Consider the following 110368-nt stretch of genomic DNA (forward strand, 5'->3'; position numbering starts at 1 on the left):
CACACACACACACAGTGACATTCAATAAGCTGGAGAGAGAATAAACTGCTTAAACTTTTAATCAAGCATTGCCGAAATAGTGAATTTATCCTATTAATTTACTCTAGGTGAGGAAGTTGATTCACTCCAACACAAATCAGGTTCTGGCAACAGTAAACAAGTGTATACAAAATGGGAGCTAAGCAATATGAGAAATCGATGAAAGATGCTTCTGGCTGCTGAATTAATATACAGAGGCCTTCAAAATTATTCACCCCGTTAGTTTTTTTCCAGACTTTATTGTATTACAAACTGAAATCAAAAAGTATTTAATTATGCGTTGTTGCCACTGATCAACACAAAATTCCATAATTTCAAAGTGAAAAATATAACCTACTAATAATTCTAATTACTTACTAATTTATAAAACTGAAAATAATTAATTGCATAATTATTCACTCCATTTGCAATTAAGTGATGATTTTCTCTGGGACACATTTGGTGCGTACAATTCCTAACAAAAACTACTTCATGAAGATGAAGGAACTTTCAAAGCAAATTTAGAAGGTTCTTCAGAAGTAACAATCAGGGGTAGGTCATCAGAACATGTCCAAGGCACTGAACATCCCCTGCTGCAGAGTAAAGTCCATTATTAAGAGAATATGGCGCAACCGTAAATCTATCTAGAACAGGCCGTTCAGATTATCCGGGCGAGAACAGACACCACTGACAGACAAATGGCAACTCTGAAGGAGTCTTCCACAGCTGAACTGGGAGACTGTCACAATAGCCTGGGTGCTTGACGAGTAGCTTTTTGGGGGGAGTTGCAAAGAGAGAACCACTCACAACAAATCTCGACTTGAGAATGTACAGAGGCATGTGGGAGAATCTGAAGCCATGTAGAAGAAGATTCTATGGTCGTATGAGACCAAAATAGAGTTTGCCGTGTTTGGTGATATCTTAACACTGTACATCATCCTGAGAACAACATCTTTACTGTGAAGAATGGTGGTGGCTGCATCATGCTATGGATGCTTTTCTGCCTCAACGCCTGGAAATCTTGTGAAGATAGAGGGAAATGGATCCTGGAAGAAAACCTGCTGAAGTCTGCAAGAGACCTGGGACTTTGAAGGACCTGTGAGATGATTTATCTTCCAGCAGGACAATGTCCCCAAACATATATCCAAACACTGGAGTGGCTTAAAAACAAAAAAGACGATGCGCTGGAATGGCCTAAGCAAAGCCTGACCTCAGTACAGATTTTTCTAGGCCCTCATCTAATTTGACAGAGCATTGTCAATTCTAGAAAGAATGGGCAAATATTTGACCTGCAATGTTGGGAGAGACTTATTTAAATAGATCATGGTTGCTGCCAATGTAGCTTTTAGGTATTCACTAAGGAATGTGAATACTCAAACAACAATTTTTATTTTTTATTTATTAGTAATATATCAGAGAAAAAGAATGCTGATAAAATGATTGTATTGAATTTGTTTATACTGCATATTCTAGGGATGTGTGGGTGTGCGTGTGAGAAAGACATTGTAGGAACTACACAGTTGCAGAATATCTGTCCATTGTGTCCAACCCAAAATTAAGAAAAGCCTTAACTACACTGCAGAAAAAAATTAAGGGAGCAATGGAATCTCACATTGGGTCTCGATGAACGAAATATATTAAAGTTCAAAATCTTCACTGTACATTGTATAATTCATTGAGAACAAAATGACCTAACAACGGCCAATGGAAACCAAAATCATCAACCGACTGAGGGCTGGATTCAAACACCGAAAATCAAAGTAAACAGTTGAATTCACAGGCTGCTCAACTTGCGTTCATTTCATCACGCCAACTCATAATGTGACTCAGTAGTGTGTATGGCCTCCATGTGTCTGTATGCACTCCGACAACGTCTGGGCATGGTCCTGATGAGACTGTGGATGGTGTCCTGGGGGATCTCCTCTCAGACCTAGATCAGGGCACCAGTGAGCTCCTGGACAGTCTGTGGCGCCACTTGGTGTCAACGGATGCACGATACATAACGTCCCAGAGGTTCTCAATTGGATTCAGGTCTGGGGAACATCATCCAGGAACAGCCTAATCACTGGCCACATGAGGCTGGGTATTGCCCTGCACCAGGAGAAACCCAGGGCCCACTACACCAGCATAAGGCCTGACAATGGGTCTGAGGATTTCATCCTGGTAACAGCAGTGAGGGTACCATTGGCTAACACATAGAGGTCTGTGCAACCCTTCATGGATAGGCCTCCCCAGACCAGCACTGACCCACCGCCAAACCTGTTATGCTGAATGATGTTTCAGGCAGCATAACGTTCACCATGGAGCCTTCAGACTTTTCCACGTCGGTCACGTGCTCAGTATAAACTGGCTCTCATCTGTGAAGAGAACGGGGCACCAGTGGCGTACCTGTTAGTGTTCTCTGGCAAATGACACTCGAGCTGCACAGTTCTGGGCTGGAGCACAGGTCCCGCTAGAGGATGTCAGGCCTTCATGCCACCCTAATGGAATCGGTTCCTGACAGTTTGGTCAGAAACATGCACAACAGTAGCCTGCTGGAGGTCACTTTGTAGGGTTCTGGCAGTGCTTCTCCTGTTCCTTTTCGCACAAAGGAGGAGATACTTGTCCTGCTGCTGGGTTGATGCTCTTGAGACTGTACACGGAGACACAGCAAACCTTCTTGTGACGTCACATATGGATGCGCCATCCTGGAGGAGCTGGACTACCTGTGCAACCTGAATGGGCTGCAGGTACCACCTCATACTACTAGTAGTGACGAGGACAGTAGCAAAGTGGAAAGATGTATTTAGAAAATAAATCAACAAACAATACAAGCAGTCTGGCACAGTATGTATACCAAAACAGTTTTCTTGATGAAATGGTGCAGTTATTTTAATGAAGTAAAAAATACTTTTGATAATGGCTGTATTTACCCATATGAAATAAACAACACAGCTACATTTCATGCAATAAGGAAGTAAATAATATATATAAAAAACAGATTTGCACATCTGTTATTCCCTCAATTCTGTGTAGCCTCTACTGTTGGACCCAGACTGTTGTCTTTGGCAAAAAAAAGGTCTAGCTTTTGTAGGGATGTCCTAGGTTAATGGAACTTGACAGAGTAGCTTACTAGGTATAGACTTAGCAACAAACTGGATAACAGATAGTGTAAGTAGGTCTGACAAATTTTAAACAACAAATGGTTTGGAATTTCCTTTGGAAGTTTTGTAACTCTAACCAAGTAAAGAAACACAGTCGTATGTATGCTAGTGGCCCCAGAGACGATAGGTTGCTTACTACGTAGCTAGCATGTTACTTCACATATGGATGTATAGCATTTATTCAAAAGATTTTTCAGAACTTTATCAAAATGTATTTCGTATTGGTAGCACTTTAGCTTCTTTTTTCCACTGCTATAACTTGGCAGGTGGCCAATGTCAAACAATGTTGAGGCAACGGTAAAAAAGATCCAGACCAGAATATCCAAAGGAAACCATTTGGGCGATGCAGAATCTAATAAGTGATAATACATGCTGACAATAAGACCGGGTGTTTTGTAAAAGCACTTAGTGACAACTGCTGCTGTAAAGAGGGCTATATAAATTTAATTGACTGAGTAACAGGTTTCTGCTTTTGTATGGAGGACATACATATTTAATGAATGTGTGACAATTCCTTTTTATTTTACTGTTGACAACCTGGCCAAAGGCACAACATTGCAAGAGAGGGCAACAAGCAGAACCACAAAGTATTTTTTTGCACCTTTTTCTTTTATTTTCCAAAAAAGCTAAAAAGGAAAGTTTTGAGTGAAGCAGTGGTCGCTTAATTTTTTCCGGAGCTGTATGTTTGTGAAAATATATGAATATATTTTTGGACAGGGATATTTTTTTGAAAATTTGACCCATCATTTCCTTTACATACTGTCCACTGTGAATTAGTCATTTACAAACCAATGAAAATAAAAAAGGTGAATAGACTGCAAGGTGGTGTACAAAGTATTTTTAGTTCTTATGATATATGCACAATTTACCCATATTCCTTATGTGCCTCTGATTGGAGCTGTGAAGTCCCAAAAACAAACTTAGCAAAAATTCCAAATATTCACTCTTTTTTTTTTCTCTGTTTTTAGTTCCCTAGGAGCTATGATCCCGCTGAAGAGACTCCATTGCCGCTGCCTCTCATGACAAACACAACACAGAGACAGTAAGGTAGAAGGTAAGGTAGAGAAAGAGGTGGAGAAGGTAGATAAACAGAAACAGGTTCCTGCTTAGCCTGGCTAGTTCTAGACTTAGCAGGAACTCACAGCTAGAATAGGGGAAAGACTGGAGAGAGGATCTCAAGGAGGAAGCTAGGGTAGGGGAGGACTTGAGGGAGGCAGCTAGGGTGGGGGAGGACCTGAGGGAGGGAGCTAGGGTGGGGGGAGTTCCTGAGGGAGGGACCTAGGTTCAGGGGAGGACCTAAGGAAAGCAGCTAGGGTTGGGGGAGGACCTGAGGGAGGGAGCTAGTGTGGGGGAGATCCTGAGGTAAGCAGAAGAAGCCAAGGTGGTGAGGGTAAAACCAATCTTCACCAAACATAGGAATATATACTATTTCTTCAAGTAACTGTGTTTAGTAAGCGGTCCTTTGGTTCAGTTGCATGGTTTAATTTAGCAATCATTGTTTTGTTTGACCTACATCTTTAAGTCTGAGTCTCAGTGTCACTTTATTACTGTGAAATTGCCCATACAATGATTGAAGTTGAAGTATAATGACAAATTTGTACTATAAAACTGATATACTGATTGATGTCTGAAGAAAAATACGTTATGTTCTAAATGACTTGTAAAGACTTCAGATCATAATCAAGAATGTTCCTAAATTGTTTTTTATTTCATTCAATTAGCATACAAAGCAATGATGATACACTTGAAAGACAGCCATGAAACGTTAAAAATCTAAACAAAATAAATAAAAGTTGTCTTTTCTCCTCAATGCTTCAGTAACAACTTCTGAGGGATGGTAGAAATAGTATAATTCCACAGAGGTCATTACCATGGAAAGCCATCTAAGTGTGTTTGTGTGTGTGTGGGTGTTTGTGTGTTTGCATCTTTATACTTACAGTGGATCTAAAAAGTTAAGTTAAAATACCTGGTGATGTAAAAGATTGAGACAAAGATATATCATGTTAGAACTTTTTTCACTCTAAATGTGAACAATTCAATTGAAAAACAAAGTGACATTTTCAAGGGGGAAAAATTTTAAATAAAACAAGGATGCATAAGTGGGCATCTTATAACTGGGGATGTGGCTGTGTTCAGAATTAATCAATCACATTCAAACTCAAGTTAAATAGAAGTCATTACACACTTGCCTTCATTTAATGTGACTCTGATTAATCATAAAGTTCAGCTGTTCTAGTAGGATTTTCCTGACATTTTCTTAGTTGCATCTCAGAGCAAAAGCCATGGTTCGCAGAGAGCTTCCAAAGCATCAGAGGGATCTCATTGTTGAAAGATATCAGTCAGGAGAAGGGTACAAAATTAGTTCCAAAGCATTAAATATACCATGGAACACAGTAAAGACAGTCATCATCAAGTGGAGAAAATATGGCACAGCAGAGACACTACCAAGAACTGGACGTCCCTCCAAAATGTTGGAAAAGATGAGAAGAAAACTGGTCAGGGAGGCACACATCCAAATCCAGAAAAGCATGGCTTCACCAGAAGAAGATTAATGTTTGGAATGGCCCAGCCAGAGCACAGACCTGAATCTAATTGAACATCCGTGGGGTGATCTGAAGAGGGCTGTGCACAAGAGATCTTCTCACAATCTGACAGATTTGAAGCGCTTTTGCAAAGAAGAGTGGGCAAATATTGTCACGTAATGATGTGCCATGCTAATAGACTCGTAACAAAATCAAAAGGTGCTTCAACAAAGTATTAGTTTAAGGGTGTCCACACTTATGCAACCAGGTTATTGTTGGGTTTTTATTTTTTCCCCTCAAAGATTTCAGTTTGTTTTTCAATTAAATTGTTCACATTATAGGTCAATCCAATATATTTTTCAATCAAATTTATTTATAAAGCACTTTTTACAACAGCAGTTGTCACAAAATGCTTTTACAGAAACACCCAGCCTTAAACCCCAAGGAGCAAACAACAGTAGTGTTGAATTTCAGCGGCTAGGAAAAACTCCCTTAGAAGGCTGACATTTAGGAAGAAACCTAGAGAGGACCCAGGCTCAGAGGGGTGACCAGTCCTCTTCTGGCTGTGCCGGGTGAGATATTAAGAGTCCAATTGGAATAATGTATGAATGCATGTGGGCTAAATCCAAAGTCTATTTAAATTCATACTAGGTCAGAAGTATGACCAGATGGACAAGGAAAGGGACAGCAACGGGCCCCCAAAACCAGGTACTCCGCAGGTGTGGACCAGGACCTCATGTCCTCCTAATGTTTAAAAAGGAGACTGGGAAAATACAGAAAATGCATTCCTCATATCAACAACGATTTATCGTGGAGAAGGAGAACTTAGTGGGGAAGGAGAACTGACCCAATCCCCCAGCACAATAGTATAGCAGCGTAAGACCTTGGGACTGAGACAGAGGGGATCCGGCGACACCCTAACCCGAAAGGCATTGAGGAGAGAGGGCATCCCAGTGGCGACGAGAGCCCACCTGGCAAAACAGCAAGGGTGGACAGCATCAAGCCTACTGGTCCCCTTCACGCCCCCGGGCCAGGCTACACCTAATTATAAACCGTGCTGTAGAGATGAGTTTTTAGTAGACACTTGAAAGTTTGCACTGAGTTTGCATTTCTAACCTTAGTTGGCAGATCATTCCACATTAGTGAAGCTTTTTGAGAAAAGGCCCTGCCTCTGGCTATTTGTTTAGAAATTCTAGGTACAATTAAAAGGCCTGCATCTTGCGATCGTAGGTTACGTGTAGGTATGTAGGGCTGGATCTTTTCAGCAAGGTAAGTAGGAGCAAGTCCATGTATTGATTTATAGGTTAACAGTAAACCTTAAAATCAGCCTGTGTTAGGATGCTAGTACAGGAGTAATGTGATCAATTTTTTTTGTTCTAGTTAGGATTCTATCAGCCGTGTGCAGCACTAATTGAAGTTTATTTACTGATTTGTCAGGGTAACCGGAAAGAAGAGCATTGCAGTAACCTAGTCAAGAAGTAACAAAAGCATGGATTTGTTTTTCTGCATCAGTTTTTGATAGAAAGTTTCAGATATTTGCAATGTTTCGAAGATGAAAATAAGCAACTTATTTTATATGTTCTTCAAAGGAGAGGTCAGGGTCAAGGGTAACGCCGAGGTTTCTTACAGTTTTTGGGATACGACCATGCAGCCGTCGAGGTTCACAGTGAGATCTGCGAACAACGCTCTTTGTTTCTTGGGTCCTAAAACAGGCAATTCTGTTTTTCTTGAGTTTAAGATTAAGAAGTTCTCTGTCATCCACTACCTAATATCTGAAACACATGCTTCCAAAGTAGCTAATTTTGGGGCTTCTCCATGCTTCATAGAAATATATAACTGTGTGTCATCAGCATAACAGTGAAAATTTACATTGTGATTTCGGATTACATTGATTACATTGCCCAGAGGAAGCATATATAGTGAGAACAATAATGTGCCCAGAACCGAGCCTTGAGGAACACCAAAGCATACCTTTGACTTGTCAGAGGATATGCCATCCACACTAACAAACTGATATCTTTCAGATAAATAAGATTTAAACCAGGCTAGAACATGTCCACGTAGCCCAATATGGGTTTCCAGTCTCTCTAAGAGAAGGGAGTGATCAATAGTGTCAAAAGCAGCACTAAGATCAAGAAGCAACAGGATGGATGCAGAATTTGTCTGAGGCCATAAGAAGGTCATTTGTTACCTTCACAAATGCAGTCTCCGGACTGGAGCATTTCATACATTTTTGAGAGGAACGGGAGGTTTGATATTGGACTATAATTGTTTAATATGTCAGGATCCAGATTAGATTTTTTCTAATGAAATGAGGTTACATTTCTGCTATTTTTAGTGTGTTTGGTACACATCCGGAGGAAAGAGAGCAATTTATTATGTTCAACATTGGCTGACCTAGCACAGAAAATAGCTCCTTAAGTAATTTTGTTGGAATCGGGTCTAGCTGACAGTTTGTGGGTTTAGAACTCATTACAAATTTAGTGAACGTGTCGAGCGATATGGTATCAAAAAATTCAAGGGACCCCATTGACACCTGGTCAGGGAGGTTCAGGATATTTTTAGGACAACTGAGATTTTGAGGACCATAACTATTTAAGGAGGAGTCAGTTATTTGTTTTCTAATGGTGATGATCTTTTCATCAAAGTAGTTCATGTATTCATTACAACTAAAGTGAAGTCCCACTTCAGTTGTTGAACTTTGCTCCACATTAAAGGTGGAAAAGCTTCTGACATGATTTATCTTTGTCTCATTCTTTTACATCACAAGAACCTGGCATTTTAACAGCGGTGTGTAGACTCTTTATATCCACTGTATAATTAAACTTTCAAGGACAAAATAAATTCCACAATAGTAAAACAAACAAAAAAAGACATTATGGGGCATTTCACTAGTACCACAGTGGAAAAATGTTATTTTGGTTAGGTTTAGAAAAATATGATTTTGAAATGGAATTATGTTCTGTGTCCCCATAAGGATAAAAATCCTAAATTGTGTGAGTATGTAACAAGATCTTCAAAACATTTCCTGTGACGAGCGCTAAAATAAAACTGTGGTGCTTTTTTCTATATTTCAACCTGTGTCTGATTAACAGAATCACAATGTACATCTTCCAAGCATATTGATAGGTTAAGTATTATTTGAATTCTTCATAAAGATGAGCAAAAATACTATAAAATTAATAAGAATACTGAGCTAAACTGTATGCTCAATCTCATTTACTTCATTAACATTATACTTTTAATGAACTAATCTCAGTTCAAGGAACAAATTGTGGCTTCCTGTTTCAGTGGGTTATAAAAATATAAAATCCAATTATCATTTATCACTGTGGGAAAAAGCAAACAAAGAGATGGTTGCTGACCTTCAGAAATCAAGTAAATATAAACTTGCCAGTACTATTAGGACACCAATTACAATGTTTTATCTTGCCTAGTATTGACTATAAGTCTATATATTTCCCAAACACAGTATAAATTATGTTTCAAAGACAAAACCAAGTACCATGAATTGGAGATATACAAAACATACATTCTAGTCATTAAGCAGAAACACTCACCCAGAGAAACTTACAGTCAGTACATTCATCTTAAGATAGCAAGGTGGGAAAACCACACAACCCACTAAAAGTACATTTACAAAGAAAAAGTGCAAGCATTAGTTCACAAAAGGCTATGGATTTTTGTTAAATGGGCATAAATGGTGTTGTACTAGCTTTACAAGATTAGTTCTGCAATTGGGTTACCAGGAAAAAGAACGTTGACCAGGCTGAGCAGGAGCTGAGGCCCAGAGGGGGCGGAACAAAGAGCTGGGTAGGGATGTGTTGTTTGAGCATTGCCTGAAGATAATGTATGGAGGGGTTTCCCTTGCTGTTCTGTAAGGTCTTGTAGTGGATGTGAGCGTCAACTGGAAACTTAAAGTGTGCAAAGGAGTGGGGTGAACTTGGAAAGGTTGAAAGTGAGTTGCAGTAATCCAAATGTGAGATGACAAGAAACTGGATAAGTACCAGCCCCACTTCCTGTGTGAGATAAGGTTGTACTCTACAGTTATAAGGGTATGAGCCTGCAGGAAAATGTTACAATTGTTATTTTTTCCAGAGAATGACATGTTGCTTTCCAGGGTCAAAGCAAAGTTATTTGCACTCAGGGATGGGGCACCTTGGAGTTAGTAACCAAAATGGAGAGGCGCAGACAGGCCTTTCCCTGGAGGAAGAGTAACTCTGTCTTGTTAAGGTTGAGCTTAAGGTGATGACAAAACCTTTGAGTCACCAAGTTACAAAAACCTCATTGACAAGGGGCACTTTGGAGTATGCTAAATTACACCTTCCCGGAGTATGCTAAATTACACAGTAAGAGGAAAGGTCTAAGAATGTTGTCAGTATCCTTGCAATTGAGAGGGAACAGAGCATTGAAAACAGGAGTGGGACTCTTTTCTGGGTTTGTATTAGTAAAACATTAATGTAATAATTTTCCTGAGCATACCAAAATCTATATTTATATTAATTTGCTCATCTTTATCAAGTTTGCCAATACATTTGCACCAGCCTGTACATTACCATCTCTTACAAGTCAGTGGGGTGAAGAGTTATAATAAAACATTCAAACCAAATAGTAAACAACACTTCAATACACTGTCAACTGTTATCTGATAAAATACACACCATTTTACATCTGGTATAATCTAGTATAATGTTTACCAACACTGTGCAAAATCCATTCTGATTATTAATAAGGTATGTACTGTAACTATAAAATACTCAATACTGTACAACAGATTTTCTACCAGTTAATAACGCTGGAAGAAGGGCACAGAAAGGCAGCCAAGGTGTAACGAGTTTGGAAATGGAATATTTAAATGGAATACAGCAAACTGTTCGTGGAAACAAACATAGTGACTGGAAGATGTGCAATGGAGAAGTATTTTATCCTGTACCTCGTGCATTTTACCTGCTGTTAATTTCTCCAAATAGACAACAACATCAGCATTACAATTATTTAATGTGTACACACCATCACTGTTAAACATAGGTGTCTGTCTCCCACCCTACACACACACACAAACACAAAAAAACGAAATGCACACACAAAAAAACTAAACAAATTGTTGAATATTACCTAACTCATCTAAAATAAAAAGATAAACCAGGAGTGCGTAAATCAAAGACTGTGCTTACTTTATAACAAACAGGACTGGTCTTCAGGTTGGTCATTCAGAGCATTAGTTATAACTAACAGAAAACTTTTTTAGGCCCTTTTGTTTGCATGTATTTTTTCATGTCATGGACAGGACTACTCAGATAAAGCTTTTATATTTTTTATAATACATTCAATATTTAACCAGGTGCATACATGTCTTACCACGCTGCTAACGTTCAACATCTCTCTACCTCTACTTTCCACCTACAGAGAAACACTAACCCATCAATTATTACGATTCTAGAACAGGGACTCTTCTACAGCTGAAAGTATTGTTGTTACTAAGGCAACAACTCAACATATAGCTTTGGCAGAGGTCAATGTCTGTCTGGTATCAGCAGACTAACCGACCCACATCGATGGCCTACTCGTGACCCGAATCATCCAAGGGCAGGGGCCAGGTGGAAGCTGGGACAAAACAATTCTTACATCTCAAATGGAGAACAATGAGGACCTGAGACGTACATCAACCGCTTCTGGTTAACAAAACAAAACAAAAATGACATTAGTGATCTCGGAATTGAACTTTTCAATACATGATGGCATGAAACGCAAGACCACTGTGCATATCCTTCGGTGTAAGCCAGGGATGAGAGGAGGTGTGCAGTTCGTAGTGTGCCCCCCGTTGTAGACTTAGTTGCCTTGCTGCGGCTGGCCATGCATGTGTTTGGCCACGTCGTACACGTACATGATGTCTGGCCTCTTCTCCGGGTCGGGGTTAATACACATATCTACCACCTTCCTCAGCTAGAGAGACCAGGGACAGAGATCAATGATTAGACAGTGTCCCAACACAAAGACCAAAAAGAGATGTCTGTCACAGGAACGAAAAGAACAAGTCTAATGACAGAACCACTTAAACCTGTCAGTGTCACCCTCTCCCGTTCCAATAGCAGCTAGCAGGCTACATGCAGGGCAGGAAGAGGGAGGGTAAGTGTGTTCATTGTCCCATGGCCTCGTGAAATCAATTCACAAACACACAAGACCTGGGTAAAAATACTATTTCAAATATTCCAACTACCTTTCAGAAGTAATTAATTCAGACCCAATGTGTCTTTTCAAATTCAATAAAATGTGTGTCTGGAAATGAATGTGCCATTGTTTTTTGGAATTAACTTTAACACACCGACAGACTCACAATCCACCAAAGACACACATTAACATTACATGCACACGCGTTATATGCACATAGACGGGCTCAGAGCAGAACGGAGGCCCCATCATAAAAAAAAAAGACTAAATAAAATAAAGAGCGAGAACGCGCTTGTGCGAGCCTGCCGACTTCCTGGCAGCTGTTGCATGGTGCTGGGCTGGATGAGTCCCCGTCAGGCGGAATACGGTGTGCGCGTGTGAATGTGTGCGTGTGTTTGTGTCAGGGAGTGTGTGTGATGCAAATGCAGACAGTCTGAGAATTAGTCCAACAGAATGGAGAGCGGGGGATGAGCGATGAAGAGAGATGCAGATATGTAAAATATTAATGTGCTTCTTCGCAGCGGAGAGACGGGGGGTGGGGGGTAGAGGGGTGTCAAACTGAGAGGAGGGGGGAGGAGCGAACGGAGGAGATGGTAAATGACACAACAAAGATGAGCAGCTGACAGTTTTCTGCCGATGCTTCAGGAGCATTGTTTACATCCAGACAAGCACTCCAGGCGCCCAAATCCCTCCATCTCCTCTCTCCTTTTCCATACCACCCTCTCTCCACCGATGGCTCTGTCGCTCACACACTCTCGCTGCTGGAATGGGGGGGGAATAAGGTGGCTCAGGGAAAAGGTCTGAGTGGGACAGATTTCTTTGGTACTGCGCCTGCCCACAAAAAACTCCCAGTAGCATGGAGGTGATTACTATGTTGGATTCTATTTGATTTATATCATACCGCATTAAATTAACATCTTCAAATTATCCTCTAATTAGTCTAATTCACAGCTAATTTAAAGCAGGCTTCAGTCTGACTGGGCCTGGGCCAAGTCTTACACTGAATTAATAGGAAATTCATTTTATTTGAATAAGTACCATACTAGTTAAACTAAAGGCAGTAGCCACTTGCCTGTCGTTATCAGACGAAATGCTTATTTTGGCACAGAGGGCAGGGTACTGTGGCTTGAATAGCCTACATGAATTAAACATTTAGTAACATTGCAAAATCTAATTTTCTCCATCTAATGCACAAATGTTTTGCTTTCTGAGAACCTTGCAAATTTCTGTGTTGACATTAAGATTGCTTTAATTCTCAATCGTGTAGAATTCCAGAATATTCCCATATTAATAACAAATTCCTTTCAAAACTGGACTGTCAATTGTCAATCACCTAACACTTAAGCATTGGTAAAAAGTAATTTGGATTTACAAATGTGCAAGGAGGATTAGAGGTTCAACCCCACAAATGTTATTACTAATCTGCAAAATATGTGCTGTTACATATGGGCTTGGAAGGGAGCTTGAGGCTAGCCACCCATTTAGTTTCAGAGTAGTAATGTCCACTGTCAGCCTGGAGAAGTCACTTTACGGTCATAATTCTTTTACACATAGGACAATCTATATTTTGGAAATTCATTCCTGCAGCCAATATCAAGGAAGCCCTCTTTCTACCCAACCAGCATAGATTTCCACGATATCAGATTTTCACTACATGGTTATCATGGCCCAAATGATTCACAATAATGATATTATCGTGGTATCTACAGACAATTTGAAGAAAAGTGTTGCGATCAGTCTAATTCATCTTCTACTTTGTTTATTGTATGTTTTGTCTCTTTTTTGGCAAATTAATTACACTCAAAAAAAGTGTAGGGAGGTGGAGAGAAAGTCTGTAACTATAATTGTACAAATAAAATTAATAAAAGCGTACAAAAAGAACAATTACACTTAATGGATAGTGAAAAGGCAACCAGACGAACTGATAAACAATGCCGAGAGGAGTTTTTGGAAAGACACATTTCGCCTAGTGAATAGGGTACGGAAATGGTGCGTCTTTGCATTAATTAAAACACCCGTGTATAGGCCCAGACGTGTAGTTTAAGCACATGCATCGTTTGTCTGTAGGTGACATAAATATGGTGTTGAAAAACCGAGAGGAGTTTTTGGAAAAATACACAATTTTTGCCGAGTGAATTATCATGTGTGTATTATTAACATGATATGAATATTTCATTTTTGCCGGACCGCGTAAGTGGAGCCGGCCAAGAAGAGCGAATGTCTCTTACTGAGTGAGTGAGGGACTGATTGACTGACTACCCCTTGTTAAATAGTGTAGAGGTTAGAGATGCAGATAACCAAACAAGAGGTCCCACGTTTGAATCTTGTCACTGTCAAAAAAATATGCATTAGGATTTGTTCCAGATGGAAAAAAAAATTTGCTGGATACAACCGTCAGTAGCTACAGTATTGCAAGCCTAAAATAAAACTGTTTACGGTTATATTGCGACTATTTCTGGTGAATTATCAAAGCACGCATCTGTGCATGCTTTTTGGGGTAATATAGGCTAGATCACAACCCAATGGGCAGTACAAGAGTAGGGGTTTCCACGATTCTCTTATCTTTTCACATGACGAAAAAGTCAGTTATCAACATCTATATGGATAGTTATTGTATCAATGTCATTCACAAATGAAAGAAAAACGTTGTGCCATGAAATGAAATAGCTTTGTAGTGTAAAGGTCATCTTCAGTCTTGCTAGGAATTGCTCAATTCTTATGACTATTCCATGTAGTAAGTTAGTAGATACTAGTAAGCCTATTACTGGCTAATAAGCTGTTAAAATGGCCAGTGGCAAAAGCAATACAATTTGTGGTGGAGGTAAACATAATAAGAAACATTTAACATAATACAAGACACAGCCTCTCATGTGGGTGACCCAGGTTTGAATAGTGAGGGCAATTCATAATTACCGGTATATTGCAACACAACTAATTTGAAACATTCCAATCGACTTGCCCTCCACAGAGTCGATCAAGGCAAAACAAGTGGAAGATCAGGGAACTTGTCAGATTCCCTGCTCATATAATTCAAGATTTTACATGGACTATAACAACTTAGATAAAGCTAATGAATGATACTTTGGAGGAAACCTGATTTCATTGTTTGGTTCAATGTTCTAACTTTCCTCTCAGAGGTCCTGGAAGTTCCTATAGATTTGAAGCCTTTGCTGATAATTTTTGGTATTTTTGAGGCTCTGGCCAGGTCTATCATGATTCAACAGTGGGTCATAAACACATGATTTTCTTTTGTTATAACAGAGTTATGCACAGTGCTGTGAGAATTAATTTCTATCAGATATTGTTGCACATTTTGCACCTTTCATTTGGTCAGATTTTTTTGTGGATGGTAGTAATATTTATTAGAGAGAAAAAAATAGGTATGTTAGGTGCTTGTTTCATTTGTTAAAAATCACTGCTCAATAAGATTGGAATGTTCTTCTTGAGTTTGCCAAAAAGCACCTGGATGATCCTTTAGAGTTCTGGAACAATGTCTGCGGACAGATAAGTCAAGTGTAACGTTTCGTGCAACAGGGCCCGTTATGTCTGGCGTTCAAACAATGCACTCCAGATTAAGGATTTCATACCAACGATCAAGCATGGTGGTGGCAGCGTGATGGTTTGGGGATGCTTCCTATCTGAGAATCCTACAGGAGAATGTCAGGCCATATGTCAGTGATCTGAAGGGCACCTGGGTCATACAGCAGGGATAATGACCCCAAATAAAAGTCTACACCAGAATGGTTGAAGAACAATAAATGGCACTAATGGGAATAGTCAAAGTCCAGACATAAACCCCATTTAGTTGTTGTGGCAGGACTTGAAACAAGAAGTGGGCCAAAATTCCTGCATGGTACTGAGAGACCCATGGCAGACCTGGCCTTAAATACTTGTGTAAGCCATGGAGAAGGACTTTCGGTTGGCACCAAGGTGTTTCTGGAAAACCGTCTGCCACCTCAGGAGGGGAAAATGGGGAACTATCCAAGCTGTGTACAGTAAGGATGGGACACTGTTGACCTCAACTCAGGAGGTAATGGGCGATGGAAGGAACACTTTGAGGAACTCCTAAAACACCCCTCTATAGTGGAGGCAGAGCTGGAGGCTGATGGGGAAGCATCGTCAATCTCTATGGCAGAAGTCACTGAGGTAGTCAAACAACTCCACAGTGGCAAAGCTCCGGGGATTGACGAGATCCGTCCCTAAATGTTGAAAGTTTGGGTGTGGAGGGGATGTCTTGGATGACACGCCTCTTCAACACTGCGTGGGAGTCGGGGACAGTGCCTAAGGAGTGGCGGACCGGGGTGGTGGTTCCCCTGTTCAAAAAGGGGGACCAGAGGGTGTGTGCCAATTACAGGGGTATCACACTTCTCAACCTCCCTGGGAAAGTCTACTCAAAGGGACTGGAAAGGAGGGTTCGGTAGATAGTCGAACCTCAGATTGAAGAGGAACAATGCGGATTCCGTCTTGGTTGCGGAACAACCGACCAGCTCTTTACACTTGCAAGGATCCTGGAGGGGCCTGGGAATATGCCCATCCAGTCTACATGTGTTTTGTGGATCTGGAGAAAGCGTATGACCGGGTCCCCCGGGAGATACTGTGGGAGGTGCTGCGGGAGTATGGGGTGAGGAGGTCCCTTTTGAGGGCTATCCAATCCCTGTGCGTCCAAAGCGAGAGCTGTGTTCGGGTTCTCGGTAGTAAGTCGGACTCGTTCCAGGTGGGGGTTGGCCTCCGCCAGGGCTGCGCTTTGTCACCAATCCTGTTAGTAACTTTTATGGACAGGATATCGAGGCGTATCGAGGGGTTGCAGTTCGGTGACCTGGGGATCTCATTGCTGCTTTTTGCGGATGATGTGGTCCTGATGGCATCAACGGTCTGTGACCTTCAGCACTCACTGGACTGGTTCGCAGCAGAGTGCAAAGCGGTTGGGATGAGGATTAGCACCTCTAAATCTGAGGCCATGGTTCTCAGCAGGAAACCGATGGAGTGCCTTCTCCGGGTAGGGAATGAGGCGTTACCCCAAATAAAGGAGTTCAAGTATCTCGGGGTCTTGTTCGCGAGTGAGGGAACAATGGAGCGGGAGATTGGCCGGAGAATCGGTGCAGCGGGGGCGGTATTGCATTCGCTTTACCGCACTGCTGTGATGAAGAGAGAGCTGAGCCGGAAGGCAAAGCTCTCGATATACCGGTAAATTTTCGTTTCTACCCTCACCTATGGTCAATGAAGGCTGGGTCATGAAAGAACAAGATCACAAGTACAAGCGGTTGAAATGGGTTTACTCAGAAGGGTGGCTTGCTTCTCCCTTAGGGATAGGGTGAGAAGCTCAGCCATCCGTGAGGAACTCGGAGTAGAGCATCGAAAGGAGCCAGTTGAGGTGGTTCGGACATCTGGTAAGGATGCCCCCAGGACGTCTCCCTAGGGAGGTGTTCCAGGCACGTCCAGCTGGGAGGAGACCTCGGGGTAGGCCCAGGACCAGGTGGAGAGATTATATTTCGACACTGGCCTGGGAACGCCTCGGGATCCCCCAGTCAGAGCTGACAAATGTGGCTCGGGAAAGGGAAGTTTGGGGTCCCCTGCTGGAGCTCCTGCCCCCGCGACCCGATACGGATAAGCGGATGAAGATGAGATGTTCATCTAGACCCTGTTGTGGGACTGGATGACACCTCAGTCAAATACGCTTATATAGACCTCAGTCAAAGTGTTTTTTCAGTCTTCGAGGCAGGAAGAGAGGACGTGGACACAAGCAGCCAGAATGACAGATGAGGATTCAAGTGATAGTAGTGAGATGCATATACACATGCCTTCAGCAGCAGTTCTACATTACAATCCAGGAGCATAGCCTTTTTTTACTCAGATGCCCTTTCACTCAGTAGAGGTAGAATATCACCGGTGTCCTGTTTAGTTGAGTTGTATTTTGATCAGAGGGGTCCCCAGTAATGTAATATACTTCCCTACTAATTAGTGGTAGAGGCCTGCAGATTTTGCAAGGGGGTGATTTGAAGTGACATGATTTTGGCGTGAGAGGTCGAGGAGTTGAGTTTGGCGTGAGAGGTCGAGGAGTTGAGTTCTGCGTGAGAGGTCGAGGAGTTGAGTTTGGCGTGAGAGGTCGAGGAGGTGATTTTGGCGTGAGAGGTCGAGGAGTTGATTTTGGCGTGAGAGGTAAAGGAGTTGAGTTTGGCGTGAGAGGTAAAGGAGTTGAGTTTGGCGTGAGAGGTCGAGGAGGGGAGTTTGGCGTGAGAGGTCGAGGAGTTGAGTTTGGCGTGAGAGGTCGAGGAGTTGAGTTTGGCGTAAAAGGTCGAGGAGGGGAGTTTGGCATGAGAGGTTCAGGAGGTGATTTTGGCATGAGAGGTTCAGGAGGTGATTTTGGCGTGAGGTTCAGGAGGTGATTTGGCGTGAGGTTCAGGAGGTGATTTTGGCATGAGGTTCAGGAGGTGATTTTGGCGTGAGGTTCAGGAAGTGATTTGGGGGTGAGTGTTTGACAGATGGTTGGTGACTGAGTAAAGGTATTGGAATGTTGCAGCAGTACCTCTTCGGAGTAGTGGTCAGAAGGAAGCGGAGGGTAGTCACACTGCTCTATCTTCTTACACAGAGAGTACAGGTTCATCTTATCACCGTAGAACGGGCTCTGGAGAGCTGCCATCTGATGAAGGGAGAGAGTATTCAGTTAGCTAGACACAATGATCTTCTGCAGATCGGAAGACAAAGAAAACAACTCAAGAACACTGAAAGCAAGAGAATGGTTGGATTTCAAATCTGCTGAACAAAAATATAAAATCCTGGTATTTTAAGAAGGTGAGGATATCTATTAGGTAAAGGCAGACAAGCATATTTACAAAGATGAGGAAGAACGTAAGAAAGAGGAAGGAATACAGGAAAGGAGGATATAGGGAGATTGGAGAGCCCGGGGAGTCAGGGGAGAGCAGGGAGACGAGAAGGAGAAGCAGACATTAGTTGAAGCAGTCATTGAGACTGGTGTCCCTTTTCTTCTAGATATTCCAATTTTTCTCCCCTCTCCCACTCTCTTCCTCACACCAGCTTCATCATTTACCAGCGCTTAATCAAGCAACTGGAAGGTTGCCTAGCAACGAGGGGAGGATGGAAAAACTAGACAAGTTGCTTTCATTGAAGCAGATACTCCACCCCTCTCTCCATCCTGTACTCCACCCCTCTCTCCATCCTGTACTCCACCCCTCTCTCCAACCTGTACTCCACCCCTCTCTCCATACACCTACAGTTTTGCCCTCTCCCCACACATCCCTCCATCTTCGAGGGCTAACAGGGGGACGACGTTGCACAGTTAGTGTTGGATAAGACAGCTTTTGTCACATCGGCCAATGAGAAATAAAAATGATGCTACTAGGATCTCAGCAGGACGTTGGTCCCCCGGACCCGCTGCACCATCGCAGTATGTGGCAGGGGTTAGCTTGGTTTCTGACACACTTTGAGAGAGAAAGAGAAAATCTGAAAAATAGAGCAAAACATTCCATTTCATACCTGCTCTTTTGAGAAAGAGAAACAGTCATAAAGAAACCGAAAAACAGTGAGGGAAAACAGACAGAAACAAAAACAGCGATAACAGGGACAGAGGGAAAAACGATAAACCACATTTTTGGCCCTATAACAAAAACCTAAAAGACCTAAAACAAAACACATAGTAATTTACTAAATCTAGAATCGTCTATGAACGACTACCAGAACACACAAGATTCTACAATCTAATCGAATGAACCACAGGGGAAGAAACTAACCCTCCAACCCAAAAAGGTCTGGGGTGTTGATAGGACACTTACCAAGATGGAAAAAATCACAGAACACAAATTGGCATTTTTGCAACTTCATCCACAGCGCTGGCATCATCTTCAAAAATGTTGCGTGATCTCCTGAATCCACATAAGCTGAGACAAATGACCTCAATAACTACTGGGGAATCTGCATGAACAGCAACCTTGGGAAAATCCTTTGCAGTATCATCAACAGCAGACTGACATTTCTTCAGCGAAAACAATATCCCGAGCAAATGTCAATTTGGCGTATTGCCAAAACTTCACATACCATGTCTCCTGTACACTGCACAATCTAATAAAAAAAAAAGGCAAAGTCTTTTCATGCTTTGTTGATCCCAGAAAACCTTTTGATTCAATTTGGCATGAGGGTCTTTTTTACAAATTATTGTAAAGCAGAGTTTGGGGTAAAACATATGATATTATGTACACAAACTAAATGCACAGTTAAAATTGTCAACAACATACAGATTTCTTCCCTCAGGGCCAAGGGTTGAGACAGGGATGCTGCTAGAGTCCCACCCATTACAACATTTATTTTAATGAATTGGCAAGAACACTAGAAAAGTCTGCAGCACCCAGCCTCACTCTACTGGACTCATAAATCATGTCTACTGTTTGTAGATGACCTGGTGCTTCTTTCCACAACCAGGGAGGGCCAACAGCAGCACTTAGATCTTCTGCACAAATTCTGTCAGACTTGGGCCCTCACAGTTTACCTCAGTATGACAAAAATAATGATTTCACCAAAAAGGTCCAGATGCCAGGATCACAAATATAAATTACGACACTGCTGCCCTAGAGCAAAATGATAACTACACTTACCTTAACATAAATGTCACAGGTAACAGATATGTTTGAATTTGACACACTGGAAGGAATTAACCAAAAAACTAAGCATATTAGAATAATATCTTGCCCTAATCAAACAGTGCAGTGGTAGAATACCTGACCACGGAAACAGACATACATTTTTTATTTACAGATTCAGTGAGCATGGCCTTTCTATTAAAAGAGACCACCACAAGCCCGACCAGGCTCTTGAAGAAACACTATGTGCACATTGTCCATAAAACCATGTGGAAACAGAGCAGCCCTTTATAACCTCCTGTCAAATGTGACATCACCCTCAGATCATACAGACCATCAAATCGTTTGAAATCAAATCAAACACTGATAAACTCTCATACCTGTTAGACAAAATACTGCATGTGCATCAAAAGCAGCAAGACTAGTGACCCGTTGCCATGAGAAAAGGGCAACCAGAGTAGCACAAACATTGCAATCCTAACAAGTATTCATAGGAAGGTTTGTTTACCTTCTAATTTTTCCTCATTATTTGCACATTTTTAGTACACTGTACACAGCTCAACTCTGAAAATGCCTAGTGTGCAATATTTACTGGTATTCATTTTTATTTTAGTTTACAATGTTGTCATTTATCACACATTTTTTTCTACTTGTTTTGGCAAATAAATGTTGCCAATGCCAATAAAATGTTTTAAATTAAACAAAAATTGATACAGAGAAAAAAGAAACCAGTAGTGAGATACAGAGAAAGAAACGGAGAACCCGAAACAGAGTAACACTGAGAAATAAAGAAACAGAAAGAAATACAGAGAAACAGAAAAGGAAGGGTGTAGGCATGCAGTCAGTAAAGGGTTAAACAAAGACCACCGTATTTTCATGCATCTTCTGCTTTTGACAGATGAAAAATGTCAACTGTCCTGTTTGTATTTGGGAGTTTTTGCACTATTCATCTGGTTCATTAGTGTCTGCTACTCCTCGCTCCTGACAGCTGCCAGCCCAGCCCAGCACAGCACACGCACACAGAAGTGCGCGCACACTCGCAGGTATGCACGCATGCCTGCACGTGCACACGCACAGAAACACACACAGAAACAAGCTACATTTCAGGTTGGGTATAATAGCAATGGGCAAAAATGATTGACTTGCTCTATGACCTCAGGGGCTCACGCATGCTTGTTGTCTCATTGGAATTCCAGAATCATCTTGCACACGCGCACGGCTGCTGTCTGTCTCTGAGGGGCTCCTGGTGGCAATGCACGCACACACACACACACGCACACGCACACACACACACACAAACACGCGCACGGCTGCTGTCTGTCTCTGAGGGGCTCCTGGTGGCAATGCACGCACACACACACACACACACACACACACACACACACGCACACACACACACGCTTTTTATCCAAGAGCTGCGTGTGTTTACCTCCATGTGAATCCACTACAGCGGGGATGTTCAACTCTGGAATACCTCTGGAGTGCCAGAACACTCCTGGTTTTCACCCTCACTTATAATGGACTGATTTAGATCTGGAACCCCAGATGAGGACAGTAACAAGTCTGAAGTGTGTTTCCCCTCCAGGATTGAAGCTCGCCTCCACAGTTTAGCCTGTTCACATAGGCACGAGGCCCTGCTATGCAGGTAAGTAGATTTCTTAATGAACATGCCTGATTTCATCTTCCTCTCTCCTTCAATCAACTGTCATAAAGTACTAACCAAATGTATTTCTGTAGTCTTGAAACATGACAAATCCTGCTGTAAAAATTAAGTTGATTTGTGTCTGTTGATGTGCTATATGAACATACTGTATTAATTCTTATTCCTAAGAAAGTAAAAATGACAGTTTGAGAGAAAAAGCGCACGCAAACAATTTCATTCACTAAGCCCTTCACATTGGACTGACAGAAGGGAGATGAGGGGGCAGAGAAGTCACCAAGGTAAAACTCGGTGGAGACCTTTCTGATTAGATGTTAAAAGTTAATGTGAAATGAAGTCCTAAATCTTTAGCATGTTCCCATCTTGAATGAGTACCATTTAAAAGGTCAAACACCCACGGGGCCTAAATGTATACAGGGTCACGATAAGAGGGAGTGTAAAAGGGCAAAGAGGCAAGGGTTTAAACAGAAACACCTGGTCCAACAGAGAAACAGCAGGACTAACTGGTGTGTTCATGTTGACCGTAAAACTTTAAGAGAAGCATCCAACAGTTAGGGATGGGGAGAGATGGGAAAGCAACAGGGAGGGAATGAGAAGTTTGGAGGAAATGGGAGAGATGGGAAAAGAACAGGGAGGGAATGAGAAGTTTGGAGGAAATGGGAGAGATGGGAAAGCAACAGGGAGGGAATGAGAAGTTTGGAGGAAATGGAAGAGATGGGAAAGCAACAGGGAGGGAATGAGAAGTTTGGAGGAAATGGGAGAGATGGGAAAGTAACAGGGAGGGAATGAGAAGTTTGGAGGAAAGGGGAGAGATGGGAAAAGAACAGGGAGGGAATGAGAAGTTTGGAGGAAATGGGAAAGATGGGAAAGCAACAGGGAGGGAATGAGAAATTTGGAGGAAATGGGAGTGATGGGAAAAGAACAGGGAGGGAATGAGAAGTACGGGAGGAAATGGGAGAGATGGGAAAGTAACAGGGAGGGAAGTAGAAGTTTGATGAGGGAAGAAATTATAAATTCCCACATTGAGCAAATGTTACTCCAAAAAAGGTTTAATGACACAGGTACAATAATTATGTTAAGTATTACAGAGAATGTTAACAGCAGCAAATATGTCCGTCGTTAAGTGTTCAAAAGAAAACTAAATCTAAAAATACCACAGCCAGTAGGAAATCATGTTTATGTGTATTCCATGGCAAAAAGTAGTATTGTAAGGAATGTTCATAATACCATTAAAGAACTACAAATGTTTCTCTCTGCATCATGGCAAAATATTATTTGCACGACCCCTCACCCTTAACCTAATTCTACAACATTTTTATGGGAGAATCAATTTCTTCTTCTTAGAATAACTACTTTTTATGGATCCTCAAAAAAACATTTGAAGGACCTATCCCCTAAAATCCAGTATCAATTTAAAGAATTAGGCTATGTTGACTAGGCTACTTAGGACTGGGGCATCCATCAACCCGCCATCGCTGTTCCCTCATCACCAAAGGAAATCCCCATGGCAACCTGGCAGAGTCTGACAGTAACAGTGCCCCGCTGGCCAGTAAAAACATGTTAAGGGCCAGTAGATCTCATAACGTCTAAGAGCATTTTTGAATTCCAGTTCAGCACACTTGTCAAGTTACAGTCTACGATTGAAAACCATTAACACCACCCAAAGACAATCCCCCCCCCCCTGAATTTAAACATATGATTGGTTGTTCATGTAAGCGCCACTATGCTCTGGTGCAGAAGATCATGATATTGGCATCATCCGGAGTCCAATGCTAAACCTAACCAGGACATAACCTCTAAAGCTTCTATACTTCTATACCAGTATTAGCACTCAATATTGAAGGGTGAGGTGGGCCTCTGAATGTAAGACGATATAAGCGCTCTTTTGTTAATTTACACAAATGTCCAGAAATATTTGAAATCACTCACCAAAGTTTAAGCATTTACAGCATGAGAACCACCTGTGGGTTATGACGTTACGGAATAAGCTGATCAGCGGAATAAGTTGATAAATAAGCTCAGGCTTGAGATTAGAATGCTAGCAGAAGGTTTGCTTGAAATAAAATGCATCTGTATTTGTTTACTTACAAAAATTACATTTCAGCAAAAGCATACTGAAACTATCTGTGAACCTCAATCCAACCTCTATAACCTACACACTTGCTGTGCCTTCCCTGGTCATGTTTCCCTGATGGGGATTCCAGCAATTTATGGTCCACTTTAAATTCATAAAACAAGCATGAAATTAACACGTACAAATCCCCCCTATTGTTTAGAATGAACCTCATTAACAAGTGAATACTTCATGTAGTAGGTATTTCATTTAAAATTTGTCAAGTCTCGAAATCAGACAAACAAATTCATATGTCCTATAATAAGGCACACCTATCCACACTGGCGCCACCTGGTGCCCTATGCCAGAAAAACACACTGCAAAAGTGCCTTCTTGGATGCCTCTATGGTAGATAAAACATGATGAAGTGCCCTTTAGGATTCACCAACGTGTGAGAAAACGTGAGGCAGTGCCCTCTGGCTGCCCTTCCAGTGGAGAAAGCCTGATACAGTGTCCTCATGGGTGCCCCTATGTGTGAGGAAATGTGATGAAGTGTCCTAGTGGGCGCCCTTCCAATGGAGATAATGTGATGCAGTGTCCTCATGGGTGCCTCTATGTGTGAGGAAATGTGATGAAGTGTCCTAGTGGGCGACCTTCCAATGGAGATAATGTGATGCAGTGTCATGTAGGCTGTCCTACATGCTAGAAAATGTGTGGGCCTCTACGTGCTCCTATATGCAAGAAATTGTGCCCTCATGGGATGCCTCAATGGTGGAAAATGCCCTCCAGGTGCCCCCTGTTCTGATATATCCTTTTAAAAAATTGTTTAGTGGCCGGACAGTTAGCACAAGCGGTGTCTGCGCAGGGCGCGCGGCATCACCAGGGACTCTTCACATCCATGCCACAAACTGTTTGCCCTCCTCCCATTAGGCAGGTGGTACAGGTCTCTCCGTTCTTGCACCAGCAGGCTCAGGAACACTTTCTTTCCATCTGCTGTAACCCTGCTGAACTCTGCTGAACCCTGCTGAACTAACCATATCCACCCTTTGTACTACTGGACACTGTGACTGCCTTACAAATCTGGTAAGGTTCTCAGTTCAGTTGTCTACAGGTACGCTTCATTGTTGTTTTCCTGTATTTCATTTGTACATGCTGACTTGCACCTTAAATTTGCCCTGATTACACATTTACAACTGGCACTGTACTATTGTTACATACACGTCTACATTGGGAAACTCATACCTGCCATCCCCGCATTTCAGTTTTGCTCATGCTACACTTCTCTTTCAATCTGCCTCGATTGCAAATTCAGATGCCATTGAGAACAGCCACCTGTGCCCACACAACAATTTATTCCACTTGGACATACATCATACTTTATACCTGTACATTTTCTGTACATTTTCCACTGTTCAATGACAAAGTTGAATCTAATCTCATCCTTAGAATATTCAGGTGTGAGTGGGTTTAGTGCAGTCTGAGCTGTAACTGTAACAGCCTCACCCCCTTTAGAATATTCAGGTGTCAGTGGGTTTAGTGCAGTCTGAACTGTAACCTCCACATCCCACTGCAGTGTGTGAGGTTGGTTACACAGCAATGTGTTACATTTAAACCAATGAAAACATTGCAGCTTACTTAAGATACATTACTAATGTGCGTAGACAGCATTTTCTGGTTTGTTTTGGTTTTTAAGCTGTATACCATATTATACAATATACTAGAGGTTGCCTTGCTGGGTAGCTTACATAGCCATTTCGATGCTAACTGGTGGACTAGATCCAACTCAAATCAAGCAAAAAGTGTAGTAATATCTTTAACTTTTATCTACTCTGATTCCACCCCCATGACTATGCTCCTCAATATACAGTTGAAGTCAGAGGTTTACATAATCCTAGCAAAAATTCCCTGTCTTAGGTCAGTTAGGATTACCACTTTATTTTAAGAATGTAAAATGTCAGAATAATAGTAAAGAGAACATTTATTTCAGCTAGATACACTCAATTAGTATTTGGTAGCATTGCCTTCAAACCTTTCAGGTAGCCTTTTACAAGCGTCCCACAATAAGTTGGGTGATTTTTGGTCTATTCCTCATGACAGAACTGGTGTAACCGTTAGGTTTTAAGGCCTCCTCGCTCGCTCATGCTTTTACAGTTCTACCCAAAAATTGTCTATAAGATTGAGGTCAGGGCTCTGTTATGGCCCCTCCAATACCTTGTTTTCCTTAAGCCATTTTGCCAACACTTTGGAAGTATGCTTGGTGTCCTTGTCCATTTGAAAGACCCATTTGCAACCAAGTTTTAACTTCCTGATGTCCTGAGATGTTGCTTCAAAATATCCACATCATTTTGGAAATTGCTCCCAAGAATGAACCAGTCTACAATCTTGGCTGATTTCTTATGATTTTCTCAAGCAAAGAGGCACAGAGTTTGAAGGTAGGCCTTGAAATACATCCAAGGGTACACCTCCAATGGATGCAAATGATGTCAATTAGCCTACGGCACAGTCAACATAGTGTATGTAAACTTCTGACCCACTGGAATTGTGATATAGTGAATTATAGGTGAAATAATCTGTCTGTAAACAATTGTTGGAAACATTACTTGTGTCATGCACAAAGTAGATGTCCTAACAGACTTGCCAAAACTATAGTTTGTTAACATGAAATCTGTGGAGTGGTGAAAAATTTGTGTCAATGACCTCAGTGAATGTAAACTTCCAACTTCAACTGCACAGCTCATTCACAGTGACATCACTTTTGTGTGTGTGTGTGTAAAAATTACATAATACATATTTTTAATCTTACCAAGGCTTTGGAATGGTTTTACCGCAAATGAATCACACATTTCTGCATACTGGTGCCCCACCACATACAGCTGGTGCCCCTTTTTTTGCCCCTGCCCCTCAGACAGCCTGAGTCCGCCACTGCATATCCATCCTTTTATGGTAAATTGCGCAAGCGCTAAATGAACGCAGTGCCTTATGGGATTCCACTTCACTCACAGAGGCTGAATTGTTCCACCATTACTAGAAGGGGGCACTGGAGGGTCTAATTAGCCCCTACAACCTCAGAAATGTTCAGCCTCTCTGCAACTGAGACACTTGTGCAAATGGCAGAGGCGACCCGTAAATGCACAAATTAAGGGCAAACAACGGAGAGAAAGAAGGAGACGTTCATTTGTAATTTATCATACATTGAATTCGGACAGTGTTCTGACCCCTTCACTTTATCCCTATTTTGGTTATGTTACAGTCTTGTTCTAAAATGTGACCCTCCCTGACCCTTCTCTTTTAATTACCCATCTTAAAATATTAAGTCAATCAATCAATCAATCAAATGTATTTATAAAGCCCTTTTTACAACAGCAGGTGTCACAAAGTGCTTTTACAAAACACCCGGCCTTAAACCCCAAGGAGCAAACAACAGTAGTGTTGGATTTCAGTGGCTAGGAAAAACTCCCTAAGAAGGCCGAATTTTAGGAAGAAACTTGGAGAGGACACAGGCTCAGAGGGGTGACCAGTCCTCTTCTGGCTGTGCCGGGTGAGATATTAGGGTGAGTCCAATTGGAATAATTAATAAATGCATGTTGGCTAAATCCAGAGTCTATTTAAAATTAGGTCAGAAGTATGACTAGATCAGAAGTATGACAGCTCTATAAAGTCTTAGTCGTTCAAAAGTTCCTACATTTTTTTATTATTTCTGATTTTCAGATTGCGCATTTGCACGCATCCAAAATAATAATCCAAAAAAACTGCGGAACAGTAGCAAACCAGCCACCCGACGCAAGTGCATCTTGCCCCCATGCACAGTGAAGATGATGTTTTGGGAAATCAAAAAAATTATCCAAGTGTGATGGTTGCAGAATTAAAGGGATCCCTTTAAACTAAGTGTAGTAATCTGTCACACTGGCAGGAACTTTCCCTGCACAAATATAGATAATTAGATAAAAATAATTTGATAAAGCGTGCAATTTTACAGCAAATAAGTACAGCAAGAGTCCATTTACATTTAGGAACACATCAGTCATGATCAAATAACCATGAACAGGTAGGCTCTCTTCCTCCCTCAGCCGTGCACATCAGCCTGCAATACACAGGAAAATCAATATACGTAAGAAAAGTAGACCAACTCTCCCAATTTTTTCATTGGCCAGTCAAATTTGGCAAGAAACTAATACAGTCGCAATGCACATACAACAATGGGAATTTGCTTGCCTGACTGCAGCACCCATTTAATCATTGCCAATTAATTGGACTGACAAGAGATATGCAAACTGTGGGTGAAATTTTGTCCAGTATAAAGAAGCGAGATTGCAAAGTGATTCAACATTCTAGATGACTAGTTAACCAATTTCAACAGAAATCATGAATAATTCCTAGAACTGTGGGTAGCTAACAATGCATTTAATTTATAACCTGATACCAATTTAATTGGTGAATTTTGTTAATAATGTCTTGAACTGCATCAATCTATTCTGCCAAGAATAGATTGACTCTTATGGAATGTTTAGCCAAATATAGCCTATTAATAAAAATGATTGCCATATTTGATGCAGTTAACATACAGTGGGGAGAACAAGTATTTGATACAGTGCCGATTTTACAGGTTTTCCCACTTCCAAAGCATGTAGAGGTCTGTAATTTTTATAATAGGTACTCCTCAACTGTGAGCGATGGAATCTAAAACAAAAATCCAGAAAATCACATTGTATGATTTTTAAGTAATTAATTAGCATTTTATTGCATGACATAAGTATTTGATACATCAGAAAAGCAGAACTTAATATTTGGTACAGAAACCATTGTTTGCAATTACAGAGATCACACGTTTCCTGTAGTTCTTGAACAGGTTTGCACACACTGCAGCAGGGATTTTGGTCCACTCCTCCATACAGTCCTTCTCCAGATCCTTCAGGTTTCGGGGCAGTTGCTGGGCAATACGGACTTTCAGCTCCATCCAAAGATTTTCTATTGGGTTCAGGTCTGGAGACTGGCTAGGCCACTCCAGGACCTTGAGATGCTTCTTACGGAGCCACTCCTTACTTGCCCTGGCTGTGTGTTTCGGGTCGTCAGGGGGACCTTGTGTGCACTGCAGAATTTTAATCCATGACGGCGTAGTGTGTTACTAATGGTTTTCTTTGAGACTGTGGTCCCAGCTCTCTTCAGGTCATTGACCAGGTCCTGCCGTTTAGTTCTGGGCTGATCCCTCACGATCATTGATGCCCCACGAGGTGAGATCTTGCTTGGAGCCCCAGACCAAGGGAGATTGACCGTCAACTTGAACTTCTTCCATTTTCTAATAATTGCGCCAACAGTTATTGCCTTCTCACCAAGCTGCTTGCCTATTGTCCTGTAGCACATCCTAGCCTTGTACAGGTCTACAATTTTATTCCTGATGTCCTTACACAGCTCTCTGGTCTTGGCCATTGTGGAGAGGTTGGAGTCTGTTTGATTGAGTGTGTGGACAGCTGTCTTTTATATAGGTAATTCATACAGGTGCAGTTAATACAAGTAATGGGTGGAGAACAGGAGGGCGTCTTAAAGAAAAACTAACAGGTCTGTGAGAGCCGGAATTCTTACTGGTTGGTAGGTGATCAAATACTTATGTCATGCAATAAAATGCTAATTAGTTATTTAAAAATCATACAATGTGATTTTCTGGATTTTTGTTTTAGATTCAGTCTCTCACAGTTGAAGTTTACCTATGATAAGAATACAGACCTCTACATGCTTTGTAAGTAGGAAAACCTGCAAAATTGGCAGTGTATCAAATACTTGTTCTCCCCACTGTATATGATTGTCATCCATGTGTTGTAAAGACAGGCTTGATTATATACATAAAATAAGTCAATAAGCCGATTCTCTGCATGGTAATTATAATGCATTTCAGAAGTCCATAAGTGGTAGCCTGCTGAGTTACAGGCCACATATAAAATCATGAATGTCAGGCTATAATGAAAAAAACTTAATTGAATGTAGGCCTGCACTGAACACAACATAAAGGCCACAGTAGACTACATCAATGAGATCATTTTTATAGGCCTAAATAATGCTCAAATAGCCACAATAACATACTCTTTGAAACAGTCTTCACTGTAATCGCATGCCATATGTTGCACAGAATTCTCGCAACGATACAGTATTCACTCAGGAGACCAGACATTTGCTCACTAACCTGAAACATTTGAAAACATTGGCTAGCAGCGTTTGAATTTTATTTTCTGTTACACACCGCTGAAATAGCCACTGGAATTTCTACACTCCAAACTGGCACAATTTCCCTTAGTCACTGCATCCGTTGCTCTGTGAATCTGTCATGGCAGGGCAAGGTTTAAAGCAACAAATACACAGAGACAGGTTCTGTTGTCAGTGAGGTAGCCTATTTTCTTTGGCGGTGTTTAGAATTGTAGAAATGCGCTATGTGGTTACTGGAAGCCCTATGAATACCTAGACATAGCATTCTAACATATAGCGATACGCCCTACCTGACCAATCCATTAAAAATTACATATATAGGCCAGTAGGAATTCTCTTCAAGTCAGTAGTCTTTTGGCCAATGAAAAAAAGTTAACATTGGGTCAGTTGATGTTATGGGTTTGGGCATGCATGCACACAAACACACCAACATCAAACAGAATAGGAGATGCAGACATAGATGGAGACAATGGCCAGGCATTGATGGGAATGTCTGTCTCTCGTCCATCTAGACCCCGAGGCATAACACTGAAACATTCATCCTCTCTCCAACAAAGCCCTCAAACAAACACACACATGTATGACCCTCGAAGACCTGCCGGATTCATACATCCAGCGCACACACCTGTAATACCTTTATATGTATACCGAATAATATTGTATTCTGACATTGGGAGCCATGTGTGTCAGTATTTGATGCAGCTTTGGAATGCAGAGATACAATCTGACAAACACACAGAGGCCAACAAACTACTGACTCTGCCTAGTTCTCCCAAGTACCAATAAGCCCAACATTTCTTTCTCACAAAATCCTGCATCCTAGATAGCTACCTGACGAAAAATCCACCTCTAAAGAATAACTTTACAAGCAAGCTAAATCGAATTACAAATACACATTGATTTGAAAGAGCTATAGACCTTGTCTGACATTGGCAATTATCTCATTGTATCTTTTATTCTAGTTTTTCAGAGCAGCGTCAGAAGAAGTCATTCAGCTGCTGCTGAAAACAACTACATGCAAGCTGCTCTTCTGCATTACCATAATCATATGAATTTTTATCTTCAATGTTACAGAAATACCAATTGATTCATGTTTTGGATCCTTTCTTCTTCCTATCAGGAACCAGTTAGGTAATGACCCATAGCTGTTTTCACTGGAAGTTTAAGTATAATATGGGATATTATTCAAATAAAGAGCTTCCCTGACCAACAGTACATATAACTAACATTTGCATTTATGTACCTGAAGTGTTTAAGTTTGACTAAGGGCAACAGATTATTTTGTGCATTATATGACCTTAACTGGTACTATTACTATTCTGTCAGTAGTACTCTATCCATAATTCATAAATGGCGTCATACACAGTTATTTCTAAAACTCAGTGAAGAAGAACCCAAGAAAATAACTTTTAAAGTTGCCATACAGACTTTTTAAAGGTGAATATCAAAGCCAGGAATCTTTTTTCAATGCAGTTTGGTCACAGAGGTGAAAGGGGTTCTAGAATCTAGAAGGTAATCAAACTAGTCAGTATCAGTGCTCAGCACAACCACCCAGTTGATCTCAACCACATGGACATGTCACTGTGATTTCCCTGCTGGCTTCAAACACACTACAGCTCTCCTATCCCCGTTTACCTGGAAAATGTGCATGTGTTATTGTATGTATGTGTGTATATATATATATATATATATATATATATATATATACATGCAGTAGGACAAAGTAAAGTAAATGGGTATTGTATACATTACCTCGTAGAGCAGGCAGCCTAGCGACCAGATGTCAGATTTGAAGTTGTATCCATTTTCATGTATTCTCTCTGGAGACATGTAGTAGGGAGTGCCCACTGGAATGGACAGGGAAACAAACAGACAGACAGGGAGAGAGACAGGAAGAGAGAGAGACATGGAGAGACAAACACATTAGCCTGTAGTTTACATAACGGTTCCAGTACAGTACAGTACATAAGCTCCAACACTCCCAACAAGAGGAACAGCAAGACAGACCAAAGACCTCACAATCCCGTTAACAATCAGAAACACACACTTTGAAACACACTTTGAAACACACACTTTGAAACACACACTTTGAAACACACACTTTGAAACACACACTATTTCTCCACTACATCACTGCTCTGGTTCAACTCTAATTACCATACCTCATCATGATCAGAAACAGGAATCAAACAGATATTCTACAACTGCCACATTCCGGCTCTGGTTCTGAAACCCTATAATCCCAATGCCATGCTGGCTGGCCAAGGTCCAGACCACACAATCATACAGTACAACCCAACAGAGCTGTAGTTACACTGCCCCACCACAAAGAGCACTAGAGAGCTTGACTGGAGGTAATCCTATAAGAGTTAAATAAGTGTTGTTATACTATTGCCATTACAGTGAATACGATAAGATAATTATAAAGCTGTGGGTGGTCTATGTAGAAATGAGTAAGGCGGCTGCCTTTTTATTGAGACGTGTTTTAAATGGGTCCATGATAATCCTAACGTAAAATATAATACATTCTGATAGGAAGAGCGAGAAAGAGATGAGTTTGAGAGCAAAAAGGCAAGCTGGGGCATAGGGAGAGGTTTAAGGGAGATATAAAGAGAGAGACAGGCAAAGAGTGAGAAAGAGAGAGAGAAAGGGTTTGCAACAGCCCTGTTTTAATTGGTCATCAGGCTGGCGGTATGCGTACATGTAAATATGCATTTCCATGTCGTCTGTGTGGTGTGCATGTGTTTCTACGGACCTCTCCTGGTGATGTTCTGCAAACATCTATTACCAGCTGATTAAAGAGCATCATCCTCTTTTATGCTAATAGTTGAGGAACAGAGCAACAGTGGTTGCCAGCCAGCCTGCCTCAGTCAGCATTCATTCATTCTTAATTAAAAGGCACTCATTTATTCATGCAGATAAACTGGAAGTCATGTTGGGATTGATATCCATTATTAGAGATCGTTAAGACAACTGAGCTGGATTCTCGGGGAAGAGAGAATACTGTCATGGTTCTATAGCAATCTATCATTGTAATATCATGGTACCTGTGGACGCGAGGGAACATTTTGGTAGTAATTTTTATTTAGTTAATATAATTTAGCAAAAATATATCATTTGAACAATAATTTAGTGTAAATCAACAAAACAGTGCTCTATTTTAGTCAGCTAAAAGCCCAATACATTTATGAAATGCAGCAGGTGAAAGCGGGAGAAGTGAGCGAGTCAAATGAAATGGAAAAGGGACATAGGCACGACTACAGGCAGAACTTGGAGAAACCCAACTAGACTAATACTATTAAAGTCCATTTACATTTAAAGGTGTTACTGATTTTCATTTCGTAAACTGTTTCTTACCCATGTAAACTAGAAGGCAGGTGATTGAGCTATGGGTGAAGCTAAAAGAAATCTCCTGGGCGGATGGCGAGTGGACCCTGTCTGCCCACGTGCATCGTTTGGTTTGCTGCTGCTCAACCACTGATGTGTGTACTGGGTTTGGAGTCCTTCCCACTGCTGAACAGAACTGGGCAGCACATCTTGTACTACTAATATGAATTCTGCTTAAACACTTAAATTCCCCAAAGTCGATGTTATGATGTTATGATCACAATGTTATGGTCACAAAATGTACAAAATCCACCTGCACAGAACAGTACCGTTCTTAATGATACTGTGATCATATTTGGAAGAAACAATTATTTAATTAAATAATCAAAGTTTGAGAAACCTTTGACTGCCCACCCTCTAATGCAATGGCAAAGTACTCCTATAGCAACATATTTTCTAACGTAGCGACTACCGTAACGCATTACATGGGTTGATGGGATGCTTTACCATTTCACCCTGTTACACTTGACTGAGTAGAAAGACTGGCAAAGTTCAATTAGCTAACTGGGTGATGAAAACCTGAAGGAGTCCTGCGACCGACTTCGATCCACCAATGGTCAAAGTAAATTTTAGTCTTGATGGTTTGAAAACTGAAGTACACACATTGCTGTGAGTGGTAGAAATCAATAACATACAGCCCAAAATCATGCTGAATTGTAAAATGTGTAAACATAAATCATACTTACCCAACACTTAATTTATAAAAGTAAATAGGTGCGGTGTTATTTTTAAAGTACGTTTTAAACATATTGGGGTTCCGGAGACTAAACATAACCAGAACTAAGTAGGCCCTAATTTGGATTCCGTATGAAACTGATTCGTAAAATATGAATAACAAAAATGTATTGGCCCTCCCAAATATGTGGAGGAATTCACAAAAATGTGTCGGCCCTCCCAAATATGTGGAGGGACTCAAAAAAATTTATCGGTCTCTTAATTTTAACCCTTCTGTTCCTCACTCAAACCCTTCCTTTTCAACTTTTTTGGAAATGAAAGAAAAAGGTACAGTGGTCTCTTCATTTTTTCCAGAGCTGTATGTTTGTGAATATATATGCATGCATATATGTTTTGACAGTGATATTTATTTGAAAGTTGCATTATATATATATGTAACTCTACTTAACATTTTGATAGAAATCTCCATACAGTGTTCAGGTCACTTAGTTTTTGCAACTGTTCAGTTTTCATGTTACTTAGTAAAAAAATATCTAGATCAATTCTACTTTGTCCTCAGGCTATTGGGCAGCTCACATGAGCAATTTGGAATAGGCATTCAGGGAGAGATGACATCCTCCAATGTGAAGGACCTAACAATACTAAAGCAATACTAAAGCACATAGCACAAATTAAATGTGACTAAGGCTCCATGGTGTGGATCATCTCAGTGCACACGTTCAGTCTGGCCTGAGCAAATCAGTTCATAACACAAAAAGGAAGCTAAGACCTATCAGCATACAACACAAATTTCAATATTCCACACAGTTGCGGGTGAATGTTATAATATTGAGAACGAGGCAGAAGTCTTAGGACACCCGAGATTTTTTTTTTTAAACGATTTATCTGAGGATTCAGTGTTTATACGTAGGAAGAAGGAACCAAGTGATCCAAAACAACTTGAATTATGTTAAAGTTGGGGCTCTGTGGTGGTCAGTTCCTTTACGAAATCAGGTAATGTACAAGATACAGACAGCTGTCTTCCACTGCCTTCACTCTTATACCATCTCACAAGATACTAAAAGTCCTTTGTGAATTAATAAGGTAACCAGAACGTCTTACTTTGTATTCAATTACTTTTTACTTTTGTTTATTCTATAGATGCGTTACTTGTATTTATTCTATTCAATTTTTAATGCAAAAAAATTGTAAAAATAAAAATGCCCCGATATATAGCTTTAAATCATTTTCTCAGGTGGCCAAAGACTTTCAGTAAGTGTACAGTAATTGAAATTGCACAGTTAAAAAGATTTGATCAAGAAAGAACATTTCTGATCTGCCTCAGACAGTAGAGTATCCATCTAGACAGCTCAGCTGTTACAACATAGCGACTGGTGCTTGAGTGCACAAGACAAGTGTGGGAAGGTGTTCTGAGAGATGATGGTTGTTAGACAATTGTTTGGTAGACAAAGCTGACAAAGCCAATTCATATTGCACCAGGAATTTCTCACTACTTTCTTCTCTGCTAATGAAGGCCAAATGACAGACCTTCAGCGAGTGTCACTTAACGAGATTATGGTTTATTTAATTACAGTCTTGTCAGTACTGCCCAGGTAAAATACACTGCTCAGAAAAATTAAGGAAACACTCAAATCACACCTCAAAGGACAAAATAAATTAAAGATCAAAATCTTAACAGTACATTGTGTAATTCATAGAGAACAAAATAGACTACGCAAATAGACTGTGCACCAGCGTTGTGAGGAACTTCCGCTTTTGCCTAGAAGTCTGCATTGCAGTTTCCGGTTTACTTACTAATACTCATCCGCATTAGTAAACACCTAAACTAACAACAAGATGAGTGATGCTGTTGTACGGAAAGCGATTTTTTTATATACTTCCACGTAACGCAGGTTTAAGTGCAGATGTTTACTTCCTATGCCAGTTGTTATTTTTCAGTTTCGTTGTGAAATGAGGTTACAGTAGTAAAATAAAAGAGGTGACCTGCTTTGGTGCTTTTTTGAGGCTATGGAATATTAAGCTTCATTCAGGTTAGAAGAGGCAGAACGAAGGTTCGTTTCAATTCACTTGCTATGGGGACGCGCTAGCGTTCCAGCTCAGCCAGCGTTCTTTTGCCGTTTTTGAGGCTAGAGTGAATTTTAATGTATTCTATTGTCCTGCCTAATACTACACTAAAAAGGAACACGTCGCTAACTATCTTAGCCGATAGCCGGCCGGCACACCACAGTAAACTACTTAACCTTGTAGTTGTGCAGATAATTTTTGGGCGACGCGGGTGATCGACTTAAGTAAACCGGAAAATGAAATGCCGACATCTGGCTAAAGCGGAAGTTCGTCCATACGCTTGTGCACAGAGCCTATTAGGTAACAAGTCAATATAAGGCAAAATCACCAACCAATTCAGGGCTGGATTCTAACTCACACCGAAAAACAAAGTAAACATTTGAAATTGCAGGGTGTTCCAATTTGCGTGAATTTCATCACGGCAATGTGACTCAGTAGTGTGTATGGCCACGTGCCTCTACGCACTCCCGACAATGTCTGGGCATGCTCCTGATGAGATGGCGGATGGTGTCCTGGGGGATCTCCTCCCAGTCCTGGATCAGGGCATCAGTTAGCTCCTGAACAGTCTGTGGGACTACTTGGTGGTGTGAGACCCACCGATACATCCCAGAGGATCTCAATTGGATTCAGGTTTGGGAAACGTGAGGGCCAGTCAATGGCATAAATGCCTTCGTCATCTAGGATCTGCCGACACACACTGGCCACATGAGGCTGGACATGCAAAACTGAGAATCTTTTGGCCAATCCTCACATACACAATACCATTTTGTAGGCATGGGGTTAAGTTAAAGGTTATAATTAGGATTAGAATTAGGATTAGGTTTAGCCATTAAGGTTTAGGGGTTCGATTTAGGCTTAAAAGTTGTTGAGGTTAAGGTTAGAGTAAGTCTTATATTTAGGGCTGGGGCTAGGAATCAAGGGCACTACATTTCCAGACATCACTATGAATGCAATTCCGGCATTGGTGTGTGCCAGTGTGCGCGCGTGCGTGTGTGTGGGCGGCTGAGTAGAAAGGGAAAAAGAGAGAAAGTTGACAGGCTCTGAGCTGGACCTCCATCTAGTCAGAACTTCCCTGCTCTACAGTGGTGGTTTGACTCATTACAGCGCCAAACTGTCACACACACACACACACACACACACACACACACACACACACACACACACACACACACACACACACACACACACACACACACACACACACACACACACACACACACACACACACACACACACACACACACACACACACACACACACACACACACACACACACACACACAGTTCACAGCCCCCATGCAGAGAGACACATGGAAAGGAGGGAAAGAAGAGCAGAGAAACATAGATATTCTAGCTGGAGAGGGCTAAGAGTAGGTGCTGTACAGCTTGGTTGGTAGAGCAGGGCGCTTCCAATGCCAGGATTGTGGGATTGATTCATTCTTTTATGAGAAGGTATCACCTCAGTACTGCAAGCTGCTTTGGATAAGAGCATCTGCTAAATGACCTAAATCTCAATGGGTAAAGAAAGCTAGGGAGGAGATGGGGCCAGGGGGCTAGGTGAAGACCTTTTGTAAGTGTAATATTTATTTAGAAAATGTCTTATTTCTTCCCCTAGGTTCCAGTTCATTGTATTTAGTTTTTACTTGCTTTGCCATTAAAGACACTTCGAATAGAATCGAGGTAGAGATGGCGGGAGAGACAGAGAGAGAGATAAAGGAAATTGAGGTGAAAAAAGAATGGAGTTTTTGTAAGAGACAGATGGATAGACAGTAAGGTAGGGAGAAAGAGGGAATTGGACAGACAGAAAAAAAAAAAAGAGCACAGAGCCAAAAATAGCAAGGAGAAAAGGAGAGGGAGAAGGGAAGAGACAGCAGGAACCAGCGATGGAGAGAAAAGGTGAGAGCCGGAGAGGAGAAGCTTTAGGGAAGGATGGATCCCAGGTCACCATGCCCATGGGGGAGATTAACCCCTTTGAGGAAAAACGGTCTCCTTCTCTGGTCTCCCACACTGACCTGAGGAGTAGCACACTCACAGATCAACTGCAGAGGGCGCTGTGGTCTCTATGTTTAGGGTACTGTCTACATCTACTGAGACTAGGGCAGACCATTCCACACAACCTATTACTGGCATTTTGTTTTACAAATGTAACACCAACACTTTGTAAGTGTGGCTTGTTCTCTCAATTGTCTCATTCACAGTTGTGTAAATATGTGTTTATCTTAATTGAACATTTTAATTTCCTCAAAAACATCCGGTTCTGGACACATTTCTGAAAACATAAGGCGTTGCATGTAGTCTTTACGAAACAACACTAAAACGGGCAACACCTCAAGATACGGAGATGAGAAGAACTGTGGTCAATTCGATGCGTCTATGTTTAAAGGAGAAGTTTTGAAACAGTGGCAGCACATCTACCACAACACACCAACCACGGGCCAGTCTGCCAGCTGTGCCGCCGTTATAAAGAGTCACAACCGTGTGTCAGGATATGGTGGCAGGATAACAAGTCAGGGGTCAAAGTAACAGGAAGTGACTAACTGGCCAATGAAGAAGTGACAACCCCTGAGCTGCTTTTAGAAGGATTCAACCCCCACCTTTATAACACACATGGTTCTGCGCTGAATCGGCTAATGAAACACATCCCCATAGTATGTGTGTGTGTGTTACTTAGAGAACCTTTACATGTGTGTATGCAAGCATTTGTCTTACCTAGTGAATGGGCGGCGGTGGTTTTGGAACTGAAAAATCGTCCCAGTCCAAGATCTCCCAGCTTCACCACTCCTGTGGCTGTTATGAAGACATTAGCTGGTTTTATATCTGTAGAGAAGAAAGGGTAGTTTCATTTTAAGTGTGTGTTCACGTGTTTATATGTGTGTGTGTGTGTGTTTAAGTGTGTGTGTACAATACCTCTATGCATGACCCTTCGAGAATGCATGTGTTCCAGTGCACTGCACAGCTGGACAAAGTACTTCCACACTGTCCTCTCTGGAATTAACCTCCGTTGCTTCTTAAAGTGCTGGGAACACACACAAAACATAGTCAGACAAAATACACACACAACTATATACAACTACTTAAGACAGGTCGTGTCTACCTGTATGTATAATACAGGAGTCCAACGTTAATGCTTTCTCTTGGTGGCTTTCACAATTCCCACTTCCTCTCCCTCACCCTTCCTCCTTCTAACCACGCCATCCCAAGCCCCTTCTCATTTTCATTGCCCTACGATGCAAAGCATATGACTTCTCAGAACCAGAGAAATAGCATTTCTGGTTACTTTTAAAAGGCTCACATCTGGTATAGCTCCTCCATTTATCGGTCTTACTATAAATAAAAAGGCCTATGTGTGACATCAGCGTAAACATTTCCAAATGATTTGATAGACATCGAAATATGATTTTCTTTCAGCTTCAAGGGTATAGTTACTAAAGTAAACTATTTTTAACCGTAACTCCACCTAGGAACAACAAAAGCGCATCAACTTCATTTTAAATGTCACATGAACTGGTTCCTAGACCTTTCTGCCCAAATTTGTGGAAGGTCTGGTTGAACAAAGCATTAAGGTGGCCTTCACAGAAAAATAAGGAAAGCATAAGAAATGTCTGGGTTGATACCTGTTATTTTCTTTTGAGATAGCATTCTCTTCTCAAGCCACAGTAACGCATATTACGTTCTGAGAATGCCCAGATTGACAACAACCCTCTCACCAATGTTTTACCATGACCAGTTGCTTGTCAATGGGTCATGGTAAAAGTTTTCCAATTATCCTAAGAGCGGTTAGCTATAGTTGTATTCATACAGTAAAATCAGTCATCCTTTTCTACCCCTCTACTTCAGCTAGTAGGCTGACATAATACATTCAAAATCTGCAAAATACACATTGTTAAAAAAAATGAAAGTGGGTGATTTGGCAATTGACATTGCTAAATTAGGTCGGTGACAAAATAGCTCCTGTCGCAGCTTCCCTACAGGATGGGATCCCTCCAGAAAAAAAAGGTCTAATGATTGCTTTTAAAGTAGGTATGGGCATTATTTAAAATATAGTTAGAAATCAACTACTTGTGTGAGGATTCATTTTTCCTTAGATATATAACAGCGAATACAGGATATACCACATGCCCAATTAATTTTTTTTACACCATGTCTCTAAGTGGTTTTAAATGAAAGGTGCTCCTTCATGTGTGTTTGTTGTTTATCAGTCAAAGCGGCAGTAGTGGTGTGGTGGCCCAGTCAAAAAGGCGTATTATGCTGTTAGCAAGAGGATGACGGTCACTAATTCAGGGAAAGATGGATCACACTGACGGAATAAAAAGTTACAGACAATGATTTATCAACAGAAAACTAAGTGAAGTTATGCTGTTGTTGAAACTGAATGTGGTTGGGAATGAAGAACACGGTAAGTAATTAAGCCAATTGCTAATTAGGCAATTGGAAAGTAGGGCAAATGTATTTCTCACTTGGAGGCCAGTGGGAACATTTTTGCTAGTACACCACAAGTTCCTGCCAGAGTCCTGCCTCAATTTAGAGCAACGCCTTGCAGTACTTTTAATTTGCTAAAATTAAACAACAAAACTTTACTTAGTAAAGTTGTTCCCATAATGGAAACTTTGACTGGTTGTGGTTCCAGGCTCACATGCGCTGTGAGCAATTACCTAGGGACGAAATTATGTGAAATAAGGACATGTCTTTAATAAAGCGAATAAAGAGTATAATCAAATAATTGACAAGAACAGTAATAAAATATGACATTAATATAATCAGTAAAATCTTCAAGCTCCCACAGCATGCCTCTCTTTGAAAGTGCACTGAAGCCTGAGGGGAGGTCCCCTCATTCCTCTTCTCCAATGGGCTTTGGGGCGGAGGTGAGAAACCAGGAAAACGCTGCCATTGTTTTTACTCCTCAAATACTCTCATGTCATCTCTTTTTTGAAAACCTTCTCAGTACAAAGGTAAGTGGGGATGGACCCCTGATCTCAACCAATGACACACCCAGAGTCCCTCATCAGGCTGATCTGGCAGTTCTGGATAGCTGGAGATCTACATCGCACATTCACATCAGTAAACTGAATACTGTTGGTGTACAGAGTTGCACTTTTCAAGTATTTGCATAAAAACGGCAGAAAGTTTTGAATGAACACTTTTCAAAGTGTTGCCCTTTTAACACTGACACAGTGTTAAATCTTCTAACACCAGGTGCAGATCTGGAGCACTCAAACCCTAATTTGTCCGGATACAACTGCCCGGACCTGGGGCCAGCAGCCCAGATGGATTTTAAAGCAACTGTGGTGTTACTGTGTAACAGTATAACCTATTCACCTTTGTGTTATGATTGGCTGTGATATCCGCCTATTGTATCTATTTTACCTTTGTAATTCACCCATTTTCCATACGGGGGACAAATCCCATATATAGTACCTTTACTGAAGTCACATGGACATGTAAGGGAAATTATTATTTATGACGTTGTAACAGCTCCAAACAAGCGTTCACTACAATAAATGCTAATTGGTATGAAAAATACTCTTACATACTTACACCCACATTGTCCAAATCATCTTCTACATCAGTAGTATAAGGATATGCACTGGTTGGTGATATTAGCCTAGCTGGCTGGGTGATGGGACAGATGTTTGTGTGTGCAGATTTCAGCTGGGTAGGCACAATGGATCTACTTTTGTTTGGGTGAGCTCAGTGCCAGCATACCATGGAACTTATCCAGAAAGCCACAGTCCTCAATCCTCTGCACACTCCAATCAGATCCACTACAAGACCATGATGCTTGCCTACAGAGCAAACGGGGAAACTCTGCCTCTCTTACTTCGTGTTATGGTTTGGGACCCTATATCCTACCCAAGCTCTTTGTTCTGCCACCTCAGGGCCCTTGCCCATCCCACCCACAGTGGAGGGCAGCTCTTGACAACATTTCAAGCATACTCTTGAAACTATGCCCGCACAGTCCATTGGCATTTCCCAAAAGCCTCAGAAACCCTATGTTTTTTAAAAATTATGATTAACATTGCTCCCACATTTAAGTAATTTATCAGACTTTTATAGCAGTGAGCATACATGTTCAAAATTATTTCCGTACCAGCGCATCAACTGTGGGAATTGAACCCACAACCCTAACAATGAGTAAAATACACTTGCTATTTGGGGATTCTCTCATTGTCCAGCCTAGCCATCTTAAAACAGACGCGCCAACTGTAAGTCGCCGCAGATAGGAGTGTCGGCTTAATGCCTCAAATCGAAAACATGAACATGGTGAGCAATGGAAACACTCGTCAAGAAAGTGTGACCGTGAACAGGGACCCCAGCGATTACGTGTGCACGTGCACCCATGCAGTGTGAAAAAGACAGACCTTGGCGTACATCCGAACAAAGGCAGCGTGGTGAGCCAGCCATTCTTTTCTCACCCTGAAATTAGCATATCAGAGGACTGTTTGATGTCAACGGGGGAGCGGCAGAGGGCCCTCCATTCCTACCCTCACACATGCAATATTCTGTTAAGCGCATGCAAATCAATTGATTTGATTCGAATCCAGAGACGGTCAGGATGGGAGCCGGTGAGAGGAAGGCAGGGTTGGATTGGAGCATACGGAGGCTCTGTTGAACATGTATCACAAGCAGTTACTGGAGGTTGTGTTTACTTCCTGATGTGTCAGTGAGGGGAAGTGGGAGAGAGAGAGGGCCAGGGGAAGAGGCAGGTTCGTAGTCACAATGCCAACCTGTGGACTGTACATCAATTAGGAAAACAAATAATCTAAACAGGAGGCAGGAGCCAAGCGGTGTGTGCTTGCCTGAAATGGGTTGTCTCATAAGCGGAGCTAATCACTCCGTCCTCATGTGGAGTGGGAGAGAGCATTGGGTAGGTCGGATACAGCGCTTAAGTAGATGAGTGCTAAGGATGTTCTGAGTTGCTCGGATACATCCCAGATAGGCTGTCTGCATCATATAAATACAGAGTGGCTGCAATGCTCAGGGTTTTACGTATATAAATAACACTACAGTACTTTCACTCTGGCTTATACTGAATGCTATGGTTCTACTGAAGAGTCGGTGAGAGATTGACGCTGCCAAACATATTTGTCAAAGGACTGCAACAAACATGTCAACAACATTAAAGCCACAGAGAAGACGCCCTGGACGGACCACCCCAAGAGTTAATCATGTGGACCACGGTTTATGATTGGTCAACCAAGCATCTCTGCAGTACATCACTGTAGTAGCTACATTCTGCACTGTAATCTCCATTGCGGAAACCTCGCTCTTTTTTTCACATCTTCTAAATCTTGCATTAGTGTGTTATGGATTTTAAACATGGCAGAAACAACATGTTGTTAAATCGAAGAGGATTTAATTGTCAGCGACATAGCAGTGGCTGTTTCTTTATCCCCTAGCCAAGCAGAGTAGGGAGTCTTGGGAGTTGTAGGAATTGACTCAAACAGACAATTGGGAACAAGGGCGCATTAGGAAAATCAAAGCTAGATAAAAAAACAACTAACTAGCTAAAAATAGATGCAATTGTACCGCACTTTTAATTAAGCTTAGTGCCCAACAGCATTGGGCCAGTAAATGAAAGTTTTTTTGATTCTCCAATCCGAAAAGGTCAAAACCCAGACAGTTTTCAAACTGAATCAGTATTGCCTCAGCAAGTCTTATGAGAGCAACACCAGGATAGCCTACAGTACATAAACCTTAATCCATGACGGGTGATAAATATATGTAAGCAGCGTAGGAATTTTACGACGGCCATGGTCGTTGCCCTTCGCTCTGGCCTTGATACCCTGAAAAACATTGCATGCCCTACGGCCACCATGGCCTTTGTGCGCGTGCTACTATCAAAATCTCACGGTCAGCAGTTGGTTTGTCTGTATTTCTTTGTACGTTTGTTTGTAGTTCGCAACTGAGAACAACCACAAGAACGGACTACATGCAGGTAAGCAAGCTAGCTATCGATCAATAAATAGCTGAAGTAGTGCTTAACTGAATCAAATCTCTCTGTTTTGGAAGGTGCGTTCATGATCAACTGGGAAAATTCCGACCTCCGAGTGGGAGAAGACCGGAGAATAGACCTGAACGCTTTTTGAGAGCTCTGAGAAGTAACGTTAGGTTTGACATCACTAGACATGGCAGCATTTGTGGTGAACATGTTTAAAAATACAATTACTTTCTTTATGCACAAAGAAGTCACTACATTTGTTTATTTAGGTCGTACTCATTAGTGCAGGTGATTATGATGTTAAAGAATACTTTGCGGTTTACAACTGAGGAAATGTTAGCCTTCTGGCTAGGTAGCCTTAACGTTACTTAACTGTTTGTTGTTGTCATGTGAATGCCCTCAACTAAAACTTCTAAAATGAAACACAATGAAAAATTCCAGAATCTACAAATATTTTGAGGGAAGAATTGATGTAATTTCAAGGATTAAAACATGATAATTGAGCTTTTTACTTCTCCAAAACCCACCCAGCTACACCAGCCTTCAGAGGTCAATGTTCAAATCAGTGTTCAGACAGTGGGCCTCCTTTGAAGGTTGTGGTTTCCAGTAGGACTCCAAAGACGCATTAAAAGTATCCAAGAACATTTTAAGCAGATGCTAAACTTTCTACAATTCAGTTTTAAGACATACTTTAGTTGATTTCATTTTCTTATGTTTTTTCTAGCCCCTCATATGAATCAAACCAACAATCCTGTCATTGCACCCACCATAATCTAATAACTTGTCATCAGTGACAGTTTATGGAGCTACAGGCATTCGCCAAAGCACAATCCGATAAATTAAAATGACACCATCAGGATCCAAGATCATACAAATTTTTTCTGCAGGATCTTTTAAAGAACTCATCAAGTATGTACAAGTCCCCACAGTCATGAAAAATATAAGACATAGTCCAGAATAATAAAATATGAAGACCTGAGTTCTGCTGAAATGGGGTAGGTCACGTCTAGCTGTTGCATATGAAAAAACAGCAACTGAAAAGTCAATTACAACCACTAAAATAAAGTCCACTATCATTTTCTTTCAACTGCAGTCTTTTGCATCAAGTCTACAAAAAACCTAACGCTGTGAAAAAAAAATCTAGTTTTCAAAATTATAATTTTCCCCAAATACAAATCATATTTATCATATGACATTGACAGGGATGCATAATGCAACAACCGACACTCATTCAACCTTGGTGTTTCACAAAATTGAATTGTTGAGTATGTTGGGGACTATTGAAATTGCATAAAAAATATTAACAAACAGTGGAATTCAACTCTGGTCCTGGAGAGTCAAAACATTTCTGTTTTTCATCCTCTCTTCATTAGTGACTAGTGAAACCAATATATGCATAAACAAATGCATTTGCTCAGTTTTACTCCCCTCCCAATGTTAACATTTCACAACCACGACCCTCCCTCATCTCAGCAACTCTACAGTGGGTTTGGGAAAATCAAAGATCAAGATGTGTTCACCAATGCACATAGCAAAATCATGTTGTTTGGACAAAAACTGTTTAAAAGACATTAAGGTCAATTGCATTATGTTTTACAGTAAAAAGGTATTTTTTTAGGTATCCTTTTAGAAACTGGACTGACCAACAAAAAGTTAACTGAGGGCTAGATAATAATAAAAAGGAACCAGATCTCTTACCTTTATCATCCGGGAGAGGTCACCAGCATCAGCCAGCTCCAACACAATGTTCAGCTCATTCTCCTCAATGAATGATGCATGGTACTTGATTACGTTGGGGTGGTTAAGTTGCTGTAGATGGGAAAGAAAAAGCAGTAGAGAGGGAGGGACAGGTAAATAAAGAAAGAGAGAAGGTGTTTTAATGGTTAACCATTTAAACATTAACATGACTTCCAGGAATCTTGGCGGAATCAACACTTACTGGGACAACAATCATCAATGAAACATAGATAGGGAGGTTTAAATCAAATACATTTTAAATCAGAAATAACTTTTTACACCAGCAGTTGCCTAGCAAAGTGCCTATCCAGAAACCCAGCCTAAAACCCCTGAGAGCAAGCAACACACATTGAGAATGGAGGGAACAAACACATACTGGGCAAGACCGCTGGCCTGTGGATAGTGGAGGGTAACAGTTCAGAAGGAGTGGCTTAACGACGGATACCCAACCAGTGAACAATGATTGGCCAACAACAACAGCTTTTTTTCTACCTCTGGTGGGATTTCATTAAAAAAAAAAGGAGAACACTAATAAGAGTATGGGAGTGTTAAAACCCTTGAAGCTGCTTCAGTAATATGTAACGGTTCAGTTTAGCACGGCTGGCCAAACCCACACAGAGACAGCAAAGCTGAATGCCAAGGCTTTGTCCCGTTGTGTGACAGAGCAGTCAGCCACCACAGACTGATGACAACAAGGTGGCGTTCCGCGCAGCTCTCAGCGGCACGTTGCCTGTCAGTGAGTCACTAACCACATCAGGTGCAGTCAGACCGAAGGAAGGAGGGAGAGGAAGAGCGAGAGACGGGGGGGGAGCAGAAGGCTACAGTAGACGTGTCCCATGTGTCAAAGGTTGATGCAAACACTGAAAGCGGGGCCCGGGCTTGCAGTGATTAAAGAAATGCTCTCGCTCTGGACTGATCCACGGGAGAAGCTGCATATACACACTATCCACATCACACACACACACACAATGTATTTTAGGATCAGGGTTGTGGCTCTGTGACGTGTCACCGCCAAGCAAATGAGCCAGCTGTGCCCAACGCCCCGTTCCTGTCATTCCTTCCTCCACGCTGACCTGTAAAGGCCCCGGCTACGCTCGGAGACATGACTGTGGGGGCAGGCTGTCCAGCTACAGGGCGCGGCGATGGCAGGGCCTCGGTCCGGATGGTTCAGGTTAAATGAGGTTAGGGTGGGCTTAAGGTGCGTCGAATGCTTGCCGGGCCGAGTACACGCTAAATCTCATGACTTGGGTTGACCACAACCCAGAAACTGAGAGAGGGACTGAGAAACGGGAGAGTAACAGTTTGCTTTAGCGTTTGGTATTTGCACATTATGACAATGCAACAAACTGACAATGAGAACATTTCAAAAGATTGCAGTAGCACAGACAATTTAGTATATTAATGATCCTACAGTAATGAGAAAGCGGACGGACGGACAGACAGGCAGGCAGACTGATGTGAGTGTGTGTGAGTGTGTGTGTGTTTCAAGCCCATGCCACTATGTCTCATTACTCTGATTTGGCTGTGCTCGTCGTGTTGTCCTGTCAGTCTACTGGGGTAGAAGGATAGACGGATGGAGGGATGGATTCCCCGTTCGCAGTCTGGCCTTGTCAGCCCTGCCAGCACAGCCCAGTATTTAAAGACACGCACACACACATTCACACTAGGGGAGAAGGGCTTGAGAGAAGACTGCTGGAGAGAGAGGGGGGATCGGCGAAGCGACATTTCTTGTGTATCAGACTCCCGAGTCGAACCAGAATAGAACGGTGTGTGTGTGTGTGGGGGGGGGGGGGGGGCGGGCTACGCCTGACATGCAGTATCTTACAAAAGTGTGTACACCCCTCACAATTTATACCTTTTCATGTGACAACACTAAAGAAATGACACTTTGCTACAATGTAAAGTAGTGAGTGTACAGCTTGTTTAACAGTGTTAATTTGCTTGTTCAAAATAACTCAACAGACAGCCATTAATGTCTAAACCACTGGCAACAAAAGTGAGTACACCCCTAAGTGAAAATGTCCAAATTGGGCCCAATTTGCCATTTTCCTTCCCCAGTGTCCTGTGACTCGTTAGTGTTACAAGGTCTCAGGTGTGAATGGGGAGCTGGTGTGTTCAATTTGGTGTTATCGCTCTCACACTCCCTCATACTGGTCACCAGAAGTTCAACAAGGCACCTCATGGAAAATAACTCTCTGAGGATCTGAAAAAAAAAATATTTCCTCTAAATGAAGATGGTCTAGGCTATAAGAAGATGTATGGCCAAGACCATACAGCGGTTTAATAGGACAGGTTCCACTCAGAACAGGCTTCGCCATGGTCGACCGAAGATTTGAGTTGAGTGAAAAAGAAGTCAGCGTCATATCCAGAGGTTGTCTTTGGGAAATAGACGTATGAGTGCTGCCAGCATTGCTGCAGAGGTTGAAGGGGTGGGGGGTCAGCCTGTCAGTGTTCAGACTATACGCCGCACACTGCATCAAATTGGTCTGCATGGTTGTCGTCCCAGAAGAAAGCCGCTTCTAAAGATGATGCACAAGAAAGCCCGCAAACAGTTTACTGAAGACTAAGCAGACTAAGGACATGGATTACTGGAACCACGTCCTGTGGTCTGATGAGACCAAGAAAAACATATTTGGTTCAGATGGTGTCAAGTGTGTGTGGCGGTAACCAGGTGAGAAGTACAAAGAGTGTCTTGCCTACAGTTAAGCATGGTGGTGGGAGTGTCATGGTCTGGGGCTGCATGAGTGCTGCCAGGACAGGGGAGCTACAGTTCATTGAGGGTACCATGAATGCCAACATGTACTGTGACATACAGAAGCAGAGCATGATCCACTCCATTCGAAGACTGGGCCGCAGGACAGTATTACAACATGACAACAACCCCAAACACAACTCCAAGACGACCACATTGAGCATCTGTGGGGCATCCTTAAACGGAAGGTGGAGGAGCGCAAGGTCTCTAACTTCCACCAGCTCCTTGATGTCGTTGAGTGGAAGAGGACTCCAGTGGCAACCTGTGAAGCTCTGGTGAACTCAATGCCCAAGAGGGTTAAGGCAGTGTTGGAAAATGATGGTAGCCACACAAAATATTGACACTTTGGGCCCAATTTGGACATTTTCACTTAGGAGTGTACTCACTTTTGTTGCCAGCGGTTTAGTCATTAATGGCTGTGTGCTGAGTTATTTTGAGGGGACAGCAAATTTACACTGTTATACAAGCTGTACACTCACTACTTTACATTGTAGCAAAGTGTCATTTCTTCAGTGTTGTCACATGAAAAGATAATCAAATATTTGAAAAAATGTGAGGGGTGTACTCACTTTTGTAAGATACTGTAGCACCGGTCTCCTCCGCGATTGGCTACTCTAGTCCTTGTGCATGCACACAGGCACGCACAAAACACCTCTAATCACTCGCTCAGACAGACAGTGTGTAATGAAACCTGTCGTTAATTTGTTTGTAAGCTTTCGAGAGCAGAGACAACTGACGCATGTTTAAGGCAGTTTGATCAATGAAAACCTTCATTTAAACAAGAAAGTGAAAAGAAAGACAGACAAAAAGGATGAGGGCCGCGTGGGGGACAAAACATCAAAAGACACACGAGATACATTTCCATGGCGATGCACTTTTGCCCCCCCTTCTAAACATTACTGGGATATGAAAAAAAATCGAGTTTTTGGCATTCAAAAAGAGTCAATGTACTGTAAGCCTGGAGGAATTACTCACACACACACACAAACACACTCGCACAAACACACACGTCTAGTACAGATCAATTGTTTTCTCTCTGATTCTTTACCTTTAGGAGATCTATTTCTTTGATGCAATCTTGCCGAGCTTTGGCATCCATCAAGTCGAATATCTATCAAAAGATCAAAAGGAGATAGGGAAAAGAGGGCGTTAAAGCATGTTCGCAGAAAGGAGCAAGAGAAGGAAAATTATGAATAGAAAGACAACCCCAAAAACATCATGGCCGGGTGACGCCGCGTGGAGGAGTTGCACGGGCCTCGGCGCCGACATGACGCAAGAAGCATGTGAATGCCTCGGCGGCAGACAATGATTGTCCCGTTAATTCTGAAAACATTCACCTGTTAGAGAGGGACAGTTAGCCTAACACATATTAGGTGTATAGTTTAATACTCGAGACTGAAATCTCACAAAGAGTAAGAATTTTTGCAACTCTCCCTTCCTTTCCTACCCATTCCCCCCGCATACATGCCTCTAGTTCTCCCCCTCTCTTCCTGGTGTGCATCTTTCAGAGTGAGGAAGCATGTCAGAGGAAGTGACATGGTGTGGAGAGGGAGAGAAGAGAGAGCTACAGACACCTGCGTCACCACCTGCTGTAATAAGCCCTCTTACTGTCTCACTGTCATTGTCTCTCTATTTCTTTGTCTCCCTGTCATTGTCTCTATTTCTTTCTGTCTCCCTGTCATTGTCTCTATATTTATTTCTGTCTCCTTGTCATTGTCTCTCTATTTCTTTCTGTCTCCCTGTCATTGTCTCTCTATTTCTTTCTGTCTTCTTGTCATTGTCTCTCTATTTCTTTCTGTCTCCCTGTCATTGTCTCTCTATTTATTTCTGTCTCTCGGCCATAGTCTCTCTTTTTCTTTCTGTCTCTCGGTCATAGTCTCTCTCTTTCTGTCTCTCTATTTCTTTTTGTCTCTTTGTCTTTCTCTCTTGATTACAGTATCCCTGTCTTTCTCTCTTGATTTCAGTCTCTGTCTTGCAATCCCTTGGTACCAATTTTGTTGCTTGCTTTATCTCTTGGCAACACTGACTGCTATCACACTACGTCCTCATGTATTCATAATGATCAACTTTTTCCCTGTTTTAATTGTCATCCCGTTTATAAGGCACACTGACAATGTGTTATATGGTCAATAATACTGTATCCAGACACTCTGCATTGGTGCTAATATCCCCATACCCCTTTGTAGTAGCGGTATTAAATAGCCTAAAAAATTGCGTTGATAAAGAACGTAGTGATGCAGGAAACATTTTCCTCAGTCCCTCAAATAAATAAATGATTTTAAATGGGAGGGTTCTCCTGGGTGGAAACAAATGGGAAGCCCTGAACTAGGCATTCTTCCAGCCCCAACACCACATATAATAGTCTTAACAGAAGATAGAAATGTGTGAGTTCAACAGTTTACTTCGATTGTTATACAGTGGAAATGTGTTGCAAATATTCCCATGTTATAATCCACTGACACGCCTAAACATAAGACTGCATTACACCACTGCAAGACAAACACTGACAGGTAAATTGAGATAGGATTCAGTCTTCCAGAACTCCATACACCACACACAGTTTAATAAAGGATTGTGGTGTTGGTGTAATGGTGTGGGGGATGTTTTCTTGGCACACTTTAGGCCCCTTAGTGCCAATTGGGCATTGTTTAAATGCCACGGCCTACCTGAGCATTGTTTCTGACCATGTCCATCCCTTTATGACCACCATGTACCCATCCTCTGATGACCAGACCTCAACCCAATAGAGCATCTTTGGGATGTGGTGGAACGGGAGCTTTGTGCCCTGGATGTGCATCCCACAAATCTCCAACTGCAAGATGCTATCCTATCAATATGGGCCAACATTTCTAAAGAATGCTTCCAGCACCTTGTTGAATCAATGCCACGTAGAATTAAGGCAGTTCTGAAGGTGAAAGGGGGTCAAACACAGTATTATGGTGTTCCTAATAATTCTTTAGGTGAGTGTAGAAATGGCTAAATAATAAATACAGAAATAATCAAGACTAGTAATCACAAAGGAGGATGAATTATAAAAGTAGCCTTTCTAAAGAATATGATTGTTTGCTAACCAGTCTAAAAACAGTTACTGCTGTTGAAACAATAGTGATGGGTTATAGTTGAAAAGGTAGGTAGATATAAATTGATCGCTTGAATAGCTCTACCTTTTGACAGATTATATTATGCAAATCTGCATTAAACCAGTGTGAGAGAGTAAGAAATAGTGCCCGTGTGTCTCACCTGAACCTTCTTGAGGGCCATGGACGTGTTGTCCATCAAGTACCTGGCACGGTACACCTCACTGAACTGGCCCCTGCCAATCTTCTTCTCAATCTGGAAGTTAGCCAGCGTGTTGTGGCCCATGTCTGGCTGGAGTGGCTTCTGTAAGGCCGACACAGACAACACAAGGTCACACACCAGAGAAGAAACGAAGACACACACACGCACACACACACACACACACACACACACGGCCTACTGCCCGGGTGCTTCTACAGGTTGAGACAATGTGGGTTTTCTGTTGCCGTAGCACGTCGATCCAGGAGAGGGTTACAACGGCATGTGATTAAGGAGACTCAATCTCATCTCCTGATTTTTCACCCAAACACAAACCTGTTCACTTGGAAAAAGTAAATAATAAAAATACAAAATAAATATTCTAATCTAAGTCATTATGGATGCGTACTTTAACAAAAAGGGAACTACACGCTGCGTGCTATTAGGTCATTGTGACGTCCAACAAGGCCGATCATTAGAGTGTGTCCGTGCAGTGGTCTGCCATGGTGCATCATGGTTAGCTGGCCACGGCGGCGGCTGAAGTGACTTATGCTGGACCAGTCAGCCAGCGACAAACCCCCGACGGTGCTCTCCTCTCTCGTCCTCTTCCCCGGAATGCGTGCGGTGCCCTGACACAGGGCTCGACGAGTGAGCGTCTAAAATTAAAAAGCTAAGAAAACAGGCTGGAATGAGCCTCGGGGCTGCGACGTGTGAAAATGCACACAGAGCAGAGCGTGACCTTTGCAGCCATTTTGTAAGCACGTCTGCCGGCGCGGCGGAGAGGGAGCGAAGGCGACAGATATCACAACGCCACACGTCACTGGGTGCCCGGCCTCCGACCGCGGCCTGGGGAGGCGCTCGCAGGCGGCCGGAGGAAACCGCGGGGTAAGATGGCGGAGAGGAGGGGGATAGCGCTGTGCCGTGATGGAGGGAAGGAGAGAAGCGGCTTTGGATGCGCTCACTTCAGATCCATTTCACCGTTAAACAGAGTCAGCATGAACAGGACACAGACCCGAGGCAGCGACAGGAAAGGGTTCAAGGAAATTACCCGCACACACACCCACGCACAAAGACACACACCAACAGACACACACCCACGCACACAGACAAGCTGTCTCAACAAACATCCCCTGTAACCACCTGCAATAAAACATGACCAGCATACCTACATAACACACAGCTTGAGAACATTCATGTCCGACTTGGTCAATTCAGGGGGTAAATAAAAGGCGCTGTATTGATTTGGAATCACCATTTGAGCAATTAAAAGTGCCATTCACTTTTCACTAAGGATTCTGCCGTCTCCTCACACGGCGGGTGGGTCGGATCAAGGGGCAGCCAATTTAAGCATTTCATCACAGTTTCTATGTTGACAGCCAGGAGAAGGGGAGGGAGCCAATCAGCAGGACAGAGGGAGGCAGGCATTTCTCAGCTGCTTCACACCGCCGGGCACCAGCTCCTGCCTCCATAAAGAACACTATCCAGCTTGGATAGTAAACTGAATATTATTCACACGGACCAAACCGACCGTTTATCAAGGGAATGTGGCTGACATCGTTCAGGACCATAAATAACCTAAAGGGTCCAGCAAACTCTTGTGTTTAATACTGTTTGGTTGATTTTAGTACTGTTTGGTTGATTTTATAAGTCCAGTTGATACCAGCAACACTATTTGATAGTGGTAGTTCTTAGAACAGTGCTGGGCTGTAATTAGTGTAGCCTATTATTTGAAGCATGCATCATTATTATTCTACTTGTTTTCCCTGATAAATCCACATCCCCCTGTTACTACACATCTCACAGCACAATGATGACAATTCATGGCAGTTAGCTCAGGATACACAGGCGGTTTCATTACTGAAGAACAGCAACATCACCCCCCAAAACTATCCGACATTTCACTAGAACAGCAAGAGCCACTCAATCCCTTGAATTATTACATTTAAGTTTATCCAGAGTAGACATACTGCGAAAATACATCAGTATTTTGGTCAAGAAAACAAAAGTAGCTCTCAAATGTCCTCTATTTAATACATCTAAAAAGAAAAATACACCTTGCTGTCTTTAAGAGTTTGAAAGAAATCTCCATGCCACACTTGGAGCACTTAGAACTAGACAGAAAGTACAATTCAAACACTGACAGGTAAATCTAGTTAGAAGAGTCAGTCTTCCAGAAATCTGTTACACACACTTTAATAAGATATGGCAGAATAATAAATAAGGAGATAATAGAGACTAATAAGTACATTTAAGATTATCCAGAGTAGAAATCCCATTTTCTTTGTAAAAACCAAAGAAGCTCTCAAATGTCCTCTATTTAATACAAATAAAAAGAAAAATACAATTGGCTGTCTTTAAGGGTTAAAAAACACTCTCCAAGCCACCATCGGAATATTCAAAACTAGATAGAAAGTACATAAAAACCACAGTTTTCTGGCCCAAAACTAGATTTGGACAAATAAAAAGTAATCTGTGCAGTTCAGTTAAATTTTGTGATGTGTTCCTCGAGCCAAAACATTAAAAGTCTCTTTTATACAGATTTAATACCGATTGAACCCTGTCCTAGGTCAAAAGCTGGGAACATAGAGAGACAATAACCGGGTTCACTATTGAGATTTTTCACAGAGGAGCAAGAGGAATAACCAGAGCAGAGGCCATGGTGTTGAGACAGAAATGGGGAGAGAGAGAAAAATAGAGTGAGAGAGAGAGAGGGAGAGAGAGAGAGGGAGAGAGAAAAATAGAGTGAGAGAGAGAGTGAGAAAGCAAGTGAGCGAAAGACCCAGTGTTGAGAAGAGTGCTACAGAGAAACAGAGAAAGTGTTCAAGGGAAAGAGCGAAAGACAGTGTCCTGAAGAAAGAAAGAATGTCCTGAACAAAGAGAGAAAGACAGTGTCCTGAAGAAAGAGAGAGACAACATTCAAGAAAAAGAGAGAGAAATACTGTGTTAGGGAGAAAGAGTGAGAGAAATGGAGTGAGAGGGCATAGCTTTCAGTCGCTGCATGGTAGCTTGACAAATGTTAGCATGAGCCCGTAAAGCGCTGTGACAGCCTCCTGCTGAGAGCACAGTCTCACTAATGTGTTTTGGCATGCCAGGCCCCTAATCACACATTTACATATGCAATGACCTATATTTGCATGTCAGATCGCACACTGTCCGGCGCGATTAACAACATGCACCTACCGCGTGGAGTCGCCTTAGGTGGCTGGCGAGGGGCGGGCGGGGCGGGGCGGGCGAGGGGCTGGCGAAGGGGTGAACCGGGGCCGGGGAGGGCCGATGATAGGGGAGGGGCACTGGGGCCTAAGGGGTCAGGTTTTTTTTTGTGAGCCAAGGGGCCGAGCTGCCAGGCAGGATTATGTCACGCGGGGGGCCCGGCATTAGACACTTCATTAGAGCTAATCTGTTTAGCAGTGGGCAGTGTATGTAAACTTCACAGGCCATTTGCGGCACCTCGTCGCCCCCTGGCCTGGCCTTCAAAGGGCAGCCGGGCCGTCCTGAATGACAGGCCGTCTCATCGCCCGCGCTGGCCTGTCACACACACACACACACACACACACACACACGCTCCCAGCTGACTGACTAACACACACACACACACTCCCAGCTGACTGACTGACTGACACACACACACACACACACACAGGGATAAGGAACAGCAGCGCAACCCCTAATGACATAGGTCAACGAAGACAAGAGAGGAGGAGTGGGGTGGCACAGAGAGGTCGATGTTGTGAAAGGGGTGCGTTGGGTGGGAAGTAGTAACACACATTTATCTGTAGAAAGAGGAGGGTGAAAGGCGATGACCTAGTGGGCGTCACATGAGACAGAGGGACACAGAGTAGGAAGTAGAGACCTGAAAACCCTTCTGCACCTCTGTCCTGCTTCCTCGCCTCAACACTTCAAAACATTTTATTAATCGCTTCCAGGTCATTGATGTAGATAAGAAGTCATAATGACCTGTCAAAAAAAAAATTAACAGGTGTCTACAGTGAAGTGCTTACACACTTTTCTAAAAATCCACAGATAAAAGGCAAAACCAATCTATATTTTAGTAAACATCTTTGAATCATCACGTTCATCTTTCAGCGATACGCTGGTAAAAACCATAAGTAGAAGAGAGAGGCGGGTTTTGGAGCGTGTCAATCGACTCCACTGTGACTGGAAACATTGATGTTCACTGACGCACTAAAGTAGTTTGATAAACATGACTGATCAACCTGTGAAAAAATATTTTCCGAAGTGCAGTGTGGCCCATCCGATTAAAGTGAAAAATATATGAAATTGAATCAAGGAATAAACACAATGAAACACAAAATGTGTTACAGAACAAGGCACAACAATTATAAATAGAGGTGACTAGAGTTTTTTGAAGTCAGTCTGGGTGAGAGTGACACAAGCGTAAAAGAAAACTGAATTTGGGCCCTGCAATACAATGAATGATGAACACAATCTTAGTTAGGGAGAGTTGAAGTTAGGCCACTGCGCCGGGGAATCAGAGCTGCGCCATCTAGCTCAGCTCCTCGTTGATGGAGAGAGTGAGGCCGTGTGGGGGAGTGGACATGTGTGTCTGTGCCGTAGAGATGGCAGAGGACCGAGGTGGCCACCAGTGCCACAGAGACACCCTGGGCTACTCGACTGACAGGGAGACGAGAGGACGAGAGACAGGGAAAGAGAAAAAGCAGGAGGACGGAAGCAGGGATGAGGTGTGATATTGGCTGGTCAGTGGTGACACGAAGACACATGCAGCTGACAGAGACATGAAGAGAGGAGAGGGAGAGACGGGGGGGTGCACTGAAATAGTGAAGAGAGTCAGGCGGAGGATAAGAGGAAGACAGAGAATGAGGAAGGAATGCGAGGTGTGATGTGACAGCGGTGAGCCAGCGAAAGGCCAACGGGAGCCAGTAGAGGTTCAATCTCCCGCAGAACACCAACCCTAACACAGCCCCCCTCCCCTTCCACCGGCAGGCTCCCCGAACCCCCCCCCACCCCTCTCAGCCCCAGCCGGCTCAGAATCATCATACAATATTCATCACTCCACCCTTCCATCCTTCCTTTCCTACCCCGCCAGTGTTTCTCTCCGCTGCTCTTCAATCTGTTCCGCCGCCTTGTCCCGCACACACACACACACACACACACACAAACACACACATCAGACTCTGTCAGAATCTGCAACGACGCTCAAAATCCGTTCTGAGAATGTCTCCCTCCCACTCACTCAAAGAGCAAATGCACCATTAAAAATGCACATGGTACCAGCTCATCCACTTCATCTAATGCATATGTATTATACCTCCGGGACTAAGAGATATGATATCGCTAGCCATACAGAAAGTCATTCACCGCACCCATAGAAAATTCACCGATTTCGCTGGAGTTAAATGGAGAGAAAGAGTGAAATATACTGAGGACTTGTTGAAAGAGACTTTTCTGCGTGCTGATAGGCATCTAGCGCCATACTTCGTCTTCAACAGGAAGTAGGCGTGTTTGACATCCCATAAACTAATAATATGCATTGAACCTACTTCTAAATCTATTCCCAAATCGTAAGACAATGGTAGAAATAATGAACTGAAATTAGGCTAAATCGTGAGTGAAAAACAAAGGAAATCATTATTACCACAACTCGGTAATATTGGAATATATATATATATATATATATATATATATATATATATATATATATATATATATATATATATATATATATATCGCTGAGTGCGGGACGCAATTTCTCCCAAGCCAATTATCCTTAAATTAGCAATTAGGCCTACACATCTTCAACTAAATTAACCCCCTGGCGAATTCAAAGTTAATATTGCATTGACTTTGCATACACAAGAAAAACAACTGGACTATTTTTAGACTTGGAGAATTGTTGTTTTCTCGTTTCCTCTCCAGTGAATGGATATGGACGGCCTGGGCGGATCGTCTTTGTTAATCCTCCACTCAATACATAATGGGGTGAGAAACATCCTTGTGCTGTGAACGAGATCGATGAAGCTGATGTACGATACTGCCAGGAAATTCCAGCAGTGACCATATTTGCAATGTAACAACCTGAAAGTTATTGAACCAAAAGCTGCTCGCTGGGAGGTCAAGCTCTGCAAGTCTCCGGAGTTTTGATCAATAATGACTCCCTCCACCATTCATCGAGCCCCTCTCTCTATAGTGTGAGATTCAGGGTTTAGTAATTTTGTAATATTTATAATGCTTTATATACAATTATATATATTTTTTTCTAAATCGCAGATAACAGTGCGTCGTCCACCCACCACCCAGGTGGAGTGAAAAGGTCCTTGAATTTTCATTATTTTTAAACAAGACAATTATGGTTCTGAAGTCTGAATCATTTAGATTGGTCTTTAACATACCATTCACATCAATGTCCAGATGAGACGCCACCCAAACCAAACAAATAGGGGAGGGCACGCACAATCAATTGTTGTTTGACAATTTACATTTCCCTATAAACTGTAGCTATGATGTGAAAAACTTATAGGACTATGATTGATATTATTCAACCCATTATTCACAAGATTTGTGAGGGAGCATTTGATTGAAAATTCTACCCTGATATGTAATTCACTTAATAGACTTAATAACTGATTGACTTCTAAATCAAGCAGGGGTTAAAACCAAATCATTGAGGGTGGGGGGGTGAGTGGGTAGATGGGTGTGAGGGAGTGAGCGGGTGAGGGAGTGAGCGATTAGGTGATAAAGGAAATATTGAAGACAGGGTGAGGGTTTGGATGAATGTGAGTAATGGCGAAAGCCAGGGTGTGGGAGGATAAAGGTTTGGCTGAGGGAGGAGAATCTTACCTGTGGCTGGAACACAGGTACTGCTGCCTGCTGGCCTTGAGGCTGGGCGTTCATGTCAATGGTCTCACAAGATCAATCCTTCACAACCCTAAGGAAACACAAACACAACCTTCAGTTAGGTATCAGGGTGCAAAGGTATGCATAACCCACGGTAAGGTAAGGTCGCTGTTTAGCGGTCATGGTTCGGTACATTTTCAGTACAGCGCATTAGCAATTCGTTATTTCAGTTTGGCAAACAACGCAACACTAATCTGGGAAATATATAAACATTGCACAAACAATGTATTACAATCCATGTTGTGTTGTTTCTTTGCGTTTCTGTGGTGCTCCGGGGACACTGAGGTGGACACTGAGGTGACGTTAGCGTCTCTGTGTCAACGCGTTGGAAGTGTTAGCAATTGGGTAGGCTCCATTCGTCCGGCAGTGGAAACAACTTTTATCAACACCTCGCGTTCCATAATCGTTGTGGTCTACTGGAATGCCAAAATGCTGCAAAAAGAAATCGAGATTTAAACACTGGAGGTTTCCAAATTGTTGTTTTATCAATACAACATCCTGCCATGGTTGAATTAGCTGTTCCTCCTCGAGTTTGGCAAATAAAAACAGTAGCGGGAAACATGGCGACAATAATAAAAATGTGGATTAAAGTGCACACATGCTGGAGTTTAAACCAAACAATCGTATGTCTTTTTCTGCTTGATCCGATTTACTCAAGAAGCTTTCAACACAAGCTTAGAATGCTATTTAAAAAACACAATGCTTTTAAATGTATTCCTTCAGAGTTCATGCTCATACCATAAAACCCATACCGTAATGTAATGACAACTGTATGTGTACCGTTACAGCCCTTAACAAAGCAAGCCCTGACGAATGTGAGACAACAGTAACACCGTGAAAAAATATGAAACATTTAGAGATATAGGTAGGACGCAGAGTTACTAGAATGTTCCCTGTGGACAAGCACTTGGCCAGCAGACAATGACCAGACGGAGCCCAGTAACACCACATTGCTGGAGACACCAGAGCACTACAGAGATTGATGCAAATTGCGTGCTGCTGAGGTGACTGGTGCCTGGAAACTGTTGGCTTGTCTGTGACCGAGAGGGTGTCACCTTGCAGTAGAACTGGATCCACCTGGCTGGTTAGGTCTGAGCGCTTTGATGGCCAGGGCATAAGTGTGGCCCTGTACGCACATCATGCATACATGCATACGTGCATACACATTTTCCTATCACCTTGAGGGACCCCAAAATTATTCCCATTCAAAATCCTGTTTACCCTAACCCCTAAATTAAGAACCTAATGTTACCTTCAACCCCTAACTCACAAGCGAACCCCAAATGTACATAACCCCTAAACTGTTAATAGCTTTTTCGACATGGGTACTGGTGAATTAGTTTTGGCCCCCACAAAGTTAGTAAAACATGAAAACACAACACACAAAAATATAATCAAAAAGTTGATTTATTTCAGTAATTCCATTCAAAAAGTGAAACTTGAATATTATATTCATTCATTACACACAGACTGATATATTTCAAATGTTTATTTCTTTTAAATTTTGATAATTATAACTGACAACTAATGAAAATCCCAAATTCAGTATCTCAGAAAATACCAATACAACATTTTTTTTTTTAGGGATGCCATGGTCCTTAAACCAGGTACTGGTAGCTTTGCCACTGTGTGCAGGTGCCAAGTCCGGTTGGAAAATGAAATCTGCATCTCCATAAAGTTGGTCAGCAGCAGGAAGCATGAAGTGCTCTAAAACTTCCTGGTTGACGGCTGCGTTGACCTTGGACCTTAGAAAACACAGTGGACCAACATCAGCAGATGACATGGCACCCCAAACCATCACTGACTGTGGAAACTTTACACTGGACTTCAAGCAACGTGGGTTATGTGCCCCTCCTCTCTTCCTCCAGACTCTGGGACATTGATTTACTTTCATCAGAGAACATAATTAAGCAACAGTCCAGTCCTTTTTGTCTTTAGCCCAGGCATGACGCTTCTGACGCTGTGTCTTGTTCCAGAGTGGCTTGACACAAGGAATGCGACAGCTGAAACCCATGTCTTGCATACGTCTGCGTGGTGGTTCTTGAAGCACTGACTCCAGCTGCAGTCCCTTCTTTGTGAATCTCCCCCACATTTTTGAATGGGTTTTGTTTCACAATCCTCTCCAGGGTGCGGTTATCCCTATTGCTGGTACACTTTTTTCTACCACATATTTTCCTTCCCTTCGCCTCTCTATTAATGTGCTTGGACAGAGAGCTCTGTGAACAGCCAGCCTCTTTAGCTATGACTTTTTGTGTCTTGCCCTCCTTGTGCAAGGTGTCAATTGTCGTCTTTTGGACAGCTGTCAAGTCAGCAGTCTTCCCCATGATTGTGTTGCCTACAGAACTAGACTGAGAGACCATTTAAAGGCCTTTGCAGGTGTTTTGGGTTAATTAGCTGATTAGAGTGTGGCACCAGGTGTCTTTTGACCTTTTCACAATATTCAAATTTTCTGAGATACTGAATTTGGGGTTTTCATTAGTTGTCTGTTATAATCATCAAAATTAAAAGAAATAAACACTTGAAATATATCAGTCTGTGTGGAATGAATGCATACATTATACAAATGTAACTTTTTGAATGGAATTACTGAAATAAATCAATTTTTGATTCTAATTTTATGACCAGCACCTGTATATCACATCCCAAAAAAAAAAAAATCCTTGAATAAAATAAAAACAGAACCATTTATGAGCAGTGGACATACTATGAGCAATATTTGGAACAGTCAACCATAATAAAATCCAAGTACTTAATCGCAAAACATTTAGAATTGTGAAAATTTAACAAATATGAACATTGCAATAGTACACAATACAGTAGCTGTCCCCAAGCATAGCTTGGGAGTGGCTTTGGCAGTTTGGTTTTTTATTGAATTAACAAAAAAAGACAAGACTAGACACATTTCATCCATTTCCAAGAAATGTGAGATACTGTATATAATCAAACATCTATTAACATGTCTAGGCAGGTCCTTAGTGTTGATGTACTCTATAAAATTACCTAGTAGCGTGTAGACCGGTCCTACCAGAATTGAATTTGATTTTCCCAACACCTAAAAAAGGTGAGATCAAAAGTTGTGTAGTAACATTATGAATTGTATAAAATTATTTTGGCACAAATCGGCTATATCGGCACCAAATCATAAGTATTTCTCCAAGTAGCTTATTATCCTTTCCAAATAGGTTTTCAGTACTTTTCATTCAATAATGGAACAAAACCGGTTTTTGATTCCTCTCTATTACCAGCAGAAAAATCACGGTATCGAATCGCAATGCATGTAGAATCATGACAATCACAATACAATTGTACTGGCACTTTAGTATTGTGATATTGCAACTGCCCACACATTGTGGGGGTGTCCTCTATTCACACACTGGATGAGGCCTGCACACAATACTAAAGTGGCCTGCACACACTGGATGAGGTACACATAGGCCTGCACACAGTGGTGTAGAAGAACATGAAACCAGGCAAGCCTAGTTCAGCCAGCCCGCAATACAAAGCGTTGATTGTGGCTGCCCTCTCGGGATTCGAACCCAGGTCGCCCACATGAAAGGCAGTGTCTTTAACCATGATGCCAGAGCTGACCATTTGCCGGGTGTCAGTATAGCATATTGACATTATATAATATTTTCATGCATTAATACATTATATTATGATGTCAAGATGGAATATTTCGTTAGACACCATTAACCATTGTGTTACCATCGAGTAACGTTTCTTAAGTTTACCTCCACCACAAATAGTATCTATGAACTTTGACTTTTGCCACTGGCTGTTTTAAAAGCTTATTAACCAGTAATATGTCACTAGGCGCCATCACGCATTGTGTTAAACTTTGTAACGTTTCTTATTAATTTTACCACCACAACAGTAACTGTATGGCTTTTGCCACTGGCTGTTTTAACAGTTTATTAGCCATTCGTAAATGACATTGATACAATAACTACTGTATCAATATAGGTGACAATACCTATATCATGCATATCCGCCACTTTTACATTGCACTACGGTTTTATAGTTAATAATGTGTTTTTGTATAGGGTTATTAATGATTTATTATGTTCTCTTATTTTTTTTTATAATTACTGTTACTTTTTAACTTAACTGCATTGTCGGGATTAGGAAAACCAAGCATTTAATTTGCCGTAACTTGTTATTGCAAATGACAAATAAGCCTTTTGAACTTTGAACTTGAACGATAGCGGACTATTACGTCAAGTGAAAAGACGAGAGAATCGTGTAGCCGGCGAAGTGTTTGACTATCCTGAAGAAAAATTCGAAAATCCACCAGAAATAGTTGCAATATAACAGTAAACTAGTGATGGCCATTCTTCTAGCAGCAAGATATTATACTAGCAGCACTAACTCAGATTTTCTTTTTCAAAATAAAAGCCATCATTGAACTATATAAGGCGATATAGCAAATCTAGTCATTTTATGTTTAATGTCCGTTCCAATTATGTTTGGTTTTAGTTTTTCTACATACTAGATTGTTAACTATATGGCCTTATACATCTCACTAATGGCTTTTATTGTGATAATGAAATTCTGAGTGCTGCCAACATTATATCCTGCTGCTAAAATAACGCTAATGAAGCCTCAGTTTCATTTTAGGCTTCCCGTAGCTACAGAAGGTTGTAGCCAGCGACGTTTTTGTCTATTCTGAACAAATTCTCTTTTACCACTGGCTGTTTTAACAGCTAATTAGCCATTTGTGAATGACATTGACTATCAATTTAGGTGACAATAACTGAGTCCTGTCAAGTTAAAAGACAAGAAAATCGTGTAGGCAGCGAAGTGTTCGTCCATCCTGAAAAAAATCCTAATATCCACCAGAACTGTTTTATTTTAGGCTTCCTATTACATAGCTAAATAAGGTTATAGCCAGCAAACTGTTTCTGTCCTGAACCTCAGGCATAACGTGTTTGGACTGTTACAGGAGTCGAACACGGGACCTGTTGATCTGTAACCCACGTCTCTAACCACTACGCTATTTAACAAGGGGTAGTAAGTCAGTCAGGGACGGACAGACAGATGGACTCACTCACTCAGTAAAAGACATTCGCTCTGCTAAGCCGGCTCCGCTTATGTGGTCCGGAAAAACAGTAGTAGAGTAAAGGAACAGAGTGATGTAAATGTTACTGTCTGTCGTTTAGGGTTGCAAAATTCATATATCTTCAAACTCTGGTTGGGGGACTCTAGATCTCCTTATTTCCTGCTGATTCAATGAACCTTCCCACCAGGTTTTCTGGAATCCAATTTGTGGGGGTTGCAATTGAGGAACTTTCCCTTTTCACAAATACATTGGTCGATACCCACCCACACCAAAATGTAGCCTAGACACACACACACACACACACGGTATGTATCCGTCACTGCAAGACTGTCCGTCTCTGTATGGTTGTCAAGACAGAAGACAGAGTGAGCTCCAGTATTCCCCCACGTAGCCAATTAAAATTCTCAGTTTAGGAGTTGTGGCGTGACACACCGTCTCTGTCTCGGTGGCGATGGAATCAGGGTGATTTATTAAAGGTTAATCACGCTAATTAGCGATCTGCCGATGCAGCGTTGAGTGGCAATGTGGCATGCACCAGGGTTGTTTGCCATCACCACTGGAGCTGTTTACTTTGTTTGGTTTAGGCTTTTGTTTTCAGGAATTCCACATATATTTGCTCCGGTGCCAGGCTTTGAAGATCTTAAAAAAAGTGTTTGTACAACACAATCTCTCTCGGGATTGTGTATACTGGGAACCTTTTTAATCCTCTTCTGTAATGTACATTAAAAGGCCATTTCCAGGAAATTTAACAGCATCAAATTCAAAGTGTTTTTAAATTAAGAGAATTAAATACACCCAGAGGCAGAGAGAGACTACAACACCATCAGAACATCTTTGTCTAAATGTCTGCATCCCATCCAAACCCAGTTTACAATGCAATCTTTATGAATTGGCCCACGTCATAAGGGAATAAAGGACCCAGTCTGACAGTTCGCCATAGACATAAATATTAAAGCTTTAAGAAAACAAAATATTACAAATTAAAATAATGTCTTAGTGATACTCCGGACAAAGAAATTGCGAAAACAAATTTGAAACAAAATTAAATGTATAAAAATTACTGATTTGGTCTTATATATACATAAAAACATGATCCTTTGGGTGTAGTCTATAAACCAGGGAAAATGCAATGTGTCTGTCGTGCTTCAGTGTGACATTATAGCTAGGCTGGCGTGTTGTGATAGTTCAGAAGGGAACACCCCTCTCCTCTGCATGACCCAGCTCTGTGTCAAAATACCCACGAGGCATCTGGGTTCTACATCTCTCCTTCCCACACCCTTGTTAACGGGATCAATTAAGACTGCCAGATTACATCAGCGCAAGGGCAACGCATTAACGAGGAAAGAACAATTAACGGCAAGCTCTCCCTCAGTCTGCAAATTATGTGCAATTTAGCATTGAAAAAAAATAACTGTCTAATTTGGTCAAAAACTGTTTCAGAACAACCAAAATAAAGCAACTATCTTTTTTGAGAGTTCTTTTGTTAGAATAATTATTATTTAACTTTTTTTTTACCACATTTCTTCCCAACCAATTTTTCATATTTCTTCCAATCCAATTTGCACCTAATGCCTCGCCTAATCACAGCACCGCACAGCAGTCTCTGGAAAACTAGTAAATTTGTCCGCCATAGCCCATCTTGCCAAGCCATTCGGCTTTTTATCACAACACTCGACCTAAATCAGGAAGTACTCGCCAGAAGCTACACGCTTTTAAGGAGAACATATTCAATGGCTAACAACTGCGCTTGCAGACGCCGACATACCACAAGGAATCACTACATCACCATAAGGTAAGGAAATCAACCTCATCAACCCAGAATGGTCATGAGCTAATTTGCACCAACCCATGCAAGGCCCTTAGACATTGTTAGTATGCCACGAACAAGACTCCTGGCTGCGTTGACACAGGAGTGTTGCGAGCCAGTGAATACAGCTGTGCCGTTTGGGGCTCCAGCCAGAGAGATGCTTGGAGAAAATAAAATCTATATCCCACATCTAGATACCGTTATTTTCCTTTAAAGGTTCATGTAAGGGTTTTTCAAACCCATCTTTGATTCCAAACTCTCTCTCATTTAGTATTTTTAATTTCACCTCCCCAATCACCCATCCAAACCCGGTCAACCTACTCCCATACCCCCCGCCCCCACTCGCCCAGTTTCTGTCCTCGTTAGACTGATGAGGAGGTTTAGAGGGTGATGGAGCGCAGCGCAATTCCGGGACAAAGGAGAGGACAACACTGGCTTTAGCTCCACTTTCATCCACACTTCCTCCTTTTTTGCATTATTCATTTAAAACCGAGAGGAGAAAAAAAACTAAAGGGAGGCAGATTAAAAAGTGGATCAAGGAAAAATGGGAAGGAAGTAGAGGGTGAAGAGAGGCGACAACAACATTCCTCCCTGAAACAGCCCAAAACCATGGATATTAAAACAGACTGATGAGCCTGTGTGCTCTCTCCTCAAACGGCTGTTAGAAAGAGCTGAACAGATAGATAGGAAGGAGGGCAGAGAGCAAGAAGGAAAGAAAGGGGAAGTACAGAGACATGGATGAAGAGAAAGACATGTAGGGACAGAGGAAAAATAAAGACAGGGGGTAAAAAGAGATGTGACTGTAGCAGTACTCTGGGTATAGGATCTGTGTGAATCAAAGGCACCTTTGAGCTGCAGAAGACAGTGGAAGTGGTGTCCATGATTACAAGACGCCAGGAAACCTTTGAGTTTGTCTTCATGAAAGCCACGGGCCCAGGCCTCATCTGATCATGGCTTCGCTAGGCTCAGCTAGGCTTTGACTGAAGACACTGAGACTAATGATGGCATGCTCAAGATATAAAAAATCTAAATAAATATATTATACATTCTCACTTATTTTAATCACTATTAAAATCATTAGTACGGACAGAGCTCCGCATGTGCATGTCTGTTCATACCACCACCAGTGGCCTTTGAGTTGCTATCGGAGGATGTAATGGAATAAGAAATGGAGACCTCATTGTCTCTCTGGGTGGAGGAAGAGAGGACGTAAGTAGAGGCTTTGAAACTGGTTTCACAGAACAGTCAGCAACGCAGTCGCATATTCCACTTTTAAAAGTTCTTAATCAAAAAACAAGGATGTTATCAGATATGAATAAAATAATCTAAATTAATGGTCCTATGTAGCTCAGTATGGCACTTGCAACATCAGAGTTCCCATGAGAGACCACTACGAAAACTGTCAGGTAATTTGCTAAATTATATATATATATATGTGTGTGTGTGTGTGTGTGTGTGTGTGTGTGTGTGTGTGTGTGTGTGTGTGTATGCATGCATGCATGCATGCATGTGTGTATATACACAAACTGCGGGCACAATAATTAGGCAAGAGAGTATTCTGATCGTATTATTATTTCTATTTTTATATTCCAACTCCAAACTATATAAACTTGAATGCTCATTGGATTGAATAATTTTCAGGTGATATGTATTTGTGTAATGAGGGTGGGTGTGGCAACAGTGAATAACACCTAATATCAAGTTGCGCATAATTATTAGGCAACTTCATGACCTCAGGTAAAATGGGCCAAAAAAGAGATTTAACTGACACTGAAAAGTCATGAATTGTAAAATGTCTTTCAGACAGATGCAACACTCTTGAAACAGCTAAACTATTGAGGCGTGACCACCGGACACTCATACGTTGTGTTGTGAATGGTCAACTGGGGTGCAAAAAATGCATGGAGAAGAAAAGAAGCAAATTAACTGCAAAAGACTTGAGAATAATTAAATGTGAAGCTACCAGTAACCGATTATCCTCCAGTGCCACCATATTCCAGAACTGCAACCTACCTGGAGTGTCCAAAAGTACAAGGTGTCAAGTGCTCAGAGACATGGCCAAGGTCAAGAAGGCTGAAAGAAGACCACCACTGAATAATATTCACACGTTGATGTGTATAGAATGGGCAAAAGAAATACCTGAATACAGATTTTTCAAAGGTTTTACGGACAGATTAAATGAGTGACTCTTGATGGACCAGATGGATGGGCCTGTGGCCATCACTAATGGACACAGGGCATCACTTCAAGTCAGACGCCAGCAAGGTGGAGGAGGGGTACTGGTATGGGCTGCTAGCATTAAGGATGAGGTAGTTGGACCTTTTCGGGTTGAAAAGGTCCAAAAAAGGTCCAACTCAACTTCCATACCTACTGCCAGTTTCTGGAAGATACTTTCTTCAAGCAGTGGTACAGGAAGAAGTCCTCAGCTTTCTAGAAGGCCATGTTCTTTATGCAGGACAATGATCCATCACATGCATCCAAGTACTCCACTGCTTGGCTAGCAAGCAAGGGCCTCAAAGATGCCCAAATAATGACCTGGCCGCCTTCCTTACCGGACTTGAATCTAATTGAGAACTTGTGGAGCCTTCTCAAAATGTGAGATTTACAGTCAGGGAAGACAATAAATTTCTTTGAACAGCATTTGGGAGGCTGTGGTTGCTGCTTCAGCAAAAGTTCATTGTGAACAGATCAAGAAACTGACAGACTGCATGGATGGAAGGCTCAAGGCAGTTATTGAAAAGGGTGGCTAAATCAGTCACTGAATATTTTTGAAAGGCCAGAAATGTTATTTAATATTCATTTTGTGTTACTTATTTGTTGCACTTACCCAAATTTAGAATGAACAGAAATTATTTTTGTAATTTAGTTGCCTAATAATTGTGCACACTAAATGTTGCCTAATAATTGTGCACACTAAATGTTGCCTAATAATTCTGCACACTTGTGTATTCCCCTGAGAAAGATCAAAACTCATTTTTCCTTTGTTAAACATTCAGGTTTGAGGTTCAATTATATTTTGGATTGACTGAGAGCATTGTGTTTGTTCAACAATAAAATAAGTTGATTTGCCTAATAATTCTGCACGCAGGGTATACAGCTCCAGAAAAAATTAAGACCACTGCACCTATTTCTTTCCTTTCCAGAAAAGTCAAAAAGGAAGGTTTTGAGTGAGGTATAGAATGGTTAAAATTAAGAGAGCACTGCAAATTGAAGGCTTCTGTTCCTTACTCAAAATGTTCCTTTTTTGGAAAGGAAAGAAAAAGGTGCAGTGGCCTCAATTTCTTAGGAGCAGTATATAGCATAAGAACGCCATAGGGAGCGAAATTCACTTACTGTAAGAAACTATAATGAAAGCTAGAGACCAGGATGACAAACTGCCAATTCCACCCTTCTCTACTACAGCATACACTACAAAAACTGAAGAAGCCTTAGACTAGCTCTCTATAGTTTGTAACCAGGACTAGCTCTCTATAGTTGGTAACCGGGAACCCTAAGCTAACTTTAGCAAGGCTAAAGAGAATGTTGAACTCGGAGTTATCGCTGTTTTGGAACAGGTAATTCTATTTTTCATATTACTCTGAACTTCTCTCTCTTCATCCTCTATCGAGCACAACAATTAATTGCAAAATCCTGTAATAGTTTTTTTTATTACTGAAACAATCCTAGTGCAGCTTTAAAAGTAAATTGGTCTCATTCTTTTTAAGGTTTTGGACGTATGTGACATCCCTCCGGTGTAGTCTCATCTTTCAAAATGTTGTTTTTTTGTTGCGTCTCGTGTAGACCCAACTAAATGATAATCACATTTGCTGCCAAGAATTTCTATTATCGACGTAATAAATTTTTATCTATTAGTTGTTGCTGCCCCAGAAAGATATTTTAATGAATAGCACCAATCAAATGTTTGGACAAATCTACTCAATCAAGGATATTTCTTTATGTTTTACAATTTTCCACATAATAGAGGAATAGTGAATAGTGAAAAAAACTTCAAGACTATTGTAAAAGCATTCCAGGTGACTACCACCTGAAGCTGGTTGAGAGAATTCCAAGGGTATGCAAAGCTGTCAACAAGGTAAAGGCAGGCTACTTTAAAGAATTTACAATATTAAATGTATTTTGATCTGTTTAACAATTTTAGGTAAACATTAATCCATATGCGTTATTTCACAGTGTGGGGAAAAATTAAACAAAAGAAACACCCTTGATTACGCAGGTGTGTTGACAGGTATATACAGTGGGGAGAACAAGTATTTGATAAACTGCAAAATCAGCAGTGTTTCTCACTTAAAGCATGTAGAAGTCTGTAATTTTTATCATAGGTACTCTTCAACTGTGAGTGACGGAATCTAAAACAAAAATCCAGAAAATCACATTGTATGATTTTTAAGTAATTAATTAGCATTTTATTGCATGACATAAGTATTTGGTACATCAGAAAAGCTGAACTTCATATTTGGTACAGAAAGCTTTGTTTGCAATTACAGAGATATGTTTCCTGTAGTTCTTGACCAGGTTTGCACACTCTGCAGCAGGGATTTTGGCCCACTCCTCCATACAGACCTACTCCAGATGCTTCAGGTTTCGAAGCTGTCGCTGGGCAATACGGACTTTCAGCTCCCTCCAAAGATTTTCTATTGGGTTCAGTTCTGTAGACTGGCTAGGCCACTCCAGGGCCTTGAGATGCTTCTTACGGAACCACTCCTTAGTTGCCCTGGCTGTGTGTTTCGGGTCGTTGTCATGCTGGAAGACCCAGCCACAACCCATCTTCAATGCTCTTACTGAGGGAAGTAGGTTGTTGGCCAAGATCTCGCCATACATGGCCCCATTCATCCATCCTCCCCTCAATACAGTGCAGTTGTCCTGTCCCCTGTGCAGAAAAGCATCCCCAAAGAATGATGTTTCCACCTCCATGCTTAACGGTTGGGATGGTGTTCTTGGGGTTGTACTCATCATTTTTCTTCCTCCAAACATGGCGAGTGGAGTTTAGACCAAAAAGCTCTATTTTTGTCTCATCAGACCACATGACCTTCTCCCATTCCTCCTCTGGATCATCCAGATGGTCATTGGCAAACTTCAGACGGGCCTGGACATGCGCTGGCTTGAGCAGGGGGACCTTCCGTGCGCTGCAGGATTTTAATCCATGACGGCGTAGTGTGTTACTAATGGTTTTCTTTGAGACTGTGATCCCAGCTCTCTTCAGGTCATTGACCAGGGCCTGCCGTGTAGTTCTGGGCTGATCCCTCACCTTCCTCATGATCATTGATGCCCCACGAGGTGAGATCTTGCATGGAGCCCCAAACCGAGGGAGATTGTGAACTTCTTCCATTTTCTAATAATTGCGCCAACAGTTGTTGCCTTCTCACCAATCTGCTTGCCTATTGTCCTGTAGCCCATCCCAGCCTTGTACAGGTCTACAATTTTATCCCTGATGACCTTACACAGGTCTCTTGTCTTGGCCATTGTTGAGAGGTTGGAGTCTGTTTGATTGAGTGTGTGGACAGGTGTCTTTTATACAGGTAACGAGTTCAAAGAGGTGCAGTTAATACAGGTAATAAGTGGAGAACAGGAGGGCTTCTTAAAGACAAACTAACAGGTCTGTGAGAGCCGGAATTCTTACTGGTTGGTAGGTGATCAAATGCTTTTGTCATGCAATAAAATGCAAATTTATTACTTAACAATCATACAGTGATTTTCTGGATTTTTGTTGTAGATTCAGTCTCTCGCAGTTGAAGAGTACCTATGATAGAAATTACAGACCTCTGCAGGAAAACCTGTAAAATCGGCAATGTATCAAATACTTGTTCTCCCCAGTGTGTTTGTAAAACCCTAGCAAGGTTTTGTTAACACAAAAGTACTAATTTGTAAGTAATCCCACTATGTTAATGCAACAAAAACTTGCATGATGGGCGTGACGGAATAGGGGAGAACATATTGGGGAGAAAAGAAAAACGTACAATAGAGTCTATAAATTGTACATATAATAAAATATTAATATTAACCTTCAAAAGGAAGGCTTGGTGGCATACAAAAACAGGTATGACAATAGTAAAACGTTTCTACTTCAGAAAGTAAAATCACCTATTACAGTTAAAAAAAAAAAAAAAACATTAAAAAGTAGGTATGTCATGCTCAGGTTGACCCATCTGCAGAATGAATAGTTTTTAAACCTCAAATTTTAGGCTGGATGTGAAATATATTTTTTGTGTGTGTAAGGACCTGAGCGACTTTGACAAGGGCCAAATTGTTATGGCCAGACACCTGGGTCAGAGCATCTCTGAAACAGTGAGGTTTGTGGGGTCAGCAGTGGTACGTACCTACCGACAGTGGCCCGAAGAGGGACAAACCAAAAACCAGCAAGAATGTTGGGCGCCCAAGGCTCATCGATGAGAAAGGGCAACGACAAGGCTATCACGTCTGGTCCAAACTGACAGGTCTACTGTGGCACAAGACACAGAAACATTTAATGATGGGTATGGGAGGAATGTGTCACAACACACAGTGCATCACACCCCACAGTGTATGGTGCTGTGTAGCTGCAAACCGGTTAATGCCCATTATGACCCCTGTCCACCGTCGACAGCTCCTACAATGGGCACGCAATTGTCAGAACTGAACTTCGGAGCAGTGGAAGGTGGCCTGGTCTGATTAGTCACGTTTTCTTTCACATCTCTTGGATGGCTGTGTACATGTGCACCGTTTACCTGGGGAAGTGGTGGCACCAGGATGCACTGTGGGAAAACGACAAGCCGGCAAGTCAGTGTTTTGTTTTTATTAAAGATGCATTCAAGGTTTCTGGCCCCTGGTTATGAAAGTGGTGTTCTTGAGCCAAAAATCTTCCCTGGTAATTGTGTTTTATTTTATACAGTGATGAGCCAAAATATTATGACCACCTGCCTAAATATTGGTCCTCTGCGTGCTGCCAAAATGGCACCAACCCCCTAAAAGTGTCCTGTGGTATCTGGCACCAAAACATTAGCAGCAGATCCATCCAAGTCCTGTAAGCTGCGTGGTGGAGCCACCGTGGATCGGACCCGTTGGTCCATCACATCCCACAGATGCTCAGTTGTATTTGTTCGGGAATTTGGAGGCCAGGGCAACACCTTGAACTTTTCTTGTTCCTCAAACCATTTCCAAACAGTGTGTGCTGTGTGGCAGGGCGCATTATCCTGCTGAAAGAGGCCACAGTCATCAGGGAATACCAATGCCATGAAGGGGTGTGCCTGCTCTACAGCAGTGTTTAGGAAGATTGGCATGTGTGAAATTTAAAACAAAATCACTGGATCTGGCCACATACATTTCTGTGGGCGATATGTAGTATCACAGTAACTGCAAATCTAAGAATTATCTTCCAATTGATATGTTTTTTTTTTAAGTTAATCTGAGTGATCATTCATGAACTCCTGTTACTTGGGGTTATAAATATGAGGGGAAAACAATGCAAAGCTCCTTTAGTCATCTATCAACATGACGAAAGGGCAGAGGACACAAACTAAAATGAGACAAAAGGTTGACCTTCATAAATTAGGTAATTGCAATAAATACATTGCTACAAGCATGAAAATAACCATCAAGGGGAATCATTAAAAAGTTGAATTCAACTGGAGTTGTGATTAACTAGCCTAGGAGAGAATCTGAGTGTATTTTGCCCCCACACACAGTGGAGGATGGGTTGAGGTAAAAAATATTACACACACACACACACACACACACACACACACACACACACACACACACACACACACACACACACACACACACACACACACAGGGGAGAACAAGTATTTGATACACTCCCGATTTTGCAGATTTTCCTACTTACAAAGCATGTAGGGGTCTGTAATTTTTATCATAGTTACACTTCAACTGTGAGAGACGGAATCTAAAACAAAAATCCAGAAAATCACTTCAGACGCGTACATAGGGAAAAACAACAACAACTTATAGCGATTTATGAACGTAGGAAAATATATACAAATTATTGGACTTTGCAAAACACTGAAATAATAGACTTTAAAGAGACAGCAACATTTATTTTATCACCAGTTTAAAAAGACCCTTTTTTATCACCCATTTAAAAAAATAAAACATTTATACATTTCATTGTATTAATGACTGTTTGTGTTTAATTCAATGTTGTGCAGTTTCTTTTCAAACAGATGAACACTAGTTCTACATTGACCATGATTTTTTTTGTTGCCTAAACAAGGCATAATCAGTGTCTGCAGAAACCGCCCCTTAGTACTCAGATAAATTAATTTCATTCCATGTTTTGCAACACTCAACTGCTACAAAACAGCATTCTGACAAAGATAAGACACTACTGAGAGCAAGGCAAGAAAGTCAGGAAAAAAAAGCACAGAGGCCTTAAGGGAGAATCAGACCACAGAGCAGCGATCCATATTTCGACTGCTCTCTCCCACTATAAATAGGCCGCCTTTACATCTTTCACTCACAGGTTTATAGGCTAATCCTTATTTCCCAACAGAAGTAAATAGCACAACACAAATGGCGCTCCCTGTCTAGCTGCATGAGAGGCCTATGTTGATTTATACACCCCTGCCTCCTGACACCATGTAGCTCAACGTCCAAAAGCGTGCGTGCCTTTTGTTGCCTCTATCCTTCCCCAACTAGCTATGAAGTGCCTGGCCTAGGTCTCCAGAGCCAACTGGACCTACAGTGGCGTTTTTACTTGTGTGTGTGTGTGTGTGTGTGTGTGCGAGAGAGAGAGTGAGAGCGAAATTGCTCTCCTTCTCTTCCACATATCACATTTTCAGAACTAAATTAGGAATGCAACCAAGTTCAGAACCAATGTGCCTACTGGGCCATACGGGAACAGCAATGAGCTCAACACAACTGAAGTCCACAACGAAGCGGAAAGAAAACTTTTTAGGGATACAGATCCATTCTATAACAACAACCTTAATAGATAAGCACGGACACACTGACACTCGTCACCATCTATATCAATCGATCAGGCACAAAAATATGAACGATGCACAGACAGCACCCCAAAGGCAGGATGATAAAATATGCTTTCACTCACCAAGACTGAGGGCTCACTTGAAGAGAAAGGTGGCACGGCGGTTCTTCCTCTGGGAAAACTTTTCGATGGCTTTGGGTATGAAGTCATGTAGCTCTTGAATCAGCTGGCTTTCGATGGACAACATGGCCAATGCATTGAGTCGCGGCTGTCCCATGGTTTTGCAAGTGAAGGTTTTTACACTTTTCAAGGTAGTGCCGCAACACGTTTTGGAGGGCCAGAGAAAAAGGTAGCAAAAGCAGTTGAATCTGCAAAAAAACACCTTCAGGATGCTCATCCTTGCTGAACAAAGTTGCTGAAAGTTCAGGTTCAGCCTGTGAGCATAGCAGTGAACAAACTGGGCATGTGGGTTATGTCTCTTTTATTAGCGTCTATACCCCTCGGACGTTTCCACTCATTACATCCGCACCATCATAAGTCTGAGCGATTAGATTTTCTCCAAGCTTCAGTGTTTCCAGCACACCCTTGATGATATTAGAGAGGCCGAGTCCAGTTTTATCGTTGACTTCCACAAACTCCAAAAACCTCTCTGTCACTGTATTTTCAGGCAACATGTATAACAACACAACCACCATTTGTCGATTTACAGGAGACATCATCTCATCTGCCTGTATGGCAATAAATGATGTCTCGTCCACTTGCTTGGCTATCTCCTCCCTGTACACTTCATAAATACAGTCTAACAGTTTGTTTTGTACAGTGCTGGATGTCCCTTTGAAGATGGGCAGAGCATCATAGTGCCTCTGAAGTCTCGAATCTCCCTCACACAGTCTCGAAAATGCATCTGAATATTCCAGGATTCAGGGAGTCCACGGACTTGTTGTGCCCCCGCAGTGCGGTTTCACATTTTCCACACAGTTTAATACATGTTATGACCTGAATGAGAACGTACCGGTTTACTTCACCTGTTTGTTATGCTGCTCAATGGAGCGCCTGTATGCACTGACAACTTGGGCTGCGACATTCACCCTTCCAAGTAAGCCCAATTTCACAGCATTGTCCAGATGACTCCCGCTTCTCTCATGTTTTGCAATCCTCTCAGTAGGATGTTTCAAATCTTTGTAACCTGTCCTCGACCAAAACCAAGGGTTTCAAACCGGTGAAATGACGCTGTAGTGGGGCTACCGTCTGTCAGCCCCACTTGGTATCAAATTTGTGTGATCTACATTTATCACACTAACATTCTGCATGCGTATTCATATTTTCACACGTACAATGTACATTGCATTGTGAGAGAGGGGCTAGCCCCACATTCACGCTTACCTATGGCCTACTACTGTGAACTCGAATCGGCAGAATGCAGTCTGAAGCAGCAAGGCAGGGATCAATGAACATGAAATAAATGATATGCAATTTAGGAAGATGCTATATTCATAGATAATTATAGGAAGTAATCTTTGAGAAATAAACATTATTTTGATGCAGTTCTTTCTGTTGACAACAGGTGGGGCAGTGCCCACCTGCCCCTAATGACCAGTCGCCATGAGGATCTAGTCAGTCCATTAAAGCCTAAAGCCCTCCAGACTCACAACAATAAGATCCCCTGTGTCTTTATCCTCACAGTAACAACACACAAACACACACCTCTCGACTCAGTTTGCGTATTTAAGCATGTGTAAACTGCGATGCTCTTCTCTGACCGCCCTCTCCTCTCAGCAGCCCACCCCCACCTCGCCACCCACATACTGGACAAATGTCTGCCGTAGAGACGGGGCCTGGAGTGCGTGCAGGTGTCCTCCCCCTCTCTTCCTTTCCTCTTGTTGCTCAGCCCAGTTGGCACATGTGTAAAGGCTCAGGCCACCTCTCAGCCCATTGTGACTTTCCAGCGCAGCTCTGAAGACTCATTTTGTAGCGGGAGGCCTTTTGTAACGCGACCGTCACTCCCGCAGGTGGCTTACAGCAGAAGGCACGAGGCTCGCTGCTTCGTTAGCGCTGCGCGTGACTGCCGCCCTTTGATGTCTGAAGGCGGACGGCCAAGGAGGATGCTAATGATCACTTGACAAACAAACGCATTCCACTTGCGTGTAAAGACAAACTGATTACAATCATAAAAGGACGACAGCTAGCTAGACGTATCTGATCCCAGCCCAGTAATGAATGCCTGTCAACAGGATCTTTCTCAGTTTTGGTTCAATGAACCAAGCATATCACCAATCCAATAAGAGAGTCGATAAACAGAAGCTAATTTTCTCTACCTCCCTGAATTACACAAGAAAACTGCCCATCTGCATTTATGTAGACTTAATGCAAGTCGAATCCAATGTTAAGACAAATCCAATCCTAAGGCTAACATTTTGTGAACCTGACAATTACACGTTCCATAGAATGTAACCACAACCAAACACTCTTCCATGATACTTCCATTGAATGGCACCAGATGCTGGTGTGGATTGCAAAATATATTTAGAATTCTACAGTTGTCCTACAATAATATGACCAGGTCTTGAAGGAACAATGGCTACCCAGCGTTTTTCTAACTACTGTACAAGCTCCCATCTCAAGTTTTAGGATTGGATGTCCTGTCCCAGGCCATAGCTGAGGAAGTGATAGCCGAGGCTATGTTTGGGCATCAGCTTACTTTAAACTCTCCCAACACACTGCTTCACACTGCTCCCTCGCAAATGAAAACACACTGCTCCAGGGCTAACAAGAGGGGCCAGAGTTTTGTTTGTTGGCCATGTCACAGACCTTACCAAAATTAGCTTTATCACCTTTGGGAGCAGGATGCAATGTGACATTTTGTAGCACATGGCTATGCTTGTGGGCTAGGCTAGGTCCCTGTGTTAGACTTGGCTTAAGGGCTTGCCGTACAGCCGCCTAGCGATCATGCTAACACAAGCCTACAGATCCGACGGGAGCACGCTTTATCAAGCTCTCCCTACCGTCTTTCTCCTTTCCCCTCTCTGTGTGTATGTCATTATTTTTACGGTACATGTGTCCACAGGCAAGGAATAGAATGACAACTCATTCCATTACTCTCTGGCAATCAGAATATGATGTGCGTGTGTGTTAGCAGATTTTCTAATTCACATCATCATTGAAAAACTCAACCTTTTGCGTTTGGGGTCATTTTTCCCTTCCCCAAAATATTGTTTATATCCTATGTTCCCTCTGTGCAGCATTTTTTGTCCCCCTGAGAGTTAGAAGCATTTATCCTGCATCAGTGTTCCAGAGTGGATGAAGCAAAACGACAAGAGCAAGATGTCAGAACCATTAGTAACGTGAGAAGAGTGGTTCCCAGGCATGTCTACTTATATAGTTGAACGCAAACGTGAGGCAGAACGTTCATGTTGGGCTAATGTCGGGGATTACCAGGCCCGGACTGTCTGTGTATGTGTTTCCATAACGACCAGTGACGGAACAGTACACTCAAGCACCCAAAGAATATCATGTAAGAGAACTTCTCAACACTGTTGCTGGCCGCCTGGAATAGTCTGTCTAAGCCTCTAAAATGGAAACAGAAATAGGGGAAAAAAATTGTCATGGATTCCTTAGGCGTGGGTGTTTTGCATGAATTTAAACAAATATGAGGAGGATTCTAAACGTTATTGAATTGCAATGCTTAAAATGGATTCTACCCCTACAATTTGTCCTTGTTCTTGAAGTGGAGCAGTCCAAAAACTCATCCCACCCAAAACAGCTCATGCTTTTTCCAGTATTATGAAAATTAAAATATCAGACAGCAGCTAAAAGAACAAGTAAAATTCTGAAATTCAAGATATTATTTTCGACATTGGGCTTCTTGGCAAAACCACCTTTTTGCACTAAGAAGCAGAAAAATTTGCTCTGGCCTGAATACTGTACCACAGGCCCCTTGAATTAAGAAAACTAAATGAAATTTCACTTGAAGAAAAATCTGTCAGTTTGCAATTGCAATGTCTGTTGCTGCTACATTTAGATATTCACTGTTTTTATTGTTTTTAATTGATGCTTTAGTACAAATATTTGGACACTGACACAATTTTCATAATTTTGGCTCTGTACGCCACCACAATGGATTTGAAATGAAACAACCGAGATGCAAATGAAGTGCAGACTTTCAGCTTTAACACAACACGTTGAACAAATTATTGTATGAAACATCTATGAATTGCAACCCTTTTCATAAAGTAACCTGATTTTACATTACAGTCTGCTGATTTTACATTACTCAAAAGTAATTGGACAAACTAACACAATCATAAATAAAATGTTCATTTACTTTGCAGAATCCTTTGCAGGCAATGACTGCTTGAACACTGAAACGCATGGACATCAACAAATGTTGGGTTTCCTCCTTTGTAATGCTTTGCAATGCCTTTACTGCAGCGGTCTTCAGTTGTTGTTTGTTCGTGGGTCTTTCTGCCTTACGTTTTGCATTCGGCAAGTGAAATGCATGCTCGATTGTGTTTAGATGAGGTGACTGACATTACAGAATATTCCACTTCGTTGTGACCCAGTGCCATTGGAAGCCATACATGGCCATGCCATCACACTGCCTCCACCATGTTTTACAGATGATGTGGTATGCTTCGGGTCATGAGCAAAAAAAATATATGTTTTTTGGCAGTCTAATCTGGCTTTTCTATTCTTGAGGCTTATGAATAGTTTGCACCTTGTGGTGAACCCTCTGTATTTGCTCTCGTGAAGTCTTCTTTTTTTGGTAGACTTGGAAACTGATATGCCTACCTCCTGGAATGTTCTTCACTTGGCTGGATGTTGTGAAGGGGTTTTTCTTTACCATGGAAAGGATCCTATGGTCATCCACCACTGTTGTCTTATGTGGACATCCAGGCCTTTGTGTGTTGCAGAGCTCACCAGTGCTTTCTTTTTTCTCAGAATGTACCAAATTGTTGATTTGGCCACTCCTAATGTTCCTGCCATCTATCTGATGGATTTTTGCAGCCTAAGAATGGCCTGTTTCACTTGCATTGAGAGCTCCTTTGACTGCATGTCTTGGGTTCACCGCAACAGCATCCAAATGCAAATGCCACACCTGGAATCAACTCCAGACCTGCTTAATTGATGAAGAAATAATGATGAAACAGCTTTTGAGTCAATTGTCCAATTACTTTCGGTCCATTAAAAAAGAGGGGGGTACACATTAAAGAGCTGTAATTCCTAAATCCTTCCTCCAATTTGGATCTCAATACCCTCAAATGAAAGCTGAAAGACTGCACTTTAAACCCATATTCATGCACTGTAACTTCAGTATATTTTGGTAAACAGACAAAATAATAAAACTTGTTTCAGTGTCCAATTATTTTGGAACCTTACTGTATGTGTTTAACTTTATCATCCCTACTTATGTTCATCATGTATTATGTACAAGAAAATACTGTAAAAAAAATCCTTGCCTGTTTAAATTTTAAGTATACAAAAATTACAAATAAATTGTGCACATAGCCTAAGTAATGGATATGTGTTTTTAGAACTCTACACAAAAATGTCAGGCCAATCTTTTGTGAGCTGAAGCTGAAACGCCGTCATAGAGCAAAACATTGATCCAAAACACACAAGTCTACAACAAACTGAAGATAGGAATTACAGGGACTTTAATAAATATCAATATCATTTTGTATTGTTTGTTCACTCAGGTTTCCTTTAATCTAGTAAATAAAAATCAAACAGAGGCAAATACATTTTAACGGCACTGTAAAACATTTTGTCTTATTGTTAAATGCACATTCCTATGGGCAAAATTTTTACCATGCCTAGTTGTTAGGAGAAACAGAGGTGGAAGAAGAACATGGCAATTTACCAACTATTACTACTCAGCTTTGTATAGCCAAATAAATGTTATATAGGGTACCTAATGTACCCCACATGTACTATATGGAGAGAGGAAAATTATAAGGCACTGTTGAAGTGGCTGCATTTCCCCTAATTCCAGCTCAGAACTCTCTAGCAGCTTAAGCTGGCGGAAAACATCATTGTAAATTGAAATCCTTTGGAAATGACATTATTAAAAAGTGCATTTCTTTCAAGTTCCTGTTCTGCCAATTACTTTCTGTTCAAAAGAAGACCATTTCTTCAAATCTATGGTTGTTTGCTAGACTACCATACCCCTCTGTTAAGCACATGGCCTAGTGTTAAAAGAAATTTAGGACAAAGACTTAAGAGGGTGTGAACGATTCTTAATGGGCATGGGGGGGAAAATTTAGTGTGTGAACATTAAAACATCTTAAAAAACACTGAAAGACTATTTTCCTCAAGCTGGGTTACAAGTTCACACTTTCAAAGCTTTATTACTTGGGTTGTCATACATTAAAAATGCTTAACAAGGTGATTTTTTTGTTGCCAATAAGGTGTTTTTTTGTGCCTCAGAACCACCCATAGTTAGTGAACAACTTGAGTGGAAGCTGTCCTGTCCGAAGCATGGTACTGGCAATAATAGTTTTTATGCAACAGCACCATTAACTTTATTAACGCTTAATTTGCTGGAGAGATGTTTACATTCCACGTCAGCAAATCCTGCCTTAAAATGTATAGTTATCGTCTCAAAACCACCATTAAAGCATCCTATCATTATTAAAAAATTTTAAATATTTAACAACAATGCTGTATAATTAGTAGGAAGAAGTAAAAAATGTTGCCGGCACTAAAATAAATATTCTGGCATTTTTGGCCACTGCTTGTAAAAGTGGTGCTGTCGAGTAAAATCGGGTCCCAGAAAATTGCATACCGTGTCATGTATCTGCTGAGATGAGCCGGATGTCAACAAAACCACTTAAAATTTCAAGTTTGAAAGCATGGCTAATTGATTTATGATCGGGATCCTAATCATAGATTAAGCATAAACAACATATTATACATCCAAGCCCAAAATTATAGGCACAACTTTTTATTTAGTTATCCACTTAAGGCACAGAAAATCTTTAATTATCTGTTGCCGCACATATGAGAAGTAGAGCAGCAGCTTAAGCAGGCTACGGGGAGGGGCCATACAATGTTCATCTGACAGTGATAAGAGAATAGGAGAAAGACAAGAACCGGGGGTGTGAACCTTTAAACGTTTTTAACAAGAAATTCTAAAGAATTCAGTGTAAGTGAACCTAACCTGAGGTAGTCAAATCTAATGCCTGAGGTATGACAACACTAAATAGAGCATGTTGTCAACTGTCCTCTGAGAACAAACACACACACTTGCACGCACAACCAGAGATTCACAGAACACAAGCTTGCACACCCACCCACAAGAGGTTCTCTCTCTCTGGCAATATGCCCCCTTTGAGAGACTGTGAGAGAGTGAGCGAGTGGTAGAGTTGACAATCAGAGAATCAGGCTGCCTCTCTCAGCCTCTGTCTATGTATCAGAGATGCACTGTGGAACCTTAAAAAGCCTCATCTGCCTGAATCTTTTAAGACACTGAGGAACTGTCTTTTGTACCAGAGAAGTAGTTCTGGTCATGGTTGAACTGAAGAGGTTAGAGATACTCAATACCATTTGACCTAACTGCATCATAAGTATTTAAAAACAATTAATTTATTGATCTTTCACTTAAGAATTTCCCATGCCACAGAAAAATACTTGCAGTAATGAATTGTCCACAAATTATGCTAATCTATGGGCTCCCATTATAGCCTTGCATTTTCTGCCCTTCGGATATGTAGAGAAAAACCTTGATCACACATAATAAATGAACAGTTAGCATAGGGTACCAGAAGTCACGTTATTTTAGTATTTCACCACACCTAGGCTACACGAGAAAGCAAAGAGAGAAAGAGGAAGAGAGAACAAGAAAGAAAAAGGGAAAAATAAACAAAGATAAACAAACAAAGAAAGAGAGGGAGACAAAGAAAAAAAAAAGATTAGGCTTTTTCCACATAAGGGAAGGTGCCAGCCCATGAAGTCCTGATTGCAACAAAAAAGGCAGTCCCTCCCTCCATTTCTCTGTCCCATCTTCCCACTTTAGTACATTAATATTAATAAGGCTTCCTGCCTTCTTTATTTCTGACAATTTTAACATGAAAAAGCTTAAAATGAGTAAATTCCAGGAGTTCCGTGGCAACAGTCTGACCCGGAGCCACGCCGGAGAGACGGAACAACGTTGACGCGCCAGACTTCCCGTTCAAAGACACGGACGTCTTTTCATCAGGGGATGCATTCTGTGCCGCGACACCAACGGTCCATGCCATCTGCCTTGTTCTCACTAGACGATAACTTCAAGATGCAGGCTAAGCTGCGCAGCGTTGGGCTGTGTTTGCAGAGCAAAGCAGTGTGTTTTAGGAGGGTTCAGAGGGCCAGGCTAGACAGGCTTTCGTAAGGCTGGGCTGAGGCTGGCCTCAGTTTACAGCATGGTGTCCTGGACTGCGTGAGGCTAGCTAACACTTCAGTTAAAAATTCACAGTTAAACTGTCAACCAGGACCTGGCTGTTAGCCCAGCGTTGTTAATAAAGAATGGTGGTATGAACTACTAGAATCCAACCCAACAACACTAACTCCCCTGCACTGTCCTTATTCCCATCTCTCAATCTACCTCACCCCCAGCTCAGACAGCACATACAAGGACATAGCCAGGCTCTTCTCCAAGGAACAGTACCTCAACACCACAAGCTCTCCAACAGCTCCTGAGCACTGACCAATGGCTACTTCTATTTGCTGCAGCCCCACTCCCCTCCCCCATCGAAATACACCAAACATAGAAACACACACATAGAAGCGCGCGCACACACACACCAAGAGACCTTCGAGAACAGCTAAATACCCCACTGGCTCCCGGGCCTGGCTTCAGACATCTGTAAAATATTTTTATTCGTTGCCCCACGACCAATGGCAGAGGTCCCCAGTCTCCCGGCCGCAGCTTGGCAGGACTTCTGAAGGAGCCAGAGCCAGCCCCAGTCTCCTCAGCCTCATGGCTGCTTCTATCGCCCAGCCTCCCTCCCTGCCTGCTACATCCTGCTGCTCCCAGCCAGCTCCTAGCCCACTGCAGGGCAGGACACTGTTGCCTGAGCTTCTCATCTCCCACAAAACAAAATAACAAAATAAAAGATACTATTCCCAAGAAGAATATTTAATAAACGCCTATCCTAACATTGATACAGAATGTTTCTTCTGATATGATGCGAGCATGTGGGTCAAAATGTGTTTTTCGACATTTTCATCTAGCTCAGTGCTTTACGTGCGTGAAAGGGTTCGGATTTTACTGTGCTAACTTTGAAGTGATTTAGCAGACGCCTATATCGAGACCTACTTATTGCAGTGAGTGTGAATACATTTTCCTACTTTTTCATAATGGCCCCACATGGGAACTGAACCCACAGCCTTGGTGTTAAAAGTGCTATGTTCCTGCCAACTGAGCTACACCGGACCCCACATCTGCAGGAGGAGCACCTCTGTGGCTGAGAGTGGCAGAAGGAAGTGAAATATCCACACACACACACACACACACACACACACACACACACACACACACACACACACACACACACACACACACACACACACACACACACACACACACACACACACACACACACACACACACACACACACACACACACACACACACACACACGCGTTCTGCTATAAATCCTGCGAAGCATTAAAACTCATTTTCAGTGAGGTCGGAACAAACGCCCATAGCACCACACTGTCAACAGTCCTGTTCGGAATGATACACTGCACTATTTTTCCTTCTCCTTTTGCGATGCAGAGTGCAAACTCATTCAGCTTTTGTATCATCTCGGGCTGACAAATGCATACTGTCGCTGTCACTGCTGCACTGTGTACAGCAGCACATAGCATCTTGTAATTATACCATGAAGTGAATGTGTATCCTGGGGGACTTGTAGTTTGTGTGTAGGGATAATCAAAAGAGATGTAAAAGGAAAGGGGGGACTACACAATATCCAATGCAGACACTTAGTGCTTTTCAGCGATCTTTTCCAGCACAGTTCACAATGTGCCAATGCGGCTTTAGCTGCAGCTCCAAAGACAAACCGCGTCAGGGCTGGGCCACTCGTGTAAAGCGGCCCAACAACATAAACAGAATGAGCTAGGTCTGTCTATAGACCATAGGCACTGCACTGGCAAACATACGTGTTGCAATAAAATAAAATGATATACTTATAAAAGTACACAAAACTCTTATGGGCCAAACCACTTAGAAATGCTAAAGGTTATAACTAAATGCATACATGCTCTGACCTATTTCTACACTGTACTAAGGCTAAAATACCTTTTGGCCAGGTCTACAGGCTCTACCCGTCGGACAACTGATCAAACTTAATGACTGTCGAGCTAAATCATACTTTACTAGCAAGAGCCGGTTTACATTGCTGTTTTCCTGAGATTCCGCTGAAATGATTCATATGCGTTTTGTTTACGTGAGGCACTTCCTGGTTGTCATCATCCTTTCCAAATGCAACCAAACCCTTGTGCACCTGACCAATGGATGGGCTGTTGGGTGACAGCCTCCAATGCTGAATCGACCAATGGAAGGCTGTTGCTAGGCAAAATAGTTTATTTTACCCAATCAGGGGAAGGTATCTGTTATGTATTCGTGAAATCAATTGGAGGGGGTGTTGTGGGCATGTATGGCACCCCCTGGAACTGGCTCACTTGTCTTCATTTATAATGTAGCTGCTGATGAAAGCAGTAAGATTAATTCTGAACTGTACAGAAACATATTTTCTGCTCAGACCCAAACCAATGCCTCAAATTATTGTATGGTACAAAACCTGACAGCAAGACAGTGTTAAGACTGCAAAAAACCCCTAGGACTTTTTCAGGGCAAAAGTGTGGGGGGGTGGGGACTTGTCTTACCTGGCTTACCTGTGCTGAAATGGTCAAGTAGGTGAGAATCGGTATAGTTCGGAGTAGCTGATGATGAGAAATGTATTGCATTGTACTAAGCAATGCACACACTTGATGATATTGGCCAATTTAAGGAAGAACATTTATTCTACATTTCAGTCGTAACTAACAAATATTTTGATTACCGATTAACAGGATATCAAAAATAAATCTTAAGGTCTTTTTAAGGTATTTTCTTAGTTTTAGGTGTTTTTGCCTCATCTAGCACAATAATCTATTCAAAACAACTTTAGATAGCAGTTATATAACTATTTTAGAATCTATCCAAGTCGTTAGTGTGAATTGCAGAAGAATTGAGTTGGACGTCTTGCTACAGTTACAGGTTGCTGAGTCGAATCTCCAAGCCAGCACAAAGAAGAATCTGTTCTTCTGTCCCTGAGCGAGGCAGTTTTTGCTATTGTAAGTCGTTCCGAATAAGGGTCTGCTACTTGACTAAAATATATATTATTGTCTTACTTAGCTGAAATAGCCAAATGTGTAAATTAACTTCCTACCCTTATAAGGCTAATATTAGAGTGATAATTACAATGTATAACAGATTAAATTTGCTTTTTATTACATTTACTTATAAATATTGTAAGACATTAATAGAAGTATACTAAAGCCTTTATCTGAAAAATGTGGAATAAAAGTGTGACGTTGTGCAAGAACCTTCAGAGTCATTTAAAGTGCTGATATTGTGTGGTCATAGCTCAGCCTAACCCAAGATCCTTCTACCGCTACACTGACATCATACAGGGTCGTAGGGCAATAGTTTACTGTTTGCACATCTTTGTAGTCGGTCTTCCCTCAGAGCACAGAAGACCTTGATGAAAAAAGGATCAATGTTTTAGAAAATTTTGCACTTTCATATCAAACCAGGAGCCGGGAGGCATCCTAGAAGGATATTTGAATCTGTGAACATCAGTGACCCTCATAAGAAAGAAAAGGAGACGATAGTTTCTCAGATAGGAGAATTATTGAAAGCTTAGTTGTTTGAAGAGATAAAAACAGCATAATCTTAGCACCACACCAAATATCAAGGTATGACCGTCAAGCAGTTTGGGAGAAGCCGATTTTGGTACAAACTATGGTTGATCAATTAATTAAAAGGAAAGGTCACCAGATTTAAAAAAATAATATTTGCAGGGATATTTATTTATTTTTGACAGGACAAAGGAAAAGCTATGGAGACAGGTATACAGAGGAAGGAAGGGCACAGACAGTCAGCTGAAGCGGGGCTCGAATCACCGTTGCCTTCACTCTTAATGTGCTTGTAGTCCATTCGGCAAACTATTTTTTGTTTTATTTTAATATTTTGTTATGATATTTTATTTCTGAGAAATTGGTTGTGACATTTCACAATAGGTTGAGTAATTACTTGCCATTTATTTTACTCTTATTTTACCAGGTAAGTATGACAGACAAGATATTCTCATTTACAGCAAAGACCTGTAGGGTAAACGGATTTGCTCACGGACAGAATGACAGATTTAGAAACAGATCTACCCCTATCAACTACTATTCATTTGTACTCATATGAAAAGACATCTTGAAGAGCTGAGCTCAAAAACATTTTCAACCAACTCATGTTACATCAGAACACCTATACATACACACATACACAGTACCAGTCAAAATGTTGGACACACCAAATCATTCAAGGATATAGCGGTGAATAAAAAAATAAAACATTAAATCAATCAAAATACATTTTTATTTTAGATACATCAAAGTAGCCACCTTTCGCCTTGATGACAACTTTGCACACTTCACATTATGTTAATGAGATTTATGAGGTGGTCACCTGGAAAGCGTTTCCTTTGAAGGAGTTCCCACATATGCTGAGCACTTGTTGGCTGCGTTTCCTTTACTCTGCGGTTCAACTCATCACCACCCATCACAATGGGGTTGAAGTCAAGTGATTGTGGAACCCAGGTCATCTGATTGGCACAATAACTCTCCTTCTTGGTCAAATAGCCCTCACACAGCCTAGAGATGTGTTTTGGGTCATTGTCAATTGAAAAACAAATAATCGGCCCACTAGTGCAAACAAGATGGGATGGTGTATCGCTGCAGAATGCTGTGGCGGCCATGCTGGTTGAGTGTGCCTTGAATTCTGACTAAAACAGTGTCACCCATAAAGCACCCCCATGCCATTACACCTCCTCCTTCATTCTTCACTGTGGTAATCATGTTCACCCACTGTCTCTCACAAATAAATAACGATTGGAACCAAAAATCTCAAAGTTGGAACTATTAGACCGAAGGACAGATTTCCAGAGGTCTAATCTCAGTTTCTTGGCCCAAGCAAGTGTCTTCTTATTCCTTCAGTAATGGTATATTTGCAGCAATTCGATTACACAGGCCTGATTCATGCAGTCTCAACCTAAGCAAGCAAGTTTATTTATATAGCACAATTCATACGTAGAAGCATGGAAAACTGTCTGATTGTAACAATTCTGTAACCACACTCCAGTGGGATTCTCCACCCCGGTATCTCAATCCTTGACCTCCAGCGCTAGGATGAACCAGTCAGTCTCTTCGCGAGATAATCTCTGCATCGATGTCTTACCTGGCTATTTAGTATTCATCTGCAATGAATTACAGTTCCCAGAACTAATTCCCAGAACCACCCTGGTATCTCCAATCCTCACACTCCAGGACTTGGATAAACTCGTCAGTCCTTTTGTGAGATAATATCCTACATCGGTCTAAACAGCAGCATAAGAACTTGCATTATCCGTCATCAGCAGATTGTTACATTTACAGAGGTTATTCCTATGATAGCAGAGGAATAGTTGATGTTGACATGTGCCCGTTACTTAGTAATTATTTAGGCTGCAATCGTGAGGTGCAGTAAATTGTCAATTTCTGAGGCTCTAAAGAACGTATCTTCTGCAGCAGAGGTAACTCTGGTTCTTCCTTTCCTGTGGCGGTCACAATGACAGCCCGTTTCAGGGTTTGATGGTTTCCGTGCCTGCACTTGAAGAACCATTCAGAATTTTTCAAATTTTCCATTTATGTTTCTTTGCTCATTTGAGCTCTTCTTGCCATAATATGGGCTACTACAATATAGACCTGCGTTTCTTAACCCTGCCACTGGACGCCACCCAGCCCCGTATGTTTTGACAGAGCAGGTAGAAATCTAAAACATGCATGGGAGGGGGGCTGCCCAGGAGCAGGGTTGAAAAACACTGGTATAGACAAAGGTTGGTCCTCGTTATACCAAACCTACCTTGTCACAACACAATTAATTGTCTCAAAAGATATCAACAGGAAATGCTGTTAACTGAAATGTTTTCCAAGTGACTACCTCATGAAGCTGGTTGAAAGAATGCAAAGACTGTGCAAGGCGGTCATCAAGGCAGAGGGTGGCTACTGATGTCTTCATTATTCTACAATGTGGAAAATTGTAAAACTACAGAAACACCCTTGAATGAAATGCTTCCTAACCTTTGACTGGTACTGTATATGTAAGATGTTCAGGTGATCACTAGAGGCACAAAAAGTGAGGCTACATGAACATAAAGCCACATAAAAATTGATTAATTTCCCCTTTAAGATAACATACTATTTAGGGAAGCAACATAAACATTCTAGATAAGCCTCAGTATGGCAGCCTATGTAGAGGAAATGCTTTGACATCATTCAAAAGGCAGAATTTAATGTAGCTCGAAAAACTGCCTCAGGAGGCTTCCTTAGTCAAACGTGCTTTGAGATAGAAAAAACACGACAACATTTTTTGTTCTTTGTAAAATCCCTAGGGGCACAAGGACTGTAAAAGTGGTCAGATGACAAACGTCTCATGCCATCTTGAACACGATACTGGAGCTTGGCTGCTCTACTACCAAAGGAAACTGTCACAGGACTGAAATATTTGGTAAATTCCTAAGCGCTGAATAACCAAAGAACTTTCACAATAGAGGTGAAGCAGTCAGTGATTCCCGGATTTCTCCACAAAGGTGACTGTAGTGTAGCCATTTCAAAACATTTTTCAATCAAACATTTCAATATCACAGATTTAAAGGATGACTGAAGACATCTAAGAGCATAACTCCAATGAAAGAAACTGTTATGATGCCGAACATGAGAAGAGAGGAAATAGGCCTATGCATGTCAAAAACAATTCACATCTCATCAGCAATCAAAAACAAGGTTACTGGCAGGCGGCCCTCCCTAAATGCTACAACCCGTTTACGCTACAACCCATTCACGTATGTTTGATGCAGGCATCTTTTGGTTAACATTGACTGATCATATATCAGGTTTCTGACAGGATCCTTGATACTGTACCTCAGATAACAAGGCAGTTAGTTGATCTCCATCACCTGGCTGATGCTGGCTGAGTGAGAGTGATGTTTATGGTCTCTGACAAGAGAAGTGGCAACAGGAGGATGAATAGTAATTAGGTAAATGGGATGATGTGATAGCATTCAATCACTCCTGAATCATCTGTGTTTGCGTTTTGTTCTGGCCTAATCATGGAATAGAGCTGGGAGCCACTGGGCTGTGAAAACAATGGCAGCATGAGCTGTAAGGTGAGCTCATCATTTTCAATCCAGTCTAACACGATATGGTGTTCCGACAGTGGGGATATAGGCCTAGCTAAACTGGTCAACTGCAACTTCGATCTAGACAAAGCATATGTCATTTTGAGTGGCCCAGTTAGAAGGATATGTTTTAGGCCTAATCAGTAAGGAATGATTCCAACCAGTGTACAATATCACACCATCAACTACAGCAATGTGAAAAAAATACACCCATCCCCAGGAAAGTTCTGGATCAATACACCCATCCTGTTCTGGATCAATGTCCTGCTACAAGATCCATGTTCAGTTCAGCTTTTTGACAAATGGCCTCCAATCATCTCAAGAATCTGGCACAAAGGCCAAACGGCCAAACAACGCCACTTGTGACTCATTTGTCGGGGGCACGTTGTTCCGGTAGTGTTTTCCAGTAGGTCTTTACCTAGGTGTCTTTTGGTAAAAGTTAGTCATGTATTGATAAAAAAATTTGAGAGCAGATACTCCTTCCTTCCAGACTATGTAGTTTGTGCAGTCTCTAAAAGTTGACTCATGCACTGAGATATTGATTGTAGCAAGAGACCTGTAGATTCCCTGATGTTACCCTGGGGTTCTTAGAGACTACTATAAAAATCTTTCAGTCAGCTTTTGGGCTAAATTTGGTAGGATGACCTGTCCTATGTAGATATCCAGCGGCCTGGAATTTTCTACATCTGTAGATGATCCACCAGACAGTGGAATTATGTACTCTGAATTGCTTGGAAATGGCTTTGCAACCCCACTCAGACTCAAGGGTATAGGGTATCAATAATCTTTCTTCTGAGGGCCTTAAAAAGGTATTTTGATCTTAGCATGTGTTACCACATACGGTTATATGGTTGAGATCAAATGAGACCAATTATCTAATCTCTATGGAAAGCCGGATATGACCAAGTGAACGGCTTATTATTTTCTAATAAATTAGACCTGTCTAGGTGCACCTGATTCAAATTCTTGCCATTTTATTTGACGGTAAAGATAGGTGTGTCCTAAACATTTTTGTACTGAGAAAATGAATTTCCGTTTATTGTAATTGCATAAATGGTTTCTAAGCTTTTTTGTTAAATTGGGTTACCTTCATGAATTAAGGAGGATTGTCCTAAAATATCCATTTATCCAAATATGTAAAAAGATTATTTTCCACGAGGTGTACGTACTTCTTTACATGACTCTAAAATGAACAAATCGTTGAACAACATTGCACAAAGCAGGTCCAGCGCAATGCATTTAGAAAGTTAATGGTGACTCAAAGTTGCAGGACTGACACTAGCAAATACAAAGCATTATTTTCATATAGCTACAGTATGAAAAACAGTTCTTATGGCAACATATTTCTTATTGCTTTCAATATAATGAAATGAAGAAAAAAAAACTGCCCCCAGACCACAAGGACATGTAAGTACCTTTAGCAGTGAACAATAAAATGGACCATTATAATTAATTATTGATTTGCCTTTTAAGCAACCAAACATCTAACTCCTCTTTTTAATGAACCAGCAGGACATAAAACAATACACAGGTGAAATAGCTATGGATTTTGAGCTAACAAGTGCGGTCTTCATCTTTTAGTTGGCATATAAGCATTTCATATTAATGGCAATTAAATAAATAATAGTTAGCTAAAAAAAAAAAATACTTATCTCTGGGAAATACCAATGGAGAATAATTATACACTGCCAAGCAAATTATATTAAAATATTTTTACATTGATTTAATCTTGTCATGTTGATTTAGCTTTACGCAAATCAATGCAAACAGATAGGCCAACCACAAAAAAAGTACATTTTAAAATGGACCTTTGTCAAGAGAGCATTAGGATTAACAGTGGATATAAAAAGTCTACACACCCTTGTTAAAATGCCAGATATTTGTGATGTAAAAGAATGAGACAAAGATAAATCATGTCAGAACTTTTTCCACTTTTAATGGGACCTATAATGTGAACAATTAAATTGAAAAACAAACTGAAATCTTCAAGGGGGAAACATTTAAAACCTTATAATAACGTGTGCACACCCTCTTATTACTGGGGATGTGGCTGTGTTCAGAATGAACCATTCACATTCAAACTCATGTTAAATAGAAGTCATTACACACCTGCCATCAAGTGACTCTGTTCTAGTAGGATTGTCCTGACATTTTCTTAGTTGCATCTCAGAGCAAAAGCCATGGTCCGCAGAGAGCTTCCAAAGCATCAGAGGGATCTCATTGTTGAAAGATATCAGTCAGGAGAATGGTACAAAATAATTTCCAAAGCATTAGACATACCATGGAACACAGTGAAGACAGTCCTCATCAAGTGGAGAAAATATGGTACAACAGAGACATTACCAAGAACTGGACGACTCTCCAAAATTGATGAAAAGACAAGAAGAAAACAGGTCAGGGAGGCTTCCAAGTGGCCTACAGCAACACTAAAGGAACTGCAGGAATTTCTGGCAAGTACTGGCTGTGTGCTACATGTGACAACAATCTCCCATATTCTTCATATGAATGGGCTATGGGGTAGGGTGGCAAGACGGAAGCCTTTTCTTGCAAAGAAAAACATCCAAGCCCGGGTGAAGTTTGCAAAAACAAACATCAAGTCTCACAAAAGCATGTAGGAAAATGTGTTATGGTCTGATGAAACCAAGGTTGAAGATTTGGTCATAATTCCAAAGGGTATGTTTGGCACAAAAACAACACTGCACATCACCCAAAGAACACCATACCCACAGTGAAGCATGGTGGTGGTAGCATCATGCTTTGGGGCTGTTTTTCTTCAGCTGGAACCAGGGCCTTAGTCAGAGTGGAGGGAATTATGAACAGTTCCAAATACCAGGCAATGTTGGCACAAAACCTTCAGGCGTCCGTTAGAAAGCTGAAGATGAAGAGGAAGTTCACCTTTCAGCATGACAATGACCCAAAGCACACATCCAAATCCACAAAATCATGGCTTCACCAGAAGAAAATAACGTTTTGGAATGGTCCTGCCAGAGCCCAGACCTGAATCCAATTGAACATCTGTAAGGTGATCTGAAGAGGGCTGTGCACAGGAGATGTCCTCGCAATATGACAGATTTGGAGCGCTTTTGCAAAGAAGGGGGGGACAAATATTGCCACATCAAAATGTGCCATGCTAATAGACTGCTACCCAAAAAGACTGAGTGCTGTAATAAAATCATAAAGCGCTTCAATAAAGTATTAGTTTAATGGTGTGCACACTTATAAAAAACACACAATAACCCGGTTGCATGTTTCATTTTTCCTCCTCAAAGATTTCAGTTTGTTTTCAATTGAATTGTTCACATTATAGGTCACATTAAAAGGTGAAAAAGGTTCTGACATAATTTATCTTTGTCTCATTCTTTTACATCACAAGAAACTGGTATTTTAACAGGAGTGTGTAGACTTTATATCCACTGTAGGTATATTAGGTGATGAAATCCAGCTGTTCAGGATGAACTCGCTATCTAGCAAAGTAATTCACAATTCTTTCTAGCTAGCCAAGATAATGGCACATGCATATCTAGCCATTTTGCTTCAACTAATCCTCCAGAACATAGGGGCTATTACATAGCTTTAGACACTGAAAACAGTAAGCCTATCCACATGACATACTCATTTTTGTAATCTAGGCTCTTTTGTTTTCTGGATAAATACTATTGCTAGTTAGCATGAAAACTACATAAACAATTTATTGAAAACTACATAAACAATTGATGTTATTAATGATTTATGATCATCACTGCCCTTGCTATGGATAATTGTGTTCATAGTCACAGTGTTATGTCATTCACTTCAGTAATTTAAGAAAGACAGGAACGTGAACACAAAAAGGTCAGAGACACACTTTTATGTAGTTTTTTTTCCACCCTGGAGAGAACGCTATGCATCCAACCTGAACAATAATAATAATAATGAGATGCCAGTATACTAGCCCAGCTGGACACTGCACAACCATTCCGTTATCATCACACGTGTGAATTAGCCTAAATTAAATTAAATTCGTATGTTTACAGTAAAAACCTTGGTATTGCCTTACAAGTCTGATGAATATCATGTAGTTTTCAGCATGATGAGTCTTATCGGGATTATACAATAATATAGTAACAGGTTTTGTGCTATAAATTAAGAAGTTATATGAATAAAATGTCACAGACATATTAAAAATAGTTTGGAATGTGGCGCCAACCAAATTATCCCTCACTGTTAAACTGCTGCAAAAGAGAACTTAAAGAAGACACCTGGCAGCACGACATTACGTCACGGGAAGCTTATGAGCAGGTACATGTATGGTCACTGTTCTATGTAACAAAACGACCACAGTATTTCCATTCTGACGTCAGACTAGACAGAAATGAAATTCCTAAGGGACCCATGGCAGACTAAAAAACATTTGGAAAAGCGAAAATATTTGGCAAGACTTGCGCTGAACAATTAACTGACAAACTTTAACTTCGCTAGCATATTAACAGTACCTAGCATACACTTCGTGTAACATAACCTATATTAAATAGCTGGCTAACGTTTGACAGAAAATACCTTAGCAACGCGCTAACTCGAAAGACAGAGAAACAGCTGGATTCTTAGCGGGCTAGCTAACTTGCTACTAGCTACGGCATGATGAAAAGTAAACTACTAGTACTGTTCCTCTTTTTGTTGGCTCAAACTTTCCATGCAATACCGTTGTTACCTTCACAAGAGTTTGATAGACTGCTAACTCCCACGTGTAGTTGTATGGAAGCTGGAAAATAGCTGTCGTTAGCTTTCTAGCTAGCAAAGTTATGTATTCTTACCAGGAAGTGGGAGCTTCGCTAAATCTTCGAGTGGTGATGGCGGTTGTCTTCGCTAAGTTTGAGGCTTACTTTTCCAGTCCAAGTTCCAACCAGTAGAGTTGTGTAAGCTAGTTTTGCGCGGCACGTTTCCTGTCCTTTAAACCTCTTGAAACAATAATTCTTATTAAAATACGTTGAATAAGCATGGGTTAAGAATATGATGTCTGTCGGCCCATACCATTCCTGACCCGTGGCAGTAATGTAAACAACCCAGGATTCCCGGAGCTAAGGGGCGTGGTAAACGTCAAAGAATGGAAGGGAGCTGTCAAATACCATAGCACGCGGGAAATAAACGTTTTGTATTTTTTCTTTTCAGAAGTGATCTTTAGCTAGGGTCAGATAACAGTCTTCAAATATAGTTAACTTTAGAAAATGTCTGAAAACTGTTGATGATAAGGGGACTTCTCCTACCTGTTATAAATGTAACTGATAGGCCTACATATTTTGTATAATATATTATCACTCAAAAGAAAACAATAATGAATGGTATGTTTACATTAGGTCGAATTATGCAGAAAAGTGGTATGAAACCTATTTAGGCTGTATTTATAGTTTTTAAATTTAGGTTTACAATAATTAAATAGCAAAATGTTGGACATTTTTCTACATAAGAAAAATCAGGAAGTGCTTCAAATGTCTATCATTAAAATTATTCTGGTTTGAATTTCTCTCTGTACTAATCAAAATGGCTGCCATTCTGTCCAGTTCTGGATCTTGAAGGTTTATGGCATATCCCCTCTAATAATTAAATAGGATATCTATGACCGCAATTGTGAGCATGGGCAGTAAAACTACATTATTCACTCATCAGAACAGGAGTAGATTCAGGTCTTACTAGAGATGCTGATGAGAGTCATTGACCAACTATAACAGTTAAGAGGTCATCCTGCTCTTAATACAGCTCTGCCTAGTTTATAATAATATTCAAATGTTCTAAATAAATTGTTATCATCCCATCACTGGAGACAGGCATGCACGCACGCGCACAAGCAGTAGTCTTTTTCTCACAAATAAACACATACAAACTTTTTATCACACACTCCCCAATGGGCTTCCAGTAGAAATTGGTTACAATTATTACCTTGAAAACTAGCTTTTGTCTCTGAAAAAGACAGCCTGACAATTCACACAACCCTAATACAACACATACACCTGTATTTCCCTCCTCATTGTTAATAATCAACAAGTTATATGGAAGAGTATTTTTTCCTCCTACTTCAATAGCCTTTTTGTTAACCTTCTCGCAAATATGGAAAAGGGGAAAAGCCTGGAGTGTAGATTTTTTTCTCTTCTTGAACAACAGTTGAAGATTAAAAGAAATGTCTCAGGGAAATCTGTCAATTCTGTTGGTGAATAATGCTGTGTGGAATTTAATGGCATGGAGTTATATTGGGTTTTCTCTACACCCACATTTTCTTTCAATAAGATCAATGGCACTCAGTGACAGATAGGGACGCTCTTTTGTATCTTCAAATTTCAGGTTTCTGAGGGAATAATTAGATGGCTCGATGAAACGTAATGCATCAGGCAGCTAGTGGAGCTGCAACAAGAGATTCTCATGGTTCAACACGCACTACACACACACGCACTATGCCTGGCTGTTTCTGTGGTGGAAATCTGTTTAATAATGGTGCTGGATTTCCATTGTTCTAAAAATGGCACACAGCATTAATGTGCATTAAACCAATAGAAACATATTTTCTCTCCCACTGATATTGTTTATTTAGCTGAGAAATATCTTGTATAGATTATGTTTAAAAAAAAAAAATCCCATCTGCCAATTTGTAGGTGTCTGTCTTGGGGGTAGGGAGGTCATTGTAGCTGGTGAGGTAACCCCATTGCATTTTGCAGAATGTCTGTGAATGATATTAGATGGTATGTTTGTCTCACTGACATTTTAGAAAGAAGACGAAGTGGCTCACATTAAGATGACATGGCCAAATGTTTTTACAGTACATATATGGGATTGAATCAGTAATTTTAAGATACAGTACTCTTGTTCTCACATTGAACAATTTCATAGATAAGGCAAACCTATATTTAAAAGCATATATATATATATATATATATATATATATATATATATATATATATATATATATATATATATATATATATATATTGTTATATATATATATATATATTGTTATATATAAATATACAAATATTTAATTGTGGCACAAATTATTTTTGGAAAATCATCTGAGATGTATAAATATGAGGCAACTGATATCACATATTGTATGTGAATAGTTGGATTTGGGAAAATAGATTAGTTGCCAGTAAATACAATAAATATAAACAAATTCAAACATTGTTATTCACATGTTGTTCTATTTGGCATTGAATGTAATTACCAAAAATCATCATCACCATCTTTGTCAATATATATCATACTTCATAAATAGGCCTTCAATGTAGCTTAACTTGCCTTAGTCTCACAACTCATCTAGAAATAGTCAGATTCAAATTATATATTATAAATTATGTATTATTGAAATTGTTAACAGTGACATCCAAATGTGTTTAAATGTATTGCATTAAAGACTATCATTACTCTCAACTCAAATAGTTGTGTTTGAATCTATTAGAATTTTTTTTTTTTTTTACAGATTGTGTAGAACAATCTGTCCTTTTTATGTAGGTATAGAATGTTACCCTGATAGAGCCACAGGCATTGTATATTTAAAAGATGCAACTCGTGTTATGTTCTATGTAATTTGTCTCCCCACTGTGTGGGATTACTATGATGGCAGTGTGAAACACAAACGCTGCAGTCAAAACCATTGTGATTGAGTGAAGAGGAAAGCAGAGTAAAACTAACCTGTCACAGTGAGGCCTGCTATATACATAAGGCCAGTCAGGGCTTCTTTTTTCCCCTACCAACTCATAGTCATGGGAAGGTATGTACTTGATGATAACCAGATGAACTGGCAGGCAATGTATGTGATGTTTAAACACTGGTTTATTCCCTTATTAATCTGTTCCGGTGTAATTGCTACTCATTGTCGTTATCCCTTGTTATTGTGTGTTCAAAGTTCTGAATGATTTTAAGGTTTTATTGTTAACCTATAAATCAATACATGGACTTGCTCCTACTTACCTTGCTGAAATGATCCAGCCCTACATACCTACACATAACCTACAATCGCAAGATGCAGGCCTTTTAATTGTACCTAGAATCTCTAAACAAACAGCCGGAGGCAGGGCCTTTTCTCATAGAGCTCCACTACTGTGGAATGATCTGCCAATTAAGGTAAGAAATGCAAACTCAGTGCAAACGTTCAAGTGTCTATTAAAGACTCATCTCTAAAGCACGGTTTATAATTAGGTGTAGCCTGGCCTGGGGGCGTGAAGGTGACCAGAAGGCTTGATACTGTCCACCCTGTTGTCTTGCTAGGTGGACTCTCGTCACCACTGGGATGCCCTCCCTCCAATTCTTTTCGGGGAAGAGTCACTGGCTTGTTGTTGTCTCTCTGGTGCGCAATTGTGCAATTGGGCTGTACTCTGCTGGCAATACTCGGCCCTCATTCAGGGTGGTTGCAATTGGTGGGTGTCCCTTTGGTTGATGCTTGGCAATGTGGGTGGATTGATTTCCTGCCTGTTGGGCCCTGTCCAGTGTCGCCGGATCCCCTCTGTCTCAGTCCCAAGGACTTACGCTGCTATACTATTGTGTTGGGGGATTGGGTAAGTTCTCCTTCTCCACTATAAATCGTTGTTGATATGAGGAATGCATTTTCTGAATTTTCCCAGTCTCCTCCCGTTTTAAACTTTAGGAGGACATAAGATCCTGGTCCACACCTGCGGAGTACCTGGTTTGGGGGGCCCGTTGCTGTCCCTGTCCTTGTCCATCGGGTCATGCTTCTAGACCTAGTCTAAATTTAAATAGGCTCTGGATTTAGCCCACATGCATTTATAAGTTATTCCAATTGGACTATTAATATCTCAGCCGGCACAGCCAGAAGAGGACTGGTCACCGCTCTGAGCCTGGGTCCTCTCTAGGTTTCTTCCTAAATTTCAGCCTTCTTAGGGAGTTTTTTCTAGCCACTGAAATTCAACACTACTGTTGTTTGCTCCTTGGGGTTTAAGGCCGGGTGTTTCTGTAAAAGCACTTTGTGACAACTGCTGTTTTGATTTGATTGTCCCTATTTAAGTTCCTCCTGCCCCAGTGTTTCTGGTTGGTCATTGTTGTTTGTGTTGTTTGCTCCTGCCGTTTGTGCCCTTTTTTTTTTCTTTGCGAGTTTCTACATTTAGCATTTTTGAATCCTCTGTGCCTGTGTCCTTCTACCCATGCCCAACTGTGACACATGGTCAATAATTTCTGCACAAATTTCATCTACAACTATAGAGTGTTTCTTTATTTTCCTCTTTGAGTTACTCCACCACCAAGTATTTGAACCCCTCAATCTCTCTTACCTTTTCTTGTCCTTGCCTCACCCTCATCTCTTGCTTGGTCAGTTCTTGCAAAAGCAACTCAATGGTGACATTTTTTATACCTGAATTATACCTAAAAATTATTGCTAATTCAACACGTGCAGAAGACTTTCACATTCAAGGGAGTAGGTTGTATCAGCTGTGACCAAATGTTTTCATTTAGTTTTACAAAATATACTCAAATTACTTTTGTATCTTTTGTAGAGAGTAGTTTTTCCTGTTTTGCAAACATGTTCTTACATTTATTGTCTGTAAAAGCAATGAGAAATTACTTAGCAAAGAACAATGTTGTGCTTGTTAGGTGATGATGGAGATCCATTCCATCATCCAGCAGTTCAGAACAACTGTTAACTGCTTGATCATTATACAGGTGGATAATAAGTTTTGTAACACATTACAATGCCAGAGATGTTTCAAGTTATAAGGGAGTGTGCAATTGGCATGCTGAAGGCAGACAACCCACCAGAGCTGTTGTCAGGAATTTGAGTTTTGAACCACTAATAAATATCCTTTGAATGTGTATTTTCTCAAAACTACAAACACACTTCTCAAAATGCAAAACATATTGATTACAATTCAGACTTCTGCCTCAAAATGAAACATTATATTCAAGACCATATTATTAGTCATATAAATGAAACTGTGCCCACACAGAAGTGTTTACAACTGCAGTGTTAATGTTTATGACAATTGTGTGTTGATAGTGTTAGAACTTGATATGTTGAAGAGCAGTGTTTTTTTTACTTGACAACATGGTGAGAGAGAATTGTGTGAAGGGTATAGCATTAATTCTGTATTGAAACAGGCATTTGTGTTACATTTGTGAGTTTCTTTAACTGCCAGAGCAACACCATCAACTAGTGATGGCCAAACAAGGCTTCATTAGCGTTATTTTAGCAGCAGGATATTATGCTGGCAGCACTCAGATTTTCTTGATCACAATAAAAGCTATCATTTAAATTTACAAGGCAATATAGTTAAACATCTAGTCTGTAAAATAACCCAACATGAACAATATTGGAACGGACATTAAACATAAAATGTACTGACTAGATTGCTAACTATATTGCGTCATATATTTCAATGATGGCTTTTATTTTGAAAAAGAAATTCTCAGTTAGCACGGCTAGCATAATATTCTGCTGCTAGAAGAACTGTAATGAAGCCTTGTTTGGCCATCACTACCTTCAACTCCTCATTATGTTCCTCAAAACATTCCCGAACAGTGCGTGCAGTGTGACAGGGTGCATTATCACTGCAGTCAGAGAATATCATTGTGACCAACACTGGTCACAATGGTATTGGGACCAACACTGCAATACCACTGAAACAAAGTTTAATGGTATATTAAGTTTATGTGTCAAATTGACATGCACATGAATGCCTGAACCCAGGGTTTCTCAGGAGAACTTTGCCCAGAGTATCACACTCCCTCCACCAGCTTGTCATCTTCCCACAGTGTATCTTGGTCCCATCCCTTCCCCAGGTAAACGGCACACACGTACATACCCATCAACGTGATGTAAAAGACTAATCAGACTAGGGAACTTTCTTCCACTGCTCCAAGTTCCAGTCTGAAGCTCGCATGCATCCATCATTTACATTTTCTGTGACTTTTGCCCAGTTGACCTTCTGACCTTCGGTTCAGACCAGACTGGACCACTGTGTGTAGATACTCACCAATGCTGACCTGGAGCACCCCACAAGCTTTGTCTTTTCAGAGATGTTCTGACCCAGTCGTCTGGATATAACGATTTAGCCCTTGTCAAAGTCGCTCAGGTCTTTACTCCTGCCCATTTCTTCTGCAACCAGCAGAACTGATTGTTTGCTTACAATCTAATCTACCCAGACCTTGACATGTGTTGATCAACGTTCTTCGCTTCACCTGTGAGTGGTCATTATGTTTTGGTTTATCAGTATATTTTCCAAAAAGTATATACAGGTTTACATAAACTTCTCAAAACGTATACTATATAGACGAAACCACAGACCTCTCATACAAAAACCAGACATTTACTCAAAACCATGTTATATTCCATATAAATGAAACTTTGCCCTCAAAGGTCACACAAAAGCATCAAATGACCCTACTGAAAACCCATTACACCCGGTAAGAAGGGTTGAAAAAGTTGTAAAAAGGTATTACAGTGTAGCAAACACAATAAAATTGTTCACAACATATAGCCTCAGAAATCATGAATTGTCCACCACCATCAACGGATGTCTCTCAATTCTACAATTAGAAAAAAAAGTGTATTTTATAGAACATGAATACATCTCTCAAGTTCATGTTATTTGCCTGTACTGTCCTGCCTGCTCAAATGCACAGATCCATGGTGGTTCGCACAATAGTCAAATGACAAAGATCGTTACCGACTTCAGCGAAAAGATGCTCACGTTCAATGGTCATTGGAAAAATGTGCTCATCACAGTTGAATCCCGGTCTGAAATGTACAGATGGCAGCATGTATGGCGTTGTGGGCAGGCAGTTTGTTGATGTTGACATTGTGAACAGAGTGCCCCGTGGGGGGGTTGGGGCGATGTTATGGCCAGGCATAAGCCTGGCCTGTTTGTAGCTTATGGCCAGCATAAGCTACAAACAGCAAACACAATGGCATTTTATCACTTGCAATTTGAATTGTTGTTCCATTAATCCATCACCTCATGTCTCAGTATGATATTGCTTGGTCCCATGTCGCAAGGATCTGTACAAAACTCCTAGAAGCTGAACATTTTCCAGATCGTTCCAGAGGCCACAGTCAACAGCACACAAGATACTGTCACAAAAGATACTGGCAGATTTTCTGATCTAAGCGTCCACCATTTTCAAGGTACCTGTGACCAACAGATACATATTTGTATTCCCAATAGGGTAACATTGATATATGAGGGCCCTAACTGACTTATTTTGCATTGAAATAAACCCCCCTTCTAGTTCACTGGCACTGGTAAGCGTACAAAAGATGTAAAAAACTATCTTTATTGATTTATTTTATTGATATAAATGTTTTAAAAAACACCGTTTAGCAATTTAGCAATAAAAAAATAAATGTAGAGAGCACAGTAATTCCTTTAACCATTCATTTTTTACATTATTCTCACTATAACAGACATTGATTGAACTGTGTGGAATGTTAAGTTCTTCTGCCTCCATCAGCCATTGTTTGTCTACGGGTTTGAGGAGAGGTGATCACTTCGCTAGTCACAATGATATACAGCTCCGGAAAAAAATAAGAGACCACTGCACCTTTTTCTTTCCTTTCCAAAAAAGTTGAAAAAGGGAAGGTTTTGAGTGAGGAACAGAAGCATTCAATTTGCAGTGGTCTCTTTAATTTTAACCCTTATGTTCCTCACTCTAAACCTTCAGCCCCAAAAAAATTCTGGAGCTGTAGAAGTGAGAGGGTGCTGCTTTTTCACTTGACAAGCCGGTCTGGCTTCTGTTAACCAAGAGAAATTCTGAATTTTAGGATGCGCATTGGAGTGTGTGTGGGTCTGGGGGTGTGGAGTGGGGGTGTATGTGTATTTCACATCCTCTGTGTCTCCACCTGCCAACCCGGCTGTCTCTCCCCTTTGCCCAATCCTCCCCAACCCCCATGCCGTATCTTTGTCTTAGCAACTGCAGGTCGTTGTGAGGATGAAATCGTCACTCCCCTCACACCTTGTGTGTTTCAGTCTTTGTGCCAGTTCCACCCTTGTTGACAGTGAAATGTATGCCTGGTAGGGACTTGGGTGAAACTGGCACACACACAGTCATTGAACTGAAAACCTGTCAGTGCAACAAGTATACCACGCCAGAGACCCATGGATCATCATACCATCCTTTGCTTAGGACTCATGACGTGTCGTGTGGGAGATGACCCACAGGGTTCCATTCCCATCCTCTCCATATACTGTAGCTTACCTGAGGGCCTCTACTTCTGATCTTGACTGATATGATGTCGCCGCTTTCCTGTAATATCATGCCCTCCCTATCCTTGGCTGCTCTCTCATAACGGCCACTATGAAAGCAACTGACAAGACCAGCTGAAAAGCATTGTGAAATATTGTGGAATTGTAGTGTAGTTGCAATAGCAGAAATTAAAGCATATGTCTTATAGCACCGGTTCCAATACAAGCGCCAGTGGCGTTTATCAAACTCCAGACAGTAGGAAAGTTGAAAATATTGCTTATCTGCCAAGTACACCAGCGGTGGATTTTGCATTGAAAAGCGGACCCATCAGTAGAAAAATACCTCCTCCATTCCTACTATAATTTTTTTTTGTTTTGCTTCCATTGGTCAGGGAGCCCTAGTTAAGGTAAACGGTATATACCTTATGAACCAGTCCAAATCTAGATGACTATGCCAAGAAACTGATATTTGTGTGGATATTCCGTCAAAACAATAACCCCCAAGCACAAATTAAAAAAAAGATCTAAATTAATCAATATTTTTGCAAATGCCACCTCCGTCTCTGGACGTAACACTGTATATGAAAATACAGTTGAATTAAATGACAAAAGCATTTTAGAGAAGGCATTTTCATAATTGAGAATGCAAATGTACAAAGAATGCAAATGTACAAAGGTCTTTCTGGCAATATATCAGACTCACCTGCAGTCCGCACAATGATCTATTATGATGCATTAAACCATATACAGTACCTCACATCAAACTAGTCAACAGCTTGTCAGGAAATGGACATGTCCTTTACTTGCCAAACACAACAAATGCACGCACAAAACATGTGCACCCACACCAATTATTAAGATTAGAAACATTCCAGTTACCAACCTCTTTCTCATCTCACATTCTTGTCAGTCGGCATGAATACTGTGATGATGTCCAGAATCTCTTAAATCCAAGATGTCTGACACTGTTTGTTTGTGTTATGTTGCGGTCCCACTTCCTGCTGTTCACTAGTGTAAACGATCCACCACCTAGGCCAGGAATAGCAGCACGACCGGTACCCCAGTGAGGTTTAGGCATAGACTTGTCTATATTTTTTACCATTTCCCACATTGTTGGAATTCACCAGTGAGAAATTTTACTAGGCCCCATGTGGCATCACCGTTTTTGTCCGTCCTCCCTCCCATCTCTGCCCTCTGCTCTCCTTTTCATCCCTCCATTCTAACATGTATATTTAGCATTCATTGCAGAGTAGTCACAGTGCAGTGAGGAACTAAGGCAAGGCAATGGGACCACTTTGCTTCTTAAATCCTACATACATTGTGGTTTTGAGACACGGGTAGTTAAATAATAATTTTATCAGTACAATGAAATACGGTGCCCAAAAAAACATAATTTAAAATTAATTGCTTGTGTTTTTCATTATAATTTTGCCTACCCTAATTTTACCAGGTCAGCTGACTGAGAACATAATTTAGCCCAACTACCTGGGAGCAGTTAGAATTAACTGCCTTTCTCAGAGAAATGTTCCAGGCGCTGGTCTACCCTACAGTACTGGCATTGTATTTAAAAGTAACACTGCATGCTAACCAAGACCCAAAGTACAACCTCAATATTTATATTGACTAATAATAATTGTATAGTTTATATTGTCCTTAGTAAGCTGAATGTCCTGTATGAATAAGATTAACATATTCGGTCATTCCATCCATGCCCTCACAAAGACATTGTATTTTCCACCATAAGGATCTATACGGGCATCATTAGGAACAGGAACAGGATTTTCATAGGGTTTATTTTAAAGCTGACAACAAATGATACGAATACAATGCATCAAACAAAATATCTCAAAGATAATGTTAACAAGATGATGAAGTGCATGCAAAATGGGAGTCTTTTTCATCTTTTGTTGTGTTACTTCCTCTTTTCCTCAGTGCAGCCAGATGGCAAAACGCCAATTCTGTAGTCATCTACATCAGCCCGTTTGATGGGCATCCTGCTGCAGAGTTATAAGGAGGCCATGTGTTTACAAAATGACATTTGTGACAAAATAATGTATTTTTTATACAGCAAGCTGGTTCTGTTGAGGTTAAGGGGGAGTATGTTGGGTAAAGGAAGGGAGTGCAGAAGAAGTGTGAATGTGTTTGTCCTTTAGTGTTGTTTTATGTCTGCTGTCTTTCAATCCCACTGTTGACCCCTTTGCTGCCAGGCTGCTCTGCTATATTACAGCGCCATTACTATACAACTTCATTCCACTGTGTGTGAATGGTATTCCAATACAAAGAGCACAATAATATCACTAATCACACACTGTATTCTCCTTCATAGTTGGTCTCAAACATTCAAGGAAAAACGTTTAAATTATTGTTTGTTCTTGTACATTTTATGACTAAAACATGTTTCGTTTATGTGATTTTTTTTCTGCCAATATTCTATAATCTTATCCTAATATTGTCTTTGTCTTCATTGGTGAGGAATTCCGATCAATGTTTTCCCCTTCTCTTAATACTTTAGGGAATTTTCAAACGTCGGGAAGTTTGGCTGTAATGCCCCAAGATTTGTTCTCCCTGAAAAAAATCATAGAGTAACAATATATTAACTACAGAGCAACCTGGCTTTATGGGTCTGCATTTAATTTTACTTCACCTTAGCTCTACATAAATATATCAATCAATGATATGCTTTGTAGCATTTCCTTTTCAAATTTTTATAGCAATATACATGCATTAAAAAGTAATGTTAATATTTTTTGACTACAGGGTTTAGGTGCAAATCCATGGGGCATTACTTTAAAAATATAAACACTATAACATAGGAAATTCAAATAGAAAATGAAAGTACAAATGTTTTAATTGGTCAATCAATCATTGAATGCCTTTTCATTTGTTGATGTGAGTAAAAAAATAAAACATAGTATCTAAGGAACAACACAAAATGGCAAGTGTAATGAAAAATAAAACTCATTTAAAGCAAAGTATTTTTATTCACACAAATTTAATAAGATATATAACAACCGTTTGGTCCATAAATATTTAAGGGGAAATAGTTTCTATACACCATCTTTATCAAGAAACAGGAAAACATGGACAATCTTGATAGAACAGTTACTGTACTCAACTATTAACACGAAGATCAATATAAGATTATTGGATTAACCAACTATATCTGAAAGAGTGCACAAATGCTTTCAATGACATCGCTGCCCCCTTTTAACAGGATACACCATAAAAAGATCTTCAGAAATAAGATGCAAAACAGTACAAAACTAGTGAGGCGTCAAAAGGATGTGAATCAGTTAACAAACAAAACATATAATCCTGAAGTTCACAAGCTTTCTTCCAAGTTATAGCATAAGGCACATAGCTAGTAGAACTGAGTTAGGCATCTACTTCATGAAGTAGATTTAGAATAACGCTTTGTTCTACAATAGAACAAATTGTGACAATTACAATAAAATGTTTTACCCCGCAGCAAGGACTTCTTTCTTTGTTTCTCTTAATTCGCACCATTAAGTCCTGCTTTGCTATCCACCACAACCCCGACGCCAACGACCTCAAACAGCTGGCCCAGAATATTTTTATGTATGTGTGTTTTAACCCCGCAGTAAGAACTCCTTTCTTTCTCATTCTGTTTCTTAATTTAGCCAGAGGAAACATGTTTTTGGTCTGTTCAGTGGCCAGTGTCCATAACAAAAGTATAAATATGGCCAAAAAGAGATGAATTATGATTTCTTTGTCCCACAATGGCTGCATGTCTTACCATTTCCAGTTTTCTAAGGTTACTGTAATATTTTCTGTCCGCTCTACACATCTAATCTGCCACATCACCTTTTGTTTACCTTCCTCTCCTCCTTACCTTTTTCAGAATCAACCCATCTTTACCCCTGAGCAACATAATGATGATAATAATGCACTTTTCACTGGGCAGTATTTTGTCAATGTGCAATTGTTTTTTTAAAGTAATACTACAGGTACACTGAATCCTAAATTACCTACTGTACTGTTTCCATGTGTGTTGGTAATTAACATTAAGCCAAATGATTAGTAAAATGTATGTATCAAAATAACTATAATTTGAAATATTGCCCATTGCTGTGTCCCGATCAGAATTTCTCTTGCCGATTTCTACTGAGGAATTATTTTGAATATTAATGTAACTGTATTACATTCTGAACGGTAACCACTGTACAGAATTAAAGATTTGTTTTGTTCTCATTATTTTTTGTTATCACAGTTGAGGTATCAAGACAAAATGCATGTTGAGGTCATAGCAGCCACCTGGCATTTGAGTTGTAATTTTTAGGTTCTTGAATATGATGCAATTTAGAGATTAGAATGACTAATCGATATAATAATCCAATAAGATAGTTCCAACAAAGTGTATGTATACACATTTATACGGCAAATATAAATAATTTTCAATTCTATTTCAGTAAATGATAAATAAATTATCAGAGACGGATCAATTTAGCCTATATCAAAGAAAAATAATAAAATGTAAGAAATAAAGTACAAATAGTATTATTTCCCCATTTAAATAGTTGCATTTGAGATCTGTCAAAGATTTTTGAACTTCTTACATAAATGTTCAATGTTGTCCAAATTAAAATGTTTTCTAAACAAAACCAATCACTATATATGTTCACTACAAACTCAGCTGCCAAGCGGTTGCAAATGCTACACATCAAAATAATGTCCTCCTGTTTAAATGTTGCTGTAGTTGTAGTTGCTGTTCCTGTTGTTTTTTCTTGTGTACGTACAGTACTTCTTGTATCCATGGAAGTGTCTCTTTTTTTCTTTAAAGGTGTTGTTTAAAAAAATTAAAATTCTAATTGGTGGGGAAAACAAAAAGGAGTCAGGAGCTTAGAGTTGTAGAGCTAGAAAAGATTTGTCAAGGTAGTCTGTGAGGGGCTCCCCGAATCATGGCTGTCCATACTAGATGTGACGGAGGTCACTACAGTGATAGAGGGATTGGTCAGGTCTGTTAGTGTGGCCGTGCTGGAGGGGGGCGTCAGAGCGCCGCTGTCGGACGAGGGCGGAGGGAGTGACGTGCCGTCGGCCTTGTCAACACCCCCATTCTCCTGTCGCAAAACGTTCCTTCTGAATTTGGCTCTTGCGTTTTGGAACCATACCTGCAAACCAATCCAATCCAATGTCTTTTACTTTATGTTTGTCTGATGTATTTTTCAAAAAAAAAAGTATCAATGTATTTTCTTTCTAATAAAGTAAAATGGTTATGTATCTGTTGGACATCACACTGTTTACCACTACCTGACTCTCTTCGTAGAGTAGAAGGGGTAAAGTACAATAGCTACAAACTGCTGATTTTGACGCCTTTATTTTGGAGAACCCAAATGAGAAATGACCAGCTCTGAGAGTTGTTTTTCATTTGTAAAAGATCATTATAGACTTGTGCACTCTCTCTGTGTATAGGGGTTTAAGTTACTCCTGCCACCACTGACCCAGGGAGACTGGGAGTGATTAGTGGATCAAGATATGTCTATAAACCCTGAACACTACACTGAACCTCCTTCATACAGTACATCTAGGAGCCTAGAAACATTTAACACAACACAACATTCGTAGAAAACCAGTGGAACATTTGAACAAAACCAAAGAATCAAAAAACATGATTTCAATGGACCTGAATGGGACTGATGGTCAAATAAAAAAACAGACAACAGAATGAAGGATACCAAGTGATAAAATCTTATGAGGCCAGGAGGACGGCCAAGGATTCTGCTTACCTGTAGAACTCTTTTGGTGAGGCCTGTCTTCTGGGCGAGCTGTTTGAGGTCCTTGGCGTCAGGGTTGTGGTTGATAGCAAAGTAGGACTTCATGGTGCGAAGCTGGTGGTGCTTGAAGGAAGTACGCATGCGTTTGGTCTTCTGGGAGGGAGGGTAGGTCTGGTCACGGTCCAGGTGGTCTCCATCATTCTCATTACAACCTGACCAAGAGCAAGAGAAAGAGGAGGTTTGAAAATAAATGAAGGAATACATTTTGTGCAATGCTATTACATTTTTTAAAATGTACTTCTGGATTTAGTAGAATCACATGAAGACAGGATTGGCAGCACTCCCCAAAAGAAAGATGTTAAAAATATTCAAAACCTCAGAGTCAAGTTTATGATTAGGTTATGAGGGCAAACAATGTCTTTAACTCGGCCAAATCTATTTGTTCCAGCATTTCTACTCCTATATTATAATGTATCATTATAATATATATATATATATATATATATATATATATATACATATATATATATATATATATATAAGTATGCATGCATGTATTTTTAAGTCAATAGAAGGCTGTAAATATATTCAAAACAGTAGCTTGATATTTGTTTCCTCTGCACATGCTAATCACAGTTATGTTCAGTTTCACAAATGTGAACTAGATTGTTACAGGATAGTCCTAATTCCAGTGTAATTCCTTCAGAACTGAACATACATGCAGGTGAATCTAGGATTTTAGTATGTCTGTGTGATAGACATAGGTTTTGGAGATTAGTTTTGGTTATAGCCAGGAGTACAACTCCTATTTCATCACTAACTTGTAACTGACACATTTGTAATTTCACACACCTTTTCCATATGTCAGATGTGCATCTTAAGTATAATGTCATGACACTGTTATAAAATAATAACTTAAAATTTTACGTCTGAGGTCTCCGCATATTAGCATAGCATTTAGAGTGTGGAACCAGAGCATCTTCTAAACTCACGCTTCAGTCCATGAGTTCCACCAACTGTTCTCGATTTTACTGTAGCCCCAGACAAGCACACCAGACTCAAAGAGTAAAATAATTGTCAGGCTTTCATTGAGTTGAATTGGGGATGTTTGTCCCGGTCAACAACAAACATTTGTGAAATTGGGGGTACACAAGGACCGGAGTTCTGTACCACTGCATGACTAAAATGTAAAACACAATAGTT

General features: G+C 41.0%; 2 protein-coding genes across 6 annotated transcripts in view; both read right to left on the reverse strand.

Moving 5' to 3' along the window:
- Positions 1–10662: 10662 nt before the first annotated feature.
- On the reverse strand, positions 10663–95340 carry nek7 (NIMA-related kinase 7). 2 transcript variants are annotated; one of them, XM_013132715.2, is made up of 11 exons: positions 95073–95340; positions 59280–59479; positions 58991–59078; positions 52139–52279; positions 49947–50009; positions 46108–46218; positions 39378–39486; positions 39180–39287; positions 32097–32191; positions 18375–18488; positions 10663–11626 (listed from the first exon to the last, which is right to left on the reverse strand). In XM_013132715.2, the coding sequence occupies exons 3-11, from the start codon at positions 59042–59044 to the stop codon at positions 11513–11515; spliced, it is 909 nt and encodes a 302-aa protein (XP_012988169.1). In that variant the 5' UTR covers positions 59045–59078; positions 59280–59479; positions 95073–95340; the 3' UTR covers positions 10663–11512. The 2 variants fall into 2 exon arrangements, with proteins under 2 accessions (XP_012988169.1, XP_010900200.1); XM_010901898.2 differs by lacking the exon at positions 59280–59479.
- A 9867-nt stretch (positions 95341–105207) lies between these two features.
- lhx9 (LIM homeobox 9) overlaps positions 105208–110368 on the reverse strand; it is a 12277-nt gene continuing 7116 nt past the window's right edge. For 3 of the 4 annotated variants that reach the window (XM_010901900.3, XM_010901901.3, XM_010901899.3), the window contains 2 exons: positions 109178–109377; positions 106019–108562 (listed from right to left, as the gene is read on the reverse strand). In XM_010901900.3, coding sequence (XP_010900202.1) covers positions 108308–108562; positions 109178–109377 — 455 coding nt within the window. In that variant the 3' untranslated portion in view covers positions 106019–108307. Of the gene's footprint in view, positions 105999–106018; positions 108563–109177; positions 109378–110368 lie in introns of those variants that run through there. The other variant, XM_010901902.3, reaches the window with a different exon arrangement.

Source organism: Esox lucius, chromosome 8 (genome assembly GCF_011004845.1).
Source record: "Esox lucius isolate fEsoLuc1 chromosome 8, fEsoLuc1.pri, whole genome shotgun sequence".
Classification (NCBI taxonomy): Eukaryota; Metazoa; Chordata; class Actinopteri; order Esociformes; family Esocidae; genus Esox; species Esox lucius.

Coding starts and splice junctions, on each gene's coding strand:
- nek7 (XM_010901898.2), bottom strand. CDS start 59,044: ATGAACGCCCAGCCTCAAGGCCAGCAGGCAGCAGTACCTGTGTTCCAG. Junction 52,280..58,990: donor TACCTGTGTTCCAGCCACAG/GTAAGATTCTCC, acceptor TCGGCCTTACAG/AAGCCACTCCAGCCAGACAT. Junction 11,627..18,374: donor CTGACCACTACTCCGAAGAG/GTACTGCTGCAA, acceptor TGGTCTCTCTAG/CTGAGGAAGGTGGTAGATAT.